Source organism: Condylostylus longicornis, unplaced genomic scaffold, assembly GCF_029603195.1.
Source record: "Condylostylus longicornis isolate FDR11 unplaced genomic scaffold, ASM2960319v2 ptg000351l, whole genome shotgun sequence".
Classification (NCBI taxonomy): domain Eukaryota; kingdom Metazoa; phylum Arthropoda; class Insecta; order Diptera; family Dolichopodidae; genus Condylostylus; species Condylostylus longicornis.
Window position 1 is genome coordinate 2,501 of NW_026578313.1, and position 135,000 is coordinate 137,500.

General features: G+C 32.5%; 2 protein-coding genes across 4 annotated transcripts in view; one reads left to right on the top strand and one right to left on the bottom strand.

Moving 5' to 3' along the window:
- The first annotated feature begins 3,296 nt into the window (after window positions 1-3,296).
- Window positions 3,297-51,443, top strand: LOC129616971 (glutamine synthetase 2 cytoplasmic). The gene is made up of 7 exons (XM_055532444.1): window positions 3,297-3,434; window positions 28,891-29,071; window positions 30,981-31,321; window positions 31,383-31,478; window positions 50,085-50,180; window positions 50,295-50,398; window positions 51,062-51,443. The coding sequence occupies exons 2-7, from the start codon at window positions 28,891-28,893 to the stop codon at window positions 51,351-51,353; spliced, it is 1,110 nt and encodes a 369-aa protein (XP_055388419.1). The 5' UTR covers window positions 3,297-3,434; the 3' UTR covers window positions 51,354-51,443.
- A 34,530-nt stretch (window positions 51,444-85,973) lies between these two features.
- The window catches only part of LOC129616972 (nose resistant to fluoxetine protein 6-like), a 95,353-nt gene continuing 46,326 nt past the window's right edge, over window positions 85,974-135,000 (bottom strand). The window contains exons 2-8 of one of the 3 annotated variants that reach the window (XM_055532446.1): window positions 101,409-101,593; window positions 101,175-101,335; window positions 100,955-101,123; window positions 100,700-100,893; window positions 88,953-89,269; window positions 88,724-88,872; window positions 85,983-86,359 (exon numbers count right to left, since the gene is read on the bottom strand). In XM_055532446.1, the coding sequence (XP_055388421.1) occupies window positions 86,354-86,359; window positions 88,724-88,872; window positions 88,953-89,269; window positions 100,700-100,893; window positions 100,955-101,123; window positions 101,175-101,335; window positions 101,409-101,593 (1,181 nt within the window). In that variant the 3' untranslated portion in view covers window positions 85,983-86,353. Of the gene's footprint in view, window positions 86,364-88,723; window positions 88,873-88,952; window positions 89,270-100,699; window positions 100,894-100,954; window positions 101,124-101,174; window positions 101,336-101,408; window positions 101,594-135,000 lie in introns of all 3 variants that reach the window. The other 2 variants (XM_055532445.1, XM_055532447.1) reach the window with 2 other exon arrangements.

The following is a 135,000-nucleotide window of genomic DNA, read 5'->3' on the forward strand; positions in this document are numbered from 1 at the left end:
GAAAGAATAGGATCATTCCGCAGTGTCAAAGGTATGGGCATACACAAAAATTTTGCCAGAAAGAACCAATTGTGTTAAATGTGCAGGCAGATACTTAACATCAGATTATAGTAAGCCAAAGAGTACTGAAGAAAATTGTTCCAAATGCTTGGAACAGTTTTCTGCAATACTCTTTGCCCACCCAGCAAACTATAGGGGATGCCTTGTAGCTAAGGAACTACAAAAACGTAGAAATAAGAACAGCAACAACAACTTGAAGAAGAATGCTGAACAACCACCGAGGCAGTTCGCCTCGAGAATGGTTTCAAAAGATGTAACATACAGGGACGTTCTCAAAACGAAAACTATTGACGGTTGCACGAGCAATAAAGCAAGGGCCAGTGACGTGAATGTTCTGTATAAAATGCAAAATATGATGCAGAACATCCTAAATATGATGAACAAGATCTCTCAGAGAATGAGCATTTTAGAGAGCGAAGGGAAAAAATCGAGTACCAAAAGACCTGGTAAATGATGGCAAAAGGTAATTTTAAAATAGCAACATTGAATTGCAATGGTATTGCAAATAAAAAAGACATACTTGAAGTTTTTGTACATACACAGAATATAGACGTGTGCTTCGTAACTGATACACATATGACCCTAAGAAGAAGGATTCGGTTTCCAGGTTATAGAATTTACAGCTCGAACCACCCTGGAAATATAGCGAAGGGCGGAACGTTAATTAATAATAAAAGAAAATATAGTGCATTGCGATCTGCACCAGATGCAAACCGAGGGAAAGCAAATGACGGCGGTTCAGATAACTTCGACTAAGCAAAAATTTGAATTGGCTGCATTATATTGTCACCCCAGATTTAAAATTACGGCCGAAATACTTCAAAACGTTCTGATAGATCTAGGCGATAGATTTATATTGGGGGGGTGATTTTAACGCCAAGAACACTGATTGGGGTTCAAGGCATACTTTACCTAGGGGAAGAGAACTTGAGACTAGGGGAAGAGCTGTTAATAAGTGTCTAGATTTAATAGATTTCTTCATAACAAAACGGATTGCGAAAAATTTCATCGAGGTACATGATAACTATGATCTTCACTCCGATCACTCGGTGGTTATTCTTGAACTTAAGAAAAATATAGTTATGAAAAGAGCGAAACCTGCGCTGACAAATGGAACTACAGATTGGTCGAGATTTCGCTTAGAGATTGAACGACAAATAGATGTAACGAAAAGAATAAGAACGACCCAGCACATAGATGAGGAGGTCGAAAACTTTATTAAAATTATTCAAAATGCGGCTTGGAGTAGTTCGAAAATTAATGCTATTAGAAGGGGAGGCATTAACTATCCCCCACATGCTTACGCGCCTAATAAATGCGTGTATAAGGTTTAATTACGTGCCTGAAATTTGGAAAGTTGCAGAAATAATCATGCTGCACAAACCTAGCAAACCTATAGACAGGGCAACTTTTTATAGACCATTCTCATTGTTGCCGATGATTTCAAAACTGATAGAGAAACTGTTATTCAGAAGACTTCAGCTATAATTGAAAGTAAAAGGTTAATCCCGAATCATCAATTTGGTTTTCGCCGGAAACACTCAATCATAGATCAGATTCATAGAATAACTGACCTAATAGAAAATTCACTTGAAGAAAAAACAATATGCTCTATCATATTTTAGTACGTAGCCCAGGCCTTCGATAAGGTTTGGCATTGTGGATTAATAAAACAGCTCAGGCGATTACTACCAAGGCAGTATGTTGATCTGCTCGAATCTTACCTGACTAATGGGGTATTTCGAATTAAACAGAAGGAGGAGTACTCTTCGCTTAGGGATATCAGGTCAGGGGTACTACAGGGGAGTATACTTGCTATACACGTATGATATTCCTGAATCCGAAGGAGTAACAACAGCTACATTTGCTGATGATACGGCAGTTATCGCAATAGGACGAAATGAAAATGATTCTACACAAAAATTACAAAGGGCCAGTGATGAGATCTCACAATGGACTAGAAAGTGGAATATAAAACTTAACGGGGTCAAATCAGTACACGTAAATTTCACTATAGGAAAATTTACAATTCATTTTCGGTGCGGATAAATGGCGTCTTGATTCCGTCCGCAAACACGGCGAAGTATTTGGGAATGACGTTGGACGCTAAGCTCAGATGGAAGGAGCACATAAAGAAAAAGAGGTCTCAACTAGAGGAGAAATACAGAAAGTTTGAATAGCTTTTGGGGAGGCGTTCTAAATTGACAATATACAAAAAAGTTTTGATATATAATCAAATATTTAAGCCTGTCTGGGCTAACGGTATTCAGTTATGGGGCTGCGCTGCGCATACTCATATCCATTCTGTACAAAGATTTTAAAATAGAGTATTACGGGACATTGTAAACGCCCCCTTGTATGTCCGTAAAACGCCCCCTTTGTTAGGAGACTTAAACGTACGAAACCTTTCGAGTTAGTTTTATGTTTTTTATTTGGAATACGCTATTGTGCCAGATCAAAAGCCTGTAAATAATCAAAAAGAGCAAAATTAATGGTTAGTCGTTTCCGACTAGTTTTACAGTTTATTTTGAGGAGGGTGTTTTTTAGTGGATTAAAGTTTGTCTTTCGAGATTTTTCACCCTTCCTCTCGGTAAAAAAAATATTATTGATATTATTAAAATTATAATATGGTTAAACTTGGCTCCTGTATATTGATCTTGTGTTATTCCTAATTTTATATTTGTGCACAATATTGGAAAATATGTGCGGAAATAGTATATATATATTGAATATATATCACATATTGATATGTGTGTTACAGTATATACAATAAAGTTGTTATAAATATAGTAGCCGATTTTCATATTGCAGTTATAAGATTATGCAAAATTTAAAATACAAAATATACCACACATTCTTTATCAAAAGTTTTTGTTGTATTATTTTGTTCTTCCAATTTATTCAATTTTTATACTTCATAAAATTAATTTTCAGATTTATAATAAATACAATTTTTGATAAACTACAAAAAAATACAATTTTTTATATTCTTTTTAACGTATAAATGAATTTTTGACTAAAATCAAAAAAACAATACATTCTGTAAAGTAATTTTCTAAATAAAAGGAAAAAACAATCTCAAAATAAGTTGAAACAAACACCTCAAGGTTTGTCACATTGATATAGCACTCTTTTTTTTACAAACAGAGTTGGACAAAGTATTATTTTAATGTAGGAATATTTTGCTAATAATACTGTGAGGTGACTTCTATTACATTACTTTGAAACCACTATGCTAGATTGTTAATACCGATTTTATAATTTATTACTTATAAGAGAAAAATTAATAAAAAAGTGGAAAACTTTATATTTAAAATTAGTTATAGCGGAATCGTACTGAGTATTAGATTATTACGTTTACTGAAATAGAAAAGGTAATATGTGTACATGCACATAAATATACTTAATTTTTTTAAGTGAATTTTACTTAGTTGTATAATTAAAACGAAAATTATACATGTTTTTTGTATACACAAATAAACAAAGCATAAAACAAAAGTTTAAATATTGGAATAAATACCAAAAGTGTTTACTTATAAGTATTTTAAGTACAGATATATATTTTTTGAATAAAGTAACATATTAATATAATTAGCTAAGAACTATAGTGTTTTGCAACAATTTTTGAATTTAATACAAATAATAAATTTTTTTTAAATATACGTACATACATCGATTATGTATATATTAAAGAAAAAATTTGGCGCAATTTAAAATAGTGTAAAAATACTAAACTAACTACTAATTAGATTTATTTATAAAATCAAAAATGTTCACCAAATTTCACTGTTAAATTTTCAACTTAATTTGTTACATAATTTAAAATATTTTTACCGCCCTTATTGTGTATACAATGGGTAGGTTATGTGATGGCAACAAATTTTGCATATCGGGTTTTCGGTGGTAATGCACTTCTCCATAGTAGAGAAGTGTAAATAAACTACTTTTTGCAGGTTGTCGGTGTGTATCTCACGTTCGGCTAAATCGATTTTGTTGACATTTTATATGGGCTTGAAAACTGATCTGCAGACCGATTTTACATTTTTTACCATATCTACGGAACGAATTGATGGAATTTCTTGAAATTTGATATATGAGTTATGGTGATGGAATTTCTTGAAATTTGATATTTAAGTCCCAAACTAACTTGCGAGCATTTCAGACAATTCGGATTGCATAAAGCGAAACCTTACTGAAAGCCAAATTTACATTTTTCTAGGTATGTTAACTATAAGCTTACTAATGTCCTATAAGTTGGAAAAAAGTACTTAACAGATATTTTTATAATATTCTGTAACACTTTCATTTAACTAGACAATACACATTGCGCTCGGTTATGTGCTGACCACATCAGATTTTTTTTTTGGAAATAAACTCAGTCATTTGTAATGGAAATTTTGTACGAGACTAGAATTAATATGTCTTATAACTAACACTTTTGTTCATTCATAGGATTATAGATTCTATGCTATATTTTATCAAAAAATTCAATATTTTTATGAGCTGCGTTTTATAAAAAGTAAAAGAAAAAACAAGTTTAAAGTTAGAAAAAGAAAAATTTCATAAAAATTAAGTATAAGAAATTCTAAAAAAAATATAAAACAAGTAAAAACGTTTCAGTCGGTATAAACCGATTGAATTACACCCTGAACCTTTCGTTATAGTGTAGCAATTACTCGAACCTGTGAAATAATTCTATAGAAACTTCATGGACATGTCTGATCTATAATTGGACACCCGACTGCCAAGTTTCATGAATCTGACTTTATAATTTTTCCAAATATTTAAAATTAGCTTTTGGAGTTGTATGGCAAGCACCTGAACCTGTCAAGCAATTCCACTAAAACTTCAGAAATATATTTAATCTATAATTGGATACATGACTGCCATGTCTCATGAATTTGACTTTATTATTTTTCCAAATATTTAAAATAAGCTTTTAGAATTGTATGGGAGCTACTCGAACCTGTCAAGCAATTCCACCAAAACTTCAGAAATATATCTGATCTAAAATCGGACATACAACTGCCAAGTTCCATGAAGCTGACTTTATTATTTTTCCAAATATTTAAAATAAGCTTTTGGAGCTGTATGGCAGGTACCCGAACCTGTCAAGCAATCCCTCTAAAACTTTAGAAATATATTTGGCCTACAATTGGACAAATGACTGCCAAGTTTCATGAATCTGACTTTATTATTTTGCCGAATATAAAAAATTTGCTGTTGGAGTTGTATGGCAGTAACCCGAACCAGTGCAGCTATCCGATTATAATTTTTGTAGCATGTGTAGAATGTGATTGGACACATGTGTACAAAATTTTTTATTTATAGCTTTATTAGTTTTGGGAATATTTAAAATAAACTCTTTGAGTTGTATGGTAGCTACCAAAACCCGTTGTCCGAATTAGTCCTATAACAATAGGATTCGTCCTTGGTACAAAGGAAAAAACTTGTGAAAGTTTGGTGCCGATTGCATTATTCGTTTTTGACGGACAGATGGACATGTCTAAATCGACGCAGAATTTTACGCTGAGCAAGAATATATATATATGTCCATACCGCAGATGACTCCTTCAAGTAGTTACAAAACCCCTTCCCAAAGTTAATATACCCTTCACGAAGTGCAGTGTATAAAAATTTAATATAATATACTTGCATATTTTTTACAAAACTTTAATTCTCGTGAATATTTTTAAATAGCTTGCAAGTTCTATATCCGATTTAAATCCAATATAACAGAAATCTGATGTGGTCAGCACATAACCGACCGCATTGTGTATTGTCTAGTTGAGTGAAAGTGTTACAGAATATTAAAAAAGTGTCTGTTAAGTACTTCTTCCCAATTTTAAAGACATTTTAAAGCTTATAGTTAACATATCTAGAAAAATGTAAATTTGGTTCTTAGTACAGTTTCGTTTTGTGCTATCCGAATTCCCTGAAATGCCCACCAGTTAGTTTTGGTAATGTCCAGAACTCAAATATTAAATTTCATGAAATCCCATCAATTCGTTCCGTAGATAAGGTGAAAAATGTAAAATCGGCCCACAAATCAGTTTTCGAGCCCTGATGTTTCCAAAATATTTATATGTTCATTGTTTTAATACGAGGAATTCATATATTAAATTTGAATGAAATCGGTTGATTATTTCTCTTTATATTAACAAAAATGTATATTTGGCCCGTAGTAAACGTCTAGTTGCCGATGCCTGATCTTTCCAAAAAATTTACATGTTCATTGCTTTAATACGAGCAATTCAAATATTAAATTTCAATGAAATCGGTTGATTATTTCTCTTTATATACACAAAAATGTATATTTGGCCCGTAGTAAACGTCCAGTTGCTGATGCCTGATTTCTCCCAAAAGTTAGGAATTTTCGCGGATGATCGAGCAAAGCTCATATATGAAATTTCAAGTAAATCGGTGAAATATTTTCTTCAAAATGATGAAAAATGTGAAATCGGCAAATCAGTTTTCGAGCCCTGATCTTTCCAAAAAATTTATATGTTCATTGTTTTGATAGGAGGAATTCATATATTAAATTTCAATGAAATCGGTTGATTATTTCTCTTTTTATACACAAAAATGAATATTTGGCCCGTAGTAAACGCCTAGTTGCCGATGCCTGATTTCTTCCAAAACATAGGAATTTTCGCGGACGATCGAGCAAAGCTTATATATGAAATTGCAAGTAAATCGGTTGAATACTTTCTTCAAAATGTTCAAAAATGTAAAACAGGCCCGCTAAATAGTGCAGTTCCTGAAGCCTGATATATCCCAAAAGTTGATCAATCTGTGCCATGGTGGAAATAAACTTACATATAAAATTTCATCAAAATTGGTTCAGCAGAACTTGAGATACATGCGTGCACAAACAGACCGACAGACCGACAGACCGACGGACCGACAGGTTGCTAAAAATAGTTTACTTACACTTCCCTACTATGGAGAAGTGCATTCCCACCGAAAACTCGATATGCAAAATTTGTTGCCATTACATAACCTACCTATTGTTTACACAATACGGTCGGTAAAAATATAGAGAAAGAAGCTCAATGCTAAATGAGTGGTTATTTTATATGTTTTAATATTCATTAGTAAGAAAAAATCTATAAAACTATAAAATTCAATATTTTTCTTACCACGAAAATTGTAAAAATTACTTTATTAAACGTTTTTATATTCAATAATCATGGTTTTTCGGTATATTCCTTTATTAATTTCTATGCAGCTTATTGTTTAAATCACTATTTATATACATTTTAGAAGATAAGGAAAAAACGCAATCGATCCGGTTCAATTTAAAGTTCCCAAATATTTCTTTTTTCAATGTTTAGAAAATGCAGCAACGTAGCAAAAAATTTCGGCAATCCATAAAACCTCTGTTCGAGATTTTTGCAAAAAGGAAACTGTTGGGCTCTCAGAAAGAAAAAAGTTTTGAAAGGGAATTCATTATGCGAATACCTGGAAACTCGAAATAAACTTTTTGAGTGTTAGAATATATTGATAAGGAAATCATTTGAATAACTATGAAATTTCTGAAAACGATTTCTGGTAGTCGGACTTGAGTTGGATTCGGGCCCTATAGTTAGATTCATTGTAGAAATATTTATTTGGCGTGAAACATTAGATTTTTTAAATTTTAATAAAATTAACAAAGAAAATTATTTGAGAAATTACATTGTATTCTGCAGAATCAAAAAATAAGTTATGGTACTATTTAAAACATTGGTCTCGATAGGTTTTGTTTGGAATGTGAAAAAGGAATAACGTAAAATATTCAAAAACTAATTTTTCTGATTCTGATACAAAACTTCGAGTTGCATAAAAAAAAATGATGTAATGGAACATAAAAATATTATTATAAATACTTTAGGAAAGAAAAGAAAAGCACACTGTACTAAAATGTTTCAAACTTAGATGCAGTTTTATTATGCGTATTTATTACAGGACAAGCAAAATAAGCTTTCCACACTATTGTATTTACGATTTGTATATTGGATTCTTTTTATAGCACTAATGAACATACCTCTACTGTAACATATTGAAGTAAAAATTCAAAGGTTTTATAAGATATTTCAAAGATATAGTATGTCCAATGTAGGTGGATCAGTGTTGGGATCACGAAAATTTAAAAAGATTTATATTTTTTAATTAAAAAGGGAGAACAAGGATCAAATAATTTTCTTAATTTATTCCAACTACACAATTAGTATTAAGAAAAAAAATTTATTTATTGTGAATTAATATTCATAAAAAATTTTTTTTGACTTTCAGAAAACCAGCAAATTCCTTTAAATGTTTGTCAAAAGAAAATGAAAATAATAATTGTTTAAATAAAAGTAACAGTAAGGCATTTCATTAATTGTCAGGATATAAAATATGTATATCATATTAATCAAGAATTATATAAGGAAAAATAATATAAAGTTTAGTATTAAAATAAAAGCACCCTGTTCATTATGGTGTTAAACAATTTAATGGTATTAAACAAATATTTGTGAACTTTGTCAGCGCTCTATGCAAAACGAAAAAAAGTTACTTCGGAAAATGCATGACATTTATTTTCCTGAATATTTATTGTATACTTTTTCAGATACACACAAATCTTTTACAAAACCTCAACTCGAAATTCCATTTTAAGCGAACCCTCTGTAATTGTACTGTATGTTATTCTTCTTGATGTTTTGCACTTTTACCATTTTACCAATATTTCGTTAGTCGAATTTTCGGTGGAAACTCACTTCTTCATTATAGGGAAGCGTTAATAAACTTTTGTTAAAGAGATATCAGTCTGTTGGTCTATGTGAACTCTCATGTATTTCAACTTTGGCTGAACCGATTTTCATGAAAATTTATATTTGGGTTTACTTTGACCATGTAAACTTGTGGGATCTGTCAGGCTTCGGGAAATGGATCTCTACTAAGGGCCGATTTTATATTTCTTTTTATTTTTAAGAAAATACTGTACATATTAAATTTACAAAACAATCACACATCTGAGCTTTTACTACGGTCAAATATACATTTTTATGCATATACAGGGAAATAATCAACCAATTTTCTAAAAATTTGGTATAAAAATTCAAGTTGTTAAAACAATGAATATTTTAAATAAATTATATAATGTTTATAATATATAAATTAACATCTATGAAAGAGTAATAATTATAAAAGCTATCCTTAACTGTTTTTATATGTATATCAATTCATTTTTATGTACATACAGTATGTATTCATATTGAATCATATCTTGAAAAGTATTTATGTATTGCATATAAAAGATAGAAAACACGATTTCATTAGAAAAAAGAAAAAGAAACATGATTTATATTTCAAAGTGATTTCAAAGTGATTTATATTTCAGTTTCTGTTTTAAATATTTATTCATATCCATTCTTAGTTGCTTGTTTTTATGGTAAAAATATGTTTTTGAAGAAATTGTTCTTATTTTGGATCTAAGTTAAAATACATCCACTATACGCTACTTCCTTTAACGCAATTCATGCTATAACGGGATTTCAGTTTTTCATAAAAGAAATTTGAAAATATTATTCATTTCCATTCTTTGTTTTTATTGTTTACTGAAAAACATTATAATATGTGTCTTGTTATCTTGTTATCAATAGCCAGTTCAGTTTCAGAAAAGAAAATTCGCTGGGGATGTCCTGTTGAAGTTTTGTGTATGAATTTATGATGGAATGAAGGCTAGTAATTTGTGTTATTCTATTGGGATTTTATTTCTAGGGCTCATCATTCTGTTTTAAAAGTAATCTGACTATTTAGATGTTTTTTGCTACTATAGTTTTAGCAATCTTTTCATTCTACTTAGCGATATAAAGCAATATTGGATTTCATTAGAAAGCTTTGTACAGGTGGACTTATCATAAGACTCGTCAGTAACCTGCTTAACATAATGGACCTTTACTACCATTCTTCCGCTTGATAGAAATGTTTCAACAGTTTGATCGCTTTGTATGATTTAATAGTGCTTCTTCTAATAATAATGTGTTTCTTTTCTCAACTTGTCTGATCAGACCGGCTATTTCCGTAAGTATTTCGACAAAGTTACAAGGTTTGGGTTTCAATACAGCTTTTTACCGACCGTATTGTATAAACAATAGGTAGGTTATGTGATGGCAACAAATTTTGCATATCGAGTTTTCGGTGGCAACGTATTTCTCCATAGTAGGGAAGTGTAAATAAACTATTTTTAGCAACCTGTCGGTCTGTCGGTCTGTCGGTCTGTGTGTGCACGCGTGTATCTCAAGTTCGGCTGAACCAATTTTGATGAAATTTTATATGTAAGTTTGTTTCCACCACGGCACGGATCGATCAACTTTTGGTATATATCAGGCCTCAGGAACTGCACTTTTTAGCGGGCCTGTTTTACATTTTTGAACATTTTGAAGAAAATATTCAACCGATTTACTTGAAATTTTATATATAAGCTCAGCTCGACCGTCCGCAAAAATTCGTATGTTTTGGAAGAAATCAGGCATCGGCAACTAGACGTTTACTACGGGCCAAATATACACTTTTGTGTATATAAAGAGAAATAATCAACCGATTTCATTGAAATTTCATATATGAATTCCTCATATTAAAGCAATGAACATATAACTTTTTTGGAAAGATCAGGGCTCGAGAACTGATTTGCGGGCCGATTTTACATTTTTCACCATATCCACAGAACAAATTGATGGAATTTCTTGAAATTTGATATTTGAGTTCTGGTTGTTACCGAAACTAACTAGCGAGCATTTCAGGGAATTCGGGTAGCACAAAGCGAAACTCTACTAAAAGCCAAATTTACATTTTTCTAAGTATGCTTACTATAAACTTACTAATGTCCTTAAAATTGGAAAGAAGTATTTAACAGACATTATTATAATATTCTGTAACACTTTCATTTAACTAGACAATACACAATGCGGTCGGTTATGTGCTGACCACATCAGATTTTTTTTTTCTTGTTTTAATTTCAAGCTTTTACATGGAATTACATGTTGGCGTGTTTCTTATGTTAGTAGGAGACAACTTCTACTTCTGCCTCAAAAACGCTTTAAAAGCACTTTTAAAATAATAAAAGATAAAAGGTTTTATTTAAATCATTCTTCAGTTTTTCCGCTCAGGCATCTTTATTTTTAATGAACTTCTAACGAAGATGAATACGGGCTTAGAATCAAAAGTGTAAACCATGTTATTCAACTTATGCCAATCATATCGCATTACAGATTTTGAACTTTTCTTGTTCCCACACTTTTTTTAACAAGATGCTTGTTAACGTTTTTGCATGGTAAAAACAAACATAGTTATTCGAATTTGATAATTACCAATTCGGAAACTTATTAAAAATTATATACGTTTCTTTGGTTATAATTTTAAGTTTTATACTACATTTTCTTATTTAGCACTTTACTAAAAAAAATTTTTGAAAAAAGTGTTTATAAGTTTCACTCCGTCCTTCGGTAGAGCTATTTACAAAGCTTCAACGTACCAATAGACTTTACTGTAAACTTTTTTCCGTGGAAGAAAATTTTTACCCACTATATATCCTCCATTCTCAAAATATTATAGCCCCTACAAATCCTAAAAATTCCATTTTTTTATTATTTATTGTATAAAAACCACAATTATCTTTAAAACTTTGCAAACTCAGAAAAATAGTGAGAAATTCAAAAAAATAGACATACTTTTCAATAATTGTGAAATAAATTTTTTTAAACTACTTTATAAATTTACTTACATTATTTTGAGCAAAATGGAGAGCAAACCTCTTTTAAAATTTCTTTTGGAATTTTATAAAAATTAAAGTAATAAAACTGCAACTAACTATAACCATATTTTGCATTACACATGAAACTGTCTGTTTGATGAGTTTCTCTGTGTTATTTTAAACAGGTAAAGATCAAAATTGTAGTTTAATAATTTATGTATGAAGGCGTTCTGTCACCATCTTTCAAAAGCGAAATTATAATAGTTAATTAATGATTTTTTACGTTTTACGGAAATAAGTTTCTAGTAAAGATCTATGTACTTATTAAATTTCAGCTTTCTATCTTTCTTTCTTTCTAGGTATGTTAACTATAAGCTTACTAATGTCCTATAAGTTGGAAAAAAGTACTTAACAGATATTTTTATAATATTCTGTAACACTTTTATTTAACTAGACAATACACATTGCGCTCGGTTATGTGCTGACCACATCAGATTTTTTTTTTGGAAATAAACTCAGTCATTTGTAATGGAAATTTTGTACGAGACTAGAATTAATATGTCTTATAACTAACACTTTTGTTCATTCATAGGATTATAGATTCTATGCTATATTTTATCAAAAAATTCAATATTTTGATGAGCTGCGTTTTATAAAAAGTAAAAGAAAAAACAAGTTTAAAGTTAGAAAAAGAAAAATTTCATAAAAATTAAGTATAAGAAATTCTAAAAAAAATATAAAACAAGTAAAAACGTTTCAGTCGGTATAAACCGATTGAATTACACCTTGAACCTTTCGTTATAGTGTAGCAATTACTCGAACCTGTGAAATAATTCTATAGAAACTTCATGGACATGTCTGATCTATAATTGGACACCCGACTGCCAAGTTTCATGAATCTGACTTTATAATTTTTCCAAATATTTAAAATTAGCTTTTGGAGTTGTATGGCAAGCACCTGAACCTGTCAAGCAATTCCACTAAAACTTCAGAAATATATTTAATCTATAATTGGATACATGACTGCCATGTCTCATGAATTTGACTTTGTTATTTTTCCAAATATTTAAAATAAGCTTTTAGAATTGTATGGGAGCTACTCGAACCTGTCAAGCAATTCAACCAAAACTTCAGAAATATATCTGATCTAAAATCGGACATACAACTGCCAAGTTCCATGAAGCTGACTTTATTATTTTTCCAAATATTTAAAATAAGCTTTTGGAGCTGTATGGCAGGTACCCGAACCTGTCAAGCAATCCCTCTAAAACTTCAGAAATATATTTGGCCTACAATTGGACAAATGACTGCCAAGTTTCATGAATCTGACTTTATTATTTTGCCGAATATAAAAAATTTGCTGTTGGAGTTGTATGGCAGTAACCCGAACCAGTGCAGCTATCCGATTATAATTTTTGTAGCATGTGTAGAATAAGATTGGACACATGTGTACAAAATTTTTTATTTATAGCTTTATTAGTTTTGGGAATATTTAAAATAAACTCTTTGAGTTGTATGGTAGCTACCAAAACCCGTTGTCCGAATTAGTCCTATAACAATAAGATTCGTCCTTAGCACAAAGGAAAAAACTTGTGAAAGTTTGGTGCCGATTGCATTATTCGTTTTTGACGGACAGATGGACATGTCTAAATCGACGCAGAATTTTACGCTGAGCAAGAATATATATATATGTCCATACCGCAGATGACTCCTTCAAGTAGTTACAAAACCCCTTCCCAAAGTTAATATACCCTTCACGAAGTGCAGTGTATAAAAATTTAATATAATATACTTGCATATTTTTTACAAAACTTTAATTCTCGTGAATATTTTTAAATAGCCTGCAAGTTCTATATCCGATTTAAATCCAATATAACAAAAATCTGATGTGGTCAGCACATAACCGACCGCATTGTGTATTGTCTAGTTGAGTGAAAGTGTTACAGAATATTAAAAAAGTGTCTGTTAAGTACTTCTTCCCAATTTTAAAGACATTTTAAAGCTTATAGTTAACATATCTAGAAAAATGTAAATTTGGTTCTTAGTATAGTTTCGTTTTGTGCTATCCGAATTCCCTGAAATGCCCACCAGTTAGTTTTGGTAATGTCCAGAACTCAAAAATTAAATTTCATGAAATCCCATCAATTCGTTCCGTAGATAAGGTGAAAAATGTAAAATCGGCCCACAAATCAGTTTTCGAGCCCTGATGTTTCAAAAATATTTATATGTTCATTGTTTTAATACGAGGAATTCATATATTAAATTTGAATGAAATCGGTTGATTATTTCTCTTTATATTAACAAAAATGTATATTTGGCCCGTAGTAAACGTCTAGTTGCCGATGCCTGATCTTTCCAAAAAATTTACATGTTCATTGCTTTAATACGAGCAATTCAAATATTAAATTTCAATGAAATCGGTTGATTATTTCTCTTTATATACACAAAAATGTATATTTGGCCCGTAGTAAACGTCCAGTTGCTGATGCCTGATTTCTCCCAAAAGTTAGGAATTTTCGCGGATGATCGAGCAAAGCTCATATATGAAATTTCAAGTAAATCGGTGAAATATTTTCTTCAAAATGATGAAAAATGTGAAATCGGCCCGCAAATCAGTTTTCGAGCCCTGATCTTTCCAAAAAATTTATATGTTCATTGTTTTGATAGGAGGAATTCATATATTAAATTTCAATGAAATCGGTTGATTATTTCTCTTTTTATACACAAAAATGAATATTTGGCCCGTAGTAAACGCCTAGTTGCCGATGCCTGATTTCTTCCAAAACATAGGAATTTTCGCGGACGATCGAGCAAAGCTTATATATGAAATTGCAAGTAAATCGGTTGAATAATTTCTTCAAAATGTTCAAAAATGTAAAACAGGCCCGCTAAATAGTGCAGTTCCTGAAGCCTGATATATCCCAAAAGTTGATCAATCTGTGCCATGGTGGAAATAAACTTACATATAAAATTTCATCAAAATTGGTTCAGCAGAACTTGAGATACATGCGTGCACAAACAGACCGACAGACCGACAGACCGACAGACCGACGGACCGACAGGTTGCTAAAAATAGTTTAGTTACACTTCCCTACTACGGAGAAGTGCATTCCCACCGAAAACTCGATATGCAAAATTTGTTGCCATTACATAACCTACCTATTGTTTACACAATACGGTCGGTAAAAATATAGAGAAAGAAGCTCAATGCTAAATGAGTGGTTATTTTATATGTTTTAATATTCATTAGTAAGAAAAAATCTATAAAACTATAAAATTCAATATTTTTCTTACCACGAAAATTGTAAAAATTACTTTATTAAACGTTTTTATATTCAATAATCATGGTTTTTCGGTATATTCCTTTATTAATTTCTATGCAGCTTATTGTTTAAATCACTATTTATATACATTTTAGAAGATAAGGGAAAAACGCAATCGATCCGGTTCAATTTAAAGTTCCCAAATATTTCTTTTTTCAATGTTTAGAAAATGCAGCAACGTAGCAAAAAATTTCGGCAATCCATAAAACCTCTGTTCGAGATTTTTGCAAAAAGGAAACTGTTGGGCTTTCAGAAAGAAAAAAGTTTTGAAAGGGAATTCATTATGCGAATACCTGGAAACTCGAAATAAACTTTTTGAGTGTTAGAATATATTGATAAGGAAATCATTTGAATAACTATGAAATTTCTGAAAACGATTTCTGGTAGTCGGACTTGAGTTGGATTCGGGCCCTATAGTTAGATTCATTGTAGAAATATTTACAGTAATACCCCGCACTTACGTACCCTTTGGGACCGGAGCGTGTACGTAAAACAAAAATGTACGTAGAATGAATCTACTACTTTATTGATGAATAATATTTTTGAAACAAACTAAAACAATAAATATATAAATAAAAAGAAAAAGAGGGATATTATGTATGCAGTTTTATACTTTTATTTCATACGTTTTTATACTATATTTAACACTTAACGTGTATTAAAAAAACAAAACAAAAAACAAATTCATGTACATATATAAATATCAAACAAAACTGAAATATAAAACATAAACTTCAAAATTCACCAATACATAATTTAAATATGAATAATATTGTAATTATCACGCGAGAGCTCAGAACACTGGAGCTTGGATTAGCCTCGGGAGAGGAATGTTTGAGAATGCCGCCAGACCAGTCCAAGTTACCTCCCTTTAATACCGCCATCATTCCCAAAGAGGAAGGAATGTTGATAACGAAAAGTATTTAAAGAGAATAAAGAGGGGAAGGGACGGCAGGAGGAAAAAGCTGAGCGAAGAAGATCTTTAATAAAACTATAACAAAAAAGAAGATAATTTTGGACAGCTTTCCTGGGGATAACAGTAATTCAAATTTAATTGCTCCATGATGTAGAGAATGATGTATCATCTTCATCTTCATAAGTGATGTAATCAACCGCTAAACGCTTTTTTGCTGGTGAGTCAGGAGATGTAGATGAGCTTATTGAAAAAGTTTTGCGACTTCCTGAAGTGGATGCCAAATTCCAATTTTCTTTTGAGCTAGGTGATATAGTTTTTGTAGTTTTGTTCTTATTCCACTTTACATAGATTTTGTTTTGACTTGTTTCTACATGCATTCACTCATAACAAAATTTAGGTTTCATAGAAATAATGTACAGACATACAAAAACACGTTGTTACAAGTGTACATTCTCAATTTGGTATACATAATTTTTTTTCCATAAATTTCAAAACCAGAAAAAATGTACTTGTACGTAAGTGTGAATCATTGTACGTATAATGGGCAATTGGGGACAAAAATGAGATGTACGTAAGTGCGAGGGTACGTAAAACGAGCGTACGTAACACGGGGTATTACTGTATTTGGCGTGAAACATTAGATTTAAATTTTTTTAAATTTTAAAAAATTTACAAAGAAAATTATTTGAGAAATTACATTGTATTCTGCAGAATCAAAAAATAAGTTATGGTACTATTTAAAACATTGGTCTCGATAGGTTTTGTTTGGAATGTGAAAAAGGAATAATGTAAAATATTCAAAAACTAATTTTTGTGATTCTGATACAAAACTTCGAGTTGCATAAAAAAAAATTATGTAAAGGAACATAAAAATATTATTATAAATACTTTAGGAAAGAAAAGAAAAGCACACTGTACTAAAATGTTTCAAACTTAGATGCAGTTTTATTATGCGTATTTATTACAGGACAAGCAAAATAAGCTTTCCACACTATTGTATTTACGATTTGTATATTGGATTCTTTTTATAGCACTAATGAACATACCTCTACTGTAACATATTGAAGTAAAAATTCAAAGGTTTTATAAGATATTTCAAAGATATAGTATGTCCAATGTAGGTGGACCAGTGTTGGGATTACGAAAATTTAAAAAGATTTATATTTTTTAATTAAAAAGGGACAACAAGGATCAAATAATTTTCTTAATTTATTCCAACTACACAATTAGTATTAAGAAAAAAAATTTATTTATTGTGAATTAATATTCATAAAAAATTTTTTTTGACTTTCAGAAAACCAGCAAATTCCTTTAAATGTTTGTCAAAAGAAAATGAAAATAATAATTGTTTAAATAAAAGTAACAGTAAGGCATTTAAAAAAGAAAAAGAAACATGATTTATATTTCAAAGTGATTTCAAAGTGATTTATATTTCAGTTTCTGTTTTAAATATTTATTCATATCCATTCTTAGTTGCTTGTTTTTATGGTAAAAATATGTTTTTGAAGAAATTGTTCTTGTTTGGTTCTAAGTTAAAATACATCCACTATACGCTACTTCCTTTAACGCAATTCATGCTATAACGGGATTTCAGTTTTTCATAAAAGAAATTTGAAAATATTATTCATTTCCATTCTTTGTTTTTATTGTTTACTGAAAAACATTATAATATGTGTCTTGTTATCTTGTTATCAATAGCCAGTTCAGTTTCAGAAAAGAAAATTCGCTGGGGATGTCCTGTTGAAGTTTTGTGTATGAATTTATGATGGAATGAAGGCTAGTAATTTGTGTTATTCTATTGGGATTTTATTTCTAGGGTTCATCATTCTGTTTTAAAAGTAATCTGACTATTTAGATGTTTTTTGCTACTATAGTTTTAGCAATCTTTTCATTCTACTTAGCGATATAAAGCAATATTGGATTTTATTAGAAAGCTTTGTACAGGTGGACTTATCATAAGACTCGTCAGTAACCTGCTTAACATAATGGACCTTTACTACCATTCTTCCGCTTGATAGAAATGTTTCAACAGTTTGATCGCTTTGTATGATTTAATAGTGCTTCTTCTAATAATAATGTGTTTCTTTTCTCAACTTGTCTGATCAGACCGGCTATTTCCGTAAGTATTTCGACAAAGTTACAAGGTTTGGGTTTCAATACAGCTTTTTACCGACCGTATTGTATAAACAATAGGTAGGTTATGTGATGGCAACAAATTTTGCATATCGAGTTTTCGGTGGCAACGTACTTCTCCATAGTAGGGAAGTGTAAATAAACTATTTTTAGCAACCTGTCGGTCTGTCGGTCTGTCGGTCTGTGTGTGCACGCGTGTATCTCAAGTTCGGCTGAACCGATTTTGATGAAATTTTATATGTAAGTTTGTTTCCACCACGGCACGGATCGATCAACTTTTGGTATATATCAGGCCTCAGGAACTGCACTTTTTAGCGGGCCTGTTTTACATTTTTGAACATTTTGAAGAAAATATTCAACCGATTTACTTGAAATTTTATATATAAGCTCAGCTCGACCGTCCGCAAAAATTCGTATGTTTTGGAAGAAATCAGGCATCGGCAACTAGACGTTTACTACGGGCCAAATATACACTTTTGTGTATATAAAGAGAAATAATCAACCGATTTCATTGAAATTTTATATATGAATTCCTCATATTAAAGCAATGAACATATAACTTTTTTGGAAAGATCAGGGCTCGAGAACTGATTTGCGGGCCGATTTTACATTTTTCACCATATCCACAGAACAAATTGATGGAATTTCTTGAAATTTGATATTTGAGTTCTGGTTGTTACCGAAACTAACTGGCGAGCATTTCAGAGAATTCGGGTAGCACAAAGCGAAACTCTACTAAAAGCCAAATTTACATTTTTCTAAGTATGCTAACTATAAACTTACTAATGTCCTTAAAATTGGAAAGAAGTATTTAACGGACATTATTATAATATTCTGTAACACTTTCATTTAACTAGACAATACACAATGCGGTCGGTTATGTGCTGAACACATCAGATTTTTTTTTCTTGTTTTAATTTCAAGCTTTTACATGGAATTACATGTTGGCGTGTTTCTTATGCTAGTAGGAGACAACTTCTACTTCTGCCTCAAAAACGCTTTAAAAGCACTTTTAAAATAATAAAAGATAAAAGGTTTTATTTAAATCATTCTTCAGTTTTTCCGCTCAGGCATCTTTATTTTTAATGAACTTCTAACGAAGATGAATACGGGCTTAGAATCAAAAGTGTAAACCATGTTATTCAACTTATGCCAATCATATCGCATTACAGATTTTGAACTTTTCTTGTTCCTACACTTTTTTTAACAAGATGCTTGTTAACATGCAACAAAGCTCCTAATAATTATATTTAAAGTTCGGAATGTCATTAAATACCTTTTATATGTATTATCAGTGATTTTGATAATTATTATCAAAATCACTATTACAGCAGATATACCATCTTTTAGAGTGCTTTTAGAGTGTCTTCTTTCTGATTCTCATAAATTTGGAAAATAACCAAAACTTAGGCAACAATTGAATACATATAAAAGGTATTCAATGACATTCCGAACTTTAAATATAATTATTAGGAGCTTTGCTGCATGTCAGATATATTTAAATTTGTAATATTATTAATGGTATTTTGCATCCAAGCATGTTGAAAATATTATAGTCAATATTATTTTAACTAAGTTGATTATACGCTAGAAGCTTTATTTTCATCATTAATTATGTATTTTTTACAATTATACTTAGTGCTTGCAAGTCTCTATTTTTACTTCTATAATTTTAGCAGTTTTCCAATATTTTTGAATATTGGAAAACTGCTTTATTTCGACCATTTACTGTATCGAAATCAAGCACTTATTAAATTCCGCAAATACATTAAGGTATGCTTCGCCATTCGCAGAACAGTATAGTTGAGCATTAAGTCCCAAAACTGCTACTTAAATTAAACATTATCTAAGACCTGTATTTTTCAAATTTTTGATATTGTTTTCTTCTGGACGGTAAGTTAAAAATATAAAATTTTAGTAGCTTTTAGGCATTAATAACGTATTCATTCCTTCTTCTTCTTCTTCCACTGCATTACAGTCCTCTGTGGACCAAAGCTTCCTTCACTATCCTCTTCCAATTGTCTCGATCTTGTGCAGATGTTGTGTAGTTATTTATGTTCAATATTTTTAAATCTTCGACTACTGAATCTAACCACCTCAATCTAGGCCTGCCTCTAGCTCTAGTTCCGTGATCTTTTCTCTGCAATATTGTTTTGACCTTACTGCTTTCATTCATACGGATTACATGGCCCAGCCATCTTATCCTTTGCGATTTTACATATCTTGCAATTGTTTCAAATTTCATCATTTCTTCCAGCTCATGGTTGTATCTTATTCTGAAAGTTCCGTCCTCATTTCTCGTTGGTCCAAAAATCTTTCTCAATATTTTTCTTTCGAAAGTAGCTAACAGGTTCCAATCAGACATTTTAACGGTCCAACATTCGCATCCATAAGCAAGTACAGGTCTAATTAAAGTCTTGTATATTTGTAATTTACTATTTCTCGAGAGTAACCTAGATTTCATCAGCTTCAGGTTCATGTAATAACATTTGTTAGCTGCATTTATTCTCTCTTTGATAGCATTTGTAAAATCGTTTGTACTTGAAAAAACAACACCTAAGTACTTGAAATCTTGTACATTTTCAAACTCATAGCTTCCGATTTCTAAATTTCGAGAATTTCTTGAAGATCTGGTTTTGATGAAGTACTTTGTTTTTTCTTCATTTATGTTGAGGCCGATTTCTTTGGTATTTTTAACTAGTCTTGTGAAGATCTCCTTTATTTGCCTTTCATTTCTGGCGACAATAGCTATATCATCTGCGTAAGCACAAATTTGAAACGATTTTGTAAAAATACTTCCTCCATGATCGATTTCCCGGATGGCATAATGAAGCATCAGATTGAATATTAGGGAAGAGAGCGCATCCCCCTGTTTCACACCACATTCTATATTGAAAGGGGCCGTTAACTTTCCTTGGATTAAAACTTTTGCACTATTATTTTTCAAAGTCATGCATGTCAGTCTTATTAATTTTTCGGGGATACCTAATCTCTGCATCACTCCAAAAATCCTTTCTCTATGAATGCTATCGAACGCCCGTTGGAAATCAACAAAAAGACAGTGAACCTCTTTCGAATATTCGTTGAACTTTTCAAATATTTGGCTTAAAATGAAGCATTGATTTGTGGTTGATTTATTCTTTCGAAAACCACATTGGTATTCTGTTAAAATTTCTTCGGCTACATCGTTAATACGAACATACAGAATATTCGTAAAAATTTTATATGCTGTATTCAGTAGAGTAATTCCTCGATAATTTTTACAGTCTTTCTTGTCGCCCTTTTTATGTACAGGAAATATTATGCTATTATTCCATGTGTTTGGAAGATTTTCGTGTCTCCAAATCAATAGAATAAGCTCGTTTATTTTCTCATGCAGCCCCTGTCCGCCATATTTCAATAGCTCCGCTGTTATGGAATCTTCTCCACCTGCCTTGTTGTTTCTAAGCCTACTAATCGCGATTTTTGTCTCTTCTATTGTTGGTTCTTCAATTGTATTTTCAACGCTGCATAGTGCTTCAAAGTTTTCGTTAGATTCAGTTCTATTTGTATTTTTAAACAAATCATTGAAATGTTCTTTCCATCTCTCTAAAATTTTTCCTTCGTCAACTAAAACTTTATTTTCATTATTTTTGCATACATTTAACCGTGGCTGATATGGGGTAGATTGATATTTTATATCTCTATAAAAATCCCTTATGTGGTTCCTAGAGTTTTGCTCAATTTTTTCGATTTTTGCGTTAAGTGACTCTCTCTTCTTCCTTCTTATAACTTTCTTTGCTTCTTTTCTTATGTAATTATATTCTAAACGATTACTTCTTGTTCCTCTACTTATATATTTTTTCCAGGCCTCATGTTTTAAATCATTAATATTCCTGCAATCGTTATCGTACCATTCATTTCCACTTCTTTTTGGTTGACGGCCTATTACATCAATTGCTGCCCCCTTGATGGTTTCTTCTAGCATCTTCCAACTATTTGAGATGTTTTGGTTTAAAACTGAATTATTAAGTCTTTCATTTATTGCATTTTCGTATGCCGATTTGATTCTATCATTTGAAAATTTACCTGTGTTCCATCTGACACGTTTGAATGAATTTTTGGTAGCTATATTTGAAATTCTTTGTCTCATTTTAACCTTTACCATATAGTGGTCGGAGTCACAATTTGCTCCCCTACATGATTTTACATCCAGTATACTGGAAGCATGTCTTTTATCAATTAGAATGTGGTCTATCTGATTTGCACCCCTTCCACCAGGGATTTTCCATGTATGTTTATGTATTTGTTTATGGTTAAAAGAAACGCTACTGATCCACATATTGTTCTCTAAAGCGAAATTTGTTAATCGCATTCCGTTCTCATTTGTGTCGGCGTGAAGTGAGTGTAATCCTGCTATATCTCTTATAAAACTTTCTCTACCAATTTTAGCATTGTAGTCGCCAGCAACTACTAAAACATCGTGTTTAGATATTCTCTCGCATACTCTTGATAGTTCAGTGGCCTCAAACACAAACCGCCTAACTCGAGTTAAGACAAAAATGAGATATGTTTACCAGCGAATTCTCCGTTTTGAGTTTCATATGCTCACAAAATTTGGTGATTCTACGACTGTTGTAGCCGGAGTTATTGTCGAATTCACACATGACCTAACTCGAAATGGTGGCTATGTGCACTTGCACTAATCGCCTAAATCGAGTTAAGAGCAGAAAACATCTTTTTTATGTTTTTCACAAACCACTTATTTCGAGATAGGCTATTGTTGCAAATCAAAATTAGTGACATTTTTTTTTTCATGTATGAATTTTTATAACCGCTTATCTCGAGTTAAGCTTTTGTTGCAAAATTAATTTTGAGTGTTTTTAAATATTAACTCGAGATAAGCGATTTGTGTAAAATAATAATTGTTGGTTGTTTAAACTCATCTCGAGTTAGGCGATTATTGCAAATGCAATTATATTCCAAAAGGCTTCTTATGTTGAGTTAGGTTTTTATAACGCGTGCAAATAAGAATCAAAAACCAAAGTTAAGCGTTTAGTGTAAGAAATAATACATGATTAGTATAGAATATTTTTTAGTTTTTTATAATAAAAAATATTTTATAACGCTTAACATATTATTTTATGTGATATATAGTGTAGGTACTTTATGTCCATTGTTTAAAACTTGTTTACTATAGTTAAAATTAAATCTTACATTCAGGGACAAGTAAGATAGTTGTATTTTTTAACCCAAAATATAAAACATGTACACAAGTTACCTGCATTTTTAATGCTCTAATTACCCAAATATTCCATGTTTAAGATTTGAATTTTTTTATTTAACAAATAATCTTGTAGGTCATTTCGTGGTTTACCTGCGACAAATGTTTTTTTCAATTGACGGAGTTCCCATGTTAAAATGACACGTGGCTAGCTACCTGATGGTAGATTGTTTTGCCTTTGTGGTCTAACATAATTGTATTATTAAACAAAGTGTTGTAAAACACATGTTATTAGGAAGATCAAATTTTTGTGTTTAACAAGAGTTTTTATTCTAATTATTGTGCTACAAAGCAATATTTTTATTATAAACTAGTAAAACACATTTTGTTAGAAAATTCAAATTATTATAATATGCAAGGGTTTTCAATAAATAAAATTGGTACGTTTGGGAATAACAATATTTTGTTATACCTTTTATTACTCATTTCCGTAAGATTAAATTTCTTCGATTTTCAAATATTTATGATATTTTTGTTATTTCGAAGGAAGTATTTTTTACAAAGACAGTTATTTATTATTGTTTTTAAATGTGCTGATGTTGGAAATTGTTAAATAATGCAAAAATTATCCAATATAAACTTTATTCACGCTTAATAAATGTACGTTAAAAGTTTTGGAACTTGGTAGGAGAGCTGAGATGATTGTGGCGGATGTTAGAGGTATTGCAATATATTTGAAACTAACATAACGGATTCAAAGTGTTTTAAAGCATAGAAATTAGCGAAACTGGTCCTATAGTAAATAAACAAGTATTTACATAACAGATCTTACTTTGAAAACTGAAGTTAATACAGTTTTGAAAACCGCAATTGACTTTGGTCGTGGTGACTGTATTAATGATCCTGATTTTAAAATTGACAACATTCAAAAGCAAGTTTTCGGGTCCTATTGGGCATGTGAACATATCTGTAGAGATGAAAAAATATGAAAGGCTTTTTACTTTTATTGTTTTAAGAAAAATCCTTTTACAATTTGCCGAACGGTTAGAAAAATTCGCTTAATTTTTCGCGACCGGGCTTCCTAAATGCACTCAAGTACATGAACGCTCGAAACTGACTCGTGGTCCATTTGTATGGAGTCTTAATTGAAAAATAAATGCTGACAGCTAAAATAAAAATGTCGAGCAAACTTACAATATTCTTTGTTTATTTGATAATCAAATACTTATATACTCTATGATAGGAGAGCAAATTCCGAACCAATTTACTTTGCCACAACGTTTTACGGAGATCTATATACTTTTTACGGCAGAACTTACAGAAAAACTGGCGAACAAACCATTTTCAATATGTAATTAATAATACGTCTCCAAGATTTAATTGTCACAAGTATCGAATTATTATTTTCTATACGAGTTCGAATTCACTATCAAATTCGACTTTTCATTACAGTAGTTGTAATGACTCACACTCGATTTCATTTTGTTTTTGATTTAAAAATTTTAATTAATTCGCATTTAGTATCATTATGAACAAGTAAGAAGGTCATATGGACTATAGTACATAAATAAAATAACAAACACAAAACTCATAAACTCATTTTAGATATTACTTTATGTGCTCATTTTTACAATAATGTAACAACTTTGTCAGATCCGTTGCACAATGAAGCCTTTTTGTAATTGAATTACCTTTTGAAATTTTCTTAAGTGGAAAGAGTCGCACCACAGATTTCAAAAAATTGACTTCCAAAAATATTTTACAAGAACAGTTTATACAAAGATTTTTTATATTTTAAGACGAGGTGTTAACTAGTTAGATTTTCAAGATATACTCCGAATTGAAGAAGAAGAGAAAATCTTTTTCCAAAAAAGAAAAATTTAGAGTACTTGATGCAATTTTTTGGTTTACAAATTTTACAAAACGATTAAGACTGGAGATTTAACAGATACTCATCCATATTTAGTTGGAGAATCCGAGAGAGAATAAAAGATACTGTCACCTTTCTTAAATTTAATGAAAAAATTATTTTTAAACTTTTAGAAATAATTTTTACTTGAAGTTTATTCATTTCTTACCTCAATTTATGTTTTTTATGACAATGATTTGAAAAAAAAGTGAAAAATCAAATAACGTAAAAATAATACATATATTTCTTCCCTTTTTAGTATAACTTAAGTCACCTAAAACCATATTTTCAGTTTTGCAACAACAGCTTAAGTCGACTTAAGTTTGACGAAAATACAAAAGTAATTTTTCACAAATCGCCTAAGTCGAGTTATGCTTTGCAAAGTGCTTTTTATAAATTTTGTATAACCGCCTATCTTACTTTTTTCATAATTATGAGAATACTATTAGTTGTTTTACTTCAGATTATGAGTTAATCGCTTCCTTTTCTAATTATCTTTCAATTAAAAAAAAAATTGGTTCAAAAAACTTCATAACTTTTTTCAAAATTTAATTTAAAGTTTAAAATGCATTTATCTCGAAATCACTAAAACAGACTTAAGTCGTTTGTGCTTGAAGCCACTGAGTTCATCATAGAAAAAAACTTTTTCATCATCATTTGCATTATTTGTAGGGGCATATACTGAAATTAAAGTAATATTTTGGAATTTTCCTTTAATTTTCAATATGCATATTCGGTTATTTACAGGTTCGAAAAGAATAATGTTGTTACGGATTTGTCTATCTACGTAAAAACCTGTACCATATAATCCTTGATTCTCACTTCCGCTAAAGTATATAGAGTAATGCTTTTTTCTTATTTCTCCTTGCCCTTTCCACCTTATTTCTTGTAGTGCAGCAATTTTGATATTATATTTTACCAATTCATCAGCTATTTCAGCCATTTTGCCTGGCTGAAGCATCGTTGTTACATTCCAATACGCAAAGTTGATATCATTGTCCTTGTTTCGTTTCCGAGGTCTATTCCGTGTTGATCGATTTGTTATCCGAGGCATCTGTTCAGGTTCCATGACAATTAAATCCAGTATAGGGTTGTCAGCCCTATGACCAGTATCGCACTCATTATTCAGCCAGATTTGCTTCTGTTGCCCGGTAGTCACCAACGTGGAGGTATAATGAGTACTTGATAGCAGCTGCACAGTTGCAACGTTGGAACGCTCTAAAAAGAGCGAACGATCAACGCCTACCCTGTCGCTTACCACCCCGACTACCAACGTATTCATTCCATTAGGATGTAATTTTACCTCTATTTTTTTTAAAGTTATCAGTTTTCGAAATTTGTAATTTAAATAATTTACTACTTTTCAGAAAATTTGTAATTTTCCTTTTTAGCACTTTTTCAAAAAAATTTTGAAAAAAAGTGCTTATTAGTTTCACTCTGTCCGTCCGTCCGTCCGTCCGTCCGTCCGACCGTCCGTCCGTCCGTCCGTCCGTCCGTCCGTCCGTCCGTCCGACCGTCCGTCCGTCCGTCCGTCCGTCCGTCCGTCTGTCCGTCCATCCGTCCGTCCGTCTGTCCGTGTGTCTGTTTACAAAACTTCTACACCCTTGAAGATAGAAAGCTGAAATTTTGTACGTATATAGATCTTTACTAGAAACTTATTTCCGTAGAACAAAATTTTTACCTATCTCCCCTCCTCTAGAAGTTATACCCCCCCAAAACCCTAAAAATGGCCTTTTTTAACTATTTGTTGCAATGAAACCATAAGCATTTTTGAAATTTTGCAAACGCAGAAAGGCAGCAGCTTGCTTCCCCTAGTGCGGTGTACTACAGCTAAACTTGAGAAAAACAAAATGGCCGTTCAAATTTACCGTTATCTAAAATCTTTTTTTCCAAATTTTTGATTTCGTTTTTCTTCTAGACCCCAGCTTGTAGAAGCTTAAAATTTTAGGGGCTTATAGACATTAACAAAGAGTTCATTTCGTTAGAAGAAAATTTTTTTCCATCTCCACCCCCTCTCAAGTTATTGCCTCTTGAAATTTGTAAAATTTGAATTTTTGGTGCCTTATATTTCCGAAACCGCAAACGTTTTCAAATTTCTATAAACATAAAAAGCTAGCGGTAAATTCCATGACATTAAAAAATATAATTATTTTTCTTAACTAACACAATTAACCCTTAAAATCGAGCATTATGTTAACCCCTCTTTATATTAATTTTTGCTTTATTTCAAAGACTGCATGAATGCATCATCCTAAATATATGCAATCCTAGAAATAGTTAAATATGAATGAAAATAATTTTAATAGAGTGATACGTAGACTGTATTTAAAAGCAGGAGTTTCACTTGTTGAAGGGAAAAGTGCTACAATACAAACCATTGGTTTGACCCAACTTTATTCAGCTATTTGTTAGCAAACCATAAGAGAATGAAAGTAATACAGAGTAATGTGTATGAAGTAATAACGTCAAGTAAAATTTGAAATAAAAGAGTTAAGTACGATATTGAAGTGTATCCTACATTTTTAGCACTTTTCCAAAAAATTTTTGAAAAAAAGTGCTTATTAGTTTCACTCTGTCCGTTCGTTTACAAAACTTTTACACCCTTGAAGATAGAAAGCTGAAATTTAATAAGTACATAGATCTTTACTAGAAACTTATTTCCGTAAAACAAAATTTTTATGTATCTCCCCCCTTTAGAAGTTATGGCCTTTTTTAACTATTTATTGCAATAAAGACATAAGCATTTTTGAAATTTTGCAAACACAGAAAGGCAGTGGCTTGATGAGCGCGGTATACTATAGTTAAACTTTAGAAAAAAAAAATGGCCGTTCAAATTTACCGTTATCTAAAGTCCTTTTTTTCCAAATTTTTTATTTCGTTTTTCTTCTAGACCTCAGCCTGTACGAGCTTGAAATTTTAGGGGCTTTTAGACAATAACAAATAGTTCATTTCGTTAGAAGAAAATTTTTTTCCATTTCTACCCCCTTTTAAGTTATCACGCAAAAAGCTAACGGCAAATTCAATGAAATTAAAATTTATAATTATTTTTCTTAACTCATACAATTAACCCTTAAAATCGAGCATTATGTTAACCCCACTTTATACTAATTTTTGCTTTATTTCAAAGACTCCATAATTAGTTCATCCTAGATATATGCAATCCTAGAAATAGTATCTATGATATATGAATGAAAATATTTTTAATAGTGTGGTAGATATACATAGACTGTATGTAAAAGCAGAATTTTCACTTGTTGAAGGGAAAAGTGCTACAATACAAACCATTGGTTTGATCCAACTTTATTTATCTAAAGTCCTTTTTTTCCAAATTTTTGATGTCGTTTTTCTTCTAGACCCCAGCTTGTAGAAGCTTGAAATTTGCTTTTTGGAAAAGTGCTAAAAAACTACGGTTAGTTACCTACCTAGTTAGTTTTATGACGCTATGAAACTAGGGCATGATATCATGCACTAACCCTATGCTCCTCCTAGAAGTGAAAAAGGGAAAAAAAAAAGACCTATGTCTAGTTTCTAGAAAATATTTTTCTTTTATGAAATTTCATAAAGAACGTTTTTAAATTTTTTAAAAAAATATTAATATTTATCCTTTTGTGTTTAAAACAATTATAGATGGCACAAACACTCCAGGACTCACCTAATGCTCTCATCAATAAAACTGTTTTAAGCCGTTACATGAGTTTGCCAGTCTCAGATGACATTGTTCAAGCTACTTATATTTGGATTGATGGAACTGGACAAGGAATACGATGCAAAGACAGAACTTTGACATTTAGGCCTAAATCTCCAGAAGGTAGTAATAATTAATATAATTTGCCTTTCATTTAATGATATATTAGTTAAAAAATTATATTAATCGTGAATAAGAATATTTATTAAGGAAAAGATTTTTTTTGCTTGTCTGATATACAGCACACTTAGATATTTTGCACCCTCTTTTTACCGACCGCATTGTATACAATGAGGTAGGTTATGTGATGTCAACAAATTTTGTACATCGAGTTTTCGGTGTGAACGCACTTCTTCATAGTAGGGAAGCGTTTAAATATACCATTTTTAGAGATGTAAAGACAATAAACATATAAATTTTTTGGAAAGATATCTGCGAAACGGGGTAATGGAATTTCTTGAAAATGATGGAAGTTTGGTATTTGAACTCTGGTTGTTACCGAAACTAACTGGAAAACTTTTCCCGAATTCCGATGGCATAAAGCGAGACTTAATTAAGAACGAAATTTACATTTTTCTAGGTACTCGTATGTTAACAAAAATCATACTGACGCCATTAAAATTGGAAATAAGTATTTAAAAGGCATTTTTATAATATTCTGTAACACTTTCAGTTAACTAAACAATACACATTGCAGTCCGTTATATTCTGCTGACCACATTCAGTTTTTTTTCTTCATCTATTTCAATATAACTACATTGCACTACATGCGCGATTTCTTCTTGCATTAATTTTTATTCTTTTTGAAGTATATATTTCTTTAAAACAGTCTAACTGATAAAAATTAGAAATTAATTTTTCTTTTTTAATTTCATTAATATCTTTTGAACAATTAAAATCGACAAGTTTCTGGACCACAGGAACTACAGCAAATTTTTTTGCATGTACTTTCCTGTGTGATATAGAAAAAACCTTTTGTTTTTTCGACTCCAGGAACTTTCCGTTATTTTTACTTTTGAAACAGAGTTCTGTAAAAAAGTATAATATAAAATAATGTATATTGATATAATATAAAATGCTATCTATTGAGTTCACAATTTTTGATTTTGAGATTACAAGTTATTTGAAATAAAAAACTATCTTTAACTAAAGTTTTTTTAGTATGTTAAACAACTAACTTTTTGAATTTTTTTTTCTTGGTCCCACACCAAATTTACCATTTGTTTTTTTCCAATTTACCATTTTATTTGATTGTTTTACATCAGTTATAATAATAAATAAAACTTGCACTTGTTTATTAAAATTTTTACTTTAAATTTTTAATTTTTATTTTTCAAAATTTTAACACTAATAACATTTACAACAAATATTGAAATTACAACTTTTCTAGGTATTAAAAAACTAGGTATTAAAAAGATGAGTTTAATATTTACAGAAGAAGAAAACAAATTATATTTCAAAAGATTTTACCTGTGATACTAGCTAGTCTAGTCTATATATGACAGATAAAATCCTTAGTAAGTTCTTTTAACACACCGTGGTTCTACGAACCACTTTACATATGCTCATCGGTTATACATTCAATAGGTTTTATTTTCACCAATGAGACGCAAGATGTTTTAATGTTTTCGAACGTATAAAGGCTTTCAATCTCTCATACAAATAATCAAATTAAATCAATTAATCATAATATTAATGTAATAGATATATTAGATTTCTAAAATCGAAGACGTAAAACACACAAACAAATTACGTAGAAGTGCAAAAATAACTACCATCCGATATTTTCACAACGTTCTAAGAAAAGAGAGTATTTTCACTTTAATTCTTATTGTTATTCTTTTACATTATTGCATAATGATGTAGTTAATTTGGAAATAGAAATTAATGCCACGAAATGAACGCACTATATGCTACGAATGTATTTACATTAAAGTATCAAACAAATAAAAACAAAAGAAATAATGTATTCGCTAAGATATTTCTCAATTGTTTCTGTAAATAAATTTTCGTTTTTTTTTTTCTATTGAAGAATTGCCTATTTGGAATTACGATGGTAGTTCCACTTACCAAGCAGAAGGGTCCAATTCTGATACCTACCTACATCCAGTTGCCATTTACAAAGATCCTTTTAGAAGAGGTTCTAACATTTTGGTGATGTGCGACACATACAAATTTGATGGCACACCGACGGAGTCAAATAAGAGAAAATCATGCTACGAGGCGGCAAAAAACTGCAGTGAAGATGAGCCATGGTTTGGTATTGAACAAGAATATACTCTCTTAGATGTGGATGGTCATCCATTAGGTTGGCCTAAGAACGGTTTTCCCGGAGAGCAAGGTCCATATTATTGTGGAGTGGGGGCAACTAAGGTATAACAACACGTTCGTTCGATTCATACAGTTAAAAATTTTTAACCATGTTTACTTACAGGTATATGCTAGAGATCTAGTCGAAGCACATTATAGAGCCTGCTTATATGCAGGAATAAAAATTGCGGGTACTAATGCGGAAGTTATGCCAGCACAAGTAATTTATTTTAATTTATGTTAAAAAATATTTTTTAAAGAGTATATCGATTATAGAATAACGCTGTATATCTATATAACGAGAGTCATCATACACTCTATATTTTTGCTCTTTCTCCGAATCTAGTAAAGTTTTTCGAAAATTGCATTCATAGAAAATTGCATAAATTTTAATGCATAATTATTTTAAAAAACATTGAGTATAACATGATCATATTAATGTATGCTCACACTTACGAAAAATATGTGATCTTTTTTACAACGAAAGTTATCATACATCAATTTTAAGAAATCTTTTTCGCTACATATAGGCGGTGATATAAAATTACTTCAAAGTAGGCTTACAATTTTATTGAAGCAAAGGTCAATTCAATTGTTGTATTCATATACTAAAGTAAACCAGCGTCAGTAAATTGATAAGGGATACGGAAATAATAATGAAATTGAAACATATGGGAAAATCTGCCAAAAAAATTGAGGAAATAACTCGTTGAAATTTCTCGTCAGTTGCCCAAATAACAAACTGTGCTGAAAATATAAGAACCGTAGAAAATCGTCAGTGAATTGGTCGCCCTTCGAAGATGGATGACCATACTGAAAGAGATGGCTTAAAAGAATTAAGGAAAAATCCAAAAGTTAGTATCCAAAACTTAGCTTCAAGTATATCACAAAAGTTGCCAATTGATATTCATGCCCAAGCTATTCGTAGATTTGTGTTGCAAGACGAATATAACGGCCAAGTTTCACATAAAAATTTTTTAATATAAGATAGTATAAGATATTAATAAATCCAAAAGAATAGAGTTCGCAAAAAAATACGAAAAAGCAACTTTTGATTTCTAGAAAATCTTGATTTTCACAGATAAAAGCAAATTCAATTTTCTGGTGCAGATGTAAAGGGAAAATTTGCACAAACGTAATCAGGCACTGGATTTGGAGCATATTACCCCCACAGCAAAACATGATGCGGGCTCGGTGATGGTTTGGGATGCGATGGCGGCGTCTATGGTGGGAAGTTCAGTATTTATTGAAAATTAAAATAATTTAATATTTATTAATATTATTGAAAATAATTTAAAAACGTCTGCCGAAAAATTAAAATTGGGATCGCCCTTTACCGGCAAGAAGTCTATGAAACATGTTTTAATTGAAGAATGGAGAAAAATACAGTCGATGTTTACTTGTAACCTAGTCCAACTTATGCCAAGACGCTTGGAAGCTGTGCTTCAAACAAAAGGTGAATGAACAGGGTCTTAGATACCATACTTCTTCGATTTACCTAGAATTTTCATTTAGTGTATGATAAATTTTGTTGCAATCTTTAATTTAATTTTTTTGTTTTTGTTTTATAGGTTTGAATGAATGATTTGTTTTTGTTATATTTTAGCTTCTAATATGTTTTACTTCATTTTCTAATAAATAATACAAATATTAGCTTATTTGGACATTAAATAAATAATGGTGTATGATGACTTCCGTTGCTGTCTAGCTAAATTTTTTTCTTTCACTCAAATTAGTTTTTAATAGCACATTTTTGTTTCAACAATATATAATTTTTTGTAATAGAAACATTCTAAGCAACTATACTTACCATCTTTGTGTTTGACGAATTTTTAAACTTTTGTATATCAGTTTTTTTAATAGAAACATTCTAAGAAAGCACTTAGTCCTTTCTCGCTACCTCAAGCTTGCACTTATCCTATTTGTAATACGCCGAACTCGGAAACCAATACACGGTTGTCACTCAAAACCTGTACCATAGAAATAGAGCCGTTCGAAATTAGTATTGGTGTAAAATTTGCTATTTAGCATATTGAAAAGTTTGCTATTTAGCATATCTGTGAACTTTCCCTCGTGGAAAAAGGTTATATGTTAAAATTAGATATATTGTGTACAGTCAATAAAGTGAATGGTATTGAATTTGTAAAGCATAACGTATTGATTTTGTTTTTGTTGTTTTCTGTCGCCTTAGATAATTCAGTTCGTTTACACAATTTTACTTCTTTATATGAGAATATTTTAAAATTTTAAATTCACCAATTCTGTAAACGAATTGATCGTTAATTTTTATACTATTCAGATGTAAGTCCACAGCACATACATAAATTTTTTTTTCTGTTCTAACGTAATATAAGTGCATATAATTAACGCAGAACCATTTTGGCTATTTAAGTTCATATATTATAAAAACAACATGAAAAAGTAACAGAAGTATTTTACTCTATTTTTTAAGTTGTTATTACATGGTTCATGCACTAATTTCTTTGCTGATTTAATTTAGTTTGCAGAAACTAAATTAAATGATGACAATCTATACATGATAACAATCTGTACATGATAACAATCTGTAACAATATTACGATATTAAATTATACAAATAACTAACTACTGCTTATTCAACTTAATGACAATACCATGATAACATGATAACAATAACTAACTACTGCTTATTCAACTTAATGACAATATAAAAATAAAACCAATATTAATAAGTTGTGCAGAAAATCGGTATGCATTTTATACAATACGAATACGGTATAATATGTACAGAATTGAGAACACATTTTTTTTTTGTTCTCAGCAAAGGTCGTAGATCTTATTTGCGCTAATATTAATAAGAAGATAAGTCAACGTTTTAGTGCTATTGTAATAATGCTACAGATTTTAACTTAAGCTATTAAATCGCTGTAATATTTATTATTGCGTAAACATTACAAGTAAAAACGTTTTAGCCGGTAAAAACACCGTGTACTTTGACAATCTGAGTTTAAAAATTCGTTTTTGAAATATTTATAAATAACTTGTCAAACCACTCAATGGAAACTTCACGGATAAGTCTGATCTATAAGTGGACACACGACGGTCGAGTTTCATGAATCTAACCTTAATATTTTTCCAAATATTTAAAATTTTCTTTTGCAGTTGTATGGCAGCTACCCGAACCTGTCAGTCATTCCATCAAAAGTGCAAAATCATATCTGACCTGAATTAGACATACGATTGGCGATTTTCATGAATCTAGCTCTTATATTTTTCTTAATATTTAAAATTAACTTCCGAAGTTGTGCGGCAGCTACCCGAACCAGTGCAGCTATTCCATTTTCAGAGCATATGTGAAGTGCAATTGGACATGTTCTTGCAAAATTTTATATTAATATCTCTTATACTTTTTGAAATATTTAAAAAACCTATTTGACTTGCATGGTAACTACCCGAACCCGTTCTCTGAATTGGTCCAATTACAATAGCAGCCGTCGTTGGCACAAAAGAAAAAACTTGTGGAAGTTTGGTGACGATTGCATTATTCGTCTTTGAGTTATCGTGTGATCGACATATCTAAATCAAAGCAGAATTTGACGCTGAAGAATGTATGTACATGTCCAAACCGGAGACGACTCCTTCAAGTGGTTACGAACTCCATACCAAAGTGAATATACCCTTCACGAAGTGCAGGATATAAAAAAAACCAATCGTTATTTATTTTAATAAAGTTGGGTCAAACCAATGGTTTGCATTGTAGCACTTTTCCGTTCAACAATTCGTGAAAATACTGCTATAAATAGAGTGTAATTTAAAACAAATTTTACAAATTTCAAGAGGCGATAAGCTGAGATGGGATGGAGATGGAAAAAAAATTTTTCTAACGAAATAAACTATTTATTAGTATCTGAAAGCTGCCAAAATCTTAGGCTCCTACAAGCTGGGGTCTAGAAGAAAAACGACATCAAATATTTGGAAAAAACGGATTTTAGATAATGGTAAATTTGAACCGCCACTTGGTTTTTTAAGGTTTAACTATAGTATGCCACGATAGGAGAAGCAAGCCACTGCCTTTCTGCGTTTACAAAATTTGAAAAATACTTACTAGTTTCATTGCAACAAATAGTTAAAAAAGTCCATTTCCAGGGTTTTGGGGGAGAATAACTTTTAGAGGAGGTGTGATAGGTAAAAATTTTGTTGTACAGAAATAAGTTTCTAGTAAAGATCTATGCGCATATGAAATTTCAGCTTTTTATCTTCAAGGTTGTAGAAGTTTTGTAAACATGTCTACGGACGGACGGACAGAGTAAAACTAATAAGCACTTTTTTTCAAAAATTTTTTGAAAAAGTGTTAAAAAGAATTAAAAAAACGAACAACATGTAGTAACACTAATAAAGTTCAATATAAAATTCCTTGTGAAAGTTAAAATTAATATAATTTATTAGATTATGTTGAATCTATACATATTCTATATTAATTCGAATTTGTTAAATTTATAGTAAAGACTTGCTAAATATTAAATATGTAATATATAACAAATATGTTATATATAGGTACATGTTTTATATAAAAAATAGGAATTCATTTACTTCTAAGTAGTTTTTCCAAGGAAATCTTTATATTCATATCGTTATTGATTCCTTTTATACATTAACAGCATATGTATAATCTATACTTTTATTTATCATTGCTCTACAAATCTTATTACTGATTTAATTCTATCCATTAACATTTTCATTAAGAGAAATTATATACTCACCTATTTTTAGTACTTTTAAAAAAAAAATTAAAAAAAAACGTGCAAAGTTTCACTATGTTATCAGTGGACATGTTTACAAAACTTTTATACCCTTGACGATAGAAAGTTAAAATTTCATACATATATCGATGTTTACTAGAAATTTAATTCGGCAGAAGAAAATTTTTATCTCCCTCCTATTAAAGTTATAGCCTTCCAAAACCCTATTTTAATTATTGAAAATAGGGTTTTCAAGGGTTTTCAATAAACCAATGCCATTTTTCAATAATTTATTACAGCGAAACCATAACCATTTTTAAAATTTTGCAAACGCAGAAGAGTACTGGTTGGCTTTTTATGCCATGGCATACTATACTTCAACTTTAAAACTTGAACGTAACAAAGTGACGGTTAAAATTTATTGTGGTCAAAAACCCGTTTTTATCAAATTTTTGATATCGTCTTTCTTTTACACCACAGGTTGTATCAGTCTGAAATTTTAATAGCTTTTAGACACTTTAGACATTTAGACATTCTAATCAATAGTTTTTTCATTAGAACAAAATTTTTTTCCACCACTACCCTCTTTCAAGGTCCCGCCCCTAGAAATTTTCAAAATCCGAGTTTTTAGCACTTTATCTTTCCGAAACTGCAAGCTTTTATAAATTTGTATAAATGCATATCATCGAATGCCATGCCATTTAAAAATACAATTATTTTTCTCAGCTCATTTAACCCTTAAGTTCGAGTATCATATCAGCGATTCTTTATATTGCTTTTGTATTTTATGTCAAAGATTGCATGCATTGATCATCCTAAATGTATGCAATATTTGAAATATATTAATACATTTCACCTAGAATTTGTAGATGAATGAAAGTAATTTTGACAATGTTATATAGCTAAATTGTTTTTAAAAGAACTATTTTCACTTGTTGAAGGGAAAAGTGCTACATTCAAAACCATTGGTTTGATCCAACAATGAAGCAGGTTATGTGATTTCACCAAATTTCGGGTGTAGAATTGTTGGCGGGAACGAACGTCTCCATAGTAGGGAATCCCAAATAAACTACTTTTAGAGAGATGTCGGTCTGTCAGCCTACTGGTCTGTCGGTCTGAGTGTGTACGCATGTATCTCAAGTTTGGTATTTTCAATTTTAATGAAATTATACATGTGAATTTATTTTAGCTTTATGAATTGGCCAACTTTTGGAATGTGTCCAGCTTCTGGCCAATATTGCATTTTTGCATGTATAAAGAGAAATAATCAAGCAGTTTCCTTGAAATTTAATATTTATAATATTTCATAATAATATTTCATAATCTTCTGTAACACTTTCACCAAAGTACGCAACATACATTGTGGTCGGTTATGTGCTGACCACATCAAATTTTTTAAACAGTTTTAAGTTCGGAATATTACAAATAATTTGGTAATCTATTATGTAGTGTTAAACTATTAACAATTTGGTTTTCAATTATTGATTCTGAATAGAGTTAGACATAAATTGGTCCTATTTGTTTTTACCGACCGTATTGTGTTAACAATAGGTAGGTTATGTGATGGCAACAAATTTTGAATGTCGAGTTTTCGATGGGAACCGATTTTGATGAAATTTTATATGTAAGTTTATTTCCACCATGGCACGGATTGATCAACTCTTGGTATATATCAGGCCTCGGGAACTGCACTTTTTAGCGGGACTGTTTTACATTTTTGAACATTTTGAACAACCGATTTACTTGAAATTTTATATATAAAGCTCAGCTCGACCATCCGCGAAAATTCCTATGTTTCGGAAGAAATCAGGCATCGGCAACTAGACGTTTACTACGGGCCAAATATACATTTTTGTGTATATAAAGAGAAATAATCAACCAATTTCATTGAAATTTAATACATGAATTCCTCGTATCAAAACAATGAACATATAAGTTTTTTGGAAAGATCAGGGCACGAAAACTGATTCCGGGCCGATTTTACATTTTTCACCATTTTGAAGAAAACATTCAACCGATTTACTCGAAATTTCATATATGAGCTTTGCTTGACCGTCCGTAAAAACTCCTAGCTTTTGGAACAAATCAAGCGGCAGCAACTGGACGTTTACTACGGGCCAAATATACATTTTTGTGTATATAAAGAGAAATAATCAACCAATTTCTTTGAAATTTAATATTTGAATTCTTGGTATTAAAACAATGAACATATAAATTTTTTGGAAAGATCAGGCATCGGCAACTAGACGTTTACTACGGGCCAAGCATACGCTTTTGTGTATATAAAGAGAAATAAACAACCGATTTAACATATAAATTTTTTGGCAAGATCAGGGCTCCAAAACTGATTTGTGGACCGATTTTATATTTTTCACCATTTTGAAGAAAATATTCAACCGATTTACTTGAAATTTCATATATGAGCTTTGCTCGACCGTCCGTGAAAATTCCTAGCTTTTGGAACAAATCAGGCATCAGCAACTGGACGTTTACTACGGGCCAAATATACATTTTTGTGTATATAAAGAGAAATAATCAACCGATTTCATTGAAATTTAATTTTTGAATTCCTCGTATTAAAACAGTGAACATGTAAATTTTTTGGCAAGATCAGTGCTCGAAAACTGATCTGCGGGCCGATTTTACATTTTTCACCATATCTACGGAACAAATTCATGGAATTTCATGAAATTTGATATTTGATTTCTGGTTGTTACCGAAACTAACTGGCGAGCATTTCAGCGAATTTGGGTAGCACAAAGCGAAATTTTACTAAGAGCCAAATTTACATTTTTCTAGGTATGTTAACTATAAGCTTACTAATGTCCTAAAAATTAGAAAGAAGTATTTAACAGACATTTTTATAATATTCTGTAACACTCTCATTTAACTAGACAATACACAATGCGGTCGGTTATGTGCTGATCACATCAGATTTTTTCTGCGGTGATGCAAGTCAATATATCTACTTATCTAAAATATCTAAAATTGTTTTTTATTAGATTGTTTAGAACTTTATACGCACAAATACATAACTCTCTCACAGCTATGTTATGTAAAGTCATGCTTCTCTACCAGAGTACAGTTGATCAGTTGAAGAGAGTGGCGAATAGAAGTAAATAATCTCATTAGCATTTTTATGCATTATTTGATTTGCAGTATCATCCCAAATACGATTCAAATACACGAAGGGAGAATATAAAAGAAGAGTATATTAAATATAAAGAGGTGTTAAAACATATGATTGTATTCGCTCTATGATGCTCTAACCATTTTCCCGATCCAATTGAGCCAAGTTATTAGTCTTGAATAAGTCGGCCACCAGAATGAAGATATGTGCCGCCCTTCACTATTTTTCTTTCTCAAAAAAAAAATTTGTGATCCGCACTCCCAAAAGCCATTCTAAGGTCAAAAATACGCATACGAACTTAATTCTATTCAGATTCGTGGAAACAAAATGAATTAGACTAAGGCAGGCCGCATTTGTACTAAACTGTTTTGAATAAAGACTGCCCTGAATAAAGAAGACTTTTATTTAAAATCAACTATTATTTAATATCAAAACGTGTTTTACAGACAATAGGGGCTCCGACGGTTTGAAAAATAAGATACATACCCCGGTATAATAAAGAATATAATATGTTCTGCTTCCCCTAGCTACCTCTACGTTAATACTATAATATAAATTTTACAAGAATAAGACCGTACCAAAACAGTTTCAAACAGATTGTTACTGAGATCCCGAATATTAAAATAAATTACATTTAAAGTTTTATCAAACTTCAAACATTACATCTAAAAGAAGAAAATAAATTTATCAAAAATAATTTTTTATTCATTCTCATACAAAAAGAAGTAAATGTAAAGTTTTTACAACTGCCGTGATAATGTCTGGTAGGATGTTAACAAAAAAAAGTAAAATGTTTTAGTCGGTCTTAACTGACTGAAATTTACTCTGCCCCTTGACAATCGAGGTACAAAAACTTGCTTTTTAGATATTTAGAATTAACTTTCATGATTGTGTGGCTATTCAACCCATCCTATAAAAACTTCACGGATATGTCTGACCTATAATTGGATTGGCAACTACCCGAACCAGTGCAGTCGTTCCATTAAAATTTTCAGAACATATATAGAACATAATTGGATATACCATTACAAAATTTTTTATTAATTCCTTCATTAGTATTGAAATATTAAAAAAAACCTCTTTGAGTTGTATATCAGTTACTTGAAAACGTTGTCCGAATTGGTCCAATCACAATAGCAGCCTTCACGAAGCGTAGGGTATAAACAAATTAGTAAATATTTTCTGTCAATATTTTACCAATCAAGAAAAGAACTCACTCACCTAATCTCTCTTTAATTAAAAAAACAACATCAATTTAAACCGGCTAGAAACAAGTTATATTGCTATGGGCAAGTACAGCAAAAATAAACACATTAAAATAACCATAAACACATTAAAATTTTACGAATTTTTTGACGTTTTAGAAGCAATAGATATTGATATTGCTATAGTAACTGAAACATGCCTAGATGCAGAAAAAACTATTTCTGACAACTCCTATTTTGGTCACAAACTTCATATGATAAAGGCCACATTGCCATGTTCACCTTTATCCATAAGCACACAACTTCAAATTAGAATTATTCGCAACTACTTCTGTCAAATTATACAATTTCGGTGACGGTATAGTAATATCTGCTTTTTTAGGGGTGGTACCTCAAATTCTGCATTAAATCATAAATTAAAAAAAAATTTTCTTACAATAACAAAACTTGCCACAAATTACGTTCTTCACTGGAACTGTATTAACAACAACAGCTGGGTAAATTACTCTTCGATGAATCGATTTTACGTGATTTGGATGGTTTCCACCTACACGTTTTCCAAAAACCGCAAGACTAAACCTATCGACGATTGATTCGACGATCAGGAATTGTTCCAGTCAAAGTTCTGAACATTTCACATTGAAAAATTGTACTACATTAAATTTCGATAGAGCGAATTGGAAAAAATTGAAAGGAGTCATAGACTCTAATATACAAACTATATCATTAAATTTTTGAAGTATTGCAGAAATTGATGAAAACATTAAAAACTTCACAGCATTATTAAGTAATGCGATACAGTAAGCGGTTCCCCGTAAACCTGTTATAAAAAAATATAAAAACAATTAAACACCTGAAATAAAAAATTTGATAGGTTCCCGTAATACACCACGCAGAGAGTGGCAGAAATTTAAAGATACCAAAATTAAGAAAGCTTACAAACATATATCCAAATTTATAAACTTTAAAATTGCAGAGCTAAGAAATAAACAGTGGAGTAACTTTTATTAGGTTTTGATAAGAATAGCAAAATCTTCTGCAAGGCTACAAAACTTCTCAAAAACAAAAGCGAATCTATATCATATTTGGAATGTAACGGCAATATTCCGATAACAATTTGCAAAAAGCTGAACGCTCCAGCAAATCAGTTTAAAATTATAAACAGTTTTAAATAGTGTATTTAATACCTGCGGTAACTCTTAAACGGAAGATACCGTTTCAGAAAGTTTAAATTTACTTCCCAATATTTACTTTAACTACGAATCAGTTGTTAAATTTGATTAATCTTTATTAAAAAAAACAAAGATCCTCGTAACGATTGTATAAGCCATTTCCTTTTAAAAGAGCTATAAAAAAAAACACTAAAATTTGTTACATTACTTTTTATACCCGTACGAACGTATGTTCGAAGAGTATACTGAATTTGCCTTACCGTTTGTAACGCTAAGAAATAAGGGTGCTAGATATTGACTCAAGTGTATGTTTTTGATCAGCGTCAAATTCTGAGTTGATTTAGCTCTGTCTGTCCGTCCGTCCGTCCGTCCCAACGGTAGCTCAAAAATTAATAGAGCTAAGTTCACCAAATTTTCACAAACGATTTATTGTAGTAAGTGCCGGAACCCTATTTTAATCGGACATGATCAGGTTACCGGTTCGGGTAGCTGCCATACAACTTCAAAATTTATTTGGCTATATCTCAGAAACTATAAAAGTTGTGGTATTGAAGTTTCACACAAACGAATATATTAGTAGGGCCAATGAGTCTTATAAAAATCGTTGAAATTACTTGGCTCCTTCTGGTACCTGTCATACAACTTCAAAAGTTATTTGGCTATATCTCAGAACTATAAAAGCTGTGGTATTGAAATTTCACACAAACAAATATATTACTAGGGCCGATGTGCTTGATAAAATTCGTTAAAATTTCTTGGCTCTTTCTGGTAGCTGCCATACAACTTCAATAGTGGTCAAAATACACACAGTATTTTGAAAAACACAGCACTAAAATTTTGCATAAAATAATATGGTAATACGGCAACTTAAAGTCATAGTCTGTCCCATAGTCAGTTATGGCATCTTTATTCGCACATAGGTTAACAAATTCGTACGGGTATTGCAGAGTTGGCAAGGTCAACTCTATTTTTTTTCTCGTTTAGAACTAAAGAACAGTTTTTTGGAACTAAATTACTTTTCCACTGTATGGAAACAATCCGATATTATCTGTATCTTAAAGCCCAATAAACCGCGCTTAAATATTATGCCCATCAACCTATTAGGTAATTGGAAAATTATTTGAAAGAGGACTTAAGGCACGAATAACTAAATTTATGTGTGAGAGAAATATTTTACCAAAAGTGCAATTTGGCTTCCTAGAAATACATCAAACTCGGCAATTTCCCCTATATGTAGTTAAAATCATTGACAGCTTCCTTAAAGATAGAAAATTCAAAGTTAAAAATTAACACTACATTCTCCGATTACAAAATATTCTGTGTGGACTGCCTCAGGGATCATGTATTAACCTATAATATTTACATGCTGCTCTATAATATTTGCACGAGTGATATAAAAACACAAACTAACTGTAATATCAACCTATTTGCTGACCACACCGCATTGATATCATCAGCAGATAATCATAATCAAATTATTACGAATCTGGAAGAATTTTACTGCCACTCGTATTATTAGTACATACTTATATTAACAGTACCGGAAAAAATGTAAAATAAAAAAAAACACTAACAATACGCAGAGCATATTTTTTACACGAAGACATAAGACTTCGTTATCACCTGCTAGAAAACTAGTCGTAGATGATTTAGATATAGAGTGGAAACAATCTCTTAGCGTTCATTTCGATCTTAAATTAAAATTTCGTACCAAAACAGACTTGTTAAATTGAAAACACACTTGTTAAAATTCTATATCCACTAATAAACCGTAAATCGAATTAATATTTCACAACAGAATTACAATTTTTAAAACCCTTTTCCAGTCGTACATACTAAGTACATATGGTATTCACGTATGGTTTAACGGCGCTGAATGTCACAAAAACAAGCTTCAATTATGCCAAAACACGCCTTTGAAAATGTGTTTCAATATACCACGGCATTTCACCACCAATTTACTACATCAAAGAGCCCACTTTTTACAAATACATTCAAAGAAAAACTGGAAGTTTGTAGGAGCGTTTTCTAACAACCTGCAAAGATTCATATAATCCTTTATTAAATACTATGCCAAGCTCATAACATAAATCGTCTTTATCGACAATTTTTTTATTACGTGTTTCTCTTTGTTTTATAGATTTAAACTTTATGAAAAACAAAATAATTAAAACGTTTTTCAAATTTTCCTTAACTACATAATACTTTATTTATAGAAATGAATATAAACAAACAAAACAATTCCCAATTAACGATTCACTTAATTTAAAGATAGTTAACATCATGAATTTATAAATTTTTTAGGAATGTTAGGGCTCGGCAATCGAACTGCAGGCCGAAATTTGATTTGTTATCATATCGATAGAACTAATTAATGAAATTTCTTGAAATTAAAAATTTGAATTCTGTTTGCTCCCAAGTAACAATTTTTATCTTATAAGACTCTTGTAGGGCTATATGAAGCATTCTTTAAGAATATTACTCTTATATTTTCAGTCTTTTAGAACACTAAAAGATCCTAATGAGATCTATAACAACAAAAGCGCGCAATTACTAGAGTTATTGATTCTTGTAATGAGAGTTAAGCTCCCATTAAAAAAGTTTTTAAAGCATATAACTCACATACCAAAACTAGTATGAGAGTTACGAAAACTCTCACAAGCCACTTATAATAGTGTTATTAGAAAGAGAAAGCAATACATTATAGAATAAATATATCGGTCTTACTTCGAACTTTATAAAAAATATATCTATTCCGCTTTTTATAATTATTTTTTTAACACAAATGAAACAAAATATATACATATGTTAACGTATATGTTATGTAATCAAATAATATTTGTATTCAAAAATTGAATATTATAAAATTATAAATATGGAAAATTAAAATAATTTATTTGCCATGATTATAAATCAAAAAGTTGCTGGAATTAAAATTTTATTGATGAAAGTTGATATTGTACTTCGAAAAAAAGCAACGCCAACTAAAAATAATTAAAATTTAAAAAATTTTTATGCATACATATTTTTTAACCCATATTTATTCCTTTTGTTTTACATAAATTTTAAAATTTAAGAATTGTTAAACGAAAAATAAATATGCATAAATTCCCATTAAAGCTTTATTATATTCAAATAAAACTATAATTTTGCATTTCATTAATTTTAATTATAACATTATAATTTCTGTACAATAAATATTTTTCGGACTTCTTTCCAAAAAAAAAGAATTCTCAGTCTCATAAAATTTAGATAAGGAAAAATGACAATACTAAAATGGCGTGCCTAACAACTAGACTTATAAAGAAATTCTTTTAAGAACAAAATTCTATAAGAGTTGACATCTTATAAAAAATACTTTATGAGAGTTACAATTTTTTATGGCTTGCTGAAAGTAGTTTTGCTATCAGAGTAGCAGAAATTTTAACACTACAAGTGCTAAGTCTTACTATAAGAACCTTATGAGAGTTGCATAAAAACAAAAAAAGAAAAAAAAAATATGAGAGTATTGGAGTGTGATATGAGGGTTTTATGAGAGTTTTGGTCAATTTTTTAGAGTATTATTCTTGAAAATTGTTACTTGGGCTACCAAAAGTAACTGACTAAATGTTATTTAATATGTTAAGTTTATATGGATCCAAATGTGTATATGACATCTGTATGTTTAGTTTAATTTTAATATGAATTTATTCTTGCAGAGCATTGCTATATTCATACTAAACATGTGATTCATGCACATTGTACAGGTGCTAGAACAAAGCTGTTTACAACAATGCATAAGGAGGTGAACTTTGTATTTTTATTTTGAAATTTAAGTTCATATTCATTTCAAATCATTACTTATTGATTGACAAAAATGATCATTGGGGGTATGAGGATGTATTATTTATATTCTTCGTTTCAACGAAATCAAAACTTGGATTTTCCTTCCTTCATTAAATGAGTTACTCATGTACATATATTCATATTTTAACATCTTGGGTCTCAATGTATAACCATTGAACAAAACTAAAATGCCAAAAATAGTGAACATAAGAAAACCTATATGCGTTGAGTCATAACTGAACATACGAATAACACAGATAAATTTGATGTCTTGATTAGTGAAAAAAGCGAAAACATTTTATATATGTAGTTTTTCTACTTATTTTTATAGCTTTTTTTTGTTCTTGTTGCTTTTCCTTTTCCCTTAGGGAACATAGGACCTTCACATATCCTCGACAATTCTATCTTTTTTGCGAAATTTTTTTTAACTTTGGATCACGTCTTGCCGGATCCCTCTTATTGTGCCTTCACGGTTCTTCTCCAAGTTCTTCTTGGTCTGCCAAAGCTTCTTTCAATTGTGGATTCTACTCAATAATGTTGTTAGGCGCCTCAGAATGGCCAATGCATCTCCACTCTCTTCTTCTTATCTGGACTCATACTGCTTCTTGTTTTGTTATTAGCCATAATTCTTCGTTCATTATTCTTATGAACCAGAAGATACGGCATATAATTCTGAGACACTTGTTCAGGAACACTTGTAATTTATTTATGTTAACTTTTAACACAAGCCATGTGTTACTCCCGTAGAGAAACACAGGCTCGATGTTCATTAAATTTTCTGATTTTGTTTCTCTTGCCATTTGTGTCGATCTGAATACCAGCCGCAGCCTTCCGAATGCACTTCCAACCTTAGATATTCTGTACTCTATATCGCTATTGGTACACTACCCAACTACTGAAATTCTGCTACCTACTCAATCTAGGTATTTTGTAAGTGCATTGGCACCTGGTTCATTGATGGTGTATGGATGACTATATCATCCGCATACTCTGTACTCTGGAGTCTCTCAGAAAGGTGCCAGCCTATTCCTCACCTATGCGCCGCTATTTCTTTCATGTACTTATCGAGCACAGTGACGAACAGTAGTGGGGACAGAGAGCATCCTTGTCTAATTCTTGATGTTGTTATTGTTGGAGCGCTGAGTCCACCGTTATGTGATACTACTGTTTCTGCGTTTTCATATAGAGATCTTATAGCATTTACGACTTTACAGGAATTCTGTGTCTCCTTTGTGTAGCCCATATCACGCTGCGCTTGTTCGAAGTCTATGAATGTCGCGTACAACGGGCTGCTCCATTTTGCTGAATGCTCGATGATGACTCTCAAGTGGTTTACATGTTCTGTGCACCCGCGTCCTTGCCGAAAACCTGCTTGTTATTCTCTGATCTACGAAGCATTCTTTGCACCTATTCAGTTGTCCTTCAGTGGAGGTAGTTATCACGCCACTCTTGTTTCGCACTGGCTTGTTTGCGACTGTTCTTTTTTGATAGCATATTGATTTTTTGATATAGTGATCGTGCATCACGTCGGTCAGCAGCTTCTTGAGCCTCTTTTGCTATACTGTTATGGAACCTTCTTTTATCTCTTCTGGCCATCTTCTTAATACTTCTGCAAACATCTGTATGCCGGTTCGGTTCTGTCACTGGTAAATAATTGGAGCCTTATGCGTTTTTTTTTCTATGGCAGCCCATGTTTGTTCCGCAATCCATTTTTTCTTCTCCAGTTTTATGGTACCCAGCACCTTCAACTCGACTCGACGGTTAACACCGTGCATTTGTGTGTGTGTCATATTCCGCTCTCTGTTCAGCAAATTCTAAGCTACGGCCGACATCCTGATTCTTATATCAGCCGTAACAAGCATATGATCGCTCTGGGTATCCGTTCTTCTCCAGTTTTCATATACACGATTTGTTTTACCCATCTTCGACTGATACAAATGTAGTCTATTTGATTCTTAGTTCTGGAATCAGGAGAAACCATGTGCATTGATTTATGTGCAAATATTGTACCGTCTATAACCAAATCATGCTGTTTACGTGCGCCCTTCAATATTTTTCCATTGTTATTTCTTACACCCATATCATGGGCCGTGCCTTACTAAGTCCAGTAAGTTTGCAAGTGAATTTTTTTTATGTTTTCAAAAATATTCGAAATCGTAAAAATTCGTAATAGGGGCTCCTAGTTAAAACATAAAATAGTTAAAACATAAAATATTAAAAAAAATATTTAAAAAGATTAATTTTAAAAGTGTAGAGATAGCATGATTTCTATGTACACATAACTCACAATTAAGATCTTAAATAAAAGTTGTGTTTTCTTTCACTTCCAAAAGTTTTTTGAAAAAAAGTGCTTATTTCCGTCCGTCCGTTGATTTTTTGTTAACAAACCTTTTACACCCTTGAAGATAGAAAGCTGAAATTTTGTACGCATATACATCTTTACTAGAAACTTATTTCCGTAGAACAAAATTTTTACCTATCTCTCCCCCTCTAGAAGCCCCAAAACCCAAAAAATGGCCTTTTTTAACTATTTGTTACAATGAAACCATAAGCATTTTCGAAATTTTGCAAACACAGAAAGGCAGTGGCTTGCTTTCCCTAGCTCGGTATCCTATAGTTAAACTTTAAAAAAACAAAATGGCCGTTCAAATTTACCGTTATCTAAAGTCCTTTTTTTCCAAATTTTTGAGTTCGTTTTTCTTCTAGACCCCAGCCTGTAGAAACTTGAAATTTTAGGGGGCTTTTTAGACATTAACAGATAGTTCATTTTGTTAGAAGAAAATTTTTTTTCCATCTCTACCACCTCTCAAGTTATCGCCTCTTGAAATTTGTAAAATTTGAATTTTCGCACCTTATATTTCCGAAACCGCAAGCTTTTTCAAATTTCTATATAAACACAAGAAGCTAACGGTAAATTCCATGATATTAAAAAATATAATTGTTTTTCTTAACTCATACAATTAACCCTTAAAATCGAGCATTATGTTAACCCCACTTTATACTAGTTTTTGCTTTAGTTCAAGGACTGCATAAATCGTTCATCCTAAATATATGCAATCCTAAAAATAGTATCGTATATCAATGAAAATATTCTTAATAGTGTGGTAGATACACATAGACTGTATTTAAAAGCAGAATTTTCACTTGTTGAAGGGAAAAGTGCTACGATACAAATCATTGGTTTGACCCAACTTTATTTTTAAATTCCATTGATCGTATGTCTTTTTGTTTTTTTCAAAAAAAGAGTTTAGTATATCAAAAAATCTCACGATATTATGCACATTTTTTAAACAGCGTCTTTTTTAACTTCATTTCTTTTAAAACTTCAGAAATACATCTGACATTGATAAAAGTCGTTTAAATAGTTTGGCTAGTTCTGGTTGCTGTTATTAAGTTATTTGGCATAGTCGCGGAAATTATTGGGTTTTTATGTCTGAAAAAATCAATGAAATTTCTTGATTCCTTGTGGTAGCTGCTGTACAACTTCAGTAACACTGTAGTCATATATTAGAAACTCGTAACTCGCACATAGGAGAACAAATTCGTATGGGTATCACAAAGTTGACACGATCAACACTATTTTTCCTCATGTGAATAAATATGCCATAGCTGACTAGGAAACAGTCTATGACTTTAAGTTGTCGTATTACTATATTAATTTATGAAAAATTTCAGTATTGTGCGTTCAATGTATGGCCAAACTACTGTTGAAATTGTATCGCTGCTAACAGAAAATGCTAAGCAATCTCATTAACTTTTATCAAACACATTTGCCCTGCTAATATATTCGCTTGTGTGAAATTTCAATAACACAGCTTTTATAGTCTCTAAGATATAGTCAAATAAATAGGATTCTGGCATGGTCTTAGATATAGAGTTAAGTGTATGTTTTTGATCAGCGTCGAATTCTGAGTTGATTTAGCTTTGTCTGTCCGTCCGTCCCAACTATAACTCAAAATCTAATTGAGCTAAGTTCACCAAATTTTTCAAAAATGATTTATTGCAGTAAGTGCCAGAACTCTATTTAAATTGGACATGATCGGGGTACCGGTTCGAGTAGCTGCCATACAACTTCAAAATTTATTTAGCTATATCTCAGAAACTATAAAAGATGTGGTATTGAAATTTTACACAAACGAATGTATTAGCAGGGCCAATGTGTTTCATAAAAGTCGTTGACATTACTTGGCTCCTTCTTGCACCTGCCATACAACTTCAAAAGTTATTTGACTATTTTTCAGAAACTATTAAAGCTAAGGTATTGAAATTTCACACAAGGGAATTTTACTTACTCTAAGAAGTATGAATTCATCTTGTTATTTCTTGTAAAAAAATAGCCATTTCGATTTGAAGGTTGTTTATTCAAGTTCCTCTCTTAGCATTGAGACTTGTTAGATATAAAGACATTAAGTATGAGAAAAGCTAAAAGAAATATTTTGTTTTTCTTTTCTCCCATAGAAAAAAGCTTTTGACCGCTAAAAAAATTTTTTATTAACCTTTTTGCCATATCTTTTGCACATCTATATTGCATAGTGAGATCAGTTGTTAGTTAACTCATACGGCAATATAATTAAACTGCAATTCTAAGATTTCCTCTGAATTTATGCAAAATTAAGTGCTTATAAAGGTTCTATAGATCGATCCTTTACTTAGACCTAAAATGGTTTAAATATGAACTATAGACTTAAATTGTTAACGGGAAATGTTCCATTTTACAAACCATGTCTTTGATCGCCAAAAAATATTAAAATAAGTATATTTTATTTAATATTTTAGTGGGAATATCAAGTTGGTCCATGTTTGAGCATATCTGTAGCAGATGACTTATGGGTGTCGAGATATTTATTACATAGAATAGCGGAAGATTTTGGTGTAAGTACATATACAGAAACTAAGGTATTTAAATGATATTATTTTAAAATCAACAACAATTATACAAGTTTTTTCATATGTACAAAACTTCATAAAAAAATATCTTGGTTGTAGATTGTTGTAACATTGGATCCTAAACCGATTTCAGGTGATTGGAATGGGGCAGGTGCTCACACGAATTTCTCTACCAAGGTTATGAGGGAAGATGGTGGTATTAGGTAACTTTATTTTATTTAACTTATGAAACAGTATTTAAACTACAAGTTTTATTAATAAGTAGTGATAAATTAAGCAAGAAAAACCTCTAATTTTAAACTATAAAATTAATTCCTTTTTTATTCATTGTATTGGTACTATTTTTCTATACCTTCAGTATTCCAAATGTTAAAAAATTCTTATAATATGCTGAAAATAATAAATTTTGAAAATTAATCTATATCTGTTTGATTAATATAAAACTGAATATGAAAGTGAAATTTAATTTTTGCTTATGAGCAAAACTTTGTTAATACTTATTTCATTTAATTATATGAATAATTTCGTCATATTAATACAGGAAAATTACTAATGTAACGAGTGTTTTAAAGCATATCAGCAAAATTTGTAAAATTTTTCTCTGGAAGAATATGTGAAACATCGACGCTACAGGACTATTGGGAATTTGAAAGAGCTTTTATTTGCTATTATTATCCAATTTAAGAAAGGTATAAACGTTTCAAAAGAAACGTTTTTTAAAAAGTGTTCATTGATCATTTAGGAATTATAATTCAAAAACAGAAGCATTAAAAATTTTGAAAACTCGTTTTTTCTTTATTCTAATAACCTTACAACCAATTTTTCCAATATTTGGTTCAGACAATTTCATTTTTTTTGTCTTCCAGACATATCGAAAGTGCTATTGAAAAATTACGGAAAGTGCACGAAAAACACATAAAAGCGTACGATCCTCATGAAGGCAAAGATAATGAAAGACGGTTAACTGGAAAACATGAAACGAGTACTATACATACATTTAGTGCAGGAGTAGCACACAGAGGAGCATCTATTAGAATACCTAGAGGTGTATATGACGACGGAAAAGGCTATTTAGAAGACAGAAGGCCAAGCTCAAATTGTGATCCATATAGCGTAGTCGACGTTATATTAAGAACCGTTTGTTTAAATGAAGTTTAAATACTTATTACTATGTTACAATTTATAAATTTTTATATATATTCTTACGTAATTTAATTTATTTTAAATAAAAACTCGTTGGCATAAAAATTGCATTATTTTTAAATAACATATACAATGTCACAAGTTCTTCATATTTTGGTAAAAAACAAACTTTGAGAAAAAAAATCTAGCAAATTCGTTATAAAAACGATAATTAATTTTTTTTTATTTTCCTTATCAAATTTTCAATAGAACGCATGTAAATTTGTTTTTATACCTTGCACTTCGTGAAGGGCATATTCACTTTGGTATGGAGTTTGTCTTCTTGAAGGAGTCGTCTCCGGCATGGACATGTATATGTATTCTTGTCGGCATAAAACTCTGCGTTGATTTAGATATGTCCGTCCGCCCGTCGGTCGAGTCAAAAAGGTTTTTTTTTAATATTTCAAAAACTAAAAAAGATATTAATATCAAATTTTAAAGGTGTGTCCAATTATGTTCTATATATAATCTGAAAATTTTAATGGAGCGACTTCACTGGCACTTTAAATATTTGAAAAAATAAAAAAGTTAGATTCATGAAACTTGGCAGTCTTATGTCTAATTATAGATCCGATATATTTCTGAAGTTTTGATGGAATTCCTTGACAGGTACGAGTAATTGCTATACAACAATAAATGGTGCAGGCTATAATTCAATCGATTTATAAGACTGAAACGTCTTTAATCATCATATTACATCATATTTGGGCTCTAAAGCTACCATTATAAAATGTGCTTGTGTTTCGAGACTATTTCACGTTAATACTCAAGCTGCACTCTTGCTCAATAGTTTTTATTCATCCATTATCTATTCTAAAAAAAATAAAATTCAATACCGTCACTATATTTTTGAGCAGTGCTTATTCCACGCTTAAGCATGGAAAAGGTTCCTTACGTCGCATTCCCTTTTGTTATTTGCGAATGTAAATTCGAGTGATTTAAAATGCTTCATTTAAAACTCGGGCTACTTCAAGGGACGAATATGGAGATCCAGTGGTATCACAACTAGCTAATCTGGCTTAAGTGAATGCTTTGATAGCTACAACAATCTAACGTAACCTGATTTAATCTAAATTATATAATAAATACGCAGTTTTTTAAAAATCAAATCTCCTTTCCTTTTATTTGTGTATTTTCAAAATGAAATTTTTATTATTGAAATAATGTCACTTAATTCCCTTTATTTAAATTTTTATTCCCTTTTCTTATATTATTTTTTTTGTTATTATTATTATTTCACTATTTAGTACACAAATGGTCACTTAGAACTAAAGAACTTAAAAATTAACTAACCTTTCTTTCCCATTATTTTCAATTGTAATTAGATACCACGTTTGCAAAAGCGTTTGAATAATAATAATTTTTGTTCAGGTAATTTAAATAAGCAACGAGAAAAAAAATAGAGTTGACCTTGTCAACTCTGTGATACCCGTACGAATTTGTTATCCTATGTGCGAATAACTAATGTGCCATAACTAACTATGGGGCAGACTATGACTTTAAGTTGCCGTATTACTATATTAATTTATGCAAAATTTCAGTACTATGTGTTATTCAAAATACTGGTTGTGCCAAACTACTATTGATGTTGTATGGCAGCTACCAGAAAGAGCCAAGAAATTTTAGCGAATTTTATCAAGTACATCGGCCCTACTAATATATTCACTTGTGTGAAATCTCAATATCACAGCTTTTATAGTTTCTGAGATATAGTCAAATAACTTTTGAAGCCAAGTAATTTCAACGACTTTTATATGACACATTGGCCCTACTAATATATTTGTTTGTGTGAAATTTCAATACCATAGCTTTAATAGTTTCTGAAATATAGCCAAATAACTTTTGAAGTTGTATGGCAGGTACCAGAAGGAGCCAAGTAATTTCAACGACTTTTATGTGGCATATTGGCCCTACTAATATATTCATTTGTGTGAAATTTCAATACCATAACTTTTATAGTTTCTGAGATATAGCCAAATAAATTTTGAAGTTGTATGGCAGCTACCCGAACCGGTACCCCGATCATGTCCAATTTAAATAGGGTTCTGGCACTTACTACAATAAATCAATTGTGAAAATTTGGTGAACTTAGCTCAATTAGTTTTTGAGTTATCGTTGGGACGGACGGACGGACGGACGGACGGACGGACAGACAAAGCTAAATCAACTCAGAATTTGACGCTGATCATAAACATACACTTGAGTCTATATCTAACACCGTTATTTCTTAGCGTTACAAACGGTAAGGCAAATTTAGTATACCCTTCGAACATACGTTCGTACGGGTATAATAATAAATTTAAATAAAAGGGCAAAAGGTGTGGAAAATTTTGGTCGATAGAAAAATAATTTAAAATTTTGTGTTTTTTAAAACGGGTAGAGGGCAATCTTCATTTACTTTCATAGACATTTCACTATCAGGCAATTTGAAAGAGGGTTGTGACGTAATACCTCCGCCCTTAAGATCGGATTCCGTGCGGATTTTGTTAAAAACAACATTTAGCTTAGGTTTTGAAGTGTTAAGGTGACATTTAAAATAAATAACCAAAAATAAAAATTATAATTAGAACTACTACTATGATACAATCGGTTTCAACACTCGGGTACCACTTTACTGTGTGAGAGTATTCCAATTGTTCTATTGTTTAAATGTTATTAATGTTTTTGAAGTATAAATCTTCTAAATTAAATTCATTTTTTACTTTTTCGATTGCAATGTCCCGTTCTATGTACGGTAATATTTTCATTGAATATTCTTTTTGTTAACCTTCATTTATAAAGTCATTGATAGCAACTTTGAAGTTTATGAACTTTACAATGTTATTGCCTTTTATTTTGAATTCGTTTTGCTGTTCACAGTTATTAATTAACACAGTATGTTCCAAATTTTTTCTTACGAAAGTGCCCGTGGTGGAATGAAGAGCTTTCAAGAGCAATACCACAAAGTTATTCAATAAGGCCAAGGCGTCGGATTCGTGGAAGGAGTATAAAGACTCACTCAAGAAATACAATAAAGAAATTAGGAAAGCGAAGAGAAGTTCGTGGAGAGCGTTCTGCAAGGGCATTGATGAACTCCCCAGCAGTGCACGTCTTTACAGTGTGATTTCCAAAAATTATTCTAGCGGGTTGGGCCTAATGGAACAGTCTGATGGCTCCACGACTAAGAACGGAAAGCAGACGTATTAGCTTATGGCCGCAACGCACTTTTCTGAGTCGGGGATTCAACGCACTTTCCAGAGGGCATCTTGGCCCGGGAGGGATGCCTGGCAACGATCCCGTTTAGTCTTTACGTTGAGCAGGATAAGATGGACTGTTTTCCCTTTCAGGCCCTTTAAATCTCCAGGTGATGACGGGATATATCCTGCGTTTTTGCAGAGGAGTTTCCAACATATAGCTAGAACACTATTGGAAATTTTTCGTGCCAGCTACGCGGGGTTACATCCCTCAGGCATGGTGGGTGGCTAAAGTGACGTTTATTCCGAAGGCAGGTAACCGACCAAGCAACTACCCAAGGTCTTTTCGTCCCGTTAGCTTTACTTCTTTTCTATTGAAAGCAATGGAAAAAGGGCAAATTTAAGAGCATTATTTCTGATCTTCCACAGCAAAATTTGCGTGTTGTGGGAAGGTGGTGCGAAGGCGTTGCAAATTCCCGAATTAGGTGCGAAATCCCTGCAAGAGCACTTTGGTTGCCTTCACCAGGCACAGAAACAGGAATAATTTAACAAGCCCAATTCTATTTGGTGAACGTATTACTTACTCTAGAGAGATGAGGTATCTGGGGGTAACCGTGGATGATCGCCTCTCCTGGAATACTCATATAGATAGAGTTATCGGGAGGGCTAGGGCGGCCTTGTGGTGGTAGGAGCTTCATCGGTGGGACCTGGTGAATCAGTCCCAGGATAGCACTGTGGCTATCCTGGGAATGACCGGCGCAATGCGGACGGCTCCTACCGTTCCGTCGGAGCTGATGATTAGGTTACCGCCACTGCACTGGCATCGGAGAACAGAGTCACGCTTCGTTTGGGTGCCGGGCCACAGTGGCCATGCAGACAACGAGGTTGCCCACGAAATGGTGCCGTCATGCGAAATTGTTTCTTTCGGCTAGCTCCAGCGGATTCACCGCAGAAGTGCTGGGAATGAACAGTAGCCGGGTTCGTGCTATTGCGGATTTCTCCACGGACACTGCCCAGTGAAGTACCACCTGCATAGGTTGGGGAGGTCGGGCTCCCCCCTGTGCAGATTTTGTGGAGGCGGTGATGAGACCGCCGTGCACATGCTTTGAGACTGTCCGGCACTTGCTGTCCGGCACCGGCATTGTCTTGGACGTGGGTTCCTAAGTGTTCCGGAACTTCTGTCCAACTTCTTTGGGAGTATCTCCGTCTTTATAGTTGGGACGGGGGATATTATAAGTGGGAGCGTGGGGACTACAATAAGTCAGGAATGGTTGCGGTGGTTCGGGGGTTGCTCCTGCCCCACTCGGTTACCTCGAAAATCTATTCTAATCTAATCTTATATGTTAAATCAGATTTTAGTGCTATTAGTATTTAAATTATTTGCAATAGATTGGATGATCTGGTATTATGGCTGTGCCTTTCGCTTACCCACTCTCGGTGTGTTTATAATAATGGTTCGGTTCAGTAGTCTGGGTATCTACATGCAGAGAATTTGTTCCAAATGAGATTTTAATGGTAAAATACCATTATGTTTTATATGTGGCAGATTTATATGGGGTCCAAAACCGCACTGTCACCTCCTAGTGGTGGGCCCGGTAATGGCGGTGGATAAAGAGGTGATTGAAACGATCAAAGTTACGTTCGTGTCGTGGTCATGTCTCGCGGGGAGCCTCTTACTTTGTGAGTTTCAGCTCTATATCTATACGTCAGCTGACGACAGGCGTCCCAAGTCAAGGTGAAACAGCATATGCCGATGACAGCGTGGCTTAGGGGGAACTTGGTCGTTAGTATGCGGACTCTGGATACCAGACGCCCTCCAGTTCAAACGAGTCTTCCCATGGTATGCCGGGCTCTGTTATGGGCGACTTTACTTTCCCGCGCTATTCGTGGGACCGAAAATGGAAAATATAAACAATAACAGCAAAAACAGCAACAACAAGAACAACAACTGTGACAAACACAAATACTGCAACAACAACAACAACAACAACAACAATAACAACAGCGACAATTACAACAACAACAACAATACTAAGGACAACATAAACCCAGTTAGTGCTCAAGGGTCTTCGGAAACAGAGCTTCACTCGACTGACGCAGAGGAGGAACTCCTTCTCACGCCAGTAGAGGGAAAGGCGGCGCCTCCGATGGAGACGGATAATCAGGATCCTCTTGGACCTATTATCCAACAAACTGAGGAGGACCTTACAAGGTTGGGCATCAGGGGAAAAAAACAATATTTCTCTGGTGTATCCAAGCGGCGTATCGCGGCCTATATCAGGGATGGCATGTCCCTAGAGGAAGCTCGCAGATATGAGAAGGAAAGGCTGGGAAAGCTGAAGGCCTGCGGATCGGGTGTTGTGGCCGACCATCTCCAGAAGAGGGAAAGATCGGAAAGCAACACCTCTGATGCAGAGCCCTCAAAAAAGAGGTCGATGAAGGGCAATACTTCTTCAAAGGCAAAATGACTTCTTATCGGGATGCAGTAGCACAGGTCAAGGTGACCATCACTCATAGACTGCATCCAGGGGAAAGGCTATCCGAAGTTCAGATGAGGAAAATCAAAGTAGCCATCATGGATGAAATGGATAAAGTTGTGGACTCTCATCCATAATTCACTGCAGCGTTGCAAAGGGACGGATGTATATACGTAACATGCAACAATCAAAACACCAGGGAGTGGATAACCAGTGTCTGTAGGAAGATAAGGCCTTGTGACGGTTGCGACGTCGTGGTACTGGATGGCGACGACATGTCCAAACAGCATGTCTGCGTCACCTACGTACCAAAGGACGAGACAACCGTCAGTCTCTCCAGGGAAAAATTTCTAAGTAGGATAGGGAAGCAAAATCTCGGCCTCAAGACAAGTTCCTGGAGGGTGCTGAGGATGGATAAGGAAAAGGGCGGGGCCCATAGATAAGAGCCGAAGGAAACGATATGGCTGTGAGATGCATCCAAATAAATCTACAGCATGCTAGGGCATCTACTGATGTTCTAGCTCATAGATTTATGAAGGATCACATCGATATTGCCCTTATCCAAGAGCTTTACATAGTGAAGGATCAGGTTAAGGGCCTAACAGGTGAGCTATTGTATGATAATACAATTGGGGGCAGGCCTAGGGCTTGCATTTTGTTTAGTAAAAGGCTAATGTATTTTCCCATTCCAGATTACTGTTCTAAGGATCAAGTAGCTGCGTTGGTGAAGGTGAAGTCCTCCGGGGGCTGGACAGAGTTCATTGTGTGCTCATCCTACCTCCCGGGGGACTGTGCCCACCCGGACGAGCAACTGAAGGATCTAGTGGACTTTTGTGGAAGGAGCCACAACTTATAATAGGAAGTGGTGCCAATGCCCACCACACCGTCTGGGGAAGCAGCAATATAAACAAAAGAGGTGAGTGCCTACTTGAATTTATATATAGCAATAAATTAATGGTTATGAATAAGCGCAATAGGCCGACATTCATAAATGCAATTAGGGAAGAGGTTCTTGACATCACCCTTTGCCCTCAATTTATCGGCAGTAGGTGGATGGCATGTCTGATAAATGAGGCATCCATGTCCGATCATAGGCAGATTAGGTTTGATATCATGGTCTCCGGGGGCCTGGCAGAAGAAATATATCGAGTACCCCAATTTTCAACACAGATTGGAGTCAATTCGAAACGCTCCTCATGGATGGGATTGGATCCGTTCCTGCTTCTGTCAGAACGGTGATGGATATCGAACTGGCCAGCGAGGCCCTGACGGCGGCCTACCACGGGAGCTGCCGCGCTAAGCCGAGGCGGAGCAATACGAAGTTTCCGTGGTGCAATGAAGAGCTTTCAAGGCTTAGACTAAAGACCAGAAAGCTATTCAATAAGGCCAAGGCGTCGGGTTCGTGGGAAGTCTATAAAGACTCACTCACAAAATACAATAAAGAAATTAGGAAAGTGAAGAGAATCTCGTGGAGGGCGTTCTGCAAGGGCATTGATGAACTCTCCAGCAGTGCGCGTCTTCACAGGGTACTTTTCAAAAAGTACGCTAGCGGGTTGGGCCTAATGGAACGTCCTGATGGCTCCATGACTGAGAACAGAAAGCAGACGTTGGAGCTTATGGCGTCAACGCACTTCCCTGACTAGGAGATTCTTCGGAATCACGTAAATGCGGTCATTGAACCGAGGGCATCCGGGCCCAGGACGGATGACTGGCAACGATCCCGTCTAGTTTTCACGATGGGCAGGATTAGATGGGCTGTTTTCTCTTTCAGGCCCTTCAAATCTCCAGGTGATGACGGGATATATCCTGCATTTTTGCAGAGGGGTTTCCAACATATCGCCAGAACACTGTTGGAAATTTTTCGTGCCGAATTATATTCCGAAGGTGGGTAAGCGACCAAGCAACTACCCAAGGTGTTTCCGTCCAATCAGCCTTACTTATTTTCTATTGAAAGCAATGGAGAAAGTGATTGATAGATTTATATGGGACGATGCACTGGGAAGCAATCCCTTGCATGAATCTCAGTACGCCTATCAGTCGGGAAGGCCTACTGTACTCGCTCTGCAGAGTCTGGTGGGGGTCCTCGAAACTCACTGGAGGTGCGGGAGGTGGCAGTTGGCTGCTTCCTCGATATAGAGGGAGCTTTTGACAACACCCCATATCATGTTATCTGTGAGTAGTAGCACAAACGAGGGATTGATGCGACGACTAGCAGATGGGTTAATCGGATGCTACAGGATAGGATTATTAAGTCCACCATAGCTGACGATATACTCTTTATCTCCGCTGCAAAAGGATGTCCGCAGGGCGAGGTTCTTTCGCCCCTCCTGTGGTCCATTGTAGTGGATGATCTAATCGCTGCTCTCAGGGGCTCCGGGGCGCGTGTCTGGGGATACGCCGACGATGTGGCCTTCGTCGTGCGGCGAAATTTTGAAAGCACTATTTCTGATCTTCTACAGCAAAATTTACGTGTTGTGGAAAGATGGTGCAAAGGCGTTGAGTTAAATATAAATCCAAGCAAGAGCACTTTAGTCGCCTTCACCAGACGCAGAAGCAGGGATAGATTAACGAGCCCAATTCTGTTTGGTGAACGTATTAGTTACTCTAGGGAGGTGAAGTATCTGGGGGTAACCCTAGATGATCGTCTCTCTTGGAATATCCATATAGGTAGAGTTATCGGGAAAGCTACGGCGGCCTTGTGGACGTGTAGGAGCTTCATCGGGGGGACCTGGGGAATTAGTCCCAAAATAGCACTGTGGCTATATACGGCCCTTGATAGGCCCATCGTCACCTATGCGTCGATTGTATGGTGCCGTAAGGCTCAGCAGGCGGGTGTGCGGGCCAAGCTAGAAAACCTCAAAGGACTGACAGAGACTTCATTGAACGCGATCCGATTCTAAGAATAACCATGTTGGATACCTGTCTGCCGCGGTACAACTTCGACCACAAGTACAGGGTTCTGTTTCCCGATCGATGGACGTGTGATCGGACGGATGGGTTCAAAACGGGGTCGGGTGTGGGTTCGAGTGTATACGGTGCCCGCCCGGACACGCGTGTATATGCAACCCTTGACCCGTATAGCACGGTGTTCCATGCCGAAATACATGCAATAGAGATCTGTCTCAGAATCAATTTAGAAAGAGGGTATAGAAACCGCACCATCTTTGTGTTCTCGGACAGCAGGGCTGCACTGCTGGCGCTTCGTTCATCTCAGGTTACATTCAAGCTGGTCTGGGGATGCCTTGCTGCTGGAATTGGCATTGGGGAACAGAGTCACGCTCATTTGGGTGCCGGGCCATAGCGGCCGTGCGGGGAACGAAATTGCCGATGAGCTGGCCGGGAGGGGATCTGGGGCTGACTTTGTGCAGCCGCTGCCTTTCTGCGGTCTGCCTTCTGCCGCCTAGGGGGCCAGGCTAGCCTGCCTACTCGCGGCGGAATACGGCCGTCACTGGCGAGACACGAAAGGGTGCCGTCATGTAAAGGTGTTTCTTTCGTTACTCCAGCGGATTCACCGCAGAGTTGCTAGGGATGAGCAGGAGCCGGGTTCGCACTATTGCGAATTTCTTCACGCGGCACTGCCCAGTGAAGTACCACCTGCATAGGCTGGTGAAGTCGGGCTCCCTCCTGTGCAGATTTTGTGGGGGTGGCGATGAGACCGCCGTGCACATTCTCTGCGACTGTCCGACACTGGCTGTTCGGCGCCGCAATTGTCTTGGACATGGGTCCCTAAGTGTTCGGGAACTGTTGCCCAACTCTCTTAGGGATATCTCCAGCTTTGTGATTGGGACGGGGATATTATAGACGGGAGAGTCGGGGGGGCTGCAATAAGTCAAAAATGGCTGCGGTGGCTTGGGGGGTTACTCCTGTCCCACTCGGCTCCCTTGGAATCTACGAATCTACGAAGCCACATATATCTAGTTTTTTCCACATTAATAGTTAATTTGTGAGAACATAGCCATTCCTGAATGATAAGCATATCACTATTGATAGTAAGCGTTAAGTCAGATTTATTGATTTCTGCATATATTATTGCCAGTACAAAGGAACGCCTTACCTGGTGACCCAGGAAACTACTACTATAGCAATTAAACACTGGTGGTCCCACAGAACTCCCCAGGATAATACCAGAATTGATGTTTTTTAAATCACTAATGTAGTTTTATACATAAGCACATCGTCTTCTACCTGTAATGTAGCTTTGGAACCATTGGTGTTCTGTTCTACTAACACCAAGTTCAAACAGTATACGAAGTACAGTTTTAATAATTTTGCTAAAAACTGTAATTATTGAAATAGGCCTATAATTGTTTACAACATATAACTCTCCACTTTTGTACCAACTTGTACCTGTCAAAGGTTTTAGGAATTCCTGCTTGCAATATTTTACTAACTGTGCCCTAACGTCAGCAATACCAGTTAACTTAGAATTTGACGAATTCTTAATTAATCCTTTTGTACCTTCTAAGGTTATTTTTGTAAATTTGAATGCGATTTAACGTTCTCTATTCGGTAAGTACGTAAAATTATAAAGCGATAATTAAATTCATTAAGATTTGAATTATTTCTTGTTGGTCAAGGTTTTTGTAAAATTCATTAGATTTTTTTAAATTATTAGATATTATATTTTTAATTAAATACCATGTAACAGCTGAATTGAACTTTTGTTTCAATATATAATTACTTTTTTCATTTTAAATTGATAAATGCATCAAAACATAAATAATATATATAAATATATATTTGTGCTTGCGATAGATATCATCGAAATTATTTATGTTTTGATGCTACTAGTTTCTAATTTTTAATGCTTTCAGACATTCGCTCTCAAACCCTTCGCTTTTGAAATTAGCATTTCTGATTTTACTTCTTTTAGTGATCTTTTTTTAGTGAGCTTTTTGTATACAATTTTAACAACAGATATGGCGACAGTGTTCTTTAAAATGATTTTTCAAAGTATATTAATCTGTTGTGTCAGCTCATGGTTTTTGTTTATATTTTCTTTTTTTAGTTTAATGTGATTCTGCAATTTCACAAAAATAATTTTATAATCACTCAAAGGACAGATAAAGTAAGTTAGATTTATATCTTCAATGTTCTTTGATAATATATGGAATGGACGCAAAATACATATCCATTGAGCTCTACAATATTTCTATATCCGTGTACACTCACATCGCTCAAATTGTTCATATCGAAATTATTGTTTCCAATTAGAATGAAGTCCTTGTTACATTTTAGAAATAATAGTTCCAGTAATAATTCACAAAATTTTTCCAGATGTATGACTTTTTTTTTAGGTACCAATAATATTATAACCCAATGACGTTATAATATTTATTTTTTTTATACAAACGAAGAGTAATAAAGCTATGAAAATCGTCACAATAAATCCATCCTATGCCTCAAATTTTAGGTCATTATGTACAAAGATACCGACAGCACCTCGCTTTCTGTATTTTCTGCTAGCAAATACGTTTTTTTTTTTCCTTTGTTCACTCCTAGAAGGAGCATAGGGCTAGTGCATGATTTCTCATGCACTAGTTTCATAGCGTCAAAGGGTTTAACTAGGTAGGTGACTAGCCTGCCGTAGTTTTTATTTATATATTAATTATTTGAGGTTATTAATATTTACTATTTATTTTTCTTAGTTTTTTTTTTTAATATCGAATATTAGAAATATTTGAAAATTACTTGTATAATATTTTTTTTTTATTAATATTGTATATTAAGTTATAATAATATTGAATATAATTTTTATAGTGACCTGACCGGGGTTTGAACCCGAGACCCTTCGGTTAAAGGACCGGTGCCATAACCACTGCACCAATGGTCAGATAGCAAATACGTTACAATAGTTATTTATGTTTATATCTTGATACTCCTTATATGTAATCCATGTTTCAGTACAAACGAGAATATTAATTTTATCTTTTTTTTCCATTTAGTTCTTTTTTACATAATTTATTTCTCAAGCTCTCTATGTTTACATACATAACTTTTAATGATTTTTGTTTTTGAAAAGAAAAGTTAATATCATTTACTAAAGCAATCTTGGTTTCGGATGGAATTCAGATATAATTTCGTTAGTCATTTAAATCTGACTCAGAATAAATAATTTTTACTCGGCTTATAGAAGTTTTTCTAGTTAAAATCTTTCTCTTGTTTGACTTCTTCCGTGGAAATTTTAATGCGCTTGATGTCAGTTTTAATTTCCTCGTAGTTGTTTCTAATTGCTATATTTTCTTATACTAATCCACCAATTACCCCGCGAAAGTTTAGTATTTCAGCTTTTATCTTTAGTATCTTTTAGGTTCAAGCCTTGGTATTTTTTATTATTATTTATATAAATGCTACACTGATTGTAATTCGTACCGACCATTTTGACCGGTCATTTAAATGATAACAGGTGCAAAATAAAAACGTATATAAATTATAATTCAGCAATTTTTTATTATTATTGAATATTATTGAAATATTTGTTACACATTCTTTCTATTCGTGTAGTTTAACACTGTCGCCCATTTGAGAAAAGGAATAAGCAATTCATAAACAGTTCAGTAGCTTCAAGTACGAACGACTTAAGTCTGTATTTGTGATTTCGGGATAAATGAATTTAAAATTTTAAAATAAATTTTGAAAAATGGTATGAAGTTTTTTGAACCAACTTTTTTTGAACGGAAGATATTTAAAAAAAGAAGCGATTAACTCAGAATCTGATGTAAAACAACTAACAATAGTCTCTTAATTATGGAAAAAGTAAGATAGACGGCTATACCAAATTTATAAAAAGCACAAATCTCGACTTAGGCCATTTGTGAAAAATTACTTTTGCATTTTCGACAAATTTAAGTGGACTTAAGCTGTTGTTGCAAAACTGAAAATATAGTTTTAGGTGACTTAAATTATATTGAAAAGGAAAAAAATTTTATATTGTTCCTACGTTATAATATGATTTTTCAATTTTTTTTCAAATCACTGTCATAAAAAACATTAAACATAAATTGAGGTAACAAATGAATAAACTTAAAAAATTATTTCTAAAAATTTGAAAACAGTTTGAATAAATTACAGCTTAATTAAATTTAAAAAAGGTAACAGTATCTTTTATTCTCCTCGGATTCTCCGACTAAATCTCTTAACTCGATTTAGGCGATTAGTGCAAGTGCACATAGTTAACATTTTAAATTAGGTCATGTGTGAATTTGACAATAACTCCGGCTATAACAGTCGTAGAACCACCAAATTTTGTGAGCATATGAAACTCAAAACGGAGAATTCACTGGTACACATATTTTATTTTTGCCTTAACTCGACTTAGGTGGTTCGTGCTTCAGGCCACTGAATTTTTGACAAATGGTGAAGAACTGATCGCGAATTAACTATGAACCCTAATGATTTTCTACACCCTATAACTTCTACACCTTTGAACTTTTGGGATATATCAGACCTCGGGTACTAGCCCTAGCCCCGATTTTACATTTGTGCGCAACCAATTTCTGAAACTGCATGCTTTTTGGGAAAAACCGGAGCTCGGAAACTGAATTTGCTGCCGATTTCACATTTTTTACCGTATCTGCGAAACATATCGTCGGCTGAGTTCTGAGAGGAGACACTCGCCAAAAACCCAAAACCGAGAAAATGCAATCTTAAGTTCAGATCAGTTTAAAAAAAAATCTACACGATAGGATTTTCTGTAAATTTTATAATTAACTTACATATTAGGCTTTTTAACTTCAAAATTTCAAAGAAATTTCTCTTTTAATTTAGAAGTTATTAAGATTTATTTTTGCAAAAATCAATTCTTTTTCCTTACCAATTTGTAATCTATCAATGCACATGGGTTAACGGTTCTTGGATATGTGTCAATTTAGTTTAATTTAGTTTAATCCTAAATTTTAGTTAATAAGAAAAACATAAACGTATGAAATCGAAAAAATATATTTATTCATGGAATGAATATTGTTTACTTTTCTTGACAAAAAGAAAATAGTAAAATTACATATTAACAAAATATATTTCTCTATAACAAAAAATAAAATTAATTCGCTTAATAACAGTTACATAACAGTATTTCTTCAAAACAAAAATAAGTTCATTCAAACTGATATACATACTTAAAATATTAAAGTATAACTTTGTAATACTAATTTTATATTGTTATTTATCTTTAGTTAAAGCTTTAAAGAAATTTTGATCACTTGCTGTTAATGGCAGCAATTTCTTCAAATCATCCATTTTATCTTTTTTACCGACCGTATTGTATAAACAATAGGTAGGTTATGTGATGGCTACAAATTTTGCATATCGAGTTTTCGGTGGGAATGCACTTCTCCATAGTGGGGAAGTGTAAAAAAACTGCTTTTAGCAACCTGTCGTTCTATTGATCTATCGGTCTGCCGGTCCGTCGGTCTGTTTTACATTCTTGACCATTTTAAAGAAAATATTCAACCAATTTATTTGAAATTTCACATATAAGGTACACTCGAGCATACGCGAAACCTCCTAACTTTTGGAAGAAATCAGGCGGCAGCAACTGGACGTTAACTACGCTTCAAAAATAAACATTTTTGCATATATAAAGAGAAATAATTAACTTCAAATCAAAATTCTTCGTACTAAAACAATTAACATATAAATTTTTTTGAAAGATCAGGACTCGAAAACTGATATGCGGGCCGAATTTACAGTTTTCAACGTATCTACGGAGCGAATTGATGGAATTCCTTGAAATTTGAAAGTTGAGTTCTGGTTGTTACCTAAACTAACTAGCGAGCATTTTAGGGATTTCGGGTAGCACAAAGCGAAACTCTACTAAGAGCCAAATTTACATTTTCTAGGTGTGCTAACCATAAGCTTATTAATGCCCTATAAATTAGAAAGAAGTATTTAACAGATATTTTTATAACACTTTCACTTAACTAGACAATACACACTGCGGTCGGTTATGTGCTGATCACATCAGATTTTTTTTATTATAACATTTAATATAAATGCCTGTAATTAACGCAAAACTTTTTTGGCTACTTAAGTTAATTAGTAAAACAAAATATAAAAAAAATGTCTTAAGATTAATACAATACAACTATTTATTTTATAACTATGTATTCAAATTGATGATAAACTATACAGTAGTGTAAATAAACACTAGTGATGTATAATATTATGCACCGATACTACCACATATTACTTAGTATTAATACAAATTTTGTGGGGTGGGGTATATTTCTTGTTTTTCAAAATTATATTTACATTTATTTACTTAAAATAAATTTTAATTGTTTTTTTTTCTTTGAAATTTAATTAATTTACTTTTTTAAAGTTTTCTAATTGTGCAAGTACAAAAAGGGTAAACCGAGCAACATATATAATCTAGTATTATTTTAGACACCTAATTTTTATAAAATTCTTTATAACAACAATTGAAATATTTTACCGACCGTATTGTGTAAACAATAGGTAGGTTATGTGATGGCAACAAATTTTGCATATCGAGTTTTCGGTGGGAACGTGCTTCTCCATAGTAGGGAAGTGTAAATAAACTACTTTTACCAACCTGTCGGTCTGTCGGTCTGTCGGTCTGTCGGTCTGTCGGTCTGTCCGTCTGTCGGTTTGTCGGTCTGTGTGTGCACGCGTGTATCTCAAGTTCGGCTGAACCGATTTTGATGAAATTTTATATGTAAGTTTGTTTCACCATGGCCACCATGGCACGGATCGATCAACTTTTGGTATATATCAGGCCTCGGGAACTGCACCTTTTAGCGGGCCTGTTTTACATTTTTGAACATTTTGAACAAAAAATTCAACCGATTTACTTGAAATTTTATATATAAGCTCAGCTCGACCGTCCGCAAAAATTCGTATGTTTTGGAAGAAATCAGGCATCGGCAACTAGACGTTTACTACGGGCCAAATATACATTTTTGTGTATATAAAGAGAAATAATCAACCGATTTCATTGAAATTTAATATATGAACTCCTCGTATTAAAACAATGAACATATAAATTTTTTGGGAAGATCAGGGCTCGAAAACGGATTTGCGGGCCGATTTTACATTTTTTACCATTTTGAAGAAAGTATTCAACCGATTTACTTGCAATTTCATATATAAGCTTTGCTCGATCATACGCAAAAATTCCTAACTTTTGGAAGAAATCAGGCATCAGCAACTGGGCGTTTACTACGGGCCAAATATACATTTTTGTGTATATAAAGAGAAATAATCAACCGATTTCATTGAAATTTAATATATGAATTCCCCGTATTAAAGCAATGAACATGTAAATTTTTTGGAAAGATCAGGCATCGGCAACTAGACGTTTACTACGGGCCAAATATACATTTTTGTTAATATAAAGAGAAATAATCAACCGATTTCATTGAAATTTAATATATGAATTCCTCATATTAAAGCAATGAACATATAAATTTTTTGGAAAGATCAGGGCTCGAGAACTGATTTGCGGGCCGATTTTACATTTTTCACCATATCCACAGAACAAATTGATGGAATTTCTTGAAATTTGATATTTGAGTTCTGGTTGTTACCGAAACTAACTGGCGAGCATTTTAGGGAATTCGGGTAGCACAAAGCGAAACTCTACTAAGAGCCAAATTTACATTTTTCTAAGTATGTTAACTATAAGCTTACTAATGTCCTAAAAATTGGAAAGAAGTATTTAACAGACATTTTTATAATATTCTGTAACACTTTCATTTAACTAGACAATACACAATGCGGTCGGTTATGTGCTGGCCACATCAGATTTTTTTGTTAGGTAATCTTTGAAAATTTCGATACCTTCTTTATTATCAATTCTTGAAATATCCATGTTAATAACGAACTTTGGTATTTGTATCATAGAGGGATTTGTCTTATCATAAATGTCCGACCAAATTACCCATTTAAAGTCATTTACTTCATTTATAGTAAAGTTTTCTTTATAGTTAAAAGAAACTGTATTACAGCTTTTATTCACGAAACACTGTGAAGGAACATCTACCGATTTTAGCATAGTTAATTAGTATTTTTTCAGGATCCGTGTCAGGGCGTACATTTACTACAGATCTACCATGAATATATATTGACTTTATGTAATTCTTATCGTAAACCACAATAACTTCACCAGAAAAATTTGGGGAATATTTGTTAAAATTCTCCAAGACATTCAATTCTAAAAGATAAAAAAATACGTTTAATTATTCATTTTAACTAAAAAACTAAAAATTTCGCAAATGTCTTTTTTCCGCACTTATTATCGATTGCTTTAAACAAACGAGTAAGAGCAGAAAAGAACATGTACGAGTTTTAAGAATTTTGGAGCAATTCCTCACTTAGTACTTCTTTCCAATGAAAAGAGACCAGTGAGGTAATTTTTTTTTTTTTTTAATGCATTGAAATTTCTAAATCTTTATAATAAAATGTCAATAACCAGTTTCTACACAATTTTGAAAATTTATTTAATGTGCTAGCTTGCTTAATTTCCTGCGGTAAATTATTGTAATATTTCGGAGCTAGAAAATCATAAGATTTTTGAAAGTGGGTTACTCTGCTTAAAGGAACACGAACTAAGTTTTGACTATTTATCCTTAGTCTATAAGAACTACAAAAGCGCAAAGGTAAGCGATTTTTACTTTTATAAAATTTAATTAAGCACTTATACGCAAAAAGATGTCTTAAGGGTAATACTGCTTGCGCTTGAAATAAAGGCCAGCAATGAAAAAGTCTTGATTTTCCATGAATGATTTTCAGTATATTTTTTGCGCCAAAAAAACTGGCTCCAGCGTATTATAATAGGTACCTCCCCAGCTTGTTATGCCATATTGAAGTTTCGAGTAGACTAGAGCATAATAAATTTTTAAAAGCAGTTCAACTGAACAATAAATTTTTAAACAGTAGAATACACGAATACAATATAACATATAGTTGTGTATTTTGCTTATATGTGTTTTCCAATTTAATTTGTTATCAATAGTAACTCCCAAATATTTATAGCTTTCTACGGTTTCAATTTTAAAACAATTACCTAAAAATTGGGTTCTAGATTGTTTACAATTTTCTTTATCACATATAAAACTAGAACATTCATTCGCTTGGAATGTGAAATTAAAATGCTGAGGTACAATGGCTCTCTTGGAATGGTTATTATCAAAAAAATCAATACTATAGAGGAAACAAAGCATTCTTTTTTTATTAATTTTTCATACAATTTTCCTATGCACGGTAACAATGATATAGGCCTATAGTTCGCAACATCCAATTTAGAACCCTTTTTGAAAAGAGGAATTACTTCCGCAATTTTGAGCGCAGATTGAAAAGTTCCACTATATACAGCCAAATTAAATATGTAACTCAATACCGGACTTACAGCTCGATTCATTTTTTTCAGTAATAAATTATTAACACAATCACTTTTACATGATTTTTTGTTATTTAATACTAATATAGCTTGATATACTATTCTTCAGCTACTATATTATATATTATTCTATATATTATATGTATATATTATTCTATATTATATATTATTCTAATATATATTATATATTATACGATTCTTCAGCTACTATATCTATATAGCCAAATGTATTAAAATACATATTTGTATCTAGCATATCAAGTACACTCGTTGTACAATAACAATTTTTTTGTCCTATATTATTTAAACTTGAAATTTTAGCTGAATTTACAAAAAAATTATTAAACTCATTTGCGATATTTTTTTTGTTTGTAACTTTTTTCTCTCCAATTACAATTTCGTTGACCTGTGTATTCGCTGAGCTTTTGTTTAATATGTTATTTACAGCTTATTTACACCCAATTTAGAGTTACCGCTGTGCTTTGAAAGCTCAGAACTATAGTATAGATTACGCGCCTCTTTCGTATTAATACTCAGTTCCTTGCAAAGATCTTTAAAAGAATTTCTTAATTCAACATTATCGGGCTGGTTTCTGCTTTTTAAACCTACTTTTTTTTATATTTTATTTTAGTTAAAAGTAAGTCTGTCATCCAAGGCTTAAGTTTCTTTTTATTTTTAGCTAAATTAAGCTCCTTATAACTGTTGGATATATGTGAATTTAATATTTCAATGAAACTAATCTAAGCCACAGAAGCATCAGATTCACTAAAAACTTTATCCCAATTTTCCGAATCCAAAAGTCTGTTTAAACGATAGTAGTTTATAATTCTAATTGGCTGGTTGTCTTCCTTATAGTCTTAATTAGGAACTTGAGATAACATATTCAAAATAATCATATTATGATAAGTTATACCTAATTCCAAGTTTCCACTCTCGAATTCCAAAAAATTTAAATTATTAGAAGTTCTTAAAAAAATATGATCTATACATGTAGAACTAAAATTTGTAGTGCGAGTTGGTAACTCTGCTAAGGAAGTTAACCCGTGGGACGACATCATGAGTAAATAATTATCTTTCACGCGAGTTTCTTTTAATAAGTCCGAATCCGAAAGACCGAAGCGAGTTTCTTGTAAACCGAAAAAATTGTGAATTAAATTCCCTCGAGATAACATGTTAGTTTGACTATATCAGCGGTACTTATAGAAATTGAGCTACAATTAGAAGATAAATCTATTTTGATGTATACAGCAAAACCACCTGAACTATAATTGTTATTGCAATTGCAGTGTAAATTATAGCCCTCTATATTACAGTTTTTTTCTTCTTCGCTGTAAATACACAATTTCAGATAGAATAATAATTAAAGGAGAATTTTCTAGAAATTGAAGGTGTAATAAAAAGATATCAAAATTTTCTCTTAAGCTACGGATGTTTTGAAGTAAAAATATATGATTTTTAATTTTTTTGTATGGAAAGGAAACTGAAAGAGATGAAATCATTTTCTATAAAATTTTAGTACTATGTATTTACAAAATCTAAAATTGATTTTGAAAAAATTATATGTTATCCAAATCGCATATAAAAGAATACTTAAACCCTACTTAAGATTTTAGATTTAATCAATTAAATTAAAAAAATAAAATAATGGGAAAAATATTATGGTGTCTCTACCGCTGTTTATGTTAACGTTCTCAAATGACGAGGAGACGAAAAAAAGTTATGAAATCGATCACATAAACAGGATGAAAGTTAGAATAGAGGCACTTCGAAAGGATAGGACCATTTCGCAGTGTAAAAGGTGTCAAAGGTATGGCCATACACAAAAATTTTGCCAGAGAGAACCGAATTGTGTTAAATGTGCAGGCAGGCACTTAACATCAGATTGTAGTAAGCCAAAGAGTACTGCAGCAAAGTATTCCAATTGCTTGGAGGCCCACCCAGCAAACTATAGGACACGCCTTGAGAGCGAAGGGAAAAAATCAAGTACCAAAAGACCTGGTAAATGATGGAAAGAGGCAATTTTAAAATAGCAACATGGAATTGCAATGGTATTGCAAATAAAAAGGACATGCTTGAAGTGTTTTCAACTGAAACACATATGACTTTAAGAAGCAGGATTCAGTCTCCAGGTTATAGAATTTACAGCTCGAACCACCCTGGAAATATAGCGAAGGGCGGAACGGCGATAATAATAAAAGAAAATATAGTGCAAGCCGGCAGATTTATATTATGGAGGGAGCATTTTTATGCTAAGCACACTAATTGGGGTTCAAGTCATACTTCACCTAGAGGAAGAGAGCTTAGGACAGCGATTGGTGGCTCTAGGTGCCTTTTCCATTCTACTGCGAAGCCAACATATTGGCTAACCGCTGTTAATAAGTGCCCAGATTTAATAGATTTCTTCATAACAAAACGGATTGCGAAAAATTCATCGAGATACATGATAACTATCATCTTAACTCCGATCATTCAGTGGTTATTCTTGAACTTAAGGAAAATATTGTAATGAAAAGAGCGAAACCTGCGCTGACAAATGGAACTAAAGATTGGTCAAGATTTTGCTTAGAGATTGAACGACAAATAGATCTAAGGAAAAGAATAAGAAGGACCCAGCACATAGATAAGGAGGCCGATAATTATCCAAAATGCGACTTAGAGTAGTTCGAAAATTAATGCTATTAGAAGGGGTGGCATTAACTATCCCCCACATATACTAGCAAAAGTAAGCCAAAGTAGGGCGAGAAAAAGGTGGCAGAAAACACGTGATCCTACTGGTAAACCCAGATATTACTGTATTAGAAGCGAATCCTCCTTGTATTTATTTATTTATGTTTAGCTCAAACATTTTACATGACTTAAAATTAAAGAATGAAAATACAGATACGTATTTTTTAGACAGAACAAATTTTTGACTTGAAAATTAAATTTAAAAATTATACAAAATAAAACTTATTAGTAATAATATTCCATTAAATTTGAATATAGATAATGAAAAGCTAAAACAAGAATTTGTTAAAATAAAGCAAAGGGTTATACTTAAGTATAAGTAAATAGAAGCTTTTTCATCGTGTCTTTCTTCAGTAAAAAGTCAAGTCTGTGTTTGTGTTTGTTGCATAAACGCAGCATTCTGCTGACAGGTTCATGTTTGCCATAATTAGTGCTATGAAAAGGAACCATGAAAAAAACCGAGGAACGAGACCTAAGGTTGGAATTAAACACAATTTTATTTAAAATGTCGGGGGAGATTAAGTCAGTTTTCATAAGCTGAAAAATGAATAACAAATACGCGCCATCACGTCTTCTACCCAGTGTGGGTAGGTCAATTAATTTGAGTCTGTGCTCGTAAGGTGGAAGAGTGGTGGGGTCCTCCCAAGGAAGAAGGCGTAGTGCGAACCTCAAAAAATTTTTTTGAATAGACCCAATCCTATTAACATGTATTTCATAATAGGGTGACCATACTTGTGAAGCATATTCAAGATGAGGACGGACCAGGCATGTGTAGAGTGATTTTAAGACATAAGGATCATTAAACTCCTTTGATCAGCGTTTAATGAAACCTAACATCGAGCTTGATCTGCATATGATATGACTATAGTAGTTTATAAATGATAACTTGCTATCGAAGAAAACACCCAGGTCCATTATTGAATCAACTCGACTAAGAGCTTGGCCATTCAAAGTATAGTTTGTAAAAAATGGCCGTTTTTACCTAGATTAGCAGATTTGGTCACATTTACTTACATTGATTTTTAGGTTGTTACTTGAGCACCAGCCGTAGAATCGGTTAAGATCATTCTGAAGACACAACGCATCATTTGTGGAGCTTATTTTTTTTTTAAATTTTCATGTCATCAGCATATATTAGTACCTCACTGTGCGTTAGCATCGCAACAACATCATTAATTGAAATTATGAGCAGCAATGGACCTAAGTCACCCTGGAGCACACTGGAATTAGACGAAAGAGGCGAGGAAATTGCTGAACGAAAGAGGACTCTGTAAGTCCTGCCAGAGAGATATGACTTTATCCATGCTAAGAATTTGTCAGGGAATCCTAACAGTTTCAGTTTTAAAATAATAATTTCATGGGTTAGTATGCCAAAGGTTTTGCTAAAGTCTGTGTAAATCACGTCCGTTGGTTTCCACTAGATTAGTCACCGTGTATTTCCTTTTCAAGAAGCCATGCTGACGCGCACTAATGAATGGCATACAATGGAAATAAATATTGTCATGTACCATTAACTCAAAAAACTTCGGAATTGCCGACAGTTTAGCTATAGGACGATAGTTTGACACGTCATTTTTATTGTTTTTCTTATGGATTGGCCTAATGAAAGCTTCCTTCCACACGGACGGGAATATACCCGAAGAATAAGACTTATTAAAAATTAAGGTTAAGATGGGCGACAGAGAAGAGCAGCACCTGCTTAAAATAATCTCAGGAACTCCATCTGGTCTAGGAGAAGAACTAGAACCCAAATTAGAAAGATATTTTTCAACCGCAAAAGAGTCCGCGGCAAAATTTGTAAAGGTAGTTTTAGGATAGTTATCAATGTGCCGAAAGTTGTCGACATTTAATTGAAAAGATGAAAAAGAGTAAGATTCGGCGAAAAAGTTACGAAAAAAATCAGAAATAATTTGGGAATTATTACTTGTATTCCCGTCAAATTTCAAGAAGGTTGGATAACTATCACTTTTTCTCTTATGATTTATGAACTTCCAAAAAACTTTGGGATTACTTATTAAGTTATCCGAAGTTTTATAGATATAGTAGTCGTAACGTTCTTTTGCTGCTAATTTAAATTGATCATACGACAATCGGAAATTATTATAGTCCCTGTCGCTTTTAGTGGAGAGATATTTGCGCCACAGCTTATTCTTTTTGTTGCGAAGTACCCTCAACTCTTGTGAAAACCATAGAGGGCAAGAGCTAGTATCTTTAGTTTTCAGCACTGGAATAAACAAGGAGGGAATAGAAAATACAAGGAGGATTCGGTCGCTAATTATGTTCAAAATTTGACCGTGTGAGAAAACCAATTACTCATTGTGGAGGGCAATAAAGAAAATGAAGCAACCTATCCAGAGTCTCGCTCATATTAAAAATAAAAATGGAACGTGGGCAAAAACTGACAAAGACAAGGTAAATGCGTTTGCGGTTCATTTGGCCGATATAATATGGTCGCATGACAGTCAGGGCGTGTATGAAAATGAAGAATCTGCTTTTGTTGAGGATAGCGTGACTATTCCAATTGTCAAGGAAAGAGATGTTATAGAGGAAATCAAGACTCTTAAATCTAAAAATGCTCTGGGTTTTGACCTAATAACGGCCGATATTTTGAAATAAAGTTGGGTCAAACCAATGGTTTGTATTGTAGCACTTTTCCCTTCAACAATTAGTGAATGTACTGCTTTTAAATACAGTCTATGTGTATCTACCATACTATTAAAAATATTTTCATTCATATACGAAACTATTTCTAGAATTGCATATATTTAAGATGAATGATTTATGCAATTTTTGAAATAAAGCAAAAATTAATTTAAAGAGGGCTTAACATAATGCTCGATTTTAATTGTTAATTGCGTGAGTTAAGAAAAATAATTATATTTTTTAAAGTTAAGGCATTTACTGTTACGTTTTTGCGTTTATAGAAATTTGGAAAAACTTGTAGTTCCAGAAAAATAAGGCGCCAAATATTCAAATTTTAAAACATTTCAAGTGGCTCGATCAAACTTGAGAGGGGATGGAGATGGAAAAAAATTTTCTTCTAACGAAATGAACTGTTTATTAGTATCTAAAAGCTACTAAAATTTCAGTCGACCACAACCTGGTGTCTAGAAGAAAAAAGCATCAAAAATTTGAAAAAAACGAATTTTATATAACGGTAAATTTTAACGGACATTTTGTTTATTTTTAAGTTCAAGTATAGTATGCCGTGATAGAAGAAGCAACCCACTGCTTTTCTGCGTTCGTAAATGTTGCAAAATGCATATGGTTCTACTACAGTAAATAATTGAAAAATGACATTTTTATAGTTTTGGAGGGTATAACATTGAGAAGGGGTGACATAGGTGAAATAAGTTTCTAGTAAAGATCTACGTACATATTAAATTTCAGCTTTCTATCTTCAAGAGTGTAGAAGTTTTGTAAACAAAAAAATTTCAAATGACGGACGGACAGAGTGAAACTAATGAGCACTTTTTTTTAAAAAATTTTTGGAAAAGTACTAAAAATTACCGAAAAGGTGTATAACGATGCTAACGCGCCTAATAAACGCGTGTATAAGGTTTAATTACCTGCTTAACATTTGAAAGTTGCGGAGATAATTAAGCTGCTCAAACCTGGCAAACCTATAGGCAAGAAGACTTCTTATAGAAAATTCCCTGGAAGAAAAAACAATATGTTCTAACATATTTTGGACATAGCCCCGGTCTTCGATAAGGTTTGGCATTGTGGATTAATAAAAAGCTTAGGCAATTACTACCAAGGCAGTAATTGGTATATCTGTAATTCCGATATACACAGGGATCTCAAGATCCTAATGTCACAGACGAAACTAAACAGCAAGCAGCCAATCATAAAATGCGTTTATCCGATCATGTCAACCCTAATGAGATCTTTATAAGAGCAAAAGAGCGCAATTACTAGAGTTATTAATTCTTGTAAGGAGAGTTAAGTTCCCATTAAAAGAGTTTTTAAAGCCTATAACTCTCATACTAGTTTTGGACATAGCCCCGGTCTTCGATAAGGTTTGGCATTGTGGATTAATAAAAAGCTTAGGCAATTACTACCAAGGCAGTAATTGGTATATCTGTAATTCCGATATACACAGGGATCTCAAGATCCTAATGTCACAGACGAAACTAAACAGCAAGCAGCCAATCATAAAATGCGTTTATCCGATCATGTCAACATCGAAGCGGCTCGATCGGTTGGCAACCCAAGTAACAATTTTTATCTCATAAGACTCTTGTAGACCTATATTAAGAATTCTTCAAGAATATTACTCTTATAATTTCAGTCTTGTAGAACACTAAAAGACCCTAATGAGATCTTTATAAGAGCAAAAGAGCGCAATTACTAGAGTTATTAATTCTTGTAAGGAGAGTTAAGTTCCCATTAAAAGAGTTTTTAAAGCCTATAACTCTCATACTAGTTTTGGTATGCGAAAACTCCCACAAGCCATTTATAATAGCGTTACTAGATAGAGAAAGCAATACATTGTAGAATAAATATATCGGCCTTACTTCGAACTTTATAAAATATACCTATTCAGCTCTTAATGATTATTTTTTTAACAAAAACGAAACAAAATATACACATGTTTACGTATGTGATATGTAATCAATAAATATTTGTATTCAAAAACTTAATATCATAAAATTATAAATATGGGAAATTAAAATAATTTTTTTGCCATAATTATAAATCAAAAAGTTGCTGGCATTAAAGTTTTATTGATAAAAGATGATATTGTACTGCGAAAAAAAGCAACGCCAACTAAAAATAATTAAAATTTAAAAAATTTTCATGCATATTTTTTAACCCAATGATATCTTGTTTCTTTTTTTTTTACAAAAATTTTAAAATTTAAGAATTGTTAAACAAAAACTATATATACTAATGAGCATAAAGTCCAACTAAAGCTGTATTATATTCAATAAAAGCTATAATTTTGCATTTCATTAGCTTTAATTTAATAATTTCTGTACAATAAATATTTTGCGGATTTCTTTCCAAAAAAAAAAAAATAATCAGTCTCATTAGGGTTAAAATTTAGATAAGGAAAAATGACAATTCTGAAATGGTGTAGTTTTACTATAAGAGTAGCAGAATTTTTAACACTATAAGTGCTGAGTTTTATTAAAAGGACCTTATGAGAGTTGTATAAAAACAAAAAAGAAAAAAAAATTATGAGAGTATTGGAGTGTGGTATGAAAGTTTTATGAAAGTTTTGGTAAATTTTTTAGGGTATTACTCATGAAAATTGTTACTTGGAAATCAAATCTTTGCTAGAGACTCAAACGTACGAGACCTCTCGAGTTATCAAAAGCCTAGTCAAAAGCTGAAAAATAATTAAAAGAGTTGCACCAAATTTTATGGTTAATTATTTCCGACTAGTTTTATAATTTATTTTGAGGAGGGTGTTTTTTAGTGGATTAAAGCTCTGCCTTTCGTCCGGAACACTACTGCCTTTCATGTGGCAGTGTCTTTCGAGATTCCGCCAGTCCGTCCGTGGACATGTTTACAAAACTTCTACACCCTTGAAGATAAAAAACTGAAATTTTATATGTACATAGATCTTTACTAGAAACTTATTTCCGTACAACAAAATTTTCTACTATCTCCCCTCCTTTTAAAAGCTATACCCCCTCAAAACCCTAAAAATGGCCTTTTTTAACTATTTGTTGCAATGAAACCATGAGCATTTTTCAAATTTTGCAAACGCAGAAAGGCAGTGGCGTGCTTCTTCTATCGTGGCACGTTATAGTTAAACTTTAAAAAAACAAAATGGCCGTTCAAATTTATCGCTATCTAAAATCCATGTTTTCCAAATTTTTGATGTCATTTTTCTTCTAGACCCCAGGTTGCAGAAGCCTGAAATTTTAGCAGCTTTCAGATACTAATAAATAGTTGATTTTGTTGGAAAAAAATTTTTTCCATCTCCACCCCATCTCAGCTTATCGCCTTTTAAAATTTGTAAAATTTGAATTTTTGGCGCTTTATATTTCCGAAACTGCAAGCTTTTTCAAATTTCTATAAACGCAAGAAGCTAACGCTATATGCCGTAACATTGATAAATATAATTATTTTTCCTAACTCACTGAATTAACCTTTAACATCAAGCATTATGTTAAGCCCTCTTTAAATTAATTTTTGCTTTATTTCAAATATTGAATAAATCGTTCATCTTAAATATATGCAATTCTAGAAACAGCTTCGTATATGAATGAAAATATTTTTAATAGTGTGGTAGATATTTCACGATGTTATACTCATTTTTTAGCACTTTTCCAAAAAATTTTTTGAAAAAAGTGCTTATTAGTTTCACTCTGTCCGTCCGTCCGTCCGTCCGTCCGTCCGTCCGTCCGTCCGTCCGTCCGTCCGTCCGTCCGTCCGTCCGTCCGTGGACACTTTTTTTGTTTACAAAACTTCTACACCCTTGAAGATAGAACGCTGAAATTTTATATGTACATAGATCTTTACTAGAAACTTACTTCCGTAGAACAAAATTTTTACCTATCTCCCCCCCTCTAGAAGTTATACCCCCCCAAAACCTTAAAAATGGCCTTTTTTAACTTTTTGTTGCAATGAAACCATAAGCATTTTTGAAATTTTGCAAACGCAGAAAGGCAGTGGCTTGCTTCCTCTAGCGCGGTATGCTATAGTCAAAATTTAGAAAAACAAAATGGCCGTTGAAATTTACCGTTATATAAAGTCCTTTTTTTCCAAATTTTTGATGTCATTTTTCTTCTAGACCCCAGCCTCTAGGAGCTTGAAATTTTAGTGGCTTATAGACATTAAAAAATAGTTTATTTCGTTAGAAGAAAATTTTTTTCCATCTCCACCCCCTCTCAAGTTATGGCCTCTTGAAATTTGTAAAATTTGAGATTTTGACACCTTATATTTCCGAAACCGCAAGCATTTTCAAATTTCTATAAACGCAAAAAGCTAACGGTAAATTCCATGACATTAAAAAATATAATTATTTTCCTTAACTCACACAATTAACCCTTAAAATCGAGCATTATGTTAACCCCTTTTTATATTAATTTTTGCTTTATTTCAAAGACTGCATAAATCGTTCATCCTAAATATATGCAATCCTAGAAAGAGTTTTGTATATGAATGAAAATAATTTTAATAGTGTGATAGGTATACATAGACTGTATTTAAAAGCAGAATTTTCACTTGTTGAAGGGAAAAGTGCTACAATACAAACCATTGGTTTGACCCAACTTTATTTAAAAAGCTTCCCATTTAAATTCTGTTGAACGAAAATTAAAAAAAGGTGGGAAAAAAGGAAATATTAAAAAATTTTAAATTCATATTTCTGTATGGTTTTAAATATTAATGATAAGATTTGCAAAATTTGTTTGTTTTTCTTTCATATTTATTAACAGGTAAAAAAATAGTTATCTATTTACAAAATACCCTACCTGTGTATGTATGATATCTAAGTATGATATCTTAATTCTAAACACAAACGGGCAAAATATCGGTTGTCTTACAATAGGAATTTTTAGGTCATTTTCAAAGACACTTCTAAGAACTACAAAGCTCTTCAACAAGGCGAAAGCTATTTTATTGAATTGCTACTTGAAGCATTCTTTTTACTTAGGGGATCTTTATAATAAAGGAATGAAGAAAGTTATAGTTTTAAATTTACCCGTGATTTTTTCTATTTGTTTTGATTTCCTTTCCTTAGGTACATTTGCATTTGCTTTTGTTTTAAAATAGAAATTAAAATAATTAAAATAACTAAAAATAATGTCTCTTATAGTTTTGTATTTAATAAAAAATAAAATTGACTTTGTTTGTCAAAAATAAAAATCAAAAATAAGAAAAAAAAAGAAAAAAAAACAAAAAAAAATTTAAATTTATTTTTCCTTTCTTTTTTTTGAGCTCTATTCAACATTGTACGTTGTGTGGAAATGAAAAAAGAACAAGAAAAATTAATTTTTAATTTTTTTAAGCAATAGCATATGTGCAAATAAAAACGGTCAAGTGTAGTTTTAGAACATTTATTTAATTTGAATTTATTTCCTTTCAATTGATTTTCTTTTGAATTTTTTCAAAACGGAATATAAAAATACTTATTGATGTGAGCTGGAAAAAATTATATTGACTGATTGACTATGTGGAATTGTTGTCATTTTGTAGATTATTTTGCAGATTATTTTTTTAATGTAACTTTTGCCTGTAGTTTATCTCTAATGATAGTGGTCCAAAGGGTTAGAGAAGGTTTTAAGAAAAAAAAAATAACTAAAAATTAGGTCAATCTCCTGTGTTCGTCAAAAGTTTATTTTTTCTTTTCTTTTCTTTTCTTTATAAAATGGAATTGAAAAATATGTGTTGATGATCATAAAATAATAATAAAAATATGATCCAAAAGTAAAATTAGAAGAATTTTTATTTTTTTATTTAAACTACAAATCGTCGGTATTCGAGCAGAAGTGACCAACTGAAAAACGTTACTTTTGAGTAATGAGCATTTGAAATGTTCGCATATTTCAAGTTGAAAAAAAATTTGGGTAATGGGAGGGTACTGGAAAGGTATTATTTATTGGTCATTATATTAGTCATTTTTGCCTGGACATATTTGTCAACTTTCGATGCGTTATACAGTTTTATATCCTGGTAATTTCCTTATGACAAAAAGATTTTCAGGGGCTAGAGCCAAATTGTAAATAAAAATAATAACAAAGTATGTAAGTTTATGTTTACTTTATATTATTTTATTTTGAATAATGAAACTTTATTTAAAAAAATTATGTAAAATAATAAATCTTTATTAGGTAATTTCAAAATTTATTAAATTGCTGTATTTTTATTAAATCTAAATTTGTTTAAAATCATTATTCTAAATCACGAACATAAACCGGTTCAGGTGCTGTTTCATTCTCCTATTATTCGGTGCGATTCAACCTCTCTGGCATATAGTCTTTCTAGGTTTTTTTATTTTTGGCAAATCTTATAGAAATCTCTAAATTATACAACGCATTAAGTGTTTCCACCATATAAAATTCTTTATTTTTTGATTTAAAGCTTTTGATTAAGGGCACTAATATCAGCCTTATCAAATTTATCAGAGTAGTTGTATCTATATAGTATAATATTTGAATTTTCTTTTACATAACTTTTTATTTTAAAGCAGTTTACCTTTTCAACTCTTTCATTAACTTATTTACCATAATTTATTTAGCCAAAGATTTCAAATCAACAATATCAGAATACATTTGGTCACTTTTCGTTGAAACTAAAATGTGTTAACAATATAATTATGTTCTTAAGCATATTGGATACAACTTAATTGTGCTGGATTAAAACGAGTTACAGGGTTGAGTATCTTTTCCAGTACAGAATGAAGAAAAATTAATGAACTAAACATCTCAAAAATGAAAATTTCGGGGTTGGTCACTTCTGCCCATATACCGACGAAATTTATAATTTTCCAAAGATATTTATAACCAATAACTTTATTTTTTGGTATAACATTATACTTTTTTTTTGTTTTAACAATTTACTACGTCGGAGAAAAACGGTATACTATTATGTTATGTTGTTCTTTCTTATTTTTATTTTAATCAAATCAGTGGATGATACCTGCTTTGATAATGTTACCATGCCATATTTTTGTCGTTCCCAATTTTTTTATTATTTAAAATGATATCCAATGATATGGATACACTTGATTCCAGAGATCTTCTGCATGTGTCAGGGCAAGACAACCTCGTAGCGCTTGCAAGTGTTAGGAGGAATATTAATATTATTTACATGATTTATAAATATTACTATTCAAAGTGCCAAGAACAAACTCTATAATTTGGAAAGTTTAAATAAGTCATATGATTTTCCAGCTTATATTAATAATTTAACAGAAATAAGACTTGTTGAAGCGGAGATTATTTTTTTAATTTAGACGGATGTTTCTTATATGTTTCTAATAAGAAGAACCTTATAGCGGGGCTGCTATTTTAGTTGTTTCATAGTTTCACATATGATGAGGGATTTAACAAAACTAATATTTTGGCAGTGAACTTGTTGGGCCGAATGAATACAGAATTACAGTAACAAGTAACTATTTTTCAAACATATGAACTTTATATACAGGCCCCGCGAAACGTTAATTTCTGAATTTAATAAAAGAGTAGGTAATGTTAGGTAAGTGTATAAGAATTCTATAATAATAGGTGATATGAACAAACGGGAAATAATAGATTACATGGCCATGTTGATTATAATATTTAATAAACTTATTTCGGAGTTCGGGATAGAATTAGTGCTAAGACGATAATTGACCGCGTTGTGACCGACTTAGTTAAATATAAATATTTTATGTGTATTACTGGTAATTTCGTATCGATATTGAATCGAGAATAAATCCTAAGGTGTAGATATTACTATTAGAAGTATGTGTATTTCTAGAAGAATTAAAGTTTAGAAAATGAAGCAAACGACAAGTCCCTATATGGTTCGGAATATTCGGTAGTGTCTCTTTTTGCAAAAATTCTTAAATAGCTGCACAAGTTTTGTGCACGAATCTTTTTTAAAATCTTGAAAAACTCCATGCTCAAAAAACATTCCAAGTAATCTTGAATAAGAATTGAAGTGTGTTATGCGGCAAAGCTTTTTAATGGTTTTGGAAGTTCTGCTCAAGAGATTTTTTGAAAATTTATAATTAGAACCCCGAAGTCCTGAAACTGCTTTGATCCGATCTTCCTTTAAGGTCCGTGCGGTGTCAAAGGCACGATCGCATGACATTAAGTCATTCTTTTATGGCTAAAACATATAAAATTTAAATTACACATATACTATACAAACTATATAGAAGCAGTCGGCTGCTAAACCCATTGCGACAACGATTTAAAGAGATACAAAAATTGTATTTATATATGCGTTATTAAGACTAGTCGTGTGTGGTTGCATTTCAAGCCTTGTAAGTATTATGCCTGTAGTTTTGAAATTGTCTTCCATTCTGTGGCTGAGATATTTTAAGTTTACTTTATTTATTCAAAAACACACCCGTAATATACATATAGATACATATGTCTTTTCCTAATAAATAATAAGATAAAACTTAAAATAAGAAAAGTTCTGAAAAATAATTACCAAAAAATACATAATTAAACAAATAATTAGTTTCTTTCAGATCTCACACCTTTTGAGTAATTTATTTTAGAACCTCGCTTTGAGTTATGTCGCATAAAATCGTAAAATACCTTTTACAATAAGCACTTTAAGCGATAAATTACTAAAATAATTCGCTACTAAAATGCATGCATGTATGTATTTGGAGTTTATACATGCGAATAAAACGTGTGACTGTAGAATGAGTTAACACCACTTCTAACGTTTATACTATTAGGGTAATGCGTATAGAATGCAATTTCTATGCAAAAAGTCCCAGGTTCGAACCCTGAAAAATGCTGTTTGACAGATGATCTTTTTTTTAACCATCATATTTTACGTTATATAATATATAGCCACTTCTCAGGTACCTTCTACAAGTACCCGTACCTTTTGGTACCTGAGAAGTAGCTATATATATAATGTAAAATATGATGGTTTTTTGATGTGTTATACGAAATATGAATATAATATAGAATTATAAAGGAAAATTCAAGGTACTGCGTAGCCTGGTGGGTAGCGTGGTAGTCTCATAACCAGAAAGTTATTAGATCGATGCTTGCCTGGGATGTTGTCGTATTTTTCTTTTTTTGGATTATTTTAAATTTTTTTTTTTATTTTGTTTAAATTTTGTGTTTTATTTTTACCGACCGTATTGTGTAAACAATAGGTAGGTTATGTGATGGCAACAAATTTTGCATATCGAGTTTTCGGTGGGAACGTACTTCTCCATAGTAGGGAAGTGTAAATAAACTATTTTTAGCAACCTGTCGGTCTGTCGGTCTGTGTGTGCACGTGTGTATCTCAAGTTCGGCTGAACCGATTTTGATGAAATTTTATATATAAGTTTGTTTCCACCATGACACGGATCGATCAACTTTTGGTATATATCAGGCCTCGAGAACTGCACTTTTTAGCTGGCCTGTTTTACATTTTTGAACATTTTGAAGAAAATATTCAAGCGATTTACTTGAAATTTTATATATAAGCTCAGCTCGACCGTCCGCAAAAATTCGTATATTTTGGAAGAAATCAGGCATCGGCAACTAGACGTTTACTACGGGCCAAATATACATTTTTGTGTATATAAAGAGAAATAATCAACCGATTTCATTGAAATTTAATATATGAACTCCTCGTATTAAAACAATGAACATATAAATTTTTTGGAAAGATCAGGGCTCGAAAACGGATTTGCGGGCCGATTTTACATTTTTCACCATTTTGAAGAAAGTATTCAACCGATTTACTTGAAATTTCATATATAAGCTTCACTCGACCGGCCCCAAAACCTCCTAACTTTTGGAAGAAATCGGGCGTCAGCAACTAGACGTTTACTACGGGCCAAATATACATTTTGGCGTATATAGAGAGAAATAATCAACCGATTTCATTGAAATTTAATATATGAACGCCTCGTATTAAAATAATGAACATATAAATTTTTTGGAAATATCAGGGCTCGAAAACTGATCTGCGGGCCGATTTTACATTTTTCACCATATCTACGGAATTAATTGATGGAATTTCTTGAAATTTGATATTTGAGTTCTGGTTGTAACCGAAACTAACTGACGAGCATTTCAGGGAATTCGGGTGGCACAAAGTGAAACTCTATTAAGAGCCAAATTTACATTTTTCTGGGTATGTTAACTATAAGCTTACTAATGTCCTAAAAATTGGAAAGAGGTAATTAACAGGCATTTTTATAATATTCTGTAACACTTTCACTTAACTAGACAATGCACAATGCGGTCGGTTATGTGCTGACATCAGATTTTTTTTTTTTAATATGTAACAGATAAATATTATTATAAAAGTTTAAAGAAAATTTAATAAAAAATATTTTTATAATAGATAAGTACATAAATATGTATGTACATTTTTTTAAAGCTTCCTAATTAATTTTTTTTAAGCTTTCTATATGAATTGAAGAATATTCAAAACTGTGGTTTGGCATATGGATTAAATAATTTGTTTGGCATAATTATTAAATCATGAGGGTAATATACAGAAATAAATTTTTCAAATAAAGAAAAGGTTTAGGCATAAATAAAATAATATTTTTATTCAAATATTTCTATGTACATGAATGTATTAGAATTTAATATTTTAAATTTTTTTGCTCAAAAAATTAGAAATAAAATTTTAAACACAAACATACATAATTATAGATGTGTACCTATTTTTTAAAACTGTGGGTGAACATACAGAAATAAATTTTTCAAATAAAGAAAAGGTTTAGGCAAAAATAAAACAATAATTGTATTCAAATATATATATGTACGTATGAATGTAATTTTTCAAATAAAGAAAAGGCTTAGGCAAAAACAAAATAATAATTTTATTCAAATATATGTATGTACATATGAATGTATTACATACGTGTATACATATATTCTGTAAGTATGTTTTTTCGTTATACAAAAATTTTTTAAGAAAATATTAAAATAAGACTATTTCGGGGCTAAAAAGTTCCAATGTCAGATTTTTCTGGGACCCTGGAGGCAAAATGCTATCTAATGCCTTTTGTCTCATGTCTCTAGCCCTTCTTGAAGTACCCGTACTTTTTGGTACCTGAGAAGTAGCTATATATATTATATAATAATATTTGGACCTATTTTATCGTATATAGTACAAAATAAAAAAATCATTTTTCGGCCTGCCACACTATTTACGAGCAATAGATTTCCTATTTTATTGCTTGCTAACTAGTATACGTTTGACGTTTGCAACTTTGTGTTGTTAAACCTAACGTGTTACAGTCACATAAATAAAACCAAATATTTTATAAATCTAAAATATAAAGATTTTATAAATAAGGTAAATTCGTGAATTCAAACACTAAGCAAGTAAATGATTGCGCATTAATTATGTTTAATTATTACGCATAATTTTATGTTAACGCACAAATTATTTACAACATGCATAATTTCTTTTGAAAAACTTGCTATACAGAGAGTGTTATAGAAAATATATATAATTAAAATAATACATATTTATAATATTTTTAAACTGTCTGTTATCTTTTCCACAGCAATTTCTTTATGTTTTGAAACGGTACATCAAATAGTAAGGTTAAGATTGTTGAAAATATCAGGATACATGAAAACTCGTTCAAATCTATCTGAAAATTAAAAAAAGTAGAAGAGTTTTTTTTTACTTTAATAAATTATGTAACAAAGTTTTCTAGTAAGTGTAAGAAATATAATAATAAATGTGCTCCTAACTTTTATTTTAGTACGAGTAATAAATTTTGACAATTCAGTTTAATGTCCTTTCTTTTATTGAATTAAAAATTTTGGAAATAGATTCTTCTATTCTTTTTCATTTGAATGGTTTTTAATACAATTAACTTTTTGACCTAGTTTTTTTTTTAACTAATCTGTAAGATGACTATGTTATAATTTTTTGATTTTCTTTTAAGCTTGCAATATATTTCTTTGGAACAAAATAATTTCGTTTGGGTGAATAATTATTATTTACGAATATTTTTAGATTTATTACCGACTTTTTGAAACATTTGCTTTTCATTAAACATTACTTTTGTGTATACAATAGGTAGGTCATGTGATGGCAACAAATTTTGCATATCGAGTTTTCGGTTGGAATGCACTTTTCTATGGTAGGGAAGTGTAAATAAACTTTTTTTAGCAGCCTGTCGTATCTCAATTACGGCTGAACCGATTTTGATGAAATTTTATATGTGAGTTTGTTTTAGCTATGTCATGGACTGATAAACTTTTGGGATATATCAAGTCTCGGCAACTGCACCTTTTAGCGGGCCTGTATTACATTTTTGATCATTATGAAGAAAACATTCAATAGATTTACGACGAAACCTCCTAACTTTTGGAAGAATATCAGGCATCAGAAATTGGACTACTGCCGAATATACATTTTTGTGTATATAAAGAGAAATAATCAACCGATTTCATTGAAATTTAATATTTAAATTCCTTGTACTAAAACAATGAACATATAATTGTTTTCGGAAAGGTCAGGGATCGGAAACTGATCTGACGGCCGATTTTACATTTTTTGCCATATCTACGGAACGAATTGATGGAATTTCTTGAAATGTGATATTTGAGTTCTGGTTGTTACCGAAACTAACTGGCGAGCATTTCAGCGAATTCAGGTGGGACAGAGTGAATCCAAATTTTGGCTCCACTTAGAGCCAAATTTACATTTTGCTAGATGTGTTAACTAGATGTGTTAGGGCTTACTAACGCCCTGAAAATTGGGAAAAATTATTTGATAAGCATTTTTATAATATTCTGTAACACTTTCACTTAACTAGACAATACACATTGCGGTCGGTTATGTGCCGACCACATCAGATATTTTTTTCTTTTATTCGGATCTCTTTTTAATCAAATAATTGGAATATTTGCTCCAAACAAAAACTTTCTCTTTACAAGAACTGTCTTACGTTAGTTTGACAGAAGTTCTATTGGCAAGCTCTATTATTTATAAAATCTAAATATTAAAAAATTGAAATATAAATAGGTGTATTTGTTTATATAAAGTAAATATAAGTGTTGCATACAAAATTAAACAGCAAGTAATAAATGACAACTTAAAAAAATGGAATTACACACACTCTCCCGCCTCACTTAAACATTTATGTTAAAACGGATAGAGCGATATTCATTATTAATGGGTAGTGGCCTATATTTTCACTAGTTAATGTTAAGTATATTTTCTCAAGTTAAACCTGCTGCTTTGTTTAACTTTTCCACTACGAATTATTTTGGAACTGAATCCTATTGTCCGTTGGAAGTAGAAAGGGTAGCCTAAGAGTTTGATTTCTGCACAAGGAGCATTTATATTGCTCAAGGAGCGTTCATTTTGCACAAGTCGCTGATGATTTAAATTACCCCTGCGGGCGAGCGCAGTTTTTACATCCCCTTCTCGCATGTTTGGCAACACCCTTGTTGAAAACCTACTTTAATACTTTCGTAATTTTGCGGGGAATTCGAAACACTTAAAGCGGTTTCGTTAAGTTTCGTTAAGCAATATGGCATTTGTTACCTTTCTAAAATGACTAAATTGCTTTATGACATACATGTATATATCGGTGGTTGGCTTAGTCAGAAAATATCTGTCAGATCTTGCAATCACTTCGATATAAATTAGAGCACTTATGCATTATTTTATCTTTATGCTTGATGACTTTTTACCTGTCGCCAGGTCAGCGGATTTCTAGTACATAAACATTACATCTAGTACAAGAATCAGACACAATGTTAGGTAGGATACAATGTTCTATTGAAAGTTTCTACTTGAGAACTTATTTTAATTGATAATTTATAAGAAAGTTTAAAGTAAGTTTTAAGGAAGGTTATATTATTATGTTATATTTCTCTGTCTGCAAATGTGAAGGTTTTATTTAAGAAAATTTATATGTCTAATACTAGATAAATCCGTTAACTTTTCAAAAAATTTCTTTTCTATACAACAAATACAAAATATATGGCTTACCATTATTGTGGTAAAATTATAATAAAAATCTCCATTACGCCTTCTGCCAACGTTATAAAAAAACACAGGAAATTGAGTTAAATATAACGAATAAGACAATTTTGTGGAAATTAAAAAACCCTTCCAAGACAAAAATTTCGTTACAAAATCTGAAAAAAAAAATATATTACATGTACATGTCGTTATAAAAATTTCATATTACGTTTACATATCATTACAAAAAACTTACTTTTGTATCCCATATGTGAAACAAATATAATCCAGGAAAAAAACGAGCACCAGCTTAAAGGTGCGAATGCTGAATACATAGCAGCGTGAAAAGCATTGTACGAATATACTTTTTCGCTCATTGAAGAAGGTAGAATTAAAGTTAAGCTGAAACATAAGAAAGCCAAAATCCAACCAATCCTAAGTTGTGTTTGCGAAAAAGGAATGCATTTCAGTTTCCGCAATAAATAACCCAACATTACTCCCATAATATACACAGAAGATCTGTATGGTGGAAATGTGTACACAAGGTCCGCTGTTTTAAAAAGTTGCTTGATACTAAAAGAAATAAGTATTTAAGCAGATTAGAATACTTTTTTTATTTGAAAACATCAAAATTTTAAGAAAATTATATCGAAGAACACATTAATAATTATCTTAAAATCTATAACATCTATATTATATTTTATAAGATTTTTCCAGTTCATGAACAGGTATACATATAATCTAATAAATAACAAAAACAAAAAAATGAAAATAGCAAAAGAGAATACTGGGTAGAAGCATTACTCAATTGATTATACATACTGTAAAACAAAAAATGAAAAGCGAAAAGCGAAAGAGAATAAAAAAAGGGTAGTAATATTTTTTTTGTTTATTTGCTTTACTACCATAAACAAAAATAAAAAGCAAAAGGAAGCGAAATATTTTAAATGAGTTAAGTAAGAGTAAAATAATTTTTTGTTGTTGTATTTAACATGGAATGGAATTAAAAAAAATAAAACTAAAAATTGTGAGAGATATAAGAACACGAATAACGTTACGTTACGTACTAAGGCAATTATTCTTCGTGTGCTTGCGAAATTTCAATTGAGTAAGTAGCCAAGTCAGGTCTGTATAAAGAAAAGAGGCATTGATTTTTTATTAATTCACATTTACTTTGGTTTTAAAGTTTAGCGTAAAAGGTACTTTTCCTTTTAATTTTGTTCGGCATCAGTTCCCCATCCGTCTTGCATATGCCATGACTATAAATAAGTCCCAAGGGCAAACTTTTGAAAAGGTTGGCCTCTATCTCCCCCAGCCGTGCTTTTCGCATGGGCAATTATACACAGTATGTTCAAGACCCATAGACTCCAATTCTTTAAAAATTCAAGTCAAAGATACGGTTCGTCAGGGAAAAATCGATGATGGAAATATTTTAACAGATAACGTTGTTTATAAGGAAATTTTTCGTTGTTAATTGTTAACTAATTCTTAAATTGAATTTTAATCATATCTATGTAATTAACAGTGACACATATTACATCTTAAAATTTATTAAATTAAAAATATTTTCATTACTTTTATTTATCATTAGTATTCAAACCAATATGATATTTATGCATATACAAGTATATACCTGCATATGTATGCCATAATATGTACAAATTTTTCTAAACTTATTTTAAAATTGATTGCCACAATCCTGTTTTTACAACAGATAATGCTGCTTATAAGCAAACCACAGGGGCCCCTAGTTCTTATTTATTCCATATAATAACACTCTTTTTTTATATTCATTATTAAATTTAAATTAAATTCCTATCGCTGTGAAGCATAATACTACATTCAAGTAATAAAATTACACCAATATCCCGAAATTCATAACAAATTTTTGTATGGAAATGTACTATTATATTAAAGTACATTCCCGAACAGGGACAGCACAATTTTTTGCGGTAATTTAAAATTGGAGAAAGAGTGCTACCTGCAACCTATTTAAATTATTGAAAAAAAATTAAAATTCGAAAATATAAATAAGTTATTGAACTATTTTGAATTTGAATAAGCAAATTGAAGAATATTAAGGTAACTGAAAACTAAGAGCTCTTACAAAATAAAGAAAACATTAAGAACAAATAAAATGTTTCGGTAAAGCCGACCGAATTATACCCTGCAAGTAAGCAATCTGAGTTTAAAATTTGTTTTTGAAATATCTAGAATTAGCTCTCATTGTTATATACCAAGTACTCGAACCTGACAAACCACTCTATAAAAACTGCATGGATACGTCTGACCTATAATTGGACACAAAACTTCAAAGTTTCATGAATCTAACTCTATTATTTTTTTGAATATTTTAAATTAGCTTTTGGAGTTTCATGGCAGCTACTCAAACCTGTAAGGCCATTCCATCAAAACTTCAGGGATATGTGTGGGCTGATATTGGACACACAACTGTCAATTTTCATGAACCTAACTCTTTTCTTTTTCCTAAATAAATTAAAAAAATTTTCCTCTTTTCTTTTCCCTAAAAATTTTTCTTAAAATTTACTTTTATAATTATAAAATTATGCATTGTAAATTATAAATTTGCAGCCGTTTGCGCAAAAGAGGCAATTTGTGAAAGTTTGGTGCCGATTGCTTTATTCATTTTTGAGATATCGTGGGATTGGAGTGAAGGACGGACGGACGGACGGACATGTCTAAATCAACGCAGAATTTTTCGCTGAGCAAGAATATATACATATATGTCTATACCGGAGACGACTCCTTCAAGTTGTTACAAACTCCAAACCAAAGTGAATATACCATTCACGAAGTGCAGGGTATAAAAAACAAAAATAAAATTTCATTGAGCTTTACTAATTAAAAAGAAAAGAAAACTTTGTAACTAAGAAGGAATTAACAAAAAAATCAAGAGTAAAAAAAATTTGAAGTGAATTCTCAATAAATAAACAGCTAGCCAGAAAAATTCAATTAGTACCACCTACGGAAAGGAGCTCCATAGCTCAAAAGTTATGTGAGCAGCCGCTCGATCTGCTGGCCGAAGTCAACACGAACATAGAAAAAATGATCTTGCTGTAAGTCTATTGAAAATTATTGAAGTTAAGCCAAAAGTAATTTAAAGCTGACTTAGAAGTCATTTATTTTGAAAAAAAATAAAATTCTTGTAAAGTGGTAATTTAAGCAAACTTAACATTAAATTTTTTCTTAAGAAAACACGTAGTGAAGCGTAGTGAGCAGTAAAAATAAATAGTGCTAAATTTGATAAGAATTTAAAAATCAGAAGTTTCTGGTTATAAAATATTTGGGACAAGTAATTCTAATGAATTGTTGTTTTTCTTTTATCATAAATATTAACAAATAATTACTTATTAACAATTGAATAAAAGTAAAAATTAAAAATCAATTTTGTCATTAAATTAATATGTTGTTGTTTAAACGATTTAATTACTTTCATTATTCTCAAGGAATTTCAAAATGAATACAACTTAAGGAATTTGAAATGAATAGAACTTGATAATATTCTGTAACACTTTCATTTAACTAGACAATACACAATGCGGTCGGTTATGTGCTGACCACATCAGATTTTTTTTTATTGGTATGAAAAGAAAACTTCCTTTTATTCGGAATAAAATACTTTTTTTTTTTTTGTTTATTTTTCGCTAATATATTTCGTGCGTTACATACGCACTTTATCAAAGCTGATTTTCAAACTTTCAAAGGAAATCTAATAAAATTTCTTTTTGAAAATTTGACAAATTAAAATATAATGAAAAATTAAATAAATATTTTTTAAATTCCAATTAAACTTTGATTATACGAAAAATTTGAAGTAAATCTAAAAAGTAAAGTTGCTCATTGGTTGAAAATATCATGAAGGCAGGGGTGCTTTATCCCTGTCTTTTGCATCAATCCTACCCATTACTTGATTATTAAATACGACATCCCAAATACTTACACCAATTATCTGCCAAATACAATAATTATTCGTCATTACGCCAAACACGTGTATATCATTGGTTAACCCACAACGGAAAATATCCACTCAGCGAAGAAGCAGAATTGAGTCCCATAATGGAGAACCCAAATGCGAACGAAGATGTAGAGCTCAAGGAAACAATCAGAAGAATAGTGCAATACGAAACGCAGCGGGCTCCAAGTGACCCCGGTAAATGTTTACAACTTGATGAAGAAAAAAAGATAGATATGGAAAGATTTGAAAGGTGGCACGAAATATTATGGTATATTAAGTGCCACGCGCAACAAGATCATCGGCGAAGCTGACAGAGCCTTAGAATCCTAAAGCACACCGCTGAATGGGGAGAAGATCATTAAATATTTAAATTTATATTATGCTGATAAAAGGTAGATCGACACTGTTGAGAATTAGATAATCAGAACTAGCCAAGGAAACGGAACAGTACAGGACTTTTATAAATGAATTCATCAACACCTTTCACAAATAATAGAAAAATTGAGATCCATGGACTTACCACACGACTGCCGTGCAACAATGAAGCAATTTTACAAGAATAAGGCCTTAGATACATTCATTCGCGGTGTCAACGAAGATTTACTTAAGCTACTAGCAATCAGGCAGCTCAGAGTCCTTATCTAGGCGCTACAGTTTTGCGTGCGAATCAATAAAATGGGTCAAGGAGCGGGAATCAGACAATCACAACCGAATCTTTCAATATTCCACCGCGGGATTAATTAATACGAATTTACTGCAAAGGGCAAACTCGCCTAATCAACATCGAGCATTTTCAAGTCGGAATAATAATAGGAATTTCAACCAACAAAAGCAATTCAATTCATACGAAAAATATCCTCCAAACTTCCATTATCGACAATAAACCCACTGCGTGCAGAATCGTACCAGCAAACTAAAATAGAACCTAGATCTAATAACAATTTTCAACTGACCAGAACAAACAATTTTCAAAATAAGCAGCATTGCTACAACAACAATAAACGGACAACCCATTCTAAAACAATGAAAATGGATCTTACTATATGAAAATAAATTATACAAGACCCAGACTAAATGACTCGGAGCAAACACAAAAATCTTATGGACGGGACAGATCTCAACAAAGGGCTTGTAGCCGATACCACTCTTGCCAAAACAACAAAAAATCGGCTGGAAATAATTCTTTTTTAGATTAGAGGTTTCCTCGATTCCTTCCATAGAACATACTATGTGAAACGCAGAAATAAAAGTTTGACAGACATGGGGTCTAAATTAATTAAAAATCCGATACCAAATAAAACAATATTTTAGACAAATTCGGGGGCGGGGGAAACATTAGGGTTACCCACCATACAGAGATATGTATACCTCTTTTCACAAAATCAAATTTTACCTTTTACCTACTGTCACCTCATTCCACGGTATCATTGTTCACGATACATTGAAGGAATTAGTTGCAGTAATACACACCAATGAAAATTGTCGATTGCTTAATCAAAAAATTTAACTCCTTCTAAAACAACAACCTTCAGAATCAATCAATAATTTAGAATTTAGAATAACAAATCTCAGCCAACTACTTGTAAAAAACTATCCAAATTTATTTGTCGAAGTAAACGAAAAATTAACTTATACGACCGTAAAAAAGAGCACAAATTAAGACAAAACCTTTAGAAGGATCGGTTTTCTTTAAAAAATTATCCTTAACCTATGGCATTGAAATGAAACTTCTGGAAAACGGTATAACAGGGCATTATAAGGGGTTTATACGCAACAACGCTAAAGTAGTCAAACCCCTGACATCCAAATAGAAAGCAAATCCTTGAAAGGCAAATAGAAATATTTCACTTTACTGTTGTATATATTATGAGATGCCTTAAAGCAAAATTTCCTAAAGATTGTGTCGAAGATATATGACAATGGACAATTTACAAATGTAACTGTACATTAAGTAATATTCAGTAATAGGAAAAAACCGATGGAATTGTTTTTTAGAAGAACTCGCAACATAACTCCTGACGAATTTTAAAAAACTAGACCATCGAACATTGAAAAGATTGTAGAAAAATAAAAAAAATACCTTAATTACCATAACAAAAAACGAGACTCGATCGTTCAACACAAGCCGGGGAAAATAATTTACGTAAAACCTAATAAACGTATAAGATCCAAGTTAACTAATAAATGTAACTAGAATTGTAAAGCAAAGTCAGGATATTGTAGTTATCACCCAAGGTAGCCTAGTCGTACATAAATCTAATATTCGCTCTCAAAGCATAACGACTCCTCAATTCTAATAAAATTTTTTAAAAGTCCTTTTTCTAATTACGTAATACTTTTAGATTCCTTAGCACTTAACTGCCAGAGAAGTAATAAGCAGTTTCAGGCTTACTCACATAACCAAACTAGAAGTACTTGGCGGTGCATTCAGGGAAATTAGCAGCTTTGTAAACAAGGAAAGCACCAAGTCACACCCATTATCTACTTGGCGAATAAAATATCATCGAGAGAAAAAGGGCGATCGACGAAATCGGCACTGTATAGAAGTGAATAATTGAAAGTCCGGATAATGATGAATGGATATTACGATCAAAGATAAAATTAAGAACATGTTAAGAAATAATAACAAACAAATAATAATAAATAAGACCTTCAATGAACAAATTAATCTCATAACGCAAGTTACTAACCAAATTTCAGGAACAATTAACTCTGAATATGATTTTGACAATCTGTCCATTTTGAGAATTCGATATAAACCTAAATTACTTAAAGAAGAAATATCCAATATTGCTCAAGCTATTCACTGTGCAGAGCTAAGATTGTTAACTCTATGTTACTATCGAAAAATGGTAATGTCTTAGATAATAAAAAATTTTCTTACGCCAATGCAGAAGAAGTATTAAACTTAGTAACCGCCAAAATAATTACTAACGGTACTTGTCTGTTTTATCTTATTGAATTACCACTAACAAAAAATTATCAATATGAAAAATTAATTGCAAAACCACTAAAATCTAACGATAATAAAAGTGCAACAATAAAATTTGATCAAATTTAGTACAATAAAGAAAATGCGTATAGAATTATTGAAACTTGTGAAATATTAAATTCCATAACTATTTATAATAATAACAAGTAAAAACGCTTCATTCGGTATAAACTGACCGAATTATATCCTGTACGTTAGCAACCTGAGTTTAAAATTTGTTTTTGAAATATCTAGAATTAGCTCTCATTTTTATATACTCAGTACTCGAATCTGACAAACCACTCTATTAGAACTGCACAGATATGTCTGACCTATAATTAGACACACAATTGCCAAGTCTCATCAATCTAACTCTATTATTTTTTTGAATATTTTAAATTAGCTTTTGAAGTTCCATGGCTATCCAAACCTGTTAGGCCATTCCATAAAAACTTCAGGGATATGTGTGGGCTGATATTGGAAACACGACTTCCAAGTTTTATGAATCTTTGCCTATAATTTGCCAAATTATGAAAATTTGCTTTTATAGTTGTATGGCAGCTACCTGAATCAGTCAAGTCATTATGAAGCGTTTACACAGAACTTTTTATAAAAATAATATAAAATTATAATTTCACTTTTAAGTTAGCTTTCAAACGGATTAGGTTAATGAAAAGCAAATTCACAAATTATTTCCGTTTTACTCATAATAAAAGAATATAATAAAATTATAAAGTTGCTTTATTTCTGAAATAAATTTGAATTTTTTGACTTGCAAGTTTGATAAGAAATTAACTTATACGAACATATGTACTTCTTCTGCTTTACAGATATGATTCTTTGAAAAAGGTGGTAAGGTTTACAGATGCTGCCCATGCTCGGGCGGAGCAGAACTGGTGAACACTACATCGCCGTTTTATGACGCATTCAATGCAGCCGAGGCGGAGAGGAAAGCGAGGTTCTACTTTGGTCGTTATTTACGACCGAATGTTTAACAGGTGTGGAATAATCTGAGCCCCCATAAAGAGTTAAAGAGCTTTTAGGAAGCTCTGCGTATTCGTTATTTACCGCATAATGCAAAGGTGTCAACCTCAGATTATGAAGCCTTTACCAACATTTTTGTGCTTGGATCTACCAATGTTCTGTTTTTAAGATCAATAAATAGCCGAAACGCTCTAAAAAATCAGTCCTTAGTATAAGTCTACCTACCGACGCGATAATAAAAGCGTTTGAAAATTGTCTGCGCAAACCGATATTGAATTGAAGCAGCTTAGTACCGTAAGTTTAGATCGCGGTTCCATTTACGGGAGGAAGCGAGAAGTCCGAAGGCCTATTTTTACACCCAATGCTACGCCGAATTGATATAACAGTGACGTCAGCGTCGACTACAAATAAAATGTCGTTATTAGCGTTTCACGAATAAGCGGCATGAAGCAAAAAGCAATTCTCGTTATTAGCCGCGACGATAACGGTGCGATCTAGTTTAGATCAGAGAACCGACACTGTCCAACACATTTACCCGCGTCATACCTAAATTTTTGGTGGTAGCAATAAATGGATTGTCTAGACACGAACTTACTAAGATTAACATTTCGACTTCTGGAACGATTCCACTAATTTGATCTCGTACCTAATTTTGTTAATATTTCCTCGATATTAGCTAAACGATTTTTAAAATTTTCATTTAAATAAAAGTCAGAAGCCGGAGGAGACAAAAGATTTGCAAAAGGGGTCCGTTTGATGGACATTTTTTCATCGCTCGTCGGGGTCACCAATATAGCTTTTGCTGATATTAGCAGACCATTTTATTTTATTCATTTAAAAATTACAACAACTGGACCTTTAGTTAAAATGTTTTTATACCAGTACGAACGTATGTTCGAAGGCAACGAAATAATGGTCTGAGTATAGACTCAAGTGTATGTTTTTGATCAGTGTCAACGATAACTCAAAAACTAATTCATCTAAAACCACCAAATTTTCACAAATTATTTATTACTATTTAAATTGAATATGATCGGGGTACTAGTTCGGGTAGCTGCCACACAAACTTCAAATTTCATTTCGCTATATCTCAGAAACTATAAAAGGTAGGGTATTGAAATTTCACACAAACAAATATATTAGTAGAGCCAATGTGTCTGACAAAAGTTATTGAAATTGCTTGGCTCCTTCTGACGAATAAATTAGCAGGGCCAATGTATTAGACAAATATCGTTGGAATTGCTTGGCTCTTTAGCAGCCATACAACTCCAAAAGTTATTTGGCATTATCTCAGGACTTATTGAAATTATACTACAGAAATCTCGTCCGAAAAAGTGTATTATGAGGGCTGTTGTATGTGATAAAAATCATTGACATTTCTTGACTCGCTTCTCATACAAAATATTGAAAAATACAATATTGAAATTTTGCATAAACTAATATGGTAATACGGCAACTTAAAGTCATAGTCTGTCCCAATCTCAGTTATGGCATATTTATTCGCACAAATTCGTACCGGTATCACAAAGTTGACACGGTCCCTACACTTCGTGAAGGGTATATTAACTTTGGTATGGAGTTTGTAACTACTTAAAGAAGTCTTCTGCGGTATGGACATATATATATATTTTTGTTCAGAGTAAAGATCTGCATTGATTTAGACGTGTCCGTCCGTCCGTCCGATCACAAGTTTTTTTTTTTGTGCCAAGGACGAACCCTATTGTAATTGGGATAATTCGGACAACAAGCTCGGGCAGCTGCCATACAACTCAAAGAGTATATGTTGAATATTTCAAAAACTAATAAAGGTATAAATATGAAAGTTTGCATACGTGTGTCCAAGTACATTCTACATAAGCTCTGAAAATATAATGGCACCGGTTCTGGTGGCTGCCATACAACTTCTGAAGCAAATTTTTTATGTTCAGAAAAATAATAAAGTCAGATTCATGAAACTTAGCAGTCGCGTGTCCAATTTTAGGTCAAATATATTTCTGAAGTTTTAGTGTAATAACTTAACAGGTTCGGGTACCTCCAAACTCCAAACTCGGTACAACTCCAAATTCGATTCGATCAAAATTTTAAATATTCGGAAAAATAGTGAAGTGAGATTCATGAGCATTCATGCAGTGGTTGTTGCACTGGTCCCTTAACTGAAGGGTCTCGGGTTTAAAGTCCAGTCAGGTCACTATAAAAATTATATTCAATATTATACGGTAGGTTCGCAAGCTAGCTAGTAAACCCAATGACGTCAGAAACTGGTTCATGGTTATATGCAATAATCATAGACCAGCCCTATGCTCCTCCTAGAAGCGAAGTAGGTTAAAAAAAAAAAGATTCATGAAACTTGGCGGTTGTTTGTCCAATTATAGGTCAAACATGGTCTTGAAGTTTTGGTTCAATTACTTGTTAGGTTCGGGTAGCTGCCATAGGAGTCCAAAAGCTAATATTAAATATTTGGAAAAATAGTAAGGTCAGATTCATTAAACTTGGCGATCGTATATCCAATTATAGGTCAGACATATCCATGAAGTTTCTACAGAATGGTTTCACTGGTTCGAGTAATTGCTATACAACATTGAAAGGTGCAGGGTTTATTCAATCGGTTTATACCGACTGAAACGTTTAAATTTAACTTCAACGTAGCTTCACTGTGATTACTTTCATGTAGAAGAATATGTATAGAATTTCAAATCACTCTTTACATACTACAAAGAGAGAAAAATCGATTTTACATGTAATTAATTTTTCGAAATTAAAATTAATAAAATTATCCAGTTAAAACTCTATGACACTATGAAACTATTGCATGAGAAATCATGCACTAGCCCTATGCTCCTTCTACGAGTGAACAAAGGAAAAAAAAAAAATATATTTATAATCCTCCATATAATATATTAACATAAAGTAACCATTAGATAGTTATTTAAAGATTAATGATACATATGGCCTTAAGTTTTCGAGAAAAAGGTACCCAAAGTGAAAATTCCGAATATCTCCCATATCAATATTATCTTCAGTCTCCCATAGTTTGTAAAACAACAAAATATTTCAGACAAATTTTAATAAAATTTCAAAGAAATCCCTAAATTCTATATTTGAGTAGCTTTTTCTCGAAAACTAAAGGTCAGATAAGACATGGAACATCCCTCGGAATTGTACTTGGAAAGGAGAACTTGGACATGCCTCTAAGCACCCATAAACTGGTGTTACGCAAGACGGCAGTGGTGCACGCCAATCTCTGATGGGTAAATGAATTAACATTTAACGGTACCAGGAAGCTGTGGCCAAAGCTACACTTGCGTCGTTCAAGAGATCTGATATTGTCTGGCGGTAATTGTCTGATTAGCAAACATGCAACTAGGAAGATATTCCTTGGATGTTACTTCTTCAATTCCGCTGTGGACTTAGTGGACTCGGTCTTGTCGATTTGTAAGCAGTTCCAGCAGGTTCGAATGAGAGGTGGAAAAGGAGAGATCCGACGGTATACCCTTCGCGGGGCCGCGTTAACATAACCTAACCTAAACGACAGATATAACTGATCATAAAAAAAAAATATAAAATTTATTAATTATCTCTAAAGCAAGTGTCTAATGGTTACTCTTTGTTGACGAATTCTGAAGTTATTAGCATTTCTTTAACATCCTGTTTATTAAAAACGTATTTACACTGCATACAGAGGAATGCATTCATTATAAAATTTATGAAATTTAAATAGGTTAAACTTTTTTACTATGTAATGTGAAATAAAGCAAAAATATTCAAAAAAATTTTACGATGCAATGTGAAAAGACACAAGTGTATTCGCTATTTTTTTTTCACTGCAATGATGGAATTTCTTGAAATTTGATATTTCGGTTCTGGTTTTTATGGAAACTAACTGCTGAGCTTCTCTACGTATGTTAATTAAAAGCTTCCTAATTTCTTTAAAATTGAAGGGAAGTGTTCAAAATGAATTTTCATAATCTTCTGTAACACTTTCAATAAACCAGCCACTATGCATTGCCGTTGGTTGTTTTCTCACCACATCAGATTTTCTTATTCCTTTTAGTAATTTGAAGTTATTACTTACCTTGCTCCAAAATAAATGTAGTTTGCTAATTCGTTTGCACAAGATGTATAAAATCGCATGGCTGTACCCAAACCGATAGCAAAAATTAAAAGGAGACATGTATTCCTTGGCCAATTATATAAACTTAATATAATAAAGGGGGAAAAAAAAAATAGCTGTGTATCTATTCCTAAATGATGAGTATGTGTCAAGCACTGAAAAGATGATGAATTTAAAAAAAATATATGCTGGATGAATAAAAATTTTTAGTCTTGCCATCTCCCTGAAGCCAAAATAATTTTGAATAAATAGAAGTAATCTCCACCAGTAAGCTTTGCACAAATTGGCATGTGTTCCTACAACCAAATTCCATTGGGGACCGGAACCGATATGAGGCATGATAAAAGTGCAAAATAACATTAACGCTACTACAGGTGGTAATATCCTATTCAAATAAATGTTACCAATAAAAAACGAAAATATTTTATTATTATACCTAAATATGCGACTCATCCATTCCTTTTTTACATTAATTTTGCCTCCACGTTCTAGACTACCTAACATCGAGTAAGCTGTTAACATTCCACTAATCAATAAGAAGGGGTCTGTGTAGAGGGACGCAGCTCTTCCTATAACAGTCCAAGTTTTTCCTAAATTCTAATGTAAGAAAAGTTTAAGATTAAGATTTTTTTTTCTTTATTCGTCGAAATCTGAATTAGTTCGAACTTACTTCAGCTAAATATGTTCTATTCATAAAGGGATTGAAAAGTGCCGCCATAGATTTATGTGAAACAAGTAGCATAATGGCATTTACAAACCGTATTCCATGAACAGTACTTATATCATCAGAAGAAGGTGTTGTGTCCAATAACCACAGTATATTCTTCTTCAAAGAAAATGCAGTCAGAAACTCATCTAAAAAAACAATAAAATGATGTTTGTACATAAAAAGAAAAATTTTAATTGAATTAAAAGTTATAAAGCCTTGCATATTCTCTATGAGAATAGATCAACTCGTTACAATATACATAATATAAAATTTAATTATATATATATAGCTACTTCTCAGGTGGTAAAAAGTACGGGTACTTCTAGAAGGGCTAGAGACATGGGACAAAGGGCATTAGATAGAGTTTTGCCTCTAGGGTCCCAGAAAAATCTGATATTGGAACTTTTTAGCCCCGAAATAGCTCTATTTTAAGATTTTCTGAAAAATTTTTTGTATAACAAAAGCACGTTTTTCTTTTATACTTTTTATAATTAGAAACACAAACCAAGAAATAAATGATACGTTTTACGTTATTTTTATTATTAGAAACACAAACCGAGAAATAAATAATATTTGAAAATATAATGATCTCAAATATTTTTGGTTCGGATAAACGAATTAATCTTAACGTAAATAAATGTCAGCTTTTATCAGACATCAGATGTTTTGTGACATCTGAATATTAATATTTCATTTGTTATTGTTTTGAATATTATGTTTCGTCAGCAAGCTTAAAAAAATATACATACACATTTTATGTACGTATGTATCTACCTAAAATTTTATTTTTATTGTTAGCGAAAACCTGTAAAATGCTAAATTCCAATCCATTCATATATACATACACATATATATTCATATATACATACATACATATATTTTTACATACATAAATTATTATTTTGTTTTTGACTAAACCTTTTCTTTATTTGGAAAAAGCAATCCTATATGTTTACACACAGTTTAAAAAAAACAGGTATCCATTCATAATTATGTATGTTTGCATTTATAATTTTATTTCTAATTTTTCCAACAGCAAAATTTCAAAATTTTCGATTCTAATACATTCATATGTACATACGTTCATATGTTGGAACGAAAAATTTTAAAATCTTCAATTCAAATCCATTCATATATACATACATACATATATTCATACATATATACATACATATATTTTTACATACATAAATTATTATTTTGTTTTTGACTAAACCTTTTCTTTATTTGAAAAATTAATTTTTGTATGTTTACTCCCATGATTTAATAATTATGCGTTTAAAATTTATTTCTATATATTCTACAGTTTTGAATATTATTAAATTCATATAGAAAGCTTAAAAAAAATTATTCAGGAAGCTTTAAAAAAAAATATACATACATACATATTTATGTACTTAAAATTTTTGCGAATTTTTCCAAACTATTATAAGAATATTTTTTTGGAAATTTTCTTTAAGCTTTTATAATAACATTTATCTGTTATATATTAAAAAAAAAAAACACAAAATTTAAATAAAATAAAAAAAAAATTTTTTAAATAATCCAAAAAAATGAAAACACGACAACATCCAGGCAAGCATTGATCCAATAACCTTCTAACTATGAGACTACCACGCTAACCACTAGGCTACGCAGTACCTTGAATTTTCCTTTATAATTCTATATTTTATTCATATTTCGTATAACTCTTCAAAAACCATTCTATTTTACATTATATATATATAGCTACTTCTCAGGTGGTAAAAAGTACGGGTACTTCTAGAAGGGCTAGAGACATGGGACAAAGGGCATTAGATGGAGTTTTGCCTCTAGGGTCCCAGAAAAATCTGACATTGGAACTTTTTAGCCCCGAAATAGCTCTATTTTAAGATTTTCTGAAAAAATTTTTGTATAACAAAAGCACGTTTTTCTTTTGTACTTTTTATAATTAGAAACACAAACCAAGAAATAAATGATACGTTTTACGTTATTTTTATTATTAGAAACACAAACCGAGAAATAAATAATATTTGAAAATATAATGATCTCACATATTTTTGTTTCGGATAAACGAATTAATCTTAACGTAAATAAATGTCAGCTTTTATCAGACATTAGATGTTTTGTGACATCTGAATATTAATATTTCATTTGTTATTGTTTTGAACATTACGTTTCGTCAGCAAGCTTTAAAAAAATATATGTACATATAGAATATATGTATGTACGTATGTAGTTAGAATTTTATTTTTAATGTTCCAAACGAAAAACTGTAAAATGCTAAATTTTAATACATTTATATATACATACATATATTTGAATAAAATTATTATTTTGTTTTTGCCAAAACCTTTTCTTTATTTAAAAAAAATTACATTCATATGTACATATGTATATTTGAATACAATTATTATTTTATTTTAACCTAAACCTTTTCTTTATTTGAGAAATTTATTTCTATATGTTCACCCGCACTTTAAAAAACTAGATATACATTCATAATAACGTGTGTTTGTGTTAATAATTTTATTTCTAATTTTTCCAACAGCAAAATTTCAAAATTTTCGATTCTAATACATTCATATGTACTTACGTTCATATGTTGGAACGAAAAATTTTAAAATCTTCAATTCTAATCCATTCATATATACATACACACATGTATTCATATATACATACATACATATATTTTTACATACATAAATTATTATTTTGTTTTTGTTTCCTTTTTAATTTTCGATTCTAATACATTCATATGTACATACGTTCATATGTTGCAACGAAAAATTTTAAACTCTTCAATTCTAATCCATTCAAATATACATACACACATATATTCATATATTTATACATACATATATTTTTACATACATAAATTATTATTTTGTTTTTGACTAAACCTTTTCTTTATTTGAAAAATTACTTTTTGTAAGTTTACTCCCATGATTTAATTATTATGCATTGATCCAATAATATATTTTTACATACATAAATTATTATTTTGTTTTTGACTAAACCTTTTCTTTATGTATAAAATTCAATTATGTTTACCCACAGTTTAAAAACGAGAAAAAAAATAGAGTTGACCTTGTCAACTCTGTGATACCCGTACGAATTTGTTATCCTATGTGCGAATAACTAATGCGCCATAACTAACTATGGGGCAGACTATGACTTTAAGTTGCCGTATTACCATATTAATTTATGCAAAATTTCAGTACTATGTGTTATTCAAAAAACTGGTTGTGCCAAACTACTATTGATGTTGTATGGCAGCTACCAGAAAGAGGCAAGGAATTTTAGCGAATTTTATCAAGCACATCGGCCCTACTAATATACTCACTTGTGTGAAATTTCAATACATTTAATAGTTTCTGAAATATAGTTAAATAACTTTTGAAGTTGTACGGCAGGTACCAGAAGGAGCCAAGTAATTTCAACGACTTTTACCAGACACATCGGCCCTACTAATATATTCACTTGTGTGAAATCTCGATATCACAGCTTTTATAGTTTCTGAGATATAGCCAAATAACTTTTGAAGTTGTATGGCAGGTACCAGAAGGAGCCAAGTAATTTCAACGACTTTTATGGGGCATATTGGCCTTACTAATATATTCGTTTGTGTGAAATTTCAATACCATAACTTTTATAGTGTCTGAGATATAGCCAAATAAATTTTGAAGTTGTATGGCAGCTTTCTGAACCGGTACCCCGATCATGTCCAATTTAAATAGGGTTCTGGCACTTACTACAATAAATCATTTGTGAAAATTTGGTGAACTTAGCTCAATTAGTTTTTGAGTTATCGTTGGGACGGACGGACGGACGGACGGACGGACGGACAGACAAAGCTAAATCAACTCAGAATTTGACGCTGATCAAAAACATACACTTGAGTCTATATCTAACACCGTTATTTCTTAGCGTTACAAACGGTAAGGCAAATTTAGTATACCCTTCGAACATACGTTCGTACGGGTATAAAAAAAGGTATCCATTCATAATTATGTATGTTTGCATTTATAATTTTATTTCTAATTTTTCCAACAGCAAAATTTCAAAATTTTCGATTCTAATACATTCATATGTACATACGTTCATATGTTGGAACGAAAAATTTTAAAATCTTCAATTCTAATCCATTCATATATACATACACACATGTATTCATATATACATACATACATATATTTTTACATACATAAATTATTATTTTGTTTTTGTTTCTTTTTTAATTTTCGATTCTATTACATTCATATGTACATACGTTCATATGTTGGAACGAAAAATTTTAAACTCTTCAATTCTAATCCATTCAAATATACATACACACATATATTCATATATTTATACATACATATATTTTTACATACATAAATTATTATTTTGTTTTTGACTAAACCTTTTCTTTATTTGAAAAATTAATTTTTGTATGTTTACTCCCATGATTATTATGCGTTTAAAATTTATTTCTATATATTCTACAGTTTTGAATATTATTAAATTTATATAGAAAGCTTAAAAAAAATTATTCAGGAAGCTTTAAAAAAAAATATACATACATACATATTTATGTACTTAAAATTTTTGCGAATTTTTCCAAACTATTATAAGAATATTTTTTTGGAAATTTTCTTTAAACTTTTATAATAACATTTATCTGTTATATATTAAAAAAAAAAACACAAAATTTAAATAAAATAAAAAAAAATTTTTAAAATAATCCAAAAAAATAAAAACACGACAACATCCAGGCAAGCATTGATCCAATAACCTTCTAACTATGAGACTACCACGCTAACCACTAGGCTACGCAGTACCTTGAATTTTCCTTTATAATTCTATATTTTATTCATATTTCGTATAACTCTTCAAAAACCATCCTATTTTACATTATATATATATAGCTACTTCTCAGGTGGTAAAAAGTACGGGTACTTCTAGAAGGGCTAGAGACATAGGACGAAGGGCATTAGATAGAGTTTTGCCTCTAGGGTCCCAGAAAAATCTGAAATTGGAACTTTTTAGCCCCGAAATAGCTCTATTTTAAGATTTTCTGAAAAAATTTTTGTATAACAAAGAACGTTTTTCTTTTATACTTTTTATAATTAGAAACACAAACTAAGAAATAAATGATACGTTTTACGTTATTTTTATTATTAGAAACACAAACCGAGAAATAAATAATATTTGAAAATATAATGATCTCACATATTTTTGTTTCGGATAAACGAATTAATCTTAACGTAAATAAATGTCAGCTTTTATCAGACATCAGATGTTTTGTGACATCTGAATATTAATATTGCATTTGTTATTGTTTTGAACATTACGTTTCGTCAGCAAGCTTTAAAAAAATATATGTACATACAGAATATATGTAAGTTAAGACATTATGATACACGCGCATAACATCAGACGCTGAGGTCAGCATAATTTTCATGAGAATATTGTTTAGCAATTTACCTGTGAAAACTCTATTTTTATAATTCCCACAATAAATGCCTAATAAGCATTTTTAACTTTATAATTTAGCTTTAACTTTATAAATGTAATATTTTGCTTAATAATCAATTATTTACTATAAATATGTTCAAAATTAGTAATTAAGTTCAGTTAAGTTTTGTCATTATAATCAGACATTAACTCAATAAAACGGACATTAGTCCGCGAAAATATTTTTTTACAAGAAATTGAACTATAATTTCTTAACTGGCGCCCGAGCAGGGACCTGGAACTACAGAACGTTATCAACGTGGGAACATAACGAGTTAGTTGCAGACCATATAAAAGTGATACCAATCGTACCGCAGTAGGCTTACCGCAATTATCAACGCTCTAAGCTAAAAAGGACCACTACGAAGTATCTAAAGGAACCCAATGCGAAGCATTCTACTCATAACGTGAGTACAACAAAACACAAGAATAAGAATTCTTCATTAAACCTTTACGAGAGACAAACATTTTTTAAGCTAAAAAGTAGCGAAGCATTATTTACAAAAATAAAAAGAAATAATAATAAAATAAAATAAATAAAATACAATAATATTAAATATGGAGAAAAAAATCGAAGAAATACAAAATGCGATGAGAGAGATGACTGGGGCTATTAACGCTCAACTCAACATGATCAAATTATTGCAAATTAAAATAGAATCATTAGAAAATACAAGAAAACCTACGCAACAACCCTCCTCGTCAGGACCAGTAGGGCCAAAGACAGAGCAGGACCTAAAAGACATTTGTAAATTGCCAGATGCAGTAAAGGAGCTGCAAGTGTTCGATGGAAACCCGACGCAGTACGTATCATGGGTTCATAGCGTCGAGAGCATACTGGCAGATTACGCAATCGTAAAGCACAAACCCATATATAGAGCAATACTACAAAACATTCGCCAGAAAATTCGAGGTAATGCGAATGGTGCTCTAATATCGCACAATATTTTTGACAACAGCTGGGATGAAATAAAGGCATGTTTATCCCTTCATTATGCTGATAAACGAGATGTCAGGACACTGGTACACCAACTGTCCAATCTAACTCAGAGGAACCTCACAATTGACGAATTCTACGCTAACGTCAATCATCAGCTGTCGCTGATAATCAACAAAATTAAAACCGAAAATTATACTATCGACACATTACAAGCACTAAGTGAAACATATCGGAACACTGCCCTAGATGTATTCATAAGAGGGCTAAACGGAGATCTATCAAGAATGCTCATCATTCAGCGACCTCAACCCTTACCAGAGGCGTATTCTTCTTGCCTCGAAATCCAGAATGCCAGCGTACGTAGCATACCAATACACAGTGAGGGCTCAACCAATAGAGTGGTAGCTCCAATCAATGCTCTTTCAAGGAAAAAACCGTCATTTAACCAACCACAGCCAATAAGCACTTACTACCAGTAGCCATACAACGGTAATAGATACGCATTCAGGGGAACGAACGAAGAGGCACCAGCCAGACCAAGCCAACCGAAACCGCCTGTCCCGATGGAAGTGGATCACTCGATACAAACCAAACAGGTGGACTATTCAAACCGGCCCAGTCAAAATTTCAAACGACCAAGCGACACAAGCTACATGAATCGTAAGCAGCAGAGATTTTATAACTTGGAAACTTCTGAAGACGCAGCACAATATGAAGAACAATTAAGAGCAAATTACGAGCACGAATCAGAGGGATCGGAATGCGAAGAAGAAGACGAATTAAATTTTATACTCCCAGCCTCTCGAGCATTCCATACATAGTATACAACACAGCCGACAACAAAATGCTCAAGTTTCTTGTAGACACTGGGGCAAACAAAAACTTACTAAAGCCAGAACACGCCAAGAGACCAAGGCCGACAGAACGCCCATTTACAATACGATCAGCTGGAGGAGATATTACTATTACACAAAAAGTCAGTGCGAGACTTTTCAAACCGTACGGCAACAACACAAAATTAGACTTCTTCCTACTACCAGGACTAAAGTCATTCGATGGGATCATCGGCGACGATACTTTGAAACAACTGGAGGCAATCATCGATCGCAAAGAAAACACGCTGAAAATATCGCCGAACATCACGATACCGCTAAGAGGCAAGAAATCGATCCAAGTAAACAATATCGAAACAAGGATGGATCATCTAAACCAAGAATCCAGGAACAGGGTCATCAGCCTTCTTAGCAAGTACCAGAAACTCTTCGGTCCTCTCAACGATCAAGAAACTATCGACACTCAAGTTCGAGCAGAAATTAAAACCTCGACTAGCGAACCAATCTATTCAAAAATTTACCCATACCCAGTAAACATGAGGAACGAGGTGAACAACCAAATCCAGAGTCTTTTAGAGAATGGAATCATCAGGCCTTCAAAAAGTCCATACAACGCACCAATTTGGGTCGTCGAAAAGAAAAGGGACTCCACAGGAACAAGAAAGTACAGAATGGTCGTAGATTTCAAAAGACTCAACGCTGTTACCATATCCGACGCATACCCAATACCGGATATTACTCAAACAATAGCGAGTTTAGGGAGCTCTAAATACTACACCACGATAGACCTAACTTCCGGCTTCCACCAGATCAAGATGAAGGACGAAGATATAATGAAAACCGCCTTCTCCACATTGAATGGTAAATTTGAATTTTTGCGCCTACCCTTTGGGCTCAAAAATGCACCCTCGATCTTCCAGAGAATGATCGATGACGTATTAAAAGAATATATTGGGAAAATATGCTACGTTTACATCGATGATATAATAGTATTCGGAGGAAAAACTGAGGACGAACATCTGAGAAACGTTGAGAAAATTTTCGATACACTAGAGAAGGCCAATTTGAAAGTGAATTTAGATAAAACTGAATTTATGAGGGCAGAAACGAAATTTTTAGGCTTCATCATCACAAGTGAAGGCATAAAAACAGATCCTGAAAAAATCGCAGCAATACAAAAAATGAAGATTCCAGAAAATTTGAAGGAGTTAAAAGGTTTCCTGGGGTTAGCATCATATTACAGAAGGTTTATCAGGGATTTCTCACAATTAGCTAAACCACTTACCAACCTTACCCGAGGTAAAAATGCCCAAGTGAGGGCTAGTCAATCAAGGAAAATAGCCATCACATTCAACGAAGAAGAACTCAGAGCATTCAATGAGTTGAAACAGGCCTTATCATCTACAGAGTTATTAGTATTCCCCGATTTTGAACAACCTTTTATCCTAACGACCGACGCTTCGAATATAGCACTCGGTGCAGTGCTGTCGCAGGGCGACATAGGCAAAGATCGTCCAATATCATATGCGTCACGAGCACTCAACAAGGCAGAAGAAGCATACGCAACCAACGAGCGAGAACTATTAGCAATAGTCTGGGCTCTAGACAAGTTCAGGTGTTACCTCTATGGAGCAAAAAAGGTAAAGATTTTAACAGACCACCAACCTTTAACGTTCAGTCTAGGCAACAGAAACAACAACGCCAAGCTTAAGAGATGGAAATCACGAATAGAGGAATACAACTACGAGTTAATATACAAGCCGGTGGTCACTAACAAGGTTGCCGATGCACTTTCAAGACTAAAACAAGAACTCAACAACACAGAAACTACAGTAACAGTGCACAGCGCAGAAGAGGACAGCAGCGACCTAATACCACATTGCGAAGCTCCGCTTAACGTGTTCAAAAATCAGATCATCGTTTCACAAGGACCAATACCTTCTGCCTACGAAAATCCTCATCCAAATTACCACCGCCATTATATTGGTCTTCAAGATATCAGCAATACGAGTCTATTAGAAGCATTAAAGAGAACACTATCACCTTCAATCGTCAATGGCATTAAAATACCTGAAAATCGAATTCAGTTGCTGCAGGACTTATATAAGAACCATCTGCAAGGATACAAAATTCGCATAACACAACGAATCGTGCAGGATATCAACAATGAGGAGAATAAGTAACATATCATCAGCCATGAACATAAACGAGCACACAGGAAGTGGAAGGAAAATAAGGAACAAATAATGGAGAAATACTACTTTCCGCAAATGGCTAGCCTCATTAAGAAATACACATCCGAATGTGAAACATGTAAATATGACCGCCATCCCAACAATCCATGGCTATCAGAAACACCTATACCCACCTATCCATCTGAAATCCTTCACATAGATTTGATACAAATAAATAAGGAAAAATTCATCACTTGTATCGATAAATTCAGTAAATTTGCAAAATTCTTCAAAATAAGAAACAGATCAGCCTTGCACTTACGACAAAAATTGGTGAAAATTGTACATTACTACACAGTACCTCGAATGATAGAAATGGATAGAGAACCTAGCTTTTCAAGCCCTGTTATAGTCGATTATTTGAGGACATTGGGAATCGAGGTATACCTCACTCCAACGCAAAGAAGCGAAGCAAATGGTGCTGTAGAGCGAGTCCACTCAACATTAGAGGAAATATCCAGATGCCTACAACAGGAACATCGGAATTTACCATTTAAAGAAATAATTAACATTGTCGTCGATCGCTACAACAACAGCATTCACTCCGTTACAGGAAAGAAACCATCAGACATTTTTTATGGAAGAACGCAACGAATCAATTACCAAAATCTAACCAACTTTCAAGACAAGGTTCATGAAGATCTTGCTGAAAGAATTCGTAAAAGCCAAAAAGACAAAATAAATATAAAGAATAAAAGGAAACAACCTAAATCATATGAGCCTGGAAAAGCTATCTTCGTTGCCGATAAACAAATAAAGGGCAAGAACAAACCTCTTTATAAAAAGGAAATAATAGCTAGGAATAACAATGTTACAGTCACAACCGAAAGCGGAAGAAGAATTCACAAGGCACACATAAAGAATTCTCCCAACTAACAAAACATTTTTTTCTTTTCAGCCTATTATTTAGGGTTTCAACAGCTTTACAAATATATGAGTTCAAATCACCTATCATGACTATAAAGGAAGGCGTGGGACGAATATTAATTGGAAATCTAAAATTAGTTCACAGGATCGACCTCACCAATTACGAGGACGTGCTACAGAGATCAAAAGTAGAAGCAAACCAGTTAAATTCCAGCAAGTTCACCAAAACGCAACTCACCTTCCAAATTCAACAAGCCGAAGATTTGATTAAGGAGCTGACGGAACACTCCGCCATAAGAAAAAGATCGATAAATTGGATTGGCAGTGCCTGGAAATGGTTAGCAGGTAACCCTGATGCAACCGATTGGGATGAAATACTTAGAAGCCATAACAATATGATCCGGAACAATAATGAGCAATATCATATAAATCAAGTTCTAACAAATACAACAAAGCATATTCTGATGCAATATAATAGAATTATTCAAAGGTTCGATGAAAATTCAAAAGAAGCTAATTACCAAACGCTTTTCAACCAAATTAATACGATAAAGGAAGAAATAAAAGAAATCGTAAGAGCAGTCCAATTAGCCAAAGGGAAAATAGTGAACACCAACTTATTAAATAAAGAGGAAATCAACCAATTGATTTCTGAAATGCAAACATTACCGTATTTCAATGTTATTGACGCAATTGAGTATGCTACACCAACAGTAGTAGTCAAAAACATGATTCTACTCTACATATTATCACTACCCAAAACCAGCGGTGTCGAATATAACTATATTAAAATCAGAGCCACCACTAAAAATAATAAGCAGTTGCATCTAACCTACAAAAGTCTACTAACAAACCTCAAACAAATTTTTGGCATGAGCAACGAGTGTAATAAGTATAAAAACACCTTTATCTGCAAAATGGATCAAATAGAAGAATTACATGATGACCACTGCATCACCCAAATTCTGAGAAACAGCAACAATACTTATGAGTACGAGTTCAACAGAAAGGAATCAGTCGAAGTAATCAATGAAAATACGATATTTCTCAATAATTTTAATGGAGCAGTCAAAGCTAACAACAGAACAAAAAACCTAAACGGTAACTTCGTCATAGAATTTTACAATGAAACAATTCAAATTAAAAATGAGACCTATACCAACAAAGAATTTCAATCGTCTCAAATCATTTTGCCACCTATAATGAGCGACAACCATTCCTCAGGAAAAATGAAACTCAACCTAGATTATCTGCATAATTTGCACTTGGGTAACGTCAAACAACTGAGCGAGCTCACTACAACTTCAGCAGTTAGCATAACATTCAATGCCGCATTCACCTTAATTATCATTGCCATTTTACTAGCAGCAGCTATATACAAATACCAAAACCGGAAAAAAATTAACATCTCTTTAAAAACGTCAGAACTAGGAGAACTGGAATCAAAACTCCAACCAGTAAAATTGAGCTTCTGATCCACGTGGACGCGGATCTTAAAGGAGGGAAGAGTTAAGACATTATGATTCACGCGCATAACATCAGACGCTGAGGTCAGCATAATTTTCATGAGAATATTGTTTAGCAATTTACCTGTGAAAACTCTATTTTTATAATTCCCACAATAAATGCCTAATAAGCATTTTTAACTTTATAATTTAGCTTTAACTTTATAAATGTAATATTTTGCTTAATAATCAATTATTTACTATAAATATGTTCAAAATTAGTAATTAAGTTCAGTTAAGTTTTGTCATTATAATCAGACATTAACTCAATAAAACGGACATTAGTCCGCGAAAATATTTTTTTACAAGAAATTGAACTATAATTTCTTAACTTGTATGTACGTATGTAGTTAGAATTTTATTTTTAATGTTCCAAACGAAAAACTGTAAAATGCTAAATTTTAATACATTTATATATACATACATATATTTGAATAAAATTATTATTTTGTTTTTGCCTAAACCTTTTCTTTATTTAAAAAAATTACATTCATATGTACATATGTATATTTGAATACAATTATTATTTTATTTTAACCTAAACCTTTTCTTTATTTGAGAAATTTATTTCTATATGTTCACCCGCAGTTTTAAAAAACTAGGTATACATTCATAATAACGTGTGTTTGTGTTAATAATTTTATTTCTAATTTTTCCAACAGCAAAATTTCAAAATTTTCGATTCTAATACATTCATATGTACTTACGTTCATATGTTGGAACGAAAAATTTTAAAATCTTCAATTCTAATCCATTCATATATACATACACACATGTATTCATATATACATACATTCATATATTTTTACATACATAAATTATTATTTTGTTTTTGTTTCTTTTTTAATTTTCGATTCTAATACATTCATATGTACATACGTTCATATGTTGGAACGAAAAATTTTAAACTCTTCAATTCTAATCCATTCAAATATACATACACACATATATTTATATATTTATACATACATATATTTTTACATACATAAATTATTATTTTGTTTTTGACTAAACCTTTTCTTTATTTGAAAAATTAATTTTTGTAAGTTTACTCCCATGATTTAATTATAATGCGTTTAAAATTTATTTCTATATATTCTACAGTTTTGAATATTATTAAATTCATATAGAAAGCTTAAAAAAAATTATTCAGGAAGCTTTAAAAAAATATACATACATACATATTTATGTACTTAAAATTTTTGCGAATTTTTCCAAACTATTATAAGAATATTTTTTTGGAAATTTTCTTTAAACTTTTATAATAACATTTATCTGTTATATATTAAAAAAAAAAAACACAAAATTTACGAATTTTTCTTTATAATTCTATATTTTATTCATATTTCGTATAACTCTTCAAAAACCATCCTATTTTACATTATATATATATATAGCTACTTCTCAGGTGGTAAAAAGTACGGGTACTTCTAGAAGGGCTAGAGACATGGGACAAAAGGCATTAGATAGAGTTTTGCCTCTAGGGTCCCAGAAAAATCTGACATTGGAACTTTTTAGCCCCTAGCTCTATTTTAAGATTTTCTGAAAAAATTTTTGTATAACAAAAGCACGTTTTTCTTTTATACTTTTTATAATTAGAAACACAAACCAAGAAATAAATGATACGTTTTATGTTATTTTTATTATTAGAAACACAAACCGAGAAATAAATAATATTTGAAAATATAATGATCTCACATATTTTTGTTTCGGATAAACGAATTAATCTTAACGTAAATAAATGTCAGCTTTTATCAGACATCAGATGTTTTGTGACATCTGAATATTAATATTCCATTTGTTATTGTTTTGAACATTACGTTTCGTCAGCAAGCTTAAAAAAAATATATGTACATACAGAATATATGTATGTACGTATGTAGTTAGAATTTTATTTTTATTGTTCCAAACGGAAAACTGTAAAATGCTAAATTTTAATACATTTATATATACATACATATATTTGAATAAAATTATTATTTTGTTTTTGCCTAAACCTTTTCTTTATTTAAAAATACTACATTCACATGTACATATATATATTTGAATACAATTATTATTTTATTTTAACCTAAACCTTTTCTTTATTTGAGAAATTTATTTCTATATGTTCACCCGCAGTTTTAAAAAAACTAGGTATACATTCATAATAACGTGTGTTTGTGTTAATAATTTTATTTCTAATTTTTCCAACAGCAAAATTTCAAAATTTTCGATTCTAATACATTCATATGTACATACGTTCATATGTTGGAACGAAAAATTTTAAAATCTTCAATTCTAATCCATTCATATATACATACACACATGTATTCATATATACATACATACATATATTTTTACATACATAAATTATTATTTTGTTTTTGTTTCTTTTTTAATTTTCGATTCTAATACATTCATATGTACATACGTTCATATGTTGCAACGAAAAATTTTAAACTCTTCAATTCTAATCCATTCAAATATACATACACACATATATTCATATATTTATGCATACATATATTTTTACATACATAAATTATTATTTTGTTTTTGACTAAACCTTTTCTTTATTTGAAAAATTAATTTTTGTATGTTTACTCCCATGATTTAATTATAATGCGTTTAAAATTTATTTCTATATATTCTACAGTTTTGAATATTATTAAATTCATATAGAAAGCTTAAAAAAATTATTCAGGAAGCTTTAAAAAAAAATATACATACATACATATTTATGTACTTAAAATTTTTGCGAATTTTTCCAAACTATTATAAGAATATTTTTTTGGAAATTTTCTTTAAACTTTTATAATAACATTTATGTGTTATATATTAAAAAAAAAAAAACACAAAATTTTAATAAAATAAAAAAAAAATTTTTAAAATAACCCAAAAAAATAAAAACACGACAACATCCAGGCAAGCATTGATCCAATAACCTTCTAACTATGAGACTACCACGCTAACCACTAGGCTACGCAGTACCTTGAATTTTCCTTTATAATTCTATATTTTATTCATATTTCGTATAACTCTTCAAAAACCATCCTATTTTACATTATATATATATAGCTACTTCTCAGGTGGTAAAAAGTACGGGTACTTCTAGAAGGGCTAGAGACATGGGACAAAGGGCATTAGATAGAGTTTTGCCTCTAGGGTCCCAGAAAAATCTGACATTGGAACTTTTTAGACCCGAAATAGCTCTATTTTAAGATTTTCTGAAAAAATTTTTGTACAACAAAAGCACGTTTTTCTCTTATACTTTTTATAATTAGAAACACAAACCAAAAACTAAATAATACGTTTTACGTTATTATTTGAAACAGAAACGGAGAAATAAATAATATTTGAAAATATAATGATCTCACATATTTTTGGTTCGGAAAATCAAATTAATCTTAACGTAAATAAAAGTCAGCTTTTATCAGACATCAGATGTTTTGTGGCATCTGAATATTAATGCTTCATTTGTTATTGTTTTGAACATTATGTTTCGTCAGCAAGCTTTAAAGAAGTATACATACAGAATATATGTACGTATGTAGTTAGAATTTTATTTTTATTATTCCAAGCGAAAAACTGTAAAATGCTAAATTCTAATACATACATATTTAACATATGTTTGAATAAAATTATTATTTTGTTTTTGCCTAAACCTCTTCTTTATTTTAAAAATTACATTCATATGTACATACATATTATATTTGAATACAATTATTATTTTATTTTTGCTTAAACATATCTTTATTTGAAAAATTTATTTCTGTATGCTACCCTCATGATTTAATAGTTATGTGTTTCTATATGCCAAACCACAGTTTTGAATATTATTCAATTCATATAGGAATCTTAAAAAAATTAGTTAGGAAGCTTTAAAAAAATATTCATACATATTTATGTACTTAACTATTATAACAATATTTTTTTGGAAATTTTCTTTAAACTTTTATAATAATTTTGTCTGTTATATATTAAAAAAAAAATAAAACAAAAAATTTAAATAAAATAAAAAAAAAAATTTTTAAATAATCCAAAAAAAGAAAAATACGACAACATCCCAGGAAAGCATTGCTCCGATAACCTTCTGGCTATCAGACTACCACGCTGCCCACTAGGCTACGCAGTACCTTGAATTTCGCTTTATAATTCTATATTATTCATATTTCGTATAACTTTTTCTTTTTGTATAAACCATCCTATTTTACTTTATATATATATAGCTACTTCTCAGGTGAAAAAAAGTACAAGTGCTTCTAGAAGGGCTAAAGACGTGGGACAAAAGGCATTAGATAGGTTTTTGCCTCTAGGGTCCCAGAAAAAGCAAGAATTCCAACCGCACTGCCCCTTCACCAACTCCCAAGATGCTTTGTAACCGTTTTTTAAAAATCGTACTACATCCTGTAGGAGTAATTTTTTATTTACTTTTGGTGGTATAAATATTGTATGTAAATTCATATTTATAAGTGTGAGTTATAACAAAAAGTGATCACTTTCTTAAGAAAATTGTAATGTTTTGATAATATCTATATTATTACGTACGAATTTAGTATGTATTCTTTTCGGGATCTGTTGCAAATTGTATTAGAAAGCAAAACATAAGTTTACGTTAAACTTCTTGACAATATATTTTTATGGAAAAATTTTATAAGAAAACGTTATTCTATTGCATTAAGCTTTTTACAAGTAGGGTATTTTGAAAAAAACATTTAGAACGGGATCTCGCTGATATTGATTTGTTAAGGTGAAGCTTTTTTAATTTTAATTTAAAAAAAAATAAAATTACCAATAAAAAAAAGTTCATCTGGCAGATCGCATTTTTCAGGGTTCGAACCCGGGACTTTTTGCATAGAAATCGTCTGCTATATGTAACACCCTATATAAGTTAGTTTTGGTGTTAACTCATTTTACAGTCACGCGTTTCATTCGCATGTATTATAAACTCCTAATACATACGTGCATGAATTTTAGTAGCGAATTATTTCATTCGTATACAGTAATTTATGGCTTAAAGTGTTTATTGCAAAAGAAATTTTACGATTTTATGCGACATAACTCAATGCGAGGTTCTAAAATAAATTACTCAAAAGATATTAGATCTCAAAGGTTTTTGGTAATTAGTTTTCAAAACTTTGCTTATTTTAAGTTTAAAATATCTCAGCCAGCCACAGAATGGACCACAATATCAAAACTACAGGCATAATACTTGCAAGGCTTGCAATGCAAGCACACACGACTAGTTATATATATAGGTGCTTCTCAGGTGCCAAAAAGTACGGGTACTTCTAGAAGGGCTAGAGACATGGCACAAAAGGCATTATATAGGGTTTTGCCACCAGGGTCCCAGAAATCTGACATTGAAACTTTTTAGCCCCGAAATAGCTCTATTTTAAGATTTTCTTAAAAAATTTTTGTATAAGAATAGCACATTTTTTACACTTTATATTACTAGAAACGCAAACCAACAAATGAAATAATGCTTTTTATTATTAGAAACACAAACCGAGAACGAGAAATAAATAATATTCGAAAATAGAGTGATCTCATATATATTTTAAGTTCGAAAAATCGAAATAAACTTAAATAAATGTCAGGTTTTATAAAAGACATCAGATGTTTTGTGGCAACTGAATATTAATGCTTCATTTGTTATTGTTTTGAATATTATGTTTCGTCTGCAAGCTTTAAAAAAATATCCATAAACAATTTATATACTTATGTATCTACCTAAAATTGTATTTTTATTGTTCGAGCGAAAAACTGTAAAATGCTAAATTCTAATCCATATATATGTACATACACATATTTGAATAAAAATATTATTTTGTTTTTGCATAAACCTTTTCTTTATTTAAAAAATTTAATCCTATATGTTCACCCACAGTTTTAAAAAAACAGGTATCCATTCATAATTATGTATGTTTGTATTTATAATTTTATTTCTTATTGTTTCAACAGAAAATTTCAAAATTTTCAATTCTAATACATTCATATGTACATACGTTCATATGTTGGGACGAAAAAGTTTAAAATCTTCGATTCTAAAACATTCATATATACATACATATGTAAGTTAACGATAGAATCATACATAACGTAGTACACGCGCAATACCAAAAATGCTGACGTATCAATGGAAATTTTCTTACAGAAATTTTCCCACAAAAATTGCTTTTAAAGTTAAAATTTATAACTTTTTTTGTTATTTTAAATTTGTAACTTGAAACTTTTATTTTTTAAGTAAATTTAAATTTTTAATTCTTGTTGCTTACTTTGCATATTTCGCAAAATTATTTTTCACACTTTTAAAAAGCAAAGTAATCAATAAATTAGTATAAATAGAAGCAATTTGTAGAATCAAGTTTAAGTTTAATTTGTAATTCAATTGAAGCATAATAAAAATTTAGATTAACATCTTTTTTTTAAACTTCGAACGATTAAACTCGTTAACTGGCGACCGTGACAGGACCAGCTCAACAGCACTATACCCGTGAGAATATAGCACCGGTCAGAGCTTGTCACAAATAAGAAAATACCAGCCACCATACCCGTGAGAACATAGTCAAAGGATCTTGCACAGCAGTGATACTCATCGTACTATTCGTAGGGTAATTACAAATGTAAACGTTTTTACGCAAACGGGAACACTACGAGCTTCAAAAAACGTCAGAGCTTCAAAAATGCTGAAACAACAGCTCAAACCATTCCCCAAAGAGGCCTACAAGGGCCAAAAAGAATTAGAGGACATTAGTAAACTGCCCGATACAGTAAAGGAACTCAGGGCATTTAATGTCAATCCAACGGAATACGTATCGTGGATACATAGGGTAGAAATTCTCCTAAAGGACTATGAAATAGTTAACATAAACCTATATATCGAGCAATCCTACAACACATCAGGCAAAAAATCCGTGGAAATGCCGATTCGGCATTAGTTTCCCATAATATATTCGCCGAGGATTGGAGCGAAATAAAAGCATGTTTATGTTTACATTATGCGGACAAGCGCGATCTTCGCACTTTGGAGCACCAACTGTCAAGTCTAACGCAGGGAAAACGCAGCATCGACGAATTCTTTGCAACAGTCAACCACCAATTGTCTTTAATAATAAACAAAATCAAATCTGAGAGTTACACACCAGAAACCGTAAACGCCTTTAGCGCAGCTTATAGAAATACGGCATTAGATGTATTTATAAGAGGACTGAACGGGGACTTCGCGCGTATGCTAATGATTCAGAGGCCGCTAACACTACCTAAGGCTTATTCCTCTTGTATGGAAATACAAAATTTAAATTTTCGAAGTATGCCAGTACACAACAGGAACTTCAATAATATAATCATAGCACCTGTGAATCAACTGACAAAGAGGCAAGCTGTACCAACAATGGCACCACATCGTTATCATAATATTTACATGCCGAAAACTAATGCAAATGGCCCAACTCCAACCCCAGCTAGACCAGCACAGCCAAAACCACCAGTGCCAATGAGTATAGATGGATCAGTAAATGTTAATTATATGAATAGGCCCAGAGGTAACTTCCAACCAAATCACCAGGGAATCTTTTGCGCCGAACCAGAGGAGGAAGTAGATTATGAAGACGACATCAAAAATTGCGATAACGAGCTAGAACTAGCTGAAACGGAAAATGACGAAGATGACAAAAATGAGCTAAATTTTATGAGTCAGGCCTCTCTAGCGTACCATACCTTGAGTATACTACTAGAGACAACAAGCAATTGAAGTTTTTGATAGACACAGGAGAAAATAAAAATTTTATAAGAACTGAACTAGCTCCATGTTCAAAACCTGTAAAAAAATCATTTATTATGAAATGGGCTGGCGGAAATATTAAAATTATTTACAGGAAAAATAAAATAGATTACAGGAAAATTCTTCAACAGTATAGGGAACTCTACCGAAACTACATTTTTCGTGCTACTTTCGACTTAAAACTTTTGACGGCATCATAGGAGATGATACTTTGAAGCAAATAGAGGCGATTATAGACAGGAAAAATAATACTCTGAAAATAGCACCAAACATCTACATTCCCTTAAAGGAAAAACACTCAGTCCAGGTCAACATTTTAGAAATCAGAAATGAACATCTAAATACAGAAACTCAAAAAAAGTTAAAAATTTTTGTAGAGAATTATAAATCACTTTTCGGACCAATCAACACTCATGAAACCGTAGAAACAAGGGTAGAAGCTGACATCAAAACAACTACCGATGAGCCAATATACAGTAAAACCTATACCTATCCGAGCAAGGTGGACAGCCAGATAAAAAAATTACTAGCTGAGGGAATTATAAGACCATCAAAAAGCTCGTACAACTCACCTGTCTGGGTAGTTGAAAAAAAATTAGACGCTTCTGGTATCAAGAAATTTAGAATCGTAGTGGACTTTAAAAAGTTAAACTCAGTAACCATAGCAGACACCTATCCGATCCCGGACATCACCAACACCATAGCAAGGATTTCACCAAAAAAAATTAAAATGGAGTTTACACTACTCCTATTTGGGCTGAAAAACGCGCCATCTATATTTCAGCGAATGATCAATGACGTACTCAAGAAATTCATAGGAAAAATTTGTTACGTTTACATCGATGACGTTATAATTTTTTGAGATAAAAATAAAGACGAACACGTAAAAAATGTAGAGAAAATTTTCAACAAACTTCTAAAGGCCAACCTACGTGTAAATCTGGACAAGACAGAGTTTTTAAAAGGTTTGAAGGAATTCCAACCGACCCAAAGAAGATTGAAGCCATCCAGAAAATAAAGCCACCAGAAAATCACAAAGACCTCAAAGAATTTCTCGGCCTTACATCCTATTACCGACGATTCATAAAGGATTTTGCCGCTATAGCCAAACCTTTAACCAAATTAATACGGAGAGAAAATGCCCAGATCAAAGCAAACAAGTCAAAAAAGGTCAAAATAAGCTATTAATATCAGCAGAACTACTTATTTTCCCTGATTTTCAGAAGCCCTTATACTCACCACCGATTGAGCGGCAACCGCTCAAGGTTGCTGCTAGAACTAAATATGTTACCTACTTCAGGCGTTATAACCTCATCATCGACTGAAACAGATCACAACGAAGGTCCCATAAATGTCTTCAGAAATCAACTGATCATAAGTGTAGGGAAGGACGTGTACGGGTATGAACAACCACACCCGAATTTCCATCGACATTTTATACAATTGGAAAGAATAGACAAAGCTGCATTAACAAGGATTTTAAAGGAAAGATTAATACCAACACTTATCAATGGTATCAAAATACCGGAACAATTCATTCAGCAATTACAAGAAGTCTTTCAAGAAACCTTCCAGAGTTACAAAATAAGAATAACAAAAATTATAGTCGAAGACCTCAGAAATGAAGAGAACCAGTGTAATAATAATTCCATACACTCAGTTACAGGAAAAAACCAAATGATATCTTTTTCGGAAAAGCGCAACGGATAAACTACCAAAACTTACTGAATTTTAAATCAAAGGTCAATGAGGACTTAGTAGAGCGTATTAAATAGAGTAAGAAAAGGAAGTTTGACAGAGGACAGCGAAAACGAAAATCACCTAAATCATACCAAGCTGGAGAAACAGGTTATGCCGCAAAAAAACAAGTAAAGGGAAAAACAAAGCCCTTGTTCAAAAAAGAAGTAGTGGTGAAAGACAATCGAGTAACCATCACAACTGAATTAGGCCGCAGAATTGATAAGGCCCACTTAAAAAACTCCAGTCCAACTAATAAACCATTTTTCTCTTTTCAGACTAGAAATACTTGCGTTAGCAACACCCTTACAAATTTACAAATATGACACACAGCTAGTCACCATCAAACAGGGCGTTGGTTACATTTTGAACAGCAATTTTCATTTAGTCCACAAAATAAATCTAGAAGGCTACCAAACAGTCTTGGAATTGGTTTCAAAAGAAGTACAGCAAGTTACTACAAAAAATAAACTCAAACGACAACTCAGTTATCAAATAAAACAAATTGAGAAACTAGGCAGCTCATGGAAATGGTTAGCGAGATCTCCAGATCATACAGACTGGGACGAAATTGTTAAGAACCAAAATATCATAGTTAAAAACAACAATCAGCAGAAACGATGTTCTAATGAATACGACACAAGAAATTATAAGGAGTTACAACGAAATATCTTCTACTTCATGAAGATACACAATATGAGCAAGTTTTATACAACCGTTTAGGCATTGTCAAAGAAGAATTGAAAGAAGTTATAAATGCAATACAACTGACGAAAGCGAAGATTATTAACACTAATATACTAAGCAAGGAGGAATTACTTCGTGTCGTAATTGAAACAGAAACACTTCCATATTCTAATATAATCGAGGTCATTGGATACTCTATACCTAAAATTATTACTAAAGGCACAACAATGCTGTATGTTATCGCAGTGCCAAAAACCAGTGGAATTGAGTACAACCACAGTCAAGTTCGATCCACAACGGACAACACAAAACAAATAGATTTGGAATTTAAGGACCTACTCATAACCAAAAGAGAGACATTCGGTATTACAGAACCTTGTCAGAACTATGGAAAGATCATGGCATGTAAACTGTCACAGCTACTGAAACTAAAACAACTAACTGAAGGCTTGCATAAGAACTGCGAATATCAATATAACAACCAGAAACAAATTGAAGTAATAAATGACGACACAATTTTTCTTAACAGCTTTAACGGTAATGTCACTGGGGGGAATGAAACAAAAACTCTATCAGGAAACTTTCTAGTAAAATATCAGAAGGAAACACTTAATGTTCTCGATTTGAATATTATTCAATTCATATAGAAAGCTTAAACAAAATTAGTTAGGAAGCTACTTAACTATTATTGAAATATTTTTTTGGAAATTTTCTTTAGACTTTTATAATAATATTTATCTGTTATATATTAAAAAAAAAAAATCTGATGTGGTCAGCACATAACCGACCGCATTGTGTATTGTCTAGTTAAATGAAAGTGTTACAGAATATTATAAAAATGTCTGTTAAATACTTCTTTCCAATTTTTAGGACATTAGTAAGCTTATAGTTAACATACTTAGAAAAATGTAAATTTGGCTCTTAGAAGAGTTTCGCTTTGTGCTACCCGAATTACATGAAATGCTCGCCAGTTAGTTTCGGTAACAACCAGAACTCAAATATCAAATTTCAAGAAATTCCATCAATTTGTTCTGTGGATATGGTGAAAAATGTAAAATCGGCCCGCAAATCAGTTCTCGAGCCCTGATCTTTATAAAAAATTTATATGTTCATTGTTTTAATACGAGGAGTTCATATATTAAATTTCAATGAAATCGGTTGATTATTTCTCTTTATATACACAAAAATGTATATTTGGCCCGTAGTAAACGCCCAGTTGCTGATGCCTGATTTCTTCCAAAACTTAGGAATTTTTGCATATGATCGAGCAAAGCTTATATATGAAATTTCAAGTAAATCGGTTGAATACTTTCTTCAAAATGGTGAAAAATGTAAAATCGGCCCGCAAATCCGTTTTCGAGCCCTGATCTTTCCAAAAAATTTATATGTTCATTGTTTTAATACGAGGAGTTCATATATTAAATTTCAATGAAATCGGTTGATTATTTCTCTTTATATACACAAAAATGTATATTTGGCCCGTAGTAAACGTCTAGTTGCCGATGCCTGATTTCTTCCAAAATATACGAATTTTTGCGGACGGTCGAGCTGAGCTTATATATAAAATTTCAAGTAAATCGGTTGAATATTTTCTTCAAAATGTTCGAAAATGTAAAACAGGCCCGCTAAAAAGTGCAGTTCCCGAGGCCTGATATATACCAAAAGTTGATCGATCCGTGCCATGGTGGAGACAAACTTACATATAAAATTTCATCAAAATCGGTTCAGCCGAACTTGAGATACACACGTGCACACACAGACCGACAGACCGACAGACCGACAGACCGACAGACGGACAGACCGACAGACCGACAGACCGACAGACCGACAGACCGACAGGTTGCTAAAAATAGTTTATTTACACTTCCCTACTATGGAGAAGTATGTTCCCACCGAAAACTCGATATGCAAAATTTGTTGCCATCACATAACCTACCTATTGTTTACACAATACGGTCGGTAATAAAGCAAAAAATTTAAACAAAATAAAAAAAAAAATTTTTTTTAAATAATCCAAGAAAAGAAAAATATTACAACCATCCAGGAAAGCTTTGATCCAATAACCTTCTGGCTATCAGACTACCACGCTATCCACCAGGCTATGCAGTACCTTAAATTTTCCTTTATAATTCTATATTTTATTCATATTTCGTATAACTCTTCAAAAACCATCATATTTTACATTATATATATATATCTACTTCTCAGGTACCAAAATGTACGGGTACTTCTAGAAGGGCTAGAGATATGGGACAAAAGGCATAAGATAGCGTTTTGCCTCCAGGGTCCCAGAAAAATCTGACATTGGAACTTTTTAGCCCCAAAATAGGCCTCTTTTAAGATTTTCTAAAAAAATGTTTGTATAACAAAAGCACCTTTTTCTTTTATACTTTATATTACTAGAAACGCGAACCAACAAATAAAATAAGACTTTTTATTATTAGAAATACAAATCGAGAACAAGAAATAAATAATATTCGAAAATACAGTGGAATTTACTTATAACAACGTCGCTTACAACGACGAACCTAATAAAACCACCAAACTTCCAACATTTGGTTGGCCCACAGACAATTTCTTAGAAAAAAAATCTGATATAACGATACGTCTATAGAGACCGTATTGGATGTTACAACTCTTTTTTTTTGAGTTTTATGATTTTTAAATCGGATATAACAACGAAAAAACACAAAAGCAAATAAAAAAAAATACAAAAACTCAAAAAATATATTTATGCACAATTTTTCGTTTGTTTTATGTATTTTGCTTTAATTGTCAGTTAAAGCGACAAAACAATGCTGCAAAAATTAACAAGCAATGCAATGTACATTATGTAGTTATAGTTTTGCACATAAATTTTTTTTGTTAACTATGGGTGGTGTCTACACGTTCAGTGTATCAGTCAGTTTTAACTGAAGCTCCATGTATTAACGTAGTGTAATACAACCATAATGCTCCATGTAATACAACCAATGAACATTTGGAATGTACGTATATCATCACTTTTGATTTTTATTAGCTTGGATTATAATTTTTTTGTTGTATTGGCAATACCGACTACCGGTTATAAAGTCCGAATTTGGTCAGTCAGGGGGGCCCAAAACCGCACTGTCACCTCCTAGTGGTGGGCCCTGGTAATGGCGGAGGATAAAGGGGTGATTGAAACGATCAAAGTTACGTTCGTGTCGTGGTCATATCTCGCGGCGAGCCTCTTGCTTTGTGAGTTTCAGCCCTATATCTATACGTCAGCTGACGACAGGCGTCCCAAGTCAAGGTGGAACAGCATATGCCGATGACTGCGTGGCTAAGGGGGAGCTTAGTCCTTAGTATGCGGACTCTGGATACCAGGCGCCCTCCAGTTTAAATGAGCCTTCCAATGGTATGCCGGGCTCTGCCATGGGTGACTTTACTTTCCCGCGCTACTCGTGGGACCAGAAATGGAAAACAACAACAACAACAACAAGACAAATAACAACAGTGACAACAACAACAACGACACTAAGGACAACATACAACCACTTAGTGCTCAAGGGTCTTCGGAACCAGAGCTTCTCTTAACTGACGCAGAGGAGGAACTCCTTCTCACGCCAGTGGAGGAAAAGGCGGCGCCTCCGATGGAGACGGATGATCAGGATCCTCTTGGACCTATTATCCAAAAAATTGAGGAGGACCTGAAAAGGTTGGACATCAGGGGAAAAAAACAATATTTCTCTGGTGCATTCAAGCGGCGTATCGCGGCTTATATCAGGGATGGCATGTCCCCAGAGGAAGCTCGCAGATACGAGAAGGAAAGGCTTGAAAAGCTGAAGGCCTGCGGATCGGTTGTTGTGGCCGACCATCCCTAAAAGAGGGAAAGGTCGGAAAGCAACACCCCTGATGCAGGGCCCTCAAAGAAGAGGTCGATGAAGGGCAATGTTGAGGAAAAGGTCCCTGGGAACATTCCTCAACAAAACCCGAAAATGACTTCTTATCGGGATGCAGTAGCACAGGTCAAGGTGGCCATCACTCATAGACTGCATCCAGAGGAAAGGCTATCCGAAGTCCAGATGGGGAAAATCAAAGTAGCCATCATGGATGAAATGGATAGGGTTGTGGACTCTCATCCACAATTCACTGCAGCGTTGCAAAGGGATGGATGGATATCCGTAACATGCAACAATCAAAACACCAGGGAGTGGATAACCAGTGTCTGCAGGAAGATAAAGCCTTGGGGACGGTTGCGATGTCGTGGTACTGGATGGCGACAGCATGCCCAAACACCATGTCTGCGTCACCTACGTACCAAAGGACGAGACAACCGTCAGTCTCTCCAGGGACAAATTTCTAAATAGGATAGGGAAGCAAAATCCCAGCCTCAAGATAAGTTCCTGGAGAGTGCTGAGGATGGATAAGGAAAAGGACGGGGGCTGCTCCATCACCTTTTCCGTGGATGATTCCGGATTGGAAGATCTACGGAAAGCGGAGTTCCGACTTTTCCTTAATTTCTTCCGTGTTACCGTTCGGGTTAAAGGAAGAAAATCCTCTCAAGGTGCTGGCGGCAGGGCAGGACAAAATAAAAAACCAGTGCCCACCGCGACAACGACAACGACGAGCACTTCAGGCCAACCAAAGATCCAAAACTCATTGGAAAGTCTGAAGTCGCTCCGAAAATGGCGGCAAGGGAAACGGAAGGACCATCGACCAGCACGCCAAATACAAGCGTCCCGGGGGAACCAAAAGGGCTCAAGCCCATTGGGAAGCCCGGAAATGCTTCGGTATTTGCTGTTTGAGGGGCTAGCGTGGCACCTGGGGCGGCAAAAGAGGCTGTGGCAGGGCAGGCGCCCACCAAGATGTGTAAAAAGACGAAAATGGGAGGTAAGGCTCATGTAAAGCCTTTGTCTAAAGGGCCAAAGCCCATAGACAAGAGCCGGAGGAAATAATATGGCTGTGAGGTGCATCCAAATAAATCTACAGCATGCTAGGGCATCTACTGATGTTCTGGCTCATAGATTTATGAAGGATCACCTCGATATCGCCCTTATCCAAGAGCCTTACATAGTGAAAGATCAGGTTAAGGGCCTAACAGGTGAGCTATTGTATGATAATACAACTGGGGGCAGGCCTAGGGCTTGCATCTTGTTTAGTAAAAAGCTAACGTATTTTCCCATTCCAGATTACTGTTCTAAGGATCAGGTAGCTGCGTTGGTGAAGGTGAAGTCCTGCGGGGGCTGGACAGAGTTCATTGTGTGCTCATCCTACTTCCCGGGGGACTGTGCCCACCCGGACGAGCAACTGAAGGATCTAGTGGACTTTTGTGGAAGGAGGAACTTCCAACTTATAATAGGAAGTGATGCCAATGCCCACCACACCGTCTGGGGAAGCAGCAATATAAACAAAAGAGGTAAGTGCCTACTTGAATTTATATATAGCAATAAATTAATGATTATGAATGAAGGCAATAGGCCGACATTCATAAATGCAACTAGGGAAGAGGTCCTTGACATCACCCTTTTCACTGAATTTATCGGCAGTAGGGTTGGTGGATGGCATGTCTCAAATGAGACATCCATGTCCGATCATAGGCAGATTAGGTTTGATATCATGGTCTCCGGGGGCCTGGCAGAAGAAATTTATCGGGTGTCCCAATCCACAGATTGGAGTCAATTCGAAACGCTCCTCAGGGATGGGATTAGATCCGTTCCTGCTTCTGTCAGAACGGTGATGGATATCGAACTGGCCAGCGAGGCCCTGACGGCGGCTATTACTAATGCCTATCACGGGAGCTGCCGTGCTAAGCCGAGGCGGACCAATAGGAAGTGCCCGTGGTGGAATGAGGAGCTTTCAAGGCTTAGACTAAAGACCAGGAAGCTATTCAATAGGGCCAAAGCGTCAGGTTCGTGGGAAGAGTATAAGGACTCACTCACAAAATACAATAAAGAAATTAGGAAAGCGAAGAGAATCTCGGCCACCCAAGGTCTTTCCGTCCAATCAGCCTTACTTCTTTTCTATTGAAAGCAATGGAAAAAGTGATTGATAGATTTATACGGGACGGTGCACTGGGAAGCAATCCCTTGCATGAATCTCAATACGCCTATCAGTCGGGAAGGCCTACTGTACTCGCTCTGCAGAGTCTGGTGGGGGTCCTTGAAAACTCACTGGAAGTGGGGGAGGTAGCAGTTGGCTGCTTCCTTGATATAGAGGGAGCTTTTGACAACACCCCATATCATGTCATCTGTGAGTCGTTGCACAAACGAGGGATTGATGCGACGACTAGCAGATGGGTCAATCGGATGCTACAGGATAGGATTATTAAGTCCACCATAGCTGACGATATACTCTTCATCTCCACTGCAAAAGGATGTCCGCAGGGCGGGGTTCTTTCGCCCCTACTGTGGTCCATTGTAGTGGATGATCTAATAGCTGCTCTCAGAGGCTCCGGGGCGCGTGTCTGGGGATACGCTGACGATGTGGCCTTCGTCGTGCGGGGAAAATTTGAGAGCACTATTTCTGATCTTCTACAGCAAAATTTACGTGTTGTGGAAAGGTGGTGCAAAGGCGTTGAGTTAAATATAAATCCAAGCAAGAGCACTTTGGTCGCCTTCACCAGACGCAGAAGCAGGGACAGATTAACGAGCCCAATTCTGTTTGGTGAACGTATTAGTTACTCGAGGGAGGTGAAGTATCTGGGGGTAACCCTGGATGATCGTCTCTCTTGGAATACCCATATCGATAGAGTTATCGGGAGAGCTACGGCGGCCTTGTGAACGTGTAGGAGCTTCATCGGGGGGACCTGTGGAATTAGTCCCAGAATAGCACTGTGGCTATATACGGCCCTTGCTAGGCCCATCGTCACCTATGCGTCGATTGTATGGTGCCGTAAGGCTCAGCAGGCGGGTGTGCGGGCCAAGCTGGAAAAGCTACAGAGGCTGGCCTGCCTGGGAGTGACCGGGGCGATGCGGACGGCTCCCACCGCTGCATTGGAGGTGATGATCGGATTGCCGCCACTGCACCTCCATATAATGAAGGAAGCTCGGCTGGTGACTTACCGACTTCTCTCTGGCGAGGACGGGGCAGGGCTAAAGTTGGCCCACAGAACTCACAGAGACTTCATTGAGGGCGATCCGATTCTAAGGATAACCATGTCAGATACCTGTCTGCCGCGGTACAACTTCGACCACAAGTACAGGGTTCTGTTTCCTGATCGATGGACGTGGGATCGGGGTGGTCCGGTACTTAGGTCGGGTTCGAGCGTGTGGTATGCGGACGGGTCCAAAACGGAGTCGGGTGTGGGCTCGGACGTATACGGTGCCGGCCCGGACACGCGTGTATATGCAACCCTTGACCCGTATTGCACAGTGTTCCAGGCCGAAATACATGCAATAGAAATCTGTCTGAGAATCAATTTGGAAAGGGGGTATAGAAACCGCACCATCTATGTGTTCTCAGACAGCAGGGCCGCACTGCTGGCGCTCCGTTCAGCTCAGGTTACATCCAAGCTAGTCTGGAGCTGCCTTGCTGCACTTATGGAATTGGCATCGGAAAACAGAGTGATGCTCATTTGGGTGCCGGGCCATAGTGGCCATGCGGGCAACGAAGTTGCCGATGAGTTGGCGCGGAGGGGATCTGGGGCTGCCTTTGTGCAGCCGCTGCCTTTCTGTGGTCTGCCTTTTTTCGCCGTGGGGGCCAGGCTTGCCTGCCTACTCGCGGCCGAATGCAGTCGTCACTGGCGGGACACGAAAGGGTGCCGCCATGCGAAGGTGTTTGTTCCGGCGTGCTCCGGCGGATTCGCTGCGGAGTTGCTGGGGATGAGCAGGAGCCGGGTTCGCACTATTGCGAATTTCTTCACGGGGCACTGCCCGGTGAAATACCACTTGCACAGGCTGGGGAAGTCGGGCTCCCCCCTGTGCAGATTTTGTGGGGGTGGCGATGAGACCGCCGTGCACATTCTCTGCGACTGTCCGGCACTGGCTGTTCGGCGCCGCAATTGTCTTGGACATGGGTCCCTAAGTGTTCGGGAACTATTGTCCAACTCCCTTAGGGATATCTCCGGCTTTGCGATTGGGACGGGGATATTATAAACGGGGGGGGTGGGGTAGCTACAATAAGTCAAAAGTGGCTGCGGTGGCTTGGGGAGATGCTCCTGTTTCACTCGGTTCCCTTAGAATCTACGAATCTACGAAGAGTGAAAAACTGGACATTTTCTAACAAACAGATAAAAACAAGCCAGGTTCTACCAGCAGTCATGTATCCAAATTCAACAGAAGCAAAAATGAGAATCAACTTGAGCTATCTACACAGTTTACACCTAAACAACGTCAAACAATTACAGAAACTAATTACGAATGACATAATTGGAATTACCACAGACGTTTGTATAACACTTTTAAAAAGCAAAGTAATCAACTAATTAGTATAAATAGAACCAATTTGTAGAATTAAGTTTAAGTTTAATTTGTAATTCAATTGAAGCATAATAAAGATTTGGATTAACATCCAAATAAATTATTTTTTTTAAACTTCGAACGATTAAACTCGTTAACTTGTATATGTGAATAAAATTATTATTTTGTTTTTGACTAAACCTTTTCTTTATTTGAAAAATTAATTGTTGTATGTTTACCACCATGATTTAATAATAATGCGTTTAAAATTTATTTCTATATAGCAAACCACAGTTTTGAATATTATTCAATTCATATAGAAAGCTTAAACAAAATTAGTTAGGAAGCTACTTAACTATTATCGAAATATTTTTTTGGAAATTTTCTTTAGACTTTTATAATAATATTTATCTGTTATATATTAAAAAAAAATAAAGCAAAAAATTTAAACAAAATAAAAAAAAATTTTTTTTTTAAATAATCCAAGAAAAGAAAAATATTACAACCATCCAGGAAAGCATTGATCCAATAACCTTCTGGCTATCAGACTACCACGCTATCCACCAGGCTAAGCAGTACCTTAAATTTTCCTTTATAATTCTATATTTTATTCATATTTCGTATAACTCTTCAAAAACCATCATATTTTACATTATATATATATATCTACTTCTCAGGTACCAAAATGTACGGGTACTTCTAGAAGGGCTAGAGATATGGGACAAAAGGCATAAGATAGCGTTTTGCCTCCAGGGTCCCAGAAAAATCTGACATTGGAACTTTTTAGCCCCAAAATAGCCCTATTTTAAGATTTTCTAAAAAAATTTTTGTATAACAAAAGCACCTTTTTCTTTTATACTTTATATTACTAGAAACGCGAACCAACAAATAAAATAAGTATAATAAATATTATTATTATTATTAACATTATTATTATTATTATTATTATTATTATTATTATTATTATTATTATTATTATTATTATTATTATTATTATTATTATTATTATTATTATTAACATTATTATTATTATTATTATTATTATTATTATTATTATTATTATTATTATTATTATCTTTATTATTATTATTAATATTATTATTATTATCATTATTATTATTTTTATTATTATTATTATTATTATAATTTTTATTATTATTATTATTATTATTATTATAATTATTATTATTATTATTATTAATATTGTTATTATTGTTATTAATATTATTATTATTATTATTATTATTATTATTATTTTTATTATTATTATTTATATTGTTTTTAATATTATTATTATTATTATTATTATTATTATTAGTATTATTATTGGTCAATCCAGGGGTGGGGGCGTTTTGATCACCGTCAATAATCGGTTACCAAACCAATTGGTATTCACTTCAGTTTTTTCCACATTCGACCATCAATTTATCAAAATATACTCGGGTAGAATCTATACATATGTGGGAGTGGTTTACTTTCCCCCTAATTCTGACGAATCCTCTTATAACGATTTCTTTACTATATGTAACGTAATATTTTCACAAATGCATGAGGATGATGAGATAGTTGTTCTAGGTGATTTTAATCGGTCGGCTTTATCGTTTATCAACGATGAATACGATAACCATCTTTTTCCAGTCAACTTCATGGAAGACATCGATTTTAATCTCGTTAGTACGTTCTATGGGAACGACTTGCAGCAGGTGGTACGTTACCCAAATGAAAGAGGTAATTGGTTGAACTTAGCTTTCTCAAATGCCTATGACAGCATACGGGTCCGACTTGCTACAGACGAAGAGAACCTTTTCAAAAATTCAATTCATCATAATGCAATTGTTCTCGAATTTCGTAATAACAAACGTAAGTTCTCTAAATTTTACAATAAAGAGATTTTATATGATTTTCTTAACGCCGACTACAACGGCATCAATTATGCTCTTAGCTTGATTAATTGGAACGATATGTTCCATCATGACAATTTAGACAATATTATCTCCGAGTTTTACTCTATTTTGTTCAGATTAATTGACGCTCATGTTCCAAGAATCCTTAAAAAGGATAGACTGGCGGAACCATGGTTAGACCGTAATTTAAGACAATTACGTAATCGGAGAAATAAATTATACAATAAAATTAAGCATTCTAGGGACAATAACTCACTTATTAATGAATATAATGAGTTGGCGAATGAATTCAAAAATAAATCCAATGAGGCATATGATATTTATATCCAAAATAAAGGCAGCTCGATTTTGGGGAACCCGAAAAGATTTTTTGACTTTGTCAACTCCAAACGTAAATCGTCGGGATATCCGAGCTCCATGAGCAAGAACGGGTTAATATCATCTTCTAACTTTGAGATTTGCAATTTTTTTGCCGATAATTTTCAACAAACTTATAGATTAGATTCTCTTTCTAATTATGTCTACACCCCCACTAGTATAGATAACGGTCATCCCCTTTTTAAAGATGTTCATCTTTCAGTAGACAACGTACTTCATGGTATTTGTGACTTAGAAACCAATAAAGGACCTGGACCGGACCTTATACCGCCTATACTTCTTCATAACTGTAGACACAATTTATCATATCCGCTTACTTTGATTTTTAACAAATCATTATCCTCTGTTTTTTCCCGTCAATATGGAAAACTTCATACCTCATACCTATTCATAAAAAGGGGGATAAGACTGCGGTTGAAAACTATAGGGGAATTGCCATTCAATCTGTCATTCCTAAATTACTTGAAAAATTGGTTACGGGTATAATTGCACCCATTGTTAACCCATTACTAAATAATGAGCAACGCGGCTTTAGGACTGGTCGCTCTGCGACCACCAACCTTTCAATTTTTACATCCGATATTCTTTCGTTTATGGAAAGAGGGTTTCAAGTAGATGCGATATATACAGACTTCAGCAAAGCTTTTGATCGCACTGATCACATTGTCTTAGAGCATAAGCTAAGACAATTTGGTTTTAGGAACCCACTATTGGGATGGTTAAAATCTTACTTCACTGAAAGGACCCAATTAGTCAGGTTCCAGGGTGTTAAGTCGAAACCTATCCATGTCTACTCTGGAGTTCCCCAAGGAAGTCATTTAGGCCCTATTCTTTTCAATATCTTCATTTCTGACCTCTCTCA

Bases quoted from the DNA above. Each gene is read 5' to 3' on its own strand.
- LOC129616971 (XM_055532444.1), top strand. From the start codon at position 28,891: ATGGCACAAACACTCCAGGACTCACCTAATGCTCTCATCAATAAAACT. The intron at 31,322-31,382 runs GTATAACAACAC...GTTTACTTACAG, and splicing joins GTGGAGTGGGGGCAACTAAG to GTATATGCTAGAGATCTAGT. The intron at 50,399-51,061 runs GTAACTTTATTT...TTTGTCTTCCAG, and splicing joins AGGGAAGATGGTGGTATTAG to ACATATCGAAAGTGCTATTG.